The sequence below is a fragment of the Rattus norvegicus genome, chromosome 1 (assembly GCF_036323735.1).
Source record: "Rattus norvegicus strain BN/NHsdMcwi chromosome 1, GRCr8, whole genome shotgun sequence".
In the NCBI taxonomy this organism is placed as follows: Eukaryota; Metazoa; Chordata; class Mammalia; order Rodentia; family Muridae; genus Rattus; species Rattus norvegicus.
In genome coordinates this window covers 236350361-236494539 of record NC_086019.1, presented here as the reverse complement: position 1 = coordinate 236494539, position 144179 = coordinate 236350361, and the positions used below count along the sequence as shown (strand labels likewise).

General features: G+C 41.9%; 3 protein-coding genes and 1 pseudogene across 5 annotated transcripts in view; 2 read left to right on the top strand and 2 right to left on the bottom strand.

Moving 5' to 3' along the window:
* Rln1 (relaxin 1) overlaps positions 1-1008 on the top strand; it is a 3010-nt gene extending 2002 nt beyond the window's left edge. The window contains exon 2 of one of the 2 annotated variants that reach the window (XM_006231196.5): positions 466-1008. In XM_006231196.5, the coding sequence (XP_006231258.1) occupies positions 466-812 (347 nt within the window). In that variant the 3' untranslated portion in view covers positions 813-1008. Of the gene's footprint in view, positions 1-462 lie in introns of both variants that reach the window. The other variant, NM_013413.2, reaches the window with a different exon arrangement.
* A 5143-nt stretch (positions 1009-6151) lies between these two features.
* Positions 6152-7048, bottom strand: Phb1-ps9 (prohibitin 1, pseudogene 9; annotated as a pseudogene).
* A 426-nt stretch (positions 7049-7474) lies between these two features.
* Insl6 (insulin-like 6) lies at positions 7475-11010 on the top strand. The gene is made up of 2 exons (NM_022583.1): positions 7475-7831; positions 10625-11010. Exons 1-2 carry the CDS (start codon positions 7561-7563, stop codon positions 10918-10920), a joined length of 567 nt encoding a protein of 188 aa, NP_072105.1. The 5' UTR covers positions 7475-7560; the 3' UTR covers positions 10921-11010.
* Positions 11011-25770: 14760 nt separating this feature from the next.
* On the bottom strand, positions 25771-85635 carry Jak2 (Janus kinase 2). Of its 2 annotated transcripts, NM_031514.1 has the most exon segments (25): positions 26781-27064; positions 27798-27911; positions 29093-29210; positions 32513-32685; positions 32847-32971; positions 33655-33844; positions 35073-35209; positions 35935-36085; positions 36224-36375; positions 37994-38132; positions 38778-38905; positions 39571-39658; positions 42850-42984; positions 45224-45351; positions 45786-45972; positions 47147-47258; positions 48554-48711; positions 49916-50035; positions 50680-51001; positions 55818-55963; positions 57497-57614; positions 60208-60331; positions 72937-73187; positions 85193-85275; positions 85588-85635. In NM_031514.1, coding segments are annotated over 23 exon segments (3399 nt in total). In that variant the 5' UTR covers positions 73163-73187; positions 85193-85275; positions 85588-85635; the 3' UTR covers positions 26781-26956.
* Positions 85636-144179: the final 58544 nt, after the last annotated feature.

The window sequence follows — 144179 nt, the reverse complement described above, 5'->3', positions numbered from 1 at the left end:
GTATTTTGGTTTTTTGAGACAGGGTCTTTCTATCATAGTCCTGGCTAATCTGGAACTCACGCTGTACACCTGCTGGTTTTGAACTCATGGAGGTCCACTTGCCTCTGCTCTCCAAATGCTAGGATTCACAGGCTAGACAACGTGCGAAATAATGTTTTCAATGACCAGAGTGATTTCAGAAAAGTAAGAGTTCAATGTCAAAGGGTGAAAATTACTGTGATTAAAGCAAGAAGAGCATAGTAAACAAAGAAGCCGTATGGAGTAGACTGAACCTTGGTAAGATCATAGCACTCTGAACTGCCGAGCGAAAACCATTGAGCTATTCAATGCTCACTGACTCTATTTCCCTGTTTAATTACATTCAGGCAAAATGCTTTTTTCTATACAGATGTCTGTAGTTTCCCGAATGCTCCTTGATATAAATAGTGCTACCCCCACTCACTTTTCTTTTTTTAAACTTAGCAGAAGTTGTGCCATCCTTCATCAACAAAGATGCGGAGCCTTTCGATATGACGTTGAAATGCCTTCCAAATTTGTCTGAGGAGCGGAAGGCAGCACTGTCTGAGGGGCGAGCACCGTTCCCAGAGCTACAACAACACGCACCCGCGTTGAGCGATTCCGTTGTTAGCTTGGAAGGATTTAAGAAAACTTTCCACAATCAGCTGGGTGAAGCAGAAGATGGCGGTCCTCCAGAGCTCAAATACTTAGGCTCAGATGCTCAGTCACGGAAAAAGAGGCAGTCTGGCGCACTGCTCAGTGAGCAGTGTTGCCACATCGGTTGTACCAGAAGATCCATTGCTAAACTCTGCTGATACGGAGCTAATGGTGCGCAACCCGGGCAGTGTCCGGGTGCGTTCTTGCTACCTGGCTAATGCCTCTTTCTGTCCCCTTTTCTTATTTATTAGGATCTGAGAAACCATAATTCACACTTGGATTTGTCCTTTGATAAGAGAGAAATGTTCTCTGCATTGTTGTAGTTCTGTTAATAATATTTTTATGCAAAACTTATTTTTTGCCTTTTTGTTTTTCTCCATCTTTATTAACTTGGGTATTTCTTATTTACATTTCGAATGTTTTTCCCTTTCCCGGTTTCCGGGCCAACATCCCTCTAACCCCTCCCCCTCCCCTTCTATACGGGTGTTCCCCTCCCCATCCTCCCCCCCATTATCGCCCTCCCCCCAACAATCCCGTATACTACGGGTTCAGTCTTGGCAGGACCAAGGGCTTCCCCTTCCACTGGTGCCCTTACTAGGCTATTCATTGCTACCTATGAGGTTGGAGTCCAGGGTCAGTCCATGTATAGTCTTTAGGTAGTGGCTTAGTCCCTGGAAGCTCTGGTTGGTTGGCATTGTTGTACATATGGGGTCTCGAGCCCCTTCAAGCTCTTTCAGTCCTTTTTCTGATTCCTTCAATGGGGGTCCCGCTCTCAGTACAGTGGTTTACTGCTGGCATTAACTTAAAACGATTGTAAATTCTTACCACTTTATCATACCCAATAGCTCACCCTAATACAATGCCCTCTTAAGAAATCCTATGGGCTCTTCTGGCCTCTGCAGTCACCACACATGCAAGTGTCACAGGACATGCATGCAGGCAGAACAACCATACGCATAAAGTTAAAAAGTAATAATTAAATAAGATATATTTAAATGACAATTTAATAAATCCATGAAACTGTGCTAATAATAAATACTACCTAAATGTTTTTCTTCAGATGACAGATACTCATTAAGACTCAATTTAGGAGACACTAGGTTATAAATATGAACAAAAGATGCCTCATTTCCTAATGAGCTTTTTAAAAAGGATTTTAAACATTAAACAGGTAGGGAAACAGTATGAAGAACTCGTAAATTCTCACTTATTAATTTACCAAATATTATCTACTTACTGGCACTTAACTTATTATTTGTTGATAGCATTATTTTTTTTAATTCATTTATTATATATAAGTACACTGTAGCTGTCTTCAGACACACCAGAAGCAGGCACAGATCTCCTTACAGATGGTTGTGAGCCACCATGTGGTTGCTGGGAATTGAACTCAGGACCTCTGGAAGAGCAGTCGGGTGCTCTTAACCGCTGAGCCATCTCTCCAGCCCTGTTGATAGCATTATTAATTATATCTATTAGCCTAAGTTATTAAGAACCTACTGTATTCTTGACTCTGTTTAAAGCAAGGAAGATAACACAGTAAATAAGTCAGATGAAGATTCTTACCTCCATGGCAAACACATTCTGATAGGAAGAGAGAACACAGATAAAGATGTGAAATCTATGCCCTGTCAGTTTGTGATGAGTGGCATGGGAAAATGGAAAGCAGGACAATGGCCGAGTCTTAATCAAGGTTAGTATTGTTATGATGAAACACCATGACCAAAGCAAATTGGGGAGGAAAGGATTAATTTGGCTTACACTTCCCCATCACTCTTCAAAGGAGGTCAGGACAGAAACTCAAACAAGGAACCTGGAGGCAGGAGCTGAGGCAGAAGTCATGGAAGGGTGCTGCTTCCTGGCTTCCTCCTCATGGCTTGCTCAGCCTGCTTTCTTAGAACCCATGACCACCAACTCAGGGATGGCACCACTCAGGGTGGGCTGGGTCCTCCCTCATCACCAATTAAGAAAACGCTCCACAGGCTTGCCCCAGCCCAATCTCAGTTGACAATCCCTCCTCTCCAATGACTCTAGCTTGTGTCATGTTGACATAAAACTAGCCAACACAGGCATAGAAAGCACAGAGTACCCTGTAAATCAGATTGTTTGGCACATAAAGCTTGAGCATTTAAATCTCCATGAAGGAAAGTGATGAGATTGTTCTTATCTGTATTCTATGTTCTTTTAAAATGACTGGTAGTTGATTTAACAGTACACATAGATGCCACTATGAGTACTGGACAAAGCTAGGGGAACAGAAAATAGAATCAGAAGACAGAAAAGAGAAAGAAATAAATTATAAGTGAAACTACTGGGCTGGGAATATTAACATAGTAAATCCACGCTCCCCTCTGGCTAGCATTCTGAAGTTGATGAAATTACTGCCGGATAATAAAATTTCATTGGAAATTATAAAGGGGGCAGTTATTAACTCAGAGACTCATAATGGGTCAAAGTACTGAGAACAAGTGACTATCAGTGCTTAGCCTTAAACAGGACACTGACATCACCCCCATCAGGGCCCTGGAGTGTCTGTCATGCAAGAAGGGAGTGGGGGACTAGAAATGGAAGAGTGCTCTGTGCTGTCTTCTGGACATGGGCCTGCACAAACTTGGACCCTTCAGCGTTCCGTCATGGACCCTAGGAACTGATGAATATTTTCAGCAGTGGGGCAGAACGTAAAACCAACGTAGAAAACGGTAACCTGAGTATAGATCAGTAATGAACTCACTGGGGAAAAAGCAGGGGGGATTCCCATTCCCAGTAACTTCCCAAAACTAGAGGTGAAAAACTTCTACGGTGAAAACTTTAAAACACAGCAGAAAAAACTGGAACCATAATAGAAAACAGAATGGCTTCCCATGCTCATGAACAGAGAGAGTTAATATGGCAAAATTGGCTGCTATCAGCAAAAGATCTCTACGGAGTCAGCACAATACTTATCAGAATCCCAGTGCCATTCTTTTTTTTTTAAGATTTATTCATTTATTATGTATAAGTACACTGTAGCTGTCTTCAGACACACCAGAAGAGGGCATCAGATCCCATTACAGATGGTTGCGAGCCATCATGTGTTTGCTGGGAATTGAACTCAGGACCTCTGGAAGAGCAGTCAGTGCTCTTAACCGCTGAGCCATCTCTCCAGCCCCCCAGTGCCGCTCTTGACAGCACTAGAGAAGATAACCCTAAAGTTCACTTGGAAGCACAAAAGACCCTGAACAGCTAAAGAAATGCTCATCAGAAAGAGCAATGCTGGGAGTATTACAGTAGCCAAGAGCAAATCACATCAGAGTCCGAGAAGCAAAAGCACCAGGTACTGGCGTGAAGACAGATACATGGACCAATGGAATAGTGTAGCAGACCCCAAATAAAGCTGCACATTCACAGCCACCAGGGTTTTAACAAAGGTAGGAGAAAAGATAGCCTCTTTACAACAGTGCTGAGAAAGCTGGGTTTTCACATAGAGTGAAGTTAGATTCTTATTTTCCATGTTGTTTTTTTTTTTTAATTCAAAATGACTCAAAGACCTTAAAACTTGAAAGTGTAAAACGTCAAGAGGATAATACAGGGCAAACACTTCAAGATTCAACATAGCCAGAGGCTTTCTGAAAAGAACGCCAATAGCACAGGAAATGATCCCAATAATTAGAAAGATCGTATGATATTAAAAGGCTCTGTATAGCAAAACAAAGAAACAAAGAAACAAAAAACCCAGCCTTCACTGTAAAGATGTAGCCTATAGAATGAGGGAAATGATTTACTGATTACCATTAGACAGGGCAATAGTACCCCCCCCCCTATATAAAGAACTGCAATTTTTAAATACCAGGAAAGGTAATCATCAGATCCATAAATGAACTAGAGAACTGAACTCTCAAAAGCAGAAATGCAAATGGCTAAAAACTACTTGAACATTCTTACCCACCAGAGAAATTCAATTTATAAATGATTGGAGAGTCCATATCCCTCTATCCGGAATAGCTATTATCAGTAAATAAAGCAGGTGACTGCAGATGCTGGCAGATGTGGGGAAGTGGGAACGTTTACTCACTGCTGGTGAGAATACAAATACATACCGCCAGTGGCAGTTCCTGAAGAAACTAAACAGAACGACCAGGTCACAGCTCAGTAGTGCTTGGGAATGTATCACAGGGGCTCTGAGTCAACCCATATCCCAGCACCCATGGCAGGTAGCTTATAACCACTCTTGCACACACACACACACACACTCACACACACACACCACCACCACCATCACCAGGTGATCCGACACCTTCTTATGACCTCAGTGGGGACCCACACTTGAGTGCACATACCCATATATATATTTAAATATAAAAACAAAAACATTTTTAAAAATGTGGTACATATGCACAATAAAATTTGAATACATTCATGAAGAAAAAAGGAAATTATGACTTTCGTAGGAAAATAGATACAAGCGTAAATTGTGTTAAATAAAGTACGTTTGATTCAAATATTTTATGACAATGTTCTGGAGTAAAGTTAATAGTATGGGATACTAGTAAATATATCTGAAATTGACTATAACATTAGAACTTATTCACTGAAAATTAGTCTTTTAAATAATAAATTTTCAGTTAAATAAATCCATTCAGTCACTATACTGCTAATGATAATGTGTAGCAGTTAAGAATGCATCCCTGAGCAGTGAGATGCTCTAGTAGGTTAAGGCACTTGCTGCCAAGCCTGACAATGTGACAACGATCCCTGAGACTCACATCATGCATGGAGAGAACTGGCACCAACTTACACATACATACACACACACACACACACACACACACACACACACACACACACACCACATACCACACACACCACCACCACCACCACCACCACCACTAGTAAATAAACGTAACAAAATAATATTTTAAAAGATTTATTGTGAAAAAATGTGTTCCCACAAATAAACTAAGGCAAAGTTTACGGGGGACAGAATATTAAGTGATGTTTTTACTTATGCATAGAATCTAGACTTAAAACTATGTATTTGTGTGTTTATGTATGTGTTTGCTTACAGGAGCCTGTTTGTAGGTCATGAAACTGCCAAAGGGATCTCGAGAGGGCTGAGTGCTTAAAGAAGATAGGAGGAAATCAAGCAGTAGAGCACATGTAATAAAAAGGCAGGAAGGGGAATTAGTGAAGGCAGAAACTGTGGGAGAGGGCAGGTAAGGGGGGCGAGCAAGCGAGACTGACGTATAATGGTATAGATGGGAGAAGATGCCGCTACGAAGTCCGTTACTTTGCCTGCTAACCTAAAAAATGAATGTTTAAAAGGTGTACTTATTTGATTTGATATCTGTGAGTGTTTGCTTGTATGCCTGTATATGCACCACGAGTATGGCTGGTACTGAACTGGAGTTACAGCTATTGTGTGTGTGCTGCTTTGTTGGTACAGGGTAGCGACCCCAGATCCTCTGTAAGTGCAGCAAGCTCTCCTAACTGCCAGGACATCACTCTCGCTCCATTACCATTTTCTTTAGAGCTCTGAAGTGATTTTACCTTTATTTCCTTCACATTAAGCCAATCATTAAATTTCAGTGATTTCTGGAGTGGGGCAGAAGGAAGGCGTCATTCAGAGTGATGGAGGCCGTGGCCTGGTTGGCCTCACTGGGGGAGCTGGAGGAGCACGGACTGCCCTGCTGGCAAGTAGGAGCGGGAGAGCTGGTAAGCAATGTCCTCAGCAGCTTCCAGCTTTCACAGCTTGATCAGGCCATCACCTGCTGTGGCCAGCGAGCTGGCGATCAGCTCAGCTGCCTTGGAGTCCCCCTCAGCAGAGATGATGGCCGCCTTCTTCTGCTGCTCAGCCTTTTCCACCACAAATCTGGCTCTCTCTGCTTCCTGCTGAGCCACCTGTTTGGCTTCCACCGCCTCTGTGAACTCCTTCCCGAAGGTCGGATGTGTCAGGGACACGTCATCCAGGATGAGCCCAAATGTTGCTGCTCGCTCTGTGAGGTCATCGCTCACCTGCCTGGAGACCAGCTCTCGCTGCGTAATCAATTCTCCAGCATCGAGTCGAGCCACCACCGACTTGAGGATCTCTGTGGTGATAGATGGCAGCACTCGCTCATCATGGTCCTCGCCAACGCTGGTGTAGATATGAGGAAGCTGGCTGGCCACCGGCCGGAAGAGGATGCGTAGTGTGATGTTGACATTCTGCAAGTCTTTGCTACCAGTGATGACCGGTACATTCGGTGGTCGAGAGCGGCAGTCAAAGATAACTGGCTTCTGTACCCAACGGATGAGAAAGTGAGTCCGTTCCCCTACCACAATGTCCTGAATGCCACGGTAAAGCAGAGTTCACCACGCCTCCTGCAACTGCTAACGCCAGGCCAAAGTTTCCAATGGACTCAAACACTTTGGCAGCCATGAGTCCTTCTGCTGCTTCCACTCACACCTGTTTCCACTCTCCATTACCAATTTTTTAAAGTTAAAAAACGTAATCCATGAAGGAGATGAGAAGTTTCTCCGAAGGGAAGAGACGGCTCGCGTAAACACTAGGCAAAAAGGAGATCAGATTCCGGGTGGTGGATGCTGCATCTCAAGAGTCCTATGTTCTTATATTTCACGAGGCACTTTCTTGGAGAGGACACAAGAAAAATGAATGAATAAAAGTCAGGGAAAGAAGACATATTTTAAACTCATTTCTGAGCAGAAAAGAGCCTGTTAATTTCAACTTCCTGCAAGCCGGAAGTCCAAGTAAGCCTGGAACACCCCACACCTAACCTAAGTGTTCTGGAGAAGATTGCCCCGAGGGAGAGCAACCCGAGAGCGGAGCGGAGAGGGGCGTGGTTGGGGGCGTGGTGCGTGTAGAAGGCGGGGCGGGGCGGGGGCGGGGCGACGGCCGTTGCAGCGCGCCGGGCCCTATAGTGGAGCCCAGGGATGAAGCAGCTGTGCTGTTCTTGTCTGTTGTGGCTTGGACTCCTACTGGCTCCTTTCTCCCAGGAACAAGAAGAGGTCACCAGCCCCACGAAGTTGTGCGGCAGGGACCTGTTGGTAGAAGTTATAAAACTCTGTGGCCAAAATGACTGGAGCCGGTTCTCGATGGAAGAGCAAAGTCCTATGACAGAGTTGGTTCCCCAATATACACGGAAAGTCAAAACCTTCAACCCTCACCGGTCCTCCTCCTCCTGGGGAAGATTCACAAACCCAGGTAAAACTCTGAAGGGAAGGCATGTTAGCTTATCAGTGTGCAAACTCCTCTTTTTTTATCCTCGACTCTGCTCCGCCAGTGAGTTTCTGTAGGAAATAGAATTTGTGCCTAGTGTACGTGTAAATACAATTTTTAAAACCATACGAACTAATTAGACTTAGAAGAAATAATTTGGTCAGAGTGGGCCTTATTAAAAAGATGACCTTTTCATGTGTCCCCAACATTCCACGTGTTATTAAGCTTAATCTCCAAGGCAGTGTTAGGAGGCAAAGTGAGGGAATTAAGGCCATTATCACAGAAATGGCTTGTCCTGAGTGAATCTGTTGTGAAATCAACTTCATGCTTCTCTTCCTGCACCTCTGCTATGGGATGATGCTACAGGAAAAGTCCTTGGACCCTGTAGCATCTCTAGATCAGGAATCAAATAAATTCTTGTTCATTTGAAATTAACCACTGTCAGGCATTCTCAGAAAACGGATCTAAGTGGTGAGGGACTAGCCACAGAGATAGGTGGCTGTGGTGCGGGAGTTTTTTAGAGGAAACGGAAGGGGGAAAGACACTGCTATCTGAATTATATGGGGAAGAGTGGGGAGGTCGGGATGGCTGGAACAGGAAGCAAAAGCAGCAGCAGCGTAGGGCAGTAAGGTTCCTCCAGAAGGGTTGATCGAGGTAAGACAGCAAAAATCAACACAACAACTCATGTGAACTGAAAACTTCGTAAAGGTCACAGGGAAGGACAAGGGGCCGTGAAATGAGTCTCTGCATGGATAGTTCATCTATGCAAATGGGTAGAAAGGGAGACTATATATATGGAGACAATGAAATTTCTCTGTCGATTGCAGCGATGCTGAAGGTGAATTAGCATGATGAATTGCATAGACAGATTTCGTGATCTTGACCTACCCTTACCTTTCTGGTATAAGCTTTTCTCCTATGTTGTAAAATGTTTGTAGGTTCACTTAACTAATTTCATAGGTTTTTTTTTTTCCCAAGCCAGTGTTTGCATGTGAAACGACTTACAAGAACTTTAAAAATAAAAAAAATCCGTGTTCTTACTTGATTTGGAAATAGGAAGTTAAAGTCATAAAGTGAAAGGGAGCTACTTATAAACTACTTTCCTTTAAAAATAGGTGGGATTCACCTCTAAAACCATCTAGTCTTGCTTTTGATTTGTCATCCATGTGCTTAAGTTTCGTATGTCTGTGTCTGTTGAGGTTTTCATTTAGATTTTATTTCAAATGTTAAAAAATTAATAATAATTTATTTTAAAATGGCTATATCTACACTATTTCCTCTTTTCTTACTGTATTTTGTTTCCTTTAACCTTTGTTTTCTTGTTTAGTTACAAGTCTGTCTTACTAGTCAGAAAAGCAGGAAAGGGCAGTACACTGCATCCTCTCGAGTCAGGGACAGAGCGGCCCTGGCAAAACCTCACAATGAAAGGCCAGGTGGGAAGAAAGACCCAGTAAAGGATTCAGAAAGGCCAAGAATCCACACAGACTCTACACTCCTCTATCTCTTCCTCCTTGTCCCTCTCTTTCTCTTTTTGCCCATCTGTATTTGTGTTCCTTTCTTCTATAGCAAGCCTCATGGAATCTTTTCAGTCTCAAAACTCGCTAATTCCTCCTCCTCCTCTTCTCCTCCACCTTGTTTCTCATCATCATCATCCTTTTCTTCCTCTTCTTCCACTGCCTTCTCTTCTAATTTCAAATAGAAATATGACTGAGCTGACTAGTTTCCCCACACGCCATCCATCCCCACCCCCATAGTAGACTTCTTTCCTTGAGTGTCAATAGGGGTTATAGGATGTGGAGTGCAGCTCACAGAGCTGAATCTGTGGTTAAGGCCTTGGAAAAAATTCTCCTTCTAGGCAATACTAAATATGGACACACAGCAGAAAATCACGATGTCCCTGAATAATGAACACAGGTTTAATGGGTATTTCTACAAAGGTGACATTTGAAGCCCTTGAGAAGGTGCCCAGAATCACCACAGGATCCAGCAGTTCCACTCCTAGGCTTATACCCAAAGGACCAAACACACCAACACATACAAACGTAGGTGTGAATAGCCGGGGTAAGTACCATTCATAATAGCCAAAAAGTGAAGACCACCAAGGCATCCACAAGCCCATACATGGATGAGTGAAATGCACTGTGGGAAAGCCACACCCTGGGAAGTTATTTAGCCATGAAAGGGATAAAGGAGGGACGTAGATGACTCCCTGGTTAATCATGGAAACTACTATGCCAATATGCAGACAAAAAATGACCACATACCAAAAGCAACCCAGTTTGTGACACATAGAACAGACAAATCCATGGGGAAGCATAGATGACGGGTTGCCTAGTGCTAGAGGGAGAGATGGTGGGAGAGACTGTTAGTGGGTTCGGGCTTTCTGTTGGTTTATTTGTTCTGCGTGTTATTGTTTTGAGAGGTGAGAGAAGCATTCTGGAATTAGAAAAGGGGTACTGGCCCCACCACCTCGACAACCTTGAAGATCCAGTGGGAGCCATTGATTTTCAGTGTGTTGTAAAATGCTGAATTTGACAGCACGAGAGCAGTATCACAATAAAAAAAAGAAAACGCTATTACCAAATGTTTGAAGCTTGCTAACTAAGTCTTCTCGTAGGGGAATGCTGCAACTATTTCGCTGAAAAGCACACTGCCTCTCAACTTCTATTTGAAATGATTTTAAGTAGTTATCTGATTTTAGTATTGCAATACTAAATTTGTATCTAACAGAGGATCTGGATAAAGAGGACTTCCCCCCTTCCCATTGTCTCCCGACAGGCGTCTCCCAGAAGAAAGCAACACACACTTGGGAATCTCAGTCACTGCCCAACTATCAGCTTAAAAAGGAGGAGCTGCTTCCGAAGACAGGAGTGCATTCATACCACGGTGGCAAGCCCTATGTGAAGAGTGTAAAATTTCAGAAGAAAAACACTGACAAAATGAGTACCTTCAGCGGCTTATTTTGGGGGAACCATCCCCAGAGGAAGCGCAGAGGTTTCGCAGATAAATGCTGTGCTATAGGGTGCTCCAAAGAGGAGCTGGCCGTCGCATGCCTTCCGTTTGTTGATTTTTAAACCTTAACGATTAAACAAACATCACTGGTGACAGAGATGTACAAACTGCCGTAGAAACCATGCTCACTTAATAAAAGCTTACAAAATCCAACTTGCTACTTGTTTGCTCTTGGAGGTCTGCTTGTAGGTGCAGGACTGAACCACGCTAGAGAATGTCTGCGTGTAGTTTGCAGTGTTTTACGGTAGTAAAGAAAATCTTAGTATCTACTGACTCTGGTTTTGTTGTATATTTTGAAAGAAGGTATATAAGTGTCAAGACCCATGTAGGTATTTGAAAATTGCCTATTCAGGTTTTGTCCTGGTTGAAAGCTCTTAAGCTGGGTTTAAATGGAATATGGAGTGTTATACATTCTGACTAGATGATAAAAAAAGGACTCATGCCTGTAACTACTGGGCTCATAGTCATCCAACTAATTCATCTCAGCAACTTAAAGCAGCTAGCTATGCCCCTCACACAAGCTGTTGTACTGTGATAGTAGACACATTGTTTTAGGGCCTTGAGTTTTCTCCTTGTACCATTTCCCTGCCGAGCCATCTCACCAGCCCTGTGTGAAGTTTTTTAATGCTATAAAGTTGAGCAAAACTTGAAGTTTCCAAAGTAGAATTCTCAGCCACTAAATGAAGGGTAAGCATCGTTCCAAAGCTCCCTCTGACGTCCTTCCCAGGTGTGCCCTGTAATAACCTGTCCAGTGTGACTTCTGCTCAGTGCGACTTCTGCTCAGTGAGACTTCTGCTCAGCGTGACATACTTCTGCTTCTCTTCAGCCACATTATGTCTCAGGACAAGACTTCTTTTCCACACACCTCTATATTTCTGGTGCATTTGTAAAAAAAAAAATATTTTGTTTTTCAAAACTGCTTTCAAAATATACCCTGCACATTTACCTTTGTAAATTGAAAAAAAACCGTTTTTGAAACAAATTTGTTATGCCATGGTCGAATGGGTCCACAAGGCTTTGGATGAAAATGTACCTTTAATACGGACAAAACTTTAGATCTGTTAAAGAAATGCAACTTTAACATCAGATCTAGGCGTTACAGTAAGGAGGGACAAAGAACAGTCCCCAACCCCAGCAGAGCTCTAAGCAAAAAAGTAAAGAAAGGCTCACCAAATTGCAGAAGGACAGAGTCTGCACTAGCGAAAAGTTAAAGAAGGAAGGTCTTTGGTCCACACGGCAAGCAAATACTGGAGAAGGGCCCTGCTCTTCTAAGTCTATTGAGTGGAGCTAAGTGAAGAATCATTCTTTATATATTGTTTTCTTTTTTTAATTTTTTAAATTTTTTATTTTTAAATGTATTTTTATTGGATACTTTATTTACATTTCAAATGTTATCCCCTTTCCCATTTTCCCCTCCACAAGCCCCCTATCCCATTCCCCCTCCCCCTGCTTCTATGAGGGTGCTCCCCCACCCACCCACACACTCCCACCCCACTGCCCTAGCATTCCCCTACACTGGGGTATTGAGCTTTCCCAGGACCAAGGGCCTCCCCTCCCATTGATGCCCTACAAGGACGCCATATGCAGCTGGAGCCATGGGTCCTCCATGTGTACTCTTGGATGGTTGGTGGTTTAGTCCTTGGGAGCTCTGGGGGGTCTGGTTGATTGATATTGGGGTTGCAAACCCCTTCAGCTCCTTCAGTCCTTCTCCTAACTTCTCCATTAGGGTCCCTGTGCTAAGTCAGATGGTTGGCTGTAAGCATCTGCCTCTGTATTTGTCAGGCTCTGGTAGAGCCTCCCAGGAGACAGCTATATCAGGCTCCTGCCAGCATGCACTTCTTGGCATCAGCAATTGTGTCTGGGTTTGGTGGCTGCATATGGGATGGATCCCCAGGTGGGGCAGTCTCTGGATGGCCTTTCCTTCAGTCTTTGTCCCTGCATTTCTATTAGACAGGAGCAATTCTGGGTTAAAATTTTGGAGATGGGTGGGAGACTCCATCCCTCAATCGGGCGCCATGCCTAACCTCAGGATACGGTCTCTACAGGTTCTTTTTCCCCTTCGTTGGGTGTTTCAGCTAATGTCATTTTAGCAGCTGCTGCTGGGAGGTCCTGGGAGCCTCTTATTTTCCTGGCTTCTGGAATCTTCTGGTGGCTACCCCCAGTTCACCATCCCCCATTGCTTACACACCTCCATTCAAATTCCTGAACCTCTGTACTTCTCAGTCTCCTCCCACACCTGATCCCACCCCATTTTCCCTTCCCTCTCCTCTCCTCTCCCAACTTCCTCTCTCCCTCTACCTCTATGGTGATAATTTTGTTCCCCCTTCTAAGTAGGACTGAAGCATCCACACTTTGGTCTTCCTTCTTCTTAGGCTTCATAAGGTCTGTGAATTGAATCATGGGTACTCCTAGCTTTTAGCCTAGAATCTACTTATCAGTGAACACATACCGTTTGTTTTGTGACTGGGCTACCTTACTCAGGATGCATTTTTTTTAAAGATTTATTTATTTATTATATATAAGTACACTGTCGCTGTCTTCAGACACATCAGAAGAGGGCATCGGATCCCATTACAGATGGGTGTGAACCACCATGTGGTTGCTGGGATTTGAACTCAGGACCTCTGGAAGAGCAGTCGGTGCTCTTAACCTCTGAGCCATCTCTCCAGCCCTCAGGATGCATTTTTAAACAGATCTTTTAGTAAAGCCTTTAGCTGGAGGAAGCAGAAGTCCCTGTAGCAACAAAAAGAAAAGTAATTTTTTAATTTTTACTCTTTTTTTTTTTTTTTGGTTCTTTTTTTCGGAGCTGGGGACTGAACCCAGGGCCTTGTGCTTCCTAGGTAAGCGCTCTACCACTAAGCTAAATCCCAGCCCCATAATTTTTTATTTTTAAAATTAACATTCAAAGTCTATGGTCATGGTTCTATAGAGGAACAGAGTCAATAGAATGGATATATTTTAATGGGGGTCTTATTAGATTTGCTTACAGGGTTCAATCAGGGTAGTCCAGCCATGGCTGTCTTTACCTTGGAGCTCTGAGACCACAAAGTTGGAAGCCTCAGCAGCCACGATCTGGTACTGAAGGCTTAGAGGACTCCTAGAGAGGTCTTTATTCCAAACCAGTCTACACTGAAAGCTTGAAGAAGTGGGGTTCTGACACCAGGAAAGGAATGTAGCAGCAGCAGCAGCAGCAGCGTAGATGAACTCACAAACAAGGTAGAAGAAATGGACAGACAGAAGGCAAAGGGACAAAACCCAAAGGCTTTTTTTTTTTAGATTTCTTTCTATCTGTATCTGGGTTGCCACCAGAAGGTGTGACACACATCTAGGGTGGATCCTCCCACTTAATTTAGGAGAATCCCTCAACACTGTGTCCATATGTTTTTCTCATAGTTGAATCCAAATCAGTTAAATTGACAAGACTAAGCTTCAAAAAAAAAAAAAAAAAAAGTCCGTTTCATTATAGCACCTTCATGCACATTTTGTCGTCTTGTTACTCCTCCCGCTCTCTACTGGAGCACCCCATTTGATTCCCATGCCACATACATTCCACCATTCCATTACTCTCTCCCTTCCTTAAGCCTCTTTCCCCGACTCTTGGCCCCTGCCCCAGTTATACCCACATATGTATCTGTTAAAATCTAGGATCATGAAAGGAAACATAGTGTCTTAGGGTTTTACTGCTGTGAAGAGACACCATGACCAAGGCCACACTTACAATGACAGCATTTAATCGGGGCTGGCTTACAGGTTCAGAGGTTCAGTCCATGATCATCGAGGCAGGAGCATGACAGCCTCCAGGCAGGCATGGTGCGGGGGGAGCTGAGAGCTCTACCTCTTCATCTGAAGGATGGAGAAGACTGGCTCCCGCGTGGTAAGGAGGAGGGTCCTATTGTCCACCCGGACAGTGACATACCCACTCCAATAAGGCCACACCTCCTAATAGTGCCACCCCCTGGGCCAAGCACATTTAAACCATCACATTCCATTTACTTCCTGGTCCCCACTTGTTCAAACACACGAGTCTATGGGAGCCATACCTAAGCATAGCATAATGCTAAATACATTTAGTCCAACTTCCAGAGTCTTTATTCTATGGAAGGCGCAACTATGTTAAAAGTTCAAAGTTCAAAGTCTCTTCTCAGATTCATCCAACCACTTAACTGTAATCCCCAAAGCAAGATGGGAAACCAGCTGGACAAACTCCAAGCTCTACATCTCCATGTCTGATGACAAAGTCTTCAGATCTCCAGCTCCTTTTTCATCTTCGTTGACTGCAACAACCTGGGCTGGTTCCACCCCCTGTTAGCAGCTTACCTCAGCAGGTAGCCCACAGCTCTGGCATCTCTAATATCTCGGGGTCTCCAAGTCAACTTCAACTCAACTTCCTAGCTTCTTGTTGAAACATATTAGGGATCCATACATGATCTTCTTGTAGGGGAGGTGCTGATGCTAAGATCTGGCTCCCTTATTGGTTCTTCATTTGGTCAATAAAGGAGTCCGGGAGCCAATTGCTGGGCAGAAGGAACAGGTGGGACTTCCAGGTCCCAGAAGGAAAAGGGGACACAGGGAAGGAGAAGGTTTTTGTTTTTTTGTTTTTGTTTTTGTTTTTTGCCAGGCATTAGAGTATAAAGCAGCAGTCATGGAGGGCCTGGGGCAGCTAGGGTCTGTCGCCTCTGCTGCAGGCAGGGACCTGGGGAGCTTGGCTGGGGGAGTGAGGATGGGGGTTGTTTAGCTGATTCAGGTTAGCTGAAAGGTTTAGGGCAGGAGACTTTGTGCTCAGCAATTGTGCTAGCTGGTAAATTCTAAGGTTATAAAGCTGAGTGCGTGCATGTGGTGTGTGTGTGTGTGTGTGTGTGTGTGTGTGTGTGTGTGTGTGTGTGTGTGTGTGTGTGTGTGTTATCCTCGGATTCAAAGGTCTCGGGTGGGAGTGGTAACGCAACCCCTCCAGGAGCAAAGGTGGATGGGAAAGAGAAGCCGTGTCAATGATGGTGGCTTGGCGAAGGATACCAAGATGGGCCAGAGCACGAGCGGCAGCTCCGAGGCAACCTGGGTCAGTGCTCGCGGCAGCGGATCGGGAGCTAAACCGGATCGGGAGCTAAACCGGGAGCCTGATGGCAAAGCCTGGGCAAAGGCTGTAGCATGTGTTTTTAAAATTACTTGCAACATATTCTGGGCTCCTCCAAATGGCTTGGGTCCCATCTCCAGCTCCCTCTGTAGCCCTCTAGGCTCTGGTTGACGCCACTCCACTGTTGCTGCTATTCTTCGTGGTCATCCCATACTACGGGCATCTCCATTATTCTGGACTCTTCTGCTACAACTAGGTTTTAACAGAAGCCTCTCACAGGCTCTCTTCATGGTGCCAAACCTCAAGTTCCTTGCACGGCCTCTTCAGTTCTGGGCTGTCAACTGCCGCTGAGGCTACACCATGACCAATGGCCTTTCCTGGCCTCTCACAGTTCTTCATGACCCCTTCATGCCTTCAAAAGCAGTGCCAGCTGGGTGACTCTTACACATTACCAAGTCCAGCTGCAGCATGAGGTACAACCTTGGCTATCTCTGGAACATGGCTTCTTTGTGCTCTCAGAAAACATCCCAGAAGATTTTACCTCAGTGATGCTGGTCTCTTTTTTAATCACCACTAATTTCTTGGCTCCAGCTAACCGGCATCAATTGTCCCAGTAGTCTTTTCTGTTTTGGACTCTAAAGTCAGAACCACGTGGTCAAGGCTGTCAAGTTCTGCTGCTTTTGGAGCTGGACCGCATGGCCCCCTTGTTCTATTATAGCTTTCTGTTTTCCAACACCTTCACTGCCTAAGCTTGGCTGTTCTGGAATTTTCTCTGTAGATTGATCTTCATTGCTATGTCTCCTGAATGCTGGGATTGAAGAGGTATTCCACCACACCTGGACTTCATTTATTCTTCATCTAGAACTTGTTCTATCCCAGGCTGGCCTTGAACTCAGAGATCTGCTTTCCTTTGTCTCCTGGAATTAAAGGTCTGTACTACCATGCCTGGGCCAAAACCTTTCAAGGCCACTGTTCCTCAAGAACAAAAGCCTGTGTTTTCCAGCCTGAAGATCTGGATCACAAGTGTGCCCTTCCTTTCCGGATTGTAGTTCATTCCAAATTAAAAGTCCAAATGAAAACAATACCTAGGTCAGAACAATGCTTATATATGACTATTCCTTCTTCAACTGAGAGAGCAAAGCTTATCTGGGTAGGATCTTGACCCAAAGCCACCACTCCCTTAATTCCATTTCATATCCTCAAACAAAGGACTCAGCTTCATTCCACTGCCTGGTGCCCCTTTACTCTTTCTTTGAACCATATAGTTTTGTGTTTTTTTTCTTTCTATGCTTTCTACTTCGCACTAAAATTCTCTTAGTAACCACACAACAGATTTATACCAGGCTGTTTTTAGACTTCCTTTGTCAAAGCAATTCCTCTAAATCCCTTCACCTTAGCCTCAAGCAGACTCTTCTGACAATGGCAAAAAGCAGCCACATTCTTTACCAAAATAGCACAAAAACAGTCTCTAGTCCACATACTAAAAGTCTATTCCTCTGAAACCTCTTGAGCTAGGTCCCCACCTTTCAAAACACCCAGGAACACTGTCTTCCATGCTTCTAGTAGAATGGCCCATTAAGCCACACTTACAGCATTCCACTGCTTTACAAATCCACATTACGGGGTTGGGGATTTAGCTCAGTGGCAGAGCGCTTGCCTAGGAAGCGCAAGGCCCTGGGTTCGGTCCCCAGCTCCGAAAAAAAAAAAAAAAGAAGAACAACAACAAAAAAAAAAAACAAAAAAACAAAAAAAACAAATCCACATTACTTGAACAAAAGCATCGTCAGGCCTATCACAGCAATACTTCAGTCCCTGGTACAACTTCTGTCTTAGTTAAGGTTCTACTACTGTGAAGAGACATAGTGACCATAGCAACTCTTATAAGGATGACATTTAACTGGGGCTGACTTACAGGTTCAGAGGTTCAGTCCATTATCATCAAGGCAGGAGCATGGCAATGTCCAGGTGGACATGGTGCAGGAGCTGAGAGTTCTACATCTTCATCTGAAGGCTGCTAGGAAACTGACTGTTGGATAGCCAGTGAGAATGGCTAAGATCAAAAACTCAGGTGACAGCAAATGTTGGCAAGGATATGGAGAAAGAGGAGCACTCCTCCATTGTTGGTGGGATTGCAGACTGGTACAACCATTCTGGAAATCAGTCTGGAGGTTCCTCAGAAAATCGGACATTGAACTACCTGAGTACCCAGCTATTCCTCTTTTGGATAGTATTAGTATGTGGTCTTCTATGAAGTTCTGGTAGAACTCTGCACTGAACCCATCTGGACCTGGGCTCTTTTTGGTTGGGAGACCTTTAATGACTGCTTCTATTTCTTTAGGGGTTATGGGGTTGTTTAAATGGTTTATTTGTTCCTGATTTAACTTCTTTACCTGGTATCTGTCTAGGAAATTGTCCATTTCTTCCAGATTTTCCAGTTTTGTTGAATATAGGCTTTTGTAGTAGGATCTGATGATTTTTTTGAATTTCCTCTGATTCTGTAGTTATGTCTCCCTTTTCATTTCTGATTTTGTTAATTTGGACACACTCTCTGTGACCTCTTGTTAGTCTGGCTAAGGGTTTATCTATCTTGTTGATTTTCTCAAAGAACCAACTTTTGGTTCTGTTGATTCTTTCTATGGTCCTTTTTGTTTCTACTTGGTTGATTTCAGCTCTGAGTTTATTATTTCCTGCCTTCTACTCCTCCTGGGTGTATTTACTTCTTTTTGTTCTAGAGCTTTTAGGTGTGCTGTCAAGCTGCTGATATATGCTTTCTCCTGTTTCTTTCTGCAGGCACTCAGAGCTATGAGTTTTCCTCTTAGCACAGCTTTCATTGTGTCCCATAAGTTTGGGTATGTTGTACCTTCGTTTTCATTAAATGCTAAGAAGTCTTTAATTTCTTTCTTTATTTCTTCCTTGACCAGGTTATTATTGAGTAGAGCATTGTTCAACTTCCATGTATATGTGAGCGTTCTTCCCTTATTGTTATTGAAGACCAGCTTTAGCCCGTGGTGATCTGATAGGACGCATGGGATTATTTCTATCTTTCTGTATCTGTTGAGGCCTGTTTTATGACCGATTATATGGTCAATTTTGGAGAAAGTACCATGAGGTGGTGAAAAGAAGGTATATCCTTTTGTTTTAGGATAGAATGTTCTATAAATATCTGTGAAGTCCATTTGGTTCATGACTTCTCTTTGTCTATGTCTCTGTTTAATTTCTGTTTCCATGATCTGTCCATTGATAAGAGTGGGGTGTTGAAAACTCCTACTATTATCGTGTGAGGTGCAATGTATGCGTTGAGCTTTAGTAAGCTTTCTTTTATGTATGTAGGTGCCCTTGTATTTGGAGCATAGATATTTAGGATTGAGAGTTCATCTTGGTAGATTTTTCCTTTGATGAATATAAAGTGTCCTTCGTTATCTTTTTTGATGACTTTTGGTTGAAAATCTATTTTATTTGATATTAGAATGGCTACTCCAGCTTGCTTCTTCTGACCATTTGCTTGGAAAGTTGTTTTCCAGCCTTTCACTCTGAGGTAGTGTCTGTCTTTGTCTCTGAGGTGTGTTTCCTGTAGGCAGCAGAATGCAGGGTCCTCATTGTGTATCCAGTTTGTTAGTCTATGTCTTTTTATTGGGAAATTGAGTCCATTGATGTCGAGAGATATTAAGGAATAGTGATTATTGCTTCCTGTTATATTCACATTTGGATGTGAGGTTATGTTTGTGTGCTTTCATTCTCTTTGTTTTGTTGCCAAGACGATTAGTTTCTTGCTTCTTCTAGGGTATAGCTTGCCTCCTTATGTTGGGCTTTACCATTTATTATCCTTTGTAGGGCTGGATTTGTAGAAAGATATTATGTAAATTTGGTTTTGTCATGGAATATCTTGGTTTCTCCATCTATGTTAATTGAGAGTTTTGCTGGATACAGTAACCTGGGCTGGCATTTGTGTTCTCTTAGGGTCTGTATGACATCTGTCCAGGATCTTCTGGCTTTCATAGTCTCTGCTGAGAAGTCTGGTGTAATTCTGATGGGTCTGCCTTTATATGTTACTTGACATTTTCCCCTTACTGCTTTTAATATTCTTTCTTTGTTTTGTGCATTTGGTGTTTTGATTATTATGTGATGGGAGGGGTTTCTTTTCTGGTCCAATCTATTTGGAGTTCTGTAGGCTTCTTGTATGTTTATGGGCATCTCTTTCTTTAGGTTAGGCAAATTTTCTTCTATGATTTTGTCGAAGATATTTGCTGGTCCTTTCAGCTGGGAGTCTTCACTCTCTTCTATACCTATTATCCTTAGATTTGATCTTCTCATTGAGTCCTGGATTTCCTGTATGTTTTAGAACAGTAGCCTTTTCTGTTTTACATTATCTTTGACAGTTGAGTTGATGATTTCTATGGAATCTTCTGCTCCTGAGATTCTCTCTTCTATCTCTTGTATTCTGTTGGTGATGCTTGTATCTACAGCTCCTTGTCTCTTCCTTTGGTTTTCTATATCCAGGGTTGTCTCCCTTTGTGCTTTCTTTCTTGCTTCTATTTCCATTTTTAATTCCTTCGCCTGTTTGATTGTGTTTTCCTGTAATTCTTTCAGGGATTTTTGTGATTCCTTTCTATAGGCTTCTACTTGTTTATGTTTTCCTGCGTTTCTCTAAGGGAGTTCTTTATGTCTTTCTTGAAGTCCTCCATCATCATAAACAAAAGTGATTTTTAAGTAGAGTATAATGCCATAAGCAAATAGAGACTATTCAATTTATACCTTTACTATTTGTATCCTTTATTTTCTTCTCTTGTTTTATTACTCCAGCTAAGACTTCAAACATTACAATGAATACGAGTGGCAAGAGGGGGGAAGATTTTCTCATTCCAAGTTTAAGTTTCGGGATCTCAAAGATGCTGTCAATCCTCACTTTAGTACCCATCTTGCCGTAGTCTGATCTCTGTTCATACTTAATTCAGTCTCTGTGCTTTTCTCTAGCACAGACCTTCCTTCTAGCTTTTTTGGTATGTGTGAACACTCTGCTGATGACTAAAACTGATGCTGGTAAGTAAGACACATCTGGGTGCCCTCTGTAGCTCAGCTCCTTCTGTGGGTCTATAGTTCTGCCTTTGTGGGTGGTATTTCTTTTTTTTTTTTTAAGATTTATTCATTTATTATATATAAGTACACTGTAGCTGTCTTCAGATACACCAGAAGAGGGCATCAGATCTCTTTATAGATGGTTGTGAGCCACCATGTGGTTGCTGGGAATTGAACTCAGGACCTCTGGAAGAGCAGTCGGGTGCTCTTAACCGCTGAGCCATCTCTCCAGCCCGTGGGTGGTATTTCTTAAGATTCACACATACCAGTCAGTCCCTGCCTTAAGATGCAAAGGTGAACTCTGCATTTTATATATCAAACTTACAAAATATTCCCTTCTCAGTTTCAAAGTAGCCACCCAAGAATCGGTGTGTGCCCAGGAAGCTAGCTGTTCCCTTTTTACTTGGCATGTCCTGGAGATATAGGTCTATAAGGTAGGAAATGTGAGATGAAAGCAGACAGCATGCCCATTGGGAACTGTAGCCTCACACAAACCAATACCAGTGCCTTCTGGGCTGTATCACAACAGAAAGGGAAGGATTGGAGGGTTGGTGAGTTGGCCCTGTGGTTAAGGGTACTTGTTATTAAGCCTGACCACCTGAGTTGGATCCCTGAAACCCATGGGGTGGAGGGAGAGAACAGGTTCTTACAACTTGTCCTCTGAACTACATAAGCACACTATGTCGTGTAGGGTCCAGGTGTGGTGGCACGTGCCTTGAATCCCAGCATTGCTAGGCAAATGCAGGCAGATCTCTGTGAATTTGAGGCCAGCTTGATCTACACAGAGAGCTCTAGGCCAGACAGGATAGACAGTAAGATTCTTACAAACCAGGAAGGGAAGAATTCCTTCCAAATGCATTCTAATAATCCACTATTACTCTAACACCAAAATCAGATAAAACATAAACAGGCAGACTACAAGGCAGGCAGGGAAACACACACACACACACACACACACACACACACACACACACACACACACACACATCTTAAAGGGAAAGCTGGAAGGAATATGCAGAAAAAAAACTAACACTAAAAGCCCTTTGAAAAAGCTTTATGAAAACATATTGTAGAAGCATCTTAAATATATAAATAAAAAGTGTTAATGGAGTTATACTACACTAAGACATGACTCCAAACTGGACACCACATCCCAGCAAATAAAAACCCAGCACCAGGAGTTGATTGCTATTTTTGTAAGTTACTGGCAATGAGATCCCATTTATCTGCCACCCACAGGCCAGCACTGCAGGCTGTAGACAATGCGCTTGGTAACTGCCCACAGCTTGGCAGTAAGAGCCTGTGGCTGAAGACTGCATACTGAACTGTGAACCCAGAGACGTCAGCAGGAAGCTTCATCATCCTACTAAGTTTCATGGTTCTAGAAGGTGATGTCCATGCTACCAGAAGAAAAGAAACCCATCACACTCATCCTGCTGTGACTCCTACAAACTACAAAAATAACTGTCCTGACAAGATAAACCCACTGGTGCAGTAATGGCAAAAGTGCCAGGGGAGCAACCAACCACAGTCTGGGTGGATCTAAGGTCCACTCCATGAGACGGAACCCATTAGTGGTACTGTTAACGAGGCCAAGAAGACCCAGCTAGATAGGCCTTAGGCCCTGAAGGAGAAGCTACCACTGTTATTTTGCCAAATGAGCATAGTATTAAAATATCTTCTAATAACTTATTGCTATGTGCATAAATCAGTACATTGCTCAAACCTCACGGAGGTTTCTTCTTTCTATAGATGTCAGTTAACACAGAAATCCTCAATTAGTCAATATGCACTGAATAAGGATGTTGAAGGCTCAACCCTCAATGAAATGTACAAACCATAATGCTGCTCTCAAGGCTCAGGAAGAGGGGCATGGGAAGATTATAAGAGCCAGAGATGGCGGATGATTTAAAGCAGTGTTCTCCCAATATGACAGGGCAGTGGCACATATGAACTCACAGTGATTATCAACTCATACACAAGACTAGCACAGGCTCAAGCCAGATAAAATCCTACCATGGAGGCGGGCATGGTATTTCCACTACTAGCTGAGGAACTATTAACGCTGGATAGCTGTTGAAAGAGAAGAGCTTTCTTTAATGATGTAGCCTCAGGTAGGTTAACCACACTCTAGGGCATGCCCCACCCCACCATCCCTAGTTGGCAATACAATCTGGACTTGGGTGAAGAGGAGGAGGAGTAAGGTGAGGGTGGTAAAGAGAGACTCAAGGGTGAATGTGATCAAAATATATTGTATACAGTTATCAAATAATTAATAAAATATTTTAAATCACAATATAGGGGCTGGAGAGATGGCTCGGTGGTTAAGACTACTTACTGCTCTTACAGAGTATCCAGGTTTAGTAACCAGTTCCCACATATTGGCATGAAATGGTCTATAACTCTAGTTCTAGAAGATATGACACCCTCTTCTAGTCCCTGGGGTCACCAGGGACATATGGTGCATGCATATATATATATATATACACACACATACATACATATACATACATTGCATATACATGCCTATTTATGTATATAGGCAAATATACATATAAAAATTAAAACCTCAAAAAAAACCCCACAATAGGTGGATAAAAAGTCTGACAAAATCCATCTTTTATAAAAGCCCCAGAGAAACCTGAAACAGAGTGATCATGCCTTAATATGAAAGTCAATATACCCCTATTTATACTGAACAGGGGGAAACTGACAGCATTTCCTCCAAAATCATAAATATGACAGGGGCATCAATTCTCATCCTTATTCAAGAGTAAATGCTTAACCAGAGCAATAAAGCAAGAGATAGAATAAAAAGAGAGCAAAAGGAATAGAAAAAAGAAAACCTGTGTACAGATTCCATGATCTGATGCTCTAAAGCGCCTAAGATTTCATCCAGAGAACCTAATTTCTAATGAACAATTCAGACCTGTGTATAGATTCCATGATCCAAGCAAATGAACCCAACAGAGTCCTCAAAACATAAAGTATAAATGGTCAAATATACACTAAAAAAGATTCAACATCTTACGTCATAAGGGTAATACATTTCAAAACTACTCCGCCACTGAGATACACCACTGCCCAATAGAAAGTTAAAAAAGAAAACACCATTCACTTAAGTTTATGAAACATTTTCATCTATCTGTACAACTGGATTGGCTGGGTGATCACCCAAAGGAAAATAATTTATAATACTATAACAGCAACCTTACAATTGTGTGGGAACATGCTCAAGGTCCAATGAGGTAGTTACTATGACAACACACAGAATACATGGCTCACCCCAGGTGGGGGGGAGGGGCTCCCAAGACCGTAGAAATGCATTTATTTCCTCATCTCTATTATGTAATAAATTGTTTATGTAAAACTTAAATATTTACCAGAAGTTACAACTATAAAAATTTTCACTTTAAGGAGGAAAACTAGGGCTGTAAGAAGGCACTTTGCTAGAATAAATTTTGCAGTGTTACTGGAAGTATACATAAATATCATGGAAAACATATTTTCTAAAGGAGTGGTTCTCAACCTGTGGGTCACGGCCCCTTTGGGAGAATGACCATTTCACAGGGGTCTCCTAAGACCATCAGAAAGCACAAATGCTTACACTATTATTCATAACAGTAGAAAAATCAGTTATGAAGTAGCAGTGGAAATAATTTTTTGGTTGGGGGTCACCACAGCATAAGGAACTGTATTAAAGGGTCACAGCATTAGGAAGTCTGAGAGCCACTGTTCTAAAGCCAAATACCCACAAAAGTAAGGGATTACCTAATGATTATAGATTAACACCATCAAATATTCACATAAGTATAAAATTCTGAAAAAAGCTTAATTTCTAAGAAACATTAGCTTGAAGAAACATCTGACCTTAACTGATACCTGCTTCTCATATGGTATCAAGTTCTAGCTATGGGAGTAATTTCTTTATGTGTAGTGTTCAAACCAAAATTAAAAAGATTATGAGTTCTCAATGAAATGCAAGTCTCTTCACAACTTTGAATTTGACAATAAATCTCATTTTACAATCTTAAGAGTATGTGAGATTTATTTATTTATTTATTTATTTATTTATTTATTTATTTATTTTTAGTATAGAATAGTTTATTCAGGGCATGGGGAGGGGCATTAAGAGGGTAGTAGGGCAGAGAGGGGAGGAGGGAGGGTGAGGGAGGGAAGGAAGGGGAGGAAGGGAGGAGGGGAGGGGAGGGGAAGAGAGAAGGAGAGAGAGGAGGAGAGGCCAGCCATGAGTACATGGAGAGAAGGTGGGGGGGATGGGGAGAGAGGGGACAAAGGGGGAAGAGGGGAAGAGCAGGAGCATATGTGAGATTCTTAAAAGTAAAATTCAAATAATTTTAAAAGCCTAAAAATAAGTAAAATATTAGCCTTTTATGAAATATGTTAAATTTTAGTACAAAAACCTCAGATCAACTGTATTGTATGTTACTTTTATTTGAGAAGCTATAGAATTGACATTAACTGTATCAGACACACACAAACACACACATACACACACACACACTTGAGAAAACCTGAGAAATTATATAAAAAATTTATCTAACCTCCATTAAAATACATATTATATTTTTAAAAACAAAATCCACTAGTGTCACCACCCCATAGATGGCTTCTATATATGTTATCTACTAAAATTCTCAAAGAATGTGAGAAGCTGGCCCACATTTCTTCAGCACAACTAAAACTCTTAAGTCCAAGGTAAAAAACAGAACACAGCACTGAAAATAAAGAGTTTTTTAAAGAAATCACCAAATTTGTATAAATAACACACAAAAATCTTGTTTTATTTTTGACACGACACTGTCTAAGATGGAGGAAAACACTTACTCACACTTTGAGAATACGTGTGCTCTCTCGTCCAGAGGTGGAGGCCTCGGGCCTCCTGGTATTCTTGAGGAGGGAACAGCCTGTGCTCCACAACCTCCCCGGCCCCCATCTGTCTGGGAGGCTCTGAGGAGGGACACCTCTCTCACAGCTGTAATGGCAGCCCTGGAAACCCCTCACACAGCCTCAGGCCATTTCCAACCCATTAGGCATCTTAAACAGCTTGCACACTTTACAAATTATTTATGGCTTATGCGTCAATTCAGTGTACAATGACAAATCTCAGGGATTGATGTCTCATTGGCAGTTAACAGTTCAAGGGAGGGAAGTATTTCTGGCATTCTTAATCTCAAAAATATAAAAGAATAATATTCATTATAGTCATAGAAAAAGTTGGAGACAGTTCTATTTAAAAACATATTTACCATAAACACAAGGAAAACAAATAAGAAAATAGATTGTGCTGTGACTTTGTAAGACTGTCCCCTTTCAAAATGCTTTAGGGTCAGGAAGATTTTCTATACAAATAAAACTAGACTTTTGTTCCTTTTGCTTTGAAAAAATATTTACAATGACATGGAACTGTATGACAGAGCAACATAGATGAGCAAGAAAGAAAGGGCATTTAATTTTCTGAGATTTTAATGTGTATCATGTAGTTATTATAGATCAGCTATGGAAAAATTAAAAAACATTAATAAACAGCAGCCCTCATGTAAATCACACGGATGCCAAAGTATGATACACACCACGTGGTAAAAACTGTACATGTGTGTCCTGTGCATCTCTTACACTGCAAAATTTACATTACAACTTTTTTCATTTCTCAAAGAGCTGAGCTGAAAACTGTCTATTTTCTTCTTTTGCCAGGGGAGACGCGATGACGCAGTGAGTGCCGTGCACCAGTTCACAGCATCCTGCCAGCCTTCTGCGGTGGGTTACAGATGGTACATAAAAATCCACAACGCTTCCAAAGTCTTGAGCAGACAGCATCACATTTTCTTCTGGCTAGCATCATGATAAGGGCCCGTGGACACGAGTCCATGGCCATGTGGCTACAGAGCTTTGCTCTGGTTCTGGAAGTCTACTTGGTCTCTGAGTAAAGGTCACCTCTTTCATGCAGCCATACTGTCCCGGATTTGATCCACCCGAAGGGAAAGGTCCCTGAAAGAGGGACGTTGGTTGACATTGTTGTTCCAGCATTCTGTCATGATCACATAAATCTGTAAAGTGAAAAAGTCAAACCAAAGTTAGAACGAACACAAGTATCATGTGAGTCAGAGGATGATATGAATTTGGAAATCTAAGTTAATTTGCCTGGGCCAATGATAATGCTATGGTTATGCCTTGAAATAACCATCTGTGTTTATTTCCAATAAAACAGAAAAAGAAAATGGATAATTACTGTAGATTAAAAAGGATTTGGATCAGAGAGATGGCTCAGTATAAACGGGACTAGCCTGGTATTGAGTCAGTCCCTGGGACCATGGGAGAGCCAGGTGCAAGAGCTCATCTCTAATTCCAGCACTCCTAAGACAACCAGAGGCAGAGACAAGAAAGTCACCAATGAAATCACGAGGAGCAACCAGTCTGGAGGGCTCAGTGAAGCAGCAGAAACAGAGAGACTACCTCAGCAAGGTAGAAGGCAAGAACCAACCCTGGCAGGTTTTCCTCTGATCCCAATGTGCACTGTGGTAGGTGCCTGTACTCACACCCCCCACCCCCACACACCCTCATACACACCAAGATACATTCACACATACACCCACTCCCACAATACACACATACCCACATACACATACCAAGACACACACTCACATATTCTCTCTCTCTCTCTCTCTCTCTCTCTCTCTCTCTCACACACACACACACACACACACACACCCACGTCACACACGCTCGAGCACATATCATGCATACACGAGAATAATGAATGAATGAATTGAAACTTGTCACCTCGTCTGGGCACCCTTCTGGTCTCGGCAGTCTTCCGTTGTTCTTCAGTAGCTCTATCAAATGGAATACGATCATCTGCCCTTGTTTATCATTGCCGATCATTCGCATAAATTCCTGAAATACAAACCCATTGTAAATGACTTGCTAAATAAACATATTACACTAACAAAACAAATGCAAATTAAGATAAAATAGATGCAACAATTTTTATATTAGTTTGGTAAAAGTTCGTTAAACATACAAAGAGAATACAGCAGGTAAGTTGGCCCTCCCCTGCTGTGAGTACAGAACTGTGCAGCTCTTCTTTTGAAACAACCAACAGTGATATACTAACTCAGCCTCTCACTCACAAGTACACTTTTCTTCTAAGGTGATAGCCAGAAACAAGGTACACATTAATGTATAAAAATGGTAAATGATTACCCAGAAATATGCAACTTTATATCAGAATGCTATTGGACAATTAAATCATACTGTAGTAAGTAACTACAAATAATTCTATTGTTATATTAAACAAAGCAATAGTTAACAGGGTAACTTCACAGGAAGATTATAAAGCTATATAAACAACTATATAAAACAATAGGTATTTCTTTGTAAAGTTTCACTTTTATACATAAAATAAGTCTGAAAGAAAATGTTACAATATTGAAATCGTTATTTATGAGTCATTTCATTAAAATGATTTATTTTTTCACAGGAAGAAACTGTAAAGTTACTTCCTAAAGTGTGTCTTAGGTTGTGAGTGCTTCCCAGAGTAGACGTACATACTCAATGTAATTTCAATGCCTAAGGTGTCTGAGGCCTGGTTCCTGGCAGTGCTGGAATGATGGGCTCTTCCCAGATCAATGCCAGTCTCCCCGGGGTTCTGGTTCCTGGGAGATTGAGCTGCTTCCCAGTCAGGAATGCTGGTCTCCTGGTTCTCAGCTCAGGCCTCGCCTTGTGATCTGTTTTTGCAGGTAGTTCTCTTTCTGCTTATCTGCCATGTTGTAATGAACCCAAAGGGTCCTTGGCTTGATACTAGAGTTTCGATCTCCACAACTGGGAGTTTTCTTTGTGAATGACTCAGTAGCATGTACTTACTGAGTCACAGACAATGGACATGAGAGTGCAATGCATTTAGTAAGTTTGTGGTTATTTTGTTGGGTATTGTTGAATACTGTCCCCAGATAAATAATAAGGGGCTCTAAAAAAAAATGGGTTATTCATCTGTGGGTAAAACTTCTTTTGCTTTAAACAGAAGTTAAGCAATAGGAGAGGGCTCGGGGAATAAAGCAATTAAAAAGCACACTGACCACAGGTGGGCTTTTGCTCTTCTCGATATACGTGAAAAGTTCGTACAGAACCACACCAAAGCTCCACACATCTGAGGCCACAGAAAACTTGCTCTCTGTCAAGGATTCGGGAGCATACCTGCAATATTGGAAATCATTTAGACGAGTTACTTCATGTAATGACACTGAAGGAGAAAACAAACAAATGAGAAGACACCAAGGGACAAGGAACGAAGGCGGCATCTGCTCCACCCCCTCCCCCCCCCCTCCCGGTTGGCCTTGCTATGCTGTTCTTTCCAGTCATGAGAGACAGCTATGCATCTGACACATGTTGAGTAGTGAGTCGTCCTGACACATCAGAAACCTGGGCCTGAGATCGTCCGACACATTAAAAACCTAAGCACATTCATGTTGTGTTGGCGTGAAATGACAAGGTGTTCTAAGAACTGAAATGTGAGATATTCTTCCTTAAGTCATTCTTTTAAATAAATCCAGATTAAAAATTGGGGGAGAAATGTAGCTTTTGCCAAAAACGTAACTTGGAGTCTTAAGAATCAGGAGGGAGGGGCTGAAGAGATGGCTCAGGGTTTAAGAGCACTGGCTGCTCTGCCAGAGGTCCTGAGTTCAAATCCTGACACCTACATGGTGGCTCCCAGCCATCTGTAACCACAGTACTATGGGATCTGATGCCCTCTTCTGGTGTGTAAATATACACACAAACGCCTATGCATATAAAGTTCATGAATAAATACATCTAAAAAATCACAGGGGATGATTATGAAAGAAAATACGGAAAATACAAAGCCACAGGAAAATGGTATCCAAGCCCTGGGGGGTGGGCAGTGGACCATGACTATTATTGTTCCTCGGTTAAGCATGTCTTCATTATAGAAATACCTTCAGAGCCTATCTGACTGCTAGACTGAAAACATGTGACTGAAACTGAAACTCTGTGAGTTCAAGACCATCGTGGTCTACAGAGCAAGTTCTAGGACAGCCAGAGAAACCCTGTCTCCAAAAACCAAGTATGTGTGTGTATGTATGTTTGTATGTGTGTGTGTGTGTGTGTGTATGTATGTATGTATATATATATATATATGAGCATATATGTATGTATATATGTGTGTGAACAACATTATTTAATCTTTAACCTTTTCTTCAAAATCCTATTCAAGTTTTACTTGCACAAGTCCTTCCATAAGTAGTCAACATCAGTAGTCGTCTGCTCAGTGCACATCTGGACTTAGCTTGCACTGTACGAACATGTAAGGGGCGTGATCTGTGTGCTTAGCTTTGCTTCTATCAGCAAACTGTAATCTCCATAAGACAGTGCCATTCTCCTACATGCAAAGTGCGCTTCTCCCTCCGGTGTACCCAGCTGGCTCAAATTCACGAGCCTCAGCCTCCCGAGTACTGGGATTCCAGCCATGCTGTTCTTACGGTTTTGGTTTTTAGTTTTAGGTTTTATTGTTGCTTTTGTCTGTTTTGTTTTGTTTTTAGCAAAGCACTCTTGCCAACACCAAGGGTATAACTTTGACTATACAATAAATGGAATCACAACCTACCCGCCCAAGAAAGGATTCTTAGGAATTTTTTAAATAGTTTACATTTTATGTATTTATGCATACATGTGTTTATTTGTGCATGTGTGGAGGTCAGAGACAACCCATGGGTTTATGTTTTCCCCTTCCACCATGCAGACAGACCGTGGGGAACCTGACTCAGGCCTGCTGTTGGCCCAGCAATTATTTTTAACTCTCCTGTTGCTGTGTGCAATGACCACCATTCTTTTCAGAATGTCTCCTGGCTTTCTCTTACTCCATGATTACAAGCCTAGGCCAGAGCCTATGACTACTGCAGAGAAACAAGAGATGATGGTGAGAACACCAGCCTTCCCGTAGGTTCGAATCTCTGCTTCAACAACTGTTTTCAAATATTGAAGTAGAAGTATTCTTCCTCGAGCTCTTAGTACCAATCCCTAAAACGTGTTGGGTCATGCCAAGAGACTAAAATAAAACAACATCTAGAGTAATTAAATTATTAAAGAGGACAAATATTTATTTTTAAATAATATCAAGCTTTTTTTTTTAAGCTATGACTAACTTCTATAGATAAAAACTACATGTGATTCCTTTCATATCTAGAGTTTGTTTGCTAGGGTTTGACTGTGTTTTCTCCAAAATTCAGGTGTTAAATTTAATGGCCAGTGTAGGATAAGAATGAGGGAATGAGGCCATGGGGATCCTGGCTGGAGAGTGAGAGTAAAGTACTCCAGAACAGGCTGCCTGACTCCTGCCCTCCCACCTTCCTCCATGAAGAACAGTGATGACGTGCAATGACTTGGTGAACAATGTATTTAAATGGAGGAGCTTAGGAGGCCCGTCCCTCCATGACATTTATATTCAGTTCTTAATTCCAAATAGCTGAGACAGATTTTTAAGTCCAAACCCTCAGCTATGCTCTTATTATCAAAGCCTAATCAAATTCCCTGGGTCATCATAGAAACAACCGACCTAGTCCAGAACAGGAGCTAGCTGGAAATGAGGGTGAGGCAAAGAGTAAACGTGACTGGATATACCCCATGAGTGTATGAAACATGTCGTGACTGCGGTTACTATGTATAATTCATGCTAATAAAATGTTTAAATAAGTAAAACAAGTTATAATGTTCCAGACAATTTTAATTAAAGATCAAAAACTACTTCTAATGCCTAAATGCCATGAATGCAGTATCTAACTAATGCCAGGTTATAACATTATCGTGGTCTGGAAAGATTGGAAGTGTAAATGCTAAGATCAGACTGAGTCTGAACCCCAATGCTGCAGCTGATTAAAAAGACACCTTGGGCAAGCTTACATTGAGCTTACATTTACAATGAGTTCCCTCCTGCTGGAATAGAGCTACAGCCTTGACAGAAATGCTTGAGATCAGAAGTCCTTCTGGTTTCAGATCTAGAACATTTTCTCACATAAATGTCTGTCAGTGAAACTTCCTTACTCCAAATGTGAGGCTCTGAAAATCGTGTCAGCGCCTGAGATGTCTTACGCTTCAGTGCCTCTCGATTTTGGTTTTCAGGTGAAGACTGTTGCATTTCTAATAACCCCAGGAATATACATTTTCCATGGGTTGTGATAAGGATTCCTGAGAGCCAGAGAAATGGCTCAGCAGCTGAGAACACACACTGCTCTTCCAGAGGACCCAGTTCAATTCCAAACACCCCTGCCCGGTGGCTTACACCCGCCTGTTTCTTTAAAAAGGATTGAGTTAATGAGATGCATTCTTTTAGCTCAGTGCAAAGCATACGATAAATACTGCTACTGTTTAGGAAAGTGTTGAACTGAACATTGTTACATTTTATATATTAAGTCACAGTAAAAATAAAGTTTGGAGCAAGTTCTCCAAAATTTCACTTCATTATGCTAAAAGCATGCCATACTCACCAGAATATGGGACTTTCACCTGGTTCCTTTACTTTGTAGTATTCTTTGTCCTGTGGCAAGACTTTGGTTAATCCAAAATCTCCTATTTTAACTCTGTTCTCATTTTCTACCAATATATTCCTTGTTGCCAGATCCCGGTGGATATACCTTTTTGTACCAAGATACTCCATGCCCTATGGACAAAAAACATATTTTTCTTTCAGTAGTTGTATGAGCATAATTTATATGGCTGTACTCCTACAAGTTCTCATCATTATTAAGAATACGTTTGTATGACTTGAGTTAGTTCGCTACGTTTACTTCATCTACAAGAGACATCTGGGATGCTGGGTACCTTGCATATCTGGGATGTATACTGCAGAAGTTTTTTGTGATCTATCCGTTCTTTATGTTTTTGGAGATAGTCTCGTAAACTTCCATACGGCAAATATTCCATAATTAATCTTAGGTTGCGCCGACCTTTTAACATAAAAAAGGAACACAACGTTTTACTGTCCTGTATTTTATTGATTAAATATTAGGAAAAACCTACATGTAGTTCTTCTCTCTTCTTTTCTCTTCTCTGCCCTCTTGCCCTCTTGCCCTCTGTCCCTTCTCTCCCCATTCCCCTCCCCCTTCCCTCCCGTGCTCATGGCCCCAGCCTTTACTTTTCCCCTCTTCTACTCTTCTTCTCTCATTAAACCTCTCCATGTGGGAAAAAAACCTACATGTAAATGATTTAAGTATATACGAAATCTGGGTTCATGATGATAAAAGTTTATCATAAATTAAAAGTGATAAAATAGTTAAGAATATAGGTTTTTAATCCAAAAATTTTAAAGAAGCTTTATAAATATTCTTAAACCTTCTTTAATTATTTGTACAAATCAAAATAATTTGCTAATGAATTTTTCCATTATAACAAGTATCTAATACAAAAAGATTTTGATAGATTATATAAGGAAATTAATTTTGTTAAAAAAGTGTTAACCCTTCTTTCCTAAGGAAGTAGTGAGAAGGAAGATTAACGAACCATTCTGATGTAGTTACAGGCCCAGATCTCCCCACACAATCTCTAAGCGTCTCTCTCTGGGCACTGACAAATCTAAACCTGGATGACAAAGGCCTGCTGTGAGGTTCAGGCAGGTCTGAATGGCACATACCAGCACTGTAGCACACTCCCTTGTACTTCACGATGTTGTCATGCTGCAAGGATTTCAGGATTTCAATTTCCCTTTCAAAGTCTCGGAGATGCTCTTCCGTGCTGTGCTGGAGCTTCTTAACAGCTACCACCTCTCCAGTGTTGTCCTGCAGCGGGTCATAGCGGCACATCTCCACACTCCCAAAGTTACCCTAAACACCAGGAGACATTAGGATGGAAACCGAATGTTTCCAAGGCAACTTAACATTAATTCCTAAATATGCAGAAAACGCTGGCAGCTAGAATTAGTAGAAAGAATTCTCAGCTTACGTTAGGCAACCTTTGGAGCAAGAAATGGAAGTATTATTTTAAAAACCTGGGTAGTATACCTATAAACAACTTCCTTGAGATGAATACCACACATTGGAAAGATAGTTAAACATGTGGTGAGCACTGGTTATTAAAGACAAATCAAGGTTCCCTGGAGCTATGGTAAGTTTCAATAACTGACTTCAGTAACGTTTTTCTATCTCACTGCACCTTGACATTGCTGTCAGTGAATGAGGACTGCAATGGCCTGAGTATGTGTGACCCACAGATTTACACAATGGAGGCCTAATCCCTAATGTCTTATTCAGTGTCTTATACAGAGTGATAAAGGTTAAATGGTCACAAAGATGGCACCATTATAACAAGAATAACTCCAGAACTTTCCCTCTCTGAATGGCTATATCCTCCAAATAGTCTCCTTTTATAGAAAAAGGAACAACAGTCAATTATTAACATAGTTTGGCTAACTTTTTATATAACCCTCAGGAAAGCTCAATTGAAACTTCTAATTTAGGTAAAGGTCTCAGTGAGGTGCCAACATCCAATTCATGCTGAGATATGGTATAGACCCCTGTAAACAAACAAGGACGAGAGCTTGTCACTGCCACTGGGCCTGCTAAGCACCGTGGCTTTCCTCATCTTGTCACACAGTATGGACTGTATAATACAGGCTACCTATGAGCGTGCAGCCTTTCATGGAACCTCTGCTGATGACCATGGTAACTCAAGGTCCTACGCTGTAAGCGGTGACATAATGTCTCCCACAATGAGGCTGGAAAGCAAAGAGAACAGCATTTGTTCCCTTCCCTCTCACACTAACTAACTCTGATCTACTAACTCCTTCCAAGTGAGAGACGCAGAACCCCTCAGTTCGGGAAGTGCTCCTTAGTGGAGTGTGTGCTGCATGCTCAAGAGCCTGAGGCGTTCTTCAGTAAAGTGTTATTTAACAGACAATGTCTCTAATAGTCAGCAATTAAACTTTTTTCTCTACAAATACCTCTTAAATTTTTTGTGAAAAGTGTATTTATTAGTAACTCTAGTCCAAAGCCTTTTTGTTTCCAAAAAAAGGATGTCTGGTTATATTCTTTCTGAAAACTTATGACAGTCTACCTTGCCAAGTTGCTGTAGAAATTTCAAGTGTCTCTCTTCAAACTGTGTAGGGTCCCTGTCTTCAAAAGCACCAGAAAATCCTAGGGCACCTATTCTCATGTTGGGTAGCATGTCATTTTCTGTCAGCAGTTCATAATCTGTAGAAATAAAGAATGACACTATATTAAATTGGCAAATACATTCTCTGGGTAAAACTGATATCCAAGCTAAGAAGCAGAATGAGTTAAGAATACTAACTAACACAGGGAGACACAAACTCACTTAGATTACACTGATAGGGGGCTTTACCCAGACTTTCAAGATATATTTTTTAAAAGGTAAAATACTATTTTCCAAAACAGGCAGTTTCAGTCTTCACAAAGTAAGGTTCTACTCAACTCATGTAGTGAGAGAGGTAAATCCTGCTGGCTAGCTGTGGGGCAGGCATGCATTTACCTCAGCACTCCAGAGGTAGGACAGACAAAAATAAACCTATCTCGTGTTCACACGAATAAGTCAATTACAAAATAGATGGGAACTAGAAAACCCAAAGGGGGCCTTGTTAAAAACTCCACATAGCTGAGTAACGAATGTGATCAGATAAACATGCTTCTCATTAACTGAACATGCAACAAATTCCAAAACTCCTGTTTTAGACATAGATAATAAATTTGGTGGTTAAGTTTTCTTGTTCATAAAATAAACAAGCTAATAAAGTTTAAAAACATCTTTTTAAAAAATAAAAATTGCCCAGTCAAGTAGGACATATATGCAGCACGATATCAAAGACCACCTCAGATGGAAGGAACTACAAAGTTAGAAGCTATCCAATGGAAGCCACTGAGGACGAAGTCAGTGAGCAGGGATGGCCCCCAGTCCTCACCTGGAGTAAACAGGCTGTTCAGATCACGGATGACAGCTCTGAAGGCAGGCCTGAAGTCTGGCTCATAATCCATGCAAGTATTTATAAGGTTTGCCAACTCTGTCCACTTGGGTGCTGGGAGCTGGTGCTTATCTTCATAGAACTGCAGCTTCTACAATTAAGGGCCAAGACAAATTAAGGTAAAACAAATCCCACACTGCTGTCACCCGCTTTCTTCTTACAATTAGGAGGGCTAGGGAATGTCACACCCTGTGGAGGGAGGAGCCTCCCCCTCAGCCATATGACTTACTCTTTGAGAGTCCAGAGCACTCAGAGGCTTGTCTCCTCCACTGCAGATCTCCCACAGAGTGGTGCCAAAGCTCCACTTGTCTGTTGCCAAAGTTAGATTTTTAGGGTTTTCAATGCACTCAGGTGGTACCCATGGTATTCTCTCCTGAAGAACTTTTAAACAACAGGACAGACTATTGTTAAATAAGCTCCACAAACCATTGTTTTATATGTGAAGGGTTTCAGACTTATTTGAATAACCAAGTCTTTCGTGGTTATACAGGATCGGCTCACGTTTTCCAAGCCTAAGAGCTGGCCGAACCTTTAATTCTACTTCAGTGTCTCAGCTTTAACAATTCAGATCCACAAAGACTGAGGAAGTTTCTCACAGGGACATATTTTTAACAGTGTTGTTAGAATTAGTATCATGTGTAATAATTTTAGATCAACTAAACTTCTTTCCATTAAACCAAAGTATCTCACCGGGCACACTGTTCCCACCATCTTCCCATTAGCCATCTCTCTACCACAGAAGGAAACATACAAAATCTGTCTTAAGATTTACTCTCAACGTTCATGATATACCTATAGAGAACACATATATATATATATATGTATATATATATATACACATACACACACGTGTATGTGTATATATATGTATGTATGTATGTGTGTGTGTATATATATATGTATGTATATGATGAGCATCTATCATACAATGTCACGTCATCGATAGGTTTTAACAACTCAGCAGCAGAAGTCAGTACGTAAGGCCCAACAGCATTACAGCAGACAAATCAGTAAATTATACAGTCTCCATACGGAATTGGCAGACTGGGTAATGTTCAAATCATGGAATTTCCCAAATAAAGTTTCAGCAGTCCTTAACTGCAAAGAAAGTACCTAAGGAAGGAAGAAGCAGTACAAACCTCCCTGCTGGGACTCTGATAAAGAGAAAGAGATAAGAAAATGAGGATAATGTTCTACCTCTCGGTAAAGCACTATGGATATTTTTCTACACACCAAGGAGGTTAAAAAGTTCATTAGTTGGGTTGGGGATTTAGCTCAGTGGTAGAGCGCTTGCCTAGCAAGCGCAAGGACCTAAGTTCGGTTCCCAGCTCCGAAAAAAAAGAAAAAAAAAAGTTCATTAGTTCCTGTCTTTTTTACCATGTAATTGTTTTCTATATAACTTCTCATTCCAAAAGGTAAATTTCCTCAAATGCAGATCTAAAATCCCTGTGAGGTTTTCCTTTCTACACTACTGTCCTGTTATCGGTATCCTTACCTTGGAGTCAGCTATCAAAGTTAAGTATCATTGGTGAAACCAGAATATTGTATACCAATGCACAAAATTTGATTAATATGGATTCTTAATTTAGAAGATTCAGGTAGAAAATTAGTCAAAATACAGCCAGCACTGTGGCTTACGTGGATAAAGGTGCTTGCAGCTAAGCTCAGGAACTGAAGTTCAACCCTGAGGCCGCATGTAGAAAAGAGGACCAGCTGCCAGTGTCAGCTTCTGACTTCACACCGGTGCTGCGCCTCAGCACGCCTCCTCCCATACACACATATACACAAAAGAATAACCTCACTGTATGGTAGCATGCGTTTACCGAAGGAGAAATGAACAGTCACAGTTTAATCGTAACAGTCTAAATTACTAAAAGTAGAGGCCTAATGCCATTAGTAAGCAAGAACAGTAAACTAGAATTAGAGGGAAATTAACATGACGTTCACGGTAGCACCCAAACAACATTTAAGAATGGGAATGCAGTCGATCAGAACTTACTGTCCTTTGGTAGAACTGTGATGCTAATCCCAGGATCACTAAGTTTGATGAAAGGTGGATTCCCTGTTTTCCTGTCTTCTTCTCTGATAAGCAGGATATTTTTGGCACACACATTCCCATGAATAAGGGATTTTTCTTCCTATTTAAGTTAAATACACATGTATTAAATATTAATATGCAAATATGTGTGCACGTAATATGCCTAAAGCCAGAATGCAGATGTAAAGAGGAAAGAACAGCACGGATAATAGTAACGTGGAGCACACTTGGGACAGTCAGAAGGAAGTCTATGGTTTCTCTAGCTGGTGCACAGTCTATGCCCACGATGAAGGGAGCGTACTTTTCAGAGGAGACTCCACATGATAAGCACTTCTAGGTGAGAGCGGACATCAGGAGAGTTTCCACTTCAATAAACGTGCACCTACAACTGCAGGCACTCTGGCCTTCTGTGCTGGTCTATACCACTTCCTCACTGCACGCTGTTCAGTGCCTGCAAACACCGCGGCCTACTGTCTGCTATTGCAGCAGCACAGTACGTGTCTATAAATCTGTGGTTTAGGTGATATAAACTATGATGTCTAAGGTAGTTGCAGGAGGCTGTTGGAGGCAGCACTGCCTTTAAAGCTGATCCCTCCATGTGCATAGCCACACCTTTCAGCCCTAAGTGAAAGACTTCGCACCCATTCCTGGACCTTGTCCTCATGGCCAGCTTAAAATAACTACGGTGCTTCCACAGAACAAAACGGGGTGTTAGTTTGTTAAAAAGAATACAGAAATCACTTACGAGGAAGTGCATGGCCCATGCCAACTGTTTGGCCACTCCAAGTTTCCATAGTATATTTATGGAATTTTTGTTTTTTTTCAGGTATGTATCCAGGGATCCAAATTTTACAAACTCTTGAACCAAAATGTCTGCATTAAAATATAAATAATGTTAAAGCTCAAGTATACATCCAATTAAAGATGTGTGATTTGAAATTTCAAAGTGCTTAGGTTATTTGTGGATACAATAGGTAAATAAATTAAATTAAGCAAACTGTGCTAACTTAAAACAATGCATACCTGACATACTTTTATATATAACACCGTGTTAATTATAGAGTGCAAACATGCCTACTGCAGCATAACTGGGGACCTGCCTAGCGCCAATGCTCAGTCACTCCACTGAGCTTCCTTAATAATTCAGCCTATCATTCGTATGCTGTTTTCCTAACTCCCAGTAAGTTTGTCCTGAAGGACCAGTTGCTCAGTGTTAGTCACCCATCACCTGAACTGTTATGTGCACACAAAAGCTTGCATCGGTTTACTCTAATCCTTATCCATCACTTGGCCATTATAATAAGACAAGCTAATTCTACTCTACATTTTACTTTAAATACCACTTTGCTTTTTTACAAGATCTAACTGAACAGTCCCACAATGCTTTCCGGTTCAACAACATCTGTAATTCCGTGGTTTTACTGATACCTATTGTAGTCCTAAAAATAAGGATTCTGAGACAGGTATGACATTAACAACACCAACAACAGCAACAGCAACAACAACAGCAGCAACAAAAAGCGGGTGGTTTTACTTACTCTCCTCTCCACAGACACATACTCCATAATTCAAAACCAAATGCTTGTGAGAAAGCTGACTCATCATGCTTGCTGCTTCAAAGAAAGACTAAAGGGGGAAAGGGGAAAACAAGAAATGTGAAGGGATTTCTGTTCATGACGTCTGTAAGGGTGTAAAATTAAAAAAGATGCCCTCTGACTTGAAAGAAATAGCGTCTGTGCTACTCTCGGTTGGACAACAGGATGTTTTTAGTACGGTGCCTTTCAAGCTTATTGTTACGTAGGTGAAACTGTGGAGGACTCTCCACTGAACTTGAAGGCTCCATGCAAAGAAAGTAGCCTCCGTATATGTAGAGATTTAATAGTACCTATAACCCAACGCTGAAAGCAGTTAGTGTATTAATGTTAGTTTTAAAATCCTATCCGTGTTAGGCCAGGATGATGGCTCAGTGGTTAAGAACACTGCTTGCTCTTCCAGAGGACCTGGGTTTGGCTCCTGGCACCCAGTGGGTCATTAACCACTGCTTGTAATCCAAGCTCCTATACCCTCTTCTGACTTCTACAGACATGCATACATGCAAAACAACCATGTACACAGAAGTAAATAACTAAAAAGTAAAAAAAAGAAATAACTAAATAGACCCTGAAGATAAATTTTACAGAAAAAATAAAATTCAAATATTCTGTAGTCTCCTCATCATGCAGTCATAGATGCTCCTTTTTAACAAAAATGACAATTTTGAAGAACTCTAGGAGCTGATGAAGGAGCTCTGGCATCCAGAAGGAAGCAACACGGGCCAGTCAGTTTCCACCCTGTGTATTCCCATCCGCCTCTTTCTTCCGCAACCATTTTTGTTTAATACACAATGTCATAGGCAGGCCAGCTTATCCCTGCTCTGCACAAAGTATTTTTCCTCACTCTTTTTTTTTACTTTTTTTCTCTTAAAGAGCCTGGTCTGCTTTGCTCTGCAGGTGTGTCCCTCAGCCTCCTGGGACACAGACCTTTTCTTTATCATTTTATCTTTCTTTCAGTCTGCTCTTTGCCTAGCATGCTCTCCCCTCCTTTGCTATTTCTCATCCCACTCCCAAACTCCTCCTGTCCCACTCGTCTTAAGGTGGCTTTTTTTTCACGTTCTTCCCATCTGTGCTCATAATAACTAACTGTCCCTTTCCTTTACTTCTTAAGGCTAGTGCTTTCGGGAGATGGCTTTACAGACTAACACTCTGTACTCACTGTGGGTCCATTTCTGCACAGTGACTGGGGCTGAGGATAATACTCTACATACAGAAGACACTGGGAACAGAGTCAGTGGGATGGGGGAATAAAGACACGCAGTGCTGATCTCCAGCACACACGCACATAAGCCCCACACATAAGCCCTTAAAGTAGAGCTTCCACGTGACCCAGCTACACTGCAGCTAAGCACAGACTTTACCAAAGGACCGTGTATCCCATTACAGAGACACCTACACACCCATGCACATTGCTGCTGTATCCATTACAGCAAGGAAATGGAACCGGCCTCAAGGCCCGCCAACTGATGAACAGATAATGAAAATACATATGCACAATGACATAGCATTTAGTCATAAAGAAAAGAAAAAATTATTAAGTTTGAAAGAAAATTGGTGGAACTGGAAAAACAGTATTAAGGGAGGTAACTCAGTTTGGCTCAAAAGATAAATTTTACATGATCTTTTTCATATGAATCCTACCTTCTAATTTTTACGCATGTGAATGTACATACATGAATAGAATCCAAATACAAGCAAAGAGCTTGAGAGGGAAGAGGGGGTAACAGAATGTGTAGATATAAAAGCAGAAGGGAAGGCTAGAGATAAAAAAAAAAAAATTGAAGGATGGAGGAGGGGAGAGACAGAAGGGAGGGGGCACTTAAGAAAAATTCATGTGTGAAAATCTCTAAGTAAATCAAATATCTATAAACTAACAAAAAATAAAATATAAACCACAGGAGTTTGAACAGAGGGATCTTGATGTATAGATAAAGCTGTTCCCAGAAGCCACAGGATGCTAAGTGGTAATCCTAGCTCCAGAGGTGGGCTACCTCCCTCCTAAGGCTGGCCAATGAGGCCTCAGGCCCTCAGGACAATACATACAATCCCCACGGCTACTGGCTGGGCACCAGGCTATGCTCTAATCGCCTAGTGCTGAAGATGCCACACTTCTGAGTCTTAGGACAGAAATAAATCACGCCAGATTTGGGCTGGAAGCTTCCCCCCTGCTGGCCAGCCCTCACAGTGTAGCTGCTAGGCCAAAACTATCACAAACAGCCTTCTTACTCAACTATGGCTCCTGTATGCAAAAACACCAATCAGTCAGACAAGATGCCCCTAGCTCATCAAAGTGCTGAGAATACGTGACTCACATTCTCAGCCATGAAGAACATCTCTGTCACCCACTCTGATCGTCTGACTAAGGAATGCTCCCACATGGTTACGTGTCTAACAGCTTCTAGTTGATGGAGCTGAGGGGAGGACTGTGGGAGCTTTGGGAGATAGAGCCTTGCTAGAGGAAGTAGTTCACTGAGGAGTCTTTGAGGGCTACCATCGCTTCACACTTCAGTTCTCATTGTTCCTCCTCCTGTCACCAGGTCAGGCCTGCTCTGCTATGGTGGACTCTTACCCTTTGGAACTGCAGGTGAAGATGAAGCCCTTTATACTTTGCTTCTGGTCGCAGTGTCCATCATCACAGCAGTGGGAAAGTAAATACCATGTCTACAAGGACCCAGCGGGGGAAACTGTGTGCTACAGGGGAAGGGCGGTGTGCAGCGCTCACTGCTGGCCTCACGTGGCGTCTCACTCTGAACACAAAGCAGTTGTGCTTACCTGGCCAGGTGTACACAGATGAGGCCTCTCAATACTCTCTCAGGGAGGGAGGAGGAGCTCATGGGACCTACCACTGCCTAAGGATTTTACTGCTTGATAGGGTATGGAGACATATTTTGTTAGTGGTAAAGTGAGTACATTCGTGTAAATAAACCTTCATCCACACTCATGTAAGCAACCCTAATAAAGCACATTAGGTCAAAGACGAAACAGTCGACCAGAGGTCAGCAGAAAGAGGACCACTGCGAGGGGGACATGAGAAAGCAATAGACTAAATGCCTGAAATATATCCTGTGTGTTCAAGTATTTCATAGTGAAACCTATCTCATTCACAATTAATATATATAAGAGCATACGATTTTATAATCTTGAAGTCACACACATGCATTTGTGCTTATGAATACACACACATAGTATAAAAAGATACGTGAGGAACCCAGCAGACATACACACCTCTGAATAGTTTCTATGTGCTTTATCTAGGACTTTCAAAAGAACTTCGGTTTCGTGCAGCTGACCATAATCTCCAACTTCTCTTCTTACACCTTTAAATATTTTTGTAAAAGTGCCTTGGCCAAGGCTTTCATTCTTTAAAAGAAAAAAGGTGAGTGAGAGGTGAATAAAGGCAGATGAAGTAAAGAAACTAGAAAATGAAAATACATCCTGTTTTTAAAATGGTAAACATTTGTTATGAACTGAACCTAAACTTGAGGTTTGAGATTAATTCTCTGCCCTTCTTCCTTTAATAATATTTAAAAACAAAAACAAGGAATAATGAAGGAAGCATATTTCACTCGTGCTTTCATATCTCCTGCAATGGCTACAATTACTGTGCTCAGAAAAGAGTCGGTGTTTGCCTGAATGTGTTTACAAATGATCCCTCTTAGGCTTTCCTCCTAGCACAACACAAAGGCAGAGCAGTGCGGTGTGTGGAGGGAGGAAACCTGACTGCTTTCCACTCCCCAGCTGCCCTTCTGGAGGCTGCTGAGTCCCTCTGTGCTTCTGTTACCTGGGTGTTCTCACCCATGCCCCTCCCTCTCCCACTTCTCTTTCTTTTCCCTATGGGCCCAGGCTGACCTTGAACTCAGTTTGCCTTGGACTCTTCATATAATGAGCAATAATACATTTTCCTACAGAATTGCTTTGACTAATAAGTAAATAAATACACAAAAGTACCGAAGCCTGAAATAACGAGATGGACATCTACCCCACTACTGAGTACTACCAATTATCAGGGATCTGCCCAGAGTAACTGCTGAAAGCCTAGGGCCTGAAGCTGCCATGTTTAAATGCAAGCTCCACCACATAGTACTTCCAACAGTCAAGTTCCCCGGCTGTTCTCTGTTTCCATCATACCTGAAAAATAATCCCTTCACATTCTGCAGTTCCCCCTCTCTATGTCCCTCTTCGCTGCCGTTAGCCATCTCAGCTGTGTGGTCACTGCTTCTCAGGCTGAATTCAGGCTGGGGATTGTACCCCAAGCCAGCCTCAAGCTTACTCTCTTCCTAGCTCAGTCTCCTGAGCATGCAGGTGGCAGGCATAAGCCAGTATATTTCATTTAAAAATCCTGGACAAACACCCTTGAGCTGTATCAGGTCTGCTTTCCAGTTCCCTCACTCTCACATCAGTGTTGGGAGAGGAGCCTGCTTTCTACACTGTCTGTCAACTAAGTGGCAAGGACAAGTAGATTTTACACAACTATACCTTCTTTGCTGGAATTCTGTCTTTAAGTAATACATCTTACATGTTTGCTCTTTAAAGGTACCTACATTTTATGGACTATTCTTGAAAACTATACAAAACTATTACAAGTTTAAGTTTAATGTTGGCTTGGTTTGATGACCTCTATTTAATCTTGGGTAGTTTCCCTGCATGTTTTAATTTTTGAATTGAAAGCCTATTCTCGGGGTGGTTTATCTATGGGAACCCTTGGAGCCTGAGTTAAGAGAACATCTCTTTCCCTTCAGGTCGTTTGCTTTGTTTTTAAGGCAGGGTATCACATAGTCCAGAATCGCTTTCAACTCCATGTATAGCTGAGGATGTCCTAAAGCTCTTCATTCCTGCCTCTCTCCCCCATTGCCTGACCTATACTTATGGCTCAGAGGGTGTTTTTCCAAAACTGTGCATGTGTTTTCTCCCAAGCACCTGTGGTATGGTCTTTAACTTCCTGGCTTGGTATTTCTCAGATCGTGTAAGTAATATAACAAAGCCTAAACTCAAAAGCTTATAAACTCCTCTTTTTTCTCTCTAAATCAATTAAAACAGACAATATTCGTTTTCTTCTCCTCTTGCTAGTAGGCAAGCATTTCACACTCAATTCACTGGATGCATCCTCTTGCAGGTTCCAGCTGTATCCTAAGTCTCACTTTTAACTCAAGTCCAGGATTAGTCCTTTCTTTGTATTCTAACCTGATACAAAGACCAGCTCTCACCTTCTCACACCACACACTAGTCAAGCTGTCACATCCCAGGACTATTCTGCCTTCCGTTCCTTACAGATAATCTACTGAATTACCTTTACTTGCTTCCATACATGGGAACTAAAACAGGTGTCTTTAACTTAAATTTCCCAAAGGAATATTTTTAAACTTCTGAGAAGAGACTATATCTCCATTATTAATTAATTCTAATTTATGTTGTAAGATTGCATATTTTCTAAGATTATAAATTTTATAAATGATGAATCTTGAAATTCAAGTACAATTTAATAAGTTATAATAAAATATGTCAAATATAACGTGAATGTACTTTTCAGCTAAGAAACTTAAAAAGACATTGCTTTAAAGGGACAAAAAAAAAAAACACCCAATTATCAAGATGAACTTACAAATATCAAATCTTCATTCCTGATTTTGTGAAACACCATTTGATTCACATTATTATGCCTCTGTAATGTTGGTGAGAGCTGAACATCAGAAACACCATTTGTTCTGAAGACAAGAAGGTTTGATTTATCTGGAAAAAAAATAACCCACAATGTAACTATTTCATATGTGGTTAGGTCTGTAAATAATCAAAGCACAGCAAAACTATGACCTGCTCCAGATAAATGACACGAGTGTACTGTGTTATTTTAGGAATTTTATTATTCAACTCTGACTGAAATACTCTTACTAGCTAATAAGCACATTCAAATATACAGTCACTTCTTAACAATTTATTTTCTAGGAATTTTAAAGAAATTATTTTAAGAGATTTACAATCGCTATTTCATTTTAAAAACAAGAAACTAAAATCCTAAAGGCACATGAAAGAACCAGTCACAGGAATTAGTAGTAGAAGCTGGTGTTCGCTCTCATGTGGCACTGCCTTTTGCCTACTTCTGAAATCTCCCCCCACCCTGTGCAAAGCATGACAGAGCCTCTAGACTAACAGGAGAGTTATGTTACCTTTCGGCTTTGGAGGACAGCATTTGGTGAACTGGAAGATGATACTGTCTGAGCGCACAGTTTCCATCTGGTAGCAATTCAAAAGGTCCTTAAGACTACTGAAGTTCCTCTTAGTCCCACTGAGGTTGTACTCTCCATTCTCATTCTTTGTAATCAAACAGTGTTTATATTCAATAACATTTTCTCGCTGTGTAAGTTTAGTTATAAAAAGGAGAAAAATCACAATGGTAATTATGGAGATTATTCAGTCAAAAGGGCTATCAAAACCCAACCAACAGAATATCTCCATGGTTAAGCTCTAAGTCCTGAGGCAGTGCCTCAGAAGGGCTTTAATCGTGTGCCACACCCGCCATCTGTAACAGGTTCCCTCCCTGTCTAACACTGGCACAGCACACCGACCTTCATAAGCTCTGCTTCCCCACCCCTGTTCTGCCCATCAACACACCGACGTGATTGTATCCATCCCTACTCACTAAGGTGACACAATCCTTCATGGCAAGGTCCTCCCTAACAGGACGAACTCCTTTAATTATCTCTAACATGACATTTCTAGTTCTATCTTACAAACGTGTGTCGTATGTAATAAACTGACTACTTCACTCGTCTTCATAAGCTGACCTGCTCTATTACTGTACTCATCCGACCTGGAGCCTTTATAAAGTACCTGCTAGTCCCTCCAGGCGATCCCTCATATGTTCTCTAATCTCTTATCACACCTATTAGACACAATGATAGACATAAAAATTTGGGCTGTTGAGTAAATAACTTAACAGTTTATGTAATGGTGACGTGATGAGATAAATACACCTACATTTAGACAATTCCTTTCCTGCACATGCTGAGTACAAGACAGGTGATTTTATGAAAATATTGAGTAGCATTCTATATTTTTATAAAATAAATCTAGATTTGCTACAAATCCTCTCAAGATTTAGAGCACGTAGTTGCCTCATATATATTTTAAAGATAACTATGGGTAAAAACAGTCTTAGACGAGATCCAAACCACACGCGCTTACAGTGAAGGTCCAGTGCACTCTTACATACATTGTATATGTAAATATTTTCATTTTTTGTGAGCAGACTCGAGTATACTTAATGAAATACCACTTGACATATTGCTAATACTCAAACATCAAAAAATAAAATATCAGAAACAAAGGCATTATATATTTATATACTTATAGATTTATTATTAACCTTATGCATCATTTATTTTATAATATATTAAGATATGTCAAGCATTATTATGCCAATTACCATCTCAAGAACTATAATTCTGAGTATTAAAAATGAAATACTTCTTGAGGGAGAAATACAAGTTACACAACATGTTGCTATTAATAACTGTGACACACTAACCTCAACGGCAAAGGTCAGGAAGTATTTGTTGAAGTCCTTAGGGCTACATCGAAGTACATACAGTCCAGTCTGGTTTCCTGCCTTCTTTAGTTTGCTGATGGCAAAATCCATTCTGCAAGGTAAGGAGAGATAACATGAATGGCAGCACATGTGACCATGACAAAGGCCACAACAACCAAGTAAAAATCAGTTCTCAGAACACTCCCTACTTTAGATTTTTAAAATTTGTTTTCAAGAGAAATAAGTATATCAAGTTATTTTGTGGTGAGTTCAAACCAACTCAAGGAATAATTATATTATTTTAAGATACTATGAAACAATACAACCTTCATAAGCTCTGCTTCCCCACCCCTGTTCTGCCCATCAACACACCGACGTGATTGTATCCATCCCTACTCACTAAGGTGACACAATCCTTCATGGCAAGGTCCTCCCTAACAGGACGAACTCCTTTAATTATCTCTAACATGACATTTCTAGTTCTATCTTACAAACGTGTGTCGTATGTAATAAACTGACTACTTCACTCGTCTTCGTAAGCTGACCTGCTCTATTACTGTACTCATCCGACCTGGAGCCTTTATAAAGTACCTGCTAGTCCCTCCAGGCGATCCCTCATATGTTCTCTAATCTCTTATCACACCTATTAGACACAATGATAGACATAAAAATTTGGGCTGTTGAGTAAATAACTTAACAGTTTATGTAATGGTCAATACATGTAATGACGTCAATACAACGTCATTCATTTTAATGTTCTGCTTTCTTTTTACAAATTGAATAATTTAAAAGATATACTCCCATAGAATTTCTCATGTCTCTTCTATCACAGAAGACTAATACAAAATTACCTTTCTATATTTATGACAGTATCAAATCTAACAGAAGATCTGCCATGACTAGAAAATACTAGTCCAAAAGTTTGCTATATACAAAGTGAATTAGTATGTGCATAAAATTCAAAGATGCAGCCCTTGAAAGCACGATGTAATTTACATAACAATAGGAGTGATGCCTGCAGAGGTGGTGGTCACCTGGTCACTGTCCAGGAGAGATGTTTTATCAGGCTGAACAAGCAACCAAGAGCCACCCGGACACGGGAGTGCCAGCTGAAAGACTGCTCAGGCTGGACTGGCCTGTGGCCATTTCTGGGGATTTATCTGACTGTCCTGTGATGTGGGAGGGTGCAGCCTACTCTGTGGTGCTTTCCTTAGGCAGGCGGACCTGGAGAGCAGGAGGCTAGTAAACAAGGATAGTTAAAAAGGAAGCAGGGGTTTTTCATGCTTCAGTTCTTGTGTGAGCTCTTGCTGATTTCCCTCCACGATGGACTGTGGACCTGGGATTGGTCCTCATGCTAACCTACTAGCCAGCCCCTAGAACTGCACTCTGAAATTCAGCATTACTCACGAAATTGGGCCGTGACAGTTGCTGTGTATGTTTTCAAGCACGGCTGGAGGAGCCACCTCTTTACAGAGGTAATGGTGTGCATCCGCAGTTAGTCTGTAATACCCGTCAATTAACGACACAAATGACAAGGCTTCTTTTAATGAGCTAAGTTCTATTTCCTAATCAGAAAAGAGAAGGAAAACCGTGGAATTAAAATCAATGAAGTTCTAATGTTGGAAATTCTCTATACTCTAATCTGGTTGATTTCCTCTAAATTGTTCAAATATTTTTTATAACTTCCAATTACCCAGCATCATCTAACAGATCCTTCTACCTGACATGCAAGACCCTCCCAAACACAGCCTTGGCCCACCCTCCAAGTGAGCCACTCAACATCATAATTTAACTGTAAATTTCAATGACCCTGCTGGGACTCAACTAGAAATCTAATCTATATAAAGATTGAGATTAATTATAAATATGAACATTTATTTTTATATACTGCTCAGGCTAAAATACATGTACTAGAAACTAAAGTGATAGGATATGAAAGTATGCTGCGATTTTTTTTATTAAAATACATATATATGAACATATAATCAATCAAAAATGTGGCACCTTATCTAATAGAAAAGTACATACACATTTTTAAAAGTACTTATGTTCCATTTATCAAAATATTCAAAGTAATAATTTTTAAAAGCCTATATTGAATTAAACTTAAACAAAAAAATTGAAAATGATCATTAGAAATTTTAAAATATTTTTGTACAATGCAACATATTAATATCTCTTTTTTTTTTCTTGGTTCTTTTTTTCGGAGCTGGGGACCGAACCCAGGGCCTTGCACTTCCTAGGCAAGCGCTCTACCACTGAGCAAAATCCCCAACCCCATTAATATCTCTTAAACTGGACACAATGGCACATGCCGTTACTCCCAGCCCTTGGGAGGCAGAACTGTGAATTCAAGGCCAGCCTAGTTTACAGAATGTGGTCCAGGACAACCAAAGACACATAGTGAGACCCTATCTCATAAAAAACAAAAACAAAACAACAAGAACAAAACTCCAAATTAATTTCTAAGTTGACACAATCTCCAGGGAGAATGGCAACAGGTACTCCAGTTGATATACATGGAAAAACTAGACAAATGTGGGATTCTGAACACCAGTGGATTCGATGTAAGAGAAATGATGATTCAAGCAAAACAGAAGGATGTCTCCTCCTACCTGCCCACCTTCTCATCTAGTCCCAAATGTGCAAACAATGAAAGGTTTGCTGGGCTGGCACTTTTTAGAGCATACTTACACCTCTAGTCGAACTAGCTAAGTAACTTTGGTACTGAGACTATTACACTGCTAGTGTGTGCAGCGACAGACTTACCAAGACCTTCCCGTCCTGCTTGTGGACGGTCACAACTCTACTTTCAGTTGAGCATTCCTGATTTGCTTGCTTAATACTGACATCAATAATATCAGGAAAATCACAATACAACTGTAAATCCTGCAACCAAGAGCATTTAGGAAGTTATAGGGACATTTCAAAGCTTGAGAGGGTGATGACAGTCACTTAAAATTCTTTAAAAGGCATTGATAGCAATGTACAGGCTTTAGTGGGATCACTTCTCCTAATATTGACTATGTTCATGTATCTTGTATTGACTTAAAAATGAGAACATTAAAGTATGACAGTGTGATATAGAACTTAACCCAATTAATATTAAAAAGAACGATTGTCAGAAAAATGGGGAATTATCAACTATTGTAAAAAATAATACTAAATCACTGAAATCATACGAATGATACATGTGAACAAGTTTAAGAGCTGCAATGCAAATACAATAAAACTTATTATTGAAATCAGTTAAACTTTTTCATTTAATTAGCTTTATGATTATATTTAAATTTCAATAAGTTAAAGAATAAAGGAAACAATGTTGACTTTATAGTCATTACTAATTATTTTGCCACAAAAATTAACAAAACATTTAAAAACATTGTGATACAAGCTATAGTTAGAGCTTTTTTACACAAATACCATTTCTATCAGCAGAGAACATCAAGAATTTACTCAAACAACCACATTTACTTTGCTTTTACGGACATTCTACATAAATAAGAAAAGCAAGAATGTATCATTAGGATTACCTGTTCTGTCAGTGTCTCACTTTCCTTATGTTTCCCTCTTGACCACTGAATTCCACCGTTTCCAGTTATTATAATGGTTGCAAAAATCTCCTCACCTGAAGGACCTCTTGCAGATTCTTTTACTTCAAACTGTTCTGTGTAGAAGGCAGACTGCAGGGTCTCCAGGTTTATGAGATACTTAAGTTTTAGGTTCCTGGCAGTGGCTTTGCACTGACTGAACTGCTGAATGAACCTGCGGAATCTGTACCTTATCCGCTTCCGAGTTAAAATGTGATAGTCCTGGATCTTCGCTCGCACGCACTTCGGTAAGAACGTCTTGTAGCTAGAAAGAACAAGTACACGGAAAACAAAACAGAACAAAAGAGATTCAGATTGGTTCCTACCTTCTCCCACAGTAAGCAGGTTCAGCATAGCTACCATTTAATACATATGCTAGAAGCCTTAAATTTCCGTTTGATGTGCATTTTCTGAGTGACAGCACAGCTTATAATGTGACAAATTAATGTTCTTCCTTAAGCAAAATGAGTGCTCAGTCTAGATAATAATAAAGTCTCTAAAAGTTTGTTTTCTCTAATTACCTTATATGCCTGAAATGATTTGTAAGTTTGACCATTTATTTCTCTGTGCTACAAATATCTCCTATAATGCTATACTTCAAATTTTATCTGAATTCTGGATGGTTGGACACTGTTGTTTGCCATATAAACACTATATTGTCTGTATTATTTTGTGAGCTTAGCGTCAGTAAGTCCTAACAATTTCATTCTACTCAAGTCAATTCCTTTTGGAAATGTTGTAATTCTTCTGTATTTTCATTTCTATGTACGATAGCCTTGAGAAGATAGCTGTGTTTCTGACGTACATCTGCACTTAATCTCCATGCACATCTTTACTCCAAGCATCCACCTCTTAACTGGCTCGTTCTTACGAGGAAAGCTGTCTAGTATTTGCTCTAGAGGTGAGTTAGGGGTTCCAGCCTGTGTTCTCTGAATATTGTGTGCGTCACTTCATAAGATCATCTATACCATCCTGGGCCTATTCAAATGCTAGACCTTAGACTGAGTACTCATTATTTTAAAGGATTTTTTAACTGACAGCTACAAAGCCATTAAAATTCCAGCTATGTAATTTTATAATTAAATGTCATTTAATTAGTCTATGCCTTCGAGGATGCTTACACCCTTTCAATGTGAGTGGTGAGGCATGGCCAGAGCTCCTCAAGTTGCAGAAATTGGTCATGATAATATTATAGATATACAATATCAACAAATATTTTAAAAATCAGAATTTTGTTTTATTTTTTGGAACTGACTGGTATTACCAGAGTGCCATAGCTTATACCTTTTCCCAGTCTGCACAAGGCTCTCAAAGCTGTGAGGTCCAGTAGCCACAATTGCTAGAGAAAGCTACTTTACAGGGCACCCGGGTTATGTTCTAGGCTGATAATTACCACTTTCCCACAGCTCCATCAAGCACACTCTTCTACAGCACTTCTCTGTTCTGTTAATTTACCCAAGTTCCGCAGCTATTTTAAACCAAACGGTTTTCTGTTTCAAACCTCAGTAACACTCTTCCTCACATTCTTTCTCAACAAATGCCTTTATCTCTTCGTGCAGACTGTGTGTGCCTGCTGGGGTGAGAGGTCTAACTGGGAATTCTGTGAGATTTCTGCTAACAAATCTATACACATTCACACTCATTTTCTCCTTCCCACCAATGTAATAAATTAGGTATAAACCTGCAAGATAAAAGCTATTTCTTTAACATGTATCATCCATTCATACTTCTCCTTCCTATAAAACACACACACTGAGAAAGAGAGAGAGAGAGAGAGAGAGAGAGAGAGAGACAGAGAGAGAGACAGAGAGACAGAGAGTGACAGAAAGACAGACAGAGACAGAGAGCTCTCAACCATACTGTGTATTATTTCTCTTCTACCCACATGTTTATGTCTTCCCATATTAAATTTCAGTTTGTCTTGATTCCCGTCCCTTGCAGCAACAGAGTCCGCAGTGCTCGGTGAAAGAGTTTAGGGAGTCATTCCCATGCTCTTGCTCAGCTCATGCCAGCATGGCTCCGGGGCACCATCCAAGGAGGGGAGGGCAGGGGAGGGCAGGGGAGGGCAGGGAAGGGGAGGGCAGGGAAGGGCAGGGGAGGGGAGGGCAGGGAAGGGGGCAGGGAAGGGCAGGGGAGGGCAGGGAAGGGGGCAGGGGAGGGCAGGGAAGGGCAGGGGAGGGGAGGGGAGGGCAGGGAAGGGCAGGGAAGGGCAGGGGAGGGGAGGGAAGGGCAGGGGAGGGGAGGGGAGAGCAGGGCAGGGCAGGGCAGGGCAGGGCAGGGCAGGGCAGGGCAGGGAAGGGCAGGGAAGGGAAGGGCAGGGCTCTTGCTACAGTCCGGAAAGCCTCCCTCATTTACTAAACACACCTGTGTTCCTACTTGCCTCTCTCAGCAGCATTCATGCCACTATCTTTCTCTCCTTGTAAGTCTCTTCCCTTCACCTCCTTGATTTTATTACATCTCCTTGTCCATTCCTTGTCAATCTCCATTTTGGATTAATGGTAGTTATGCTTTGTGAGTAAATACTGTGTAATTCCTCAAGACTCCATGTGGACCCTCTTCTCATCTACTGTCTTTTTCTCCAGACTGTCTCTCTCACTGCCTTGCTTTTCTCTATCCCTGATCATTATGCTCTAAACCCATACACCTCAAAGGCAGGTCAGTTTGCCCATGCAATGTATATGCCTCAAAAGTTCCTCAAGGAAGGTGTCTAAACAAAGTTATGAGTCCCCCTAGACTTCTTCCCAAGTATCCTCTTAGTCTCTAAGTAGGAATAAATGGGGCATACCATAATTCACCCATTTCCATAAGCCCTGGAAACCTAGGTTACCTTTTGTTTCACTTTTCCTTACAGTACTCTTCTGTATCAATCTATCACTTTCTTTTTCTCTCTCATTCATTTTTCTCATAGTAACCCAACCTATCACATGTCCTGGAGGAAACACTAAAATGGCCTAGTTTCTGATCAGCTCACATTTCATTCATTTGACCTCTAACTTTATATCTAGTCACTTTAGTTCTACAAATAATTCGATCAAGAAATTAATAATAAAATAATAATTCACAAAGTATAAAAAAGCATTTATAAGTTTTTAATGTGATAACTTGTATCTGGAGTCTTATCTTGCATCCAGAATATAAAAAGAATTTTTACATGCAATGATAAAATATAAATACATTGATTTATTTAAATACATTTAAAGTGAATATAAATGACTCACTTTAAAAATTACCAAGAATTTAAATGAACATTCTTCAGATAAGATATGCATTTGGTCAGTAAGCTTTTCAAAGGCTACTAATCATCAGTAGTCACAGGGAAATAAAACCAAAACCACCATCAGACACCACTAACCCCTACCCGGGTGGGAAAAGATGAGTAATATGCAGGGCATAGCGGCCCATACCTTTAATCCCACCTCATGTGTGGCAACGGCAGGCTTACTCTGTGCACTCTAGACCACCTAGTGTACACACTTCACTGAGTTCCATGTGCACTCTAGACCACCCAGTGTACACTCTGAGTTCCATGTTAGTCACAGCTATGTACAAAAACCTTGCCTCAAAAAATGTAACAAACAAATAAAAAGACAAACACTAACAAGTGTTGGAAACGTTAGGAAATTCTTGTATCACCCATGGGAATATAAAATGATATAGTTGCTTTGGAAGGTTTTCTCAAGAAGGTAAATTTGAATTATCACATAAGTAGAAATTCTACTTAGAAATATTTAAATAAAAATCCATATCCTCAAAGCATCACAGAAGCATTATCACACACACACACACACACACACACACACACACACACACACACGTATATTTTTTAAAGTAGACATTTTACAGCCATTAGGGCTAGTCTGTAGAACCCATTATGAGTCTTCCAGTTTGCAGAAAGTTAAGTCCAAATTACTTGTATAAACGTCATTGTTGTATGTGTCCCCTCACACTCAGAATACAAGTCTTCCAGGTTATATTCCACATAGAAATCTAACACACATAAATTATGAACCATGATTTGAAAAATATTGCTCCAGATCATGTGCACGATATAAGAACTAGGCATGAAATATTATGCCTTCAAGTATTTCTTCCATTATTCTGAACTTACCTAGTCTTTTCAGAACAAGTAAACCAAATAATGAACAACTGTGGTATTATATACCCCCAAAATGCAATTCTTCTACAGAGTGACGCTATAGTAAGAAAGTTTGCCGCCATAATTTTTATCTAACTTCTGAGTGTGTGGAGTATATGTGAGGGAGTGTGTATGTGCTGGTTATTTGCTGTGCAACCTCAAGGAGGTTAGACGTCAAGATGGGGGTCATTATCACTTCCCACCTAATATTTTTTAATTAAAGTATTATTCTATGTTTTGCTTGCATGTATGTCCATGCATCAAATGCATGCAGATGCCAGCAAAGGCCAGAGCAGGGAATCAGATGCCCTTGGACTGGAGTTACAATTGACTGTGAAACTACTATGTGGGTGCTGAGAATCATCAGACCTGGGTGCTCTTGGAAAGCGGCCAGCGCTCGCGACTGCCGCCTCATCTCTCCAGACCCTATTTAAAGTTTATTTAATATTACTGTGGGTGTGTCCATATTTGGGGGCCTACTGCCATGGCACTTGCTTGGAGGTCAGAGATAATTCTGTCAGGTCAGTGGTCTCCTTCCAGCTTTCTGTGGGCTTCGGGGACCAAGCTCAGGTCATTGGGTTGGTGCAGCAAGCACAAGCCCCTCTACCCAAGAAGCCATCTCTCCAGCCCCTCTACCTTGTTTGACAGAGGCTCTTTCTGAGACTGGACCTGTTTCACTGTGCTGACTGAAATGGTGGTCAGCAACATCCTGAGGTCTGTCTGCCCTTAGCTGCCCAGCTCCAGCTCCAGATGCACACTGTCATCCCAGCCTGTCCGTGGGCTCAGAGACATGAACTCAGACCTTCTATCTGTGCAGTAAGTGCTTCACTCACTGGGCCATCGCCATAACCTCTCCATTTCATTATAAAAATCAAAACGTGTGAGCAAACACAGGAAATACCAGTAAAGTATATAAACTACCCAACGCTTTACAAGAGGACATTACCTGATGGAGTTATAGACAGCCAGGGGAGTCTGGTCCTTCTCCTTAGCTATTCTCATCATGTCTAACACTGCCATGCCAAGACATTCTTCCTGAGTTTCGTGAGTCACAGGTACTTTTATCCACCCATGAACAAAATCATGCCGCCACTGAAAAGCACAAATGACGAGGAAATGGCTCAGATTTTACTGCTGCACTTAATTATGTTGTATGCTATAACTTCTAAAATATGCATTTAAAGGTATTAAGTCAATTTCTGCTTTTATTTTTAAAATATTTTACCACAAAATATTGACCAAGGTTCATGTACAAATAGAAACTGATTTAAATTGGGTTCACAGCCTATCTTACTTTCTCTTTTCTTTCTTTTTGTCTTTGTTTTGTCTGTTTGTGTTTAGAGACAGGGTTTCTCTGTGTATCCCTGGCTGTCCTGGAACTCATAGAGATCCATCTGCCTCTGTCTCCCAATGGCACGATTAAAGGCATGTGCCACCATTGCCTGGTCTTAAAGCTTTATCTTAAAAACATAAAGAAAGCCTAAACTAAAATAAATGTTAATTAACCAAGTGTACACTGATTTCAGCTCACATGGGAGGCACCGTGCTAGACTTTGAGTGGAATACAAAGAAACATAGAAGGTGGTCTTAACCCACCAAAAGGGCCAGACTTTTTTTCTTGGAAGCTAAAACACAAAAGCAGATGATTACAACGTCAGGTAATATAATGCAGAGTACCACACAGCAGATACTTTAGGAACCGAGAGACAGTTAAAAGTGTATACAACTGGCATAATTAAAAGGTTTCATGGGAGGTTTGAAGCCTGATGTGATTTTTATGATTCGAAGCAGAGCAAAGACATGGAATACAACAAGAAGAGAGCACAGGGCGCCCCAGAGAGCCTGGGATGGGCGCCCCAGAGAGCCTGGGACGGCTGAAAGTGCTCGTGACTGACTACACACTCACAATGATGCAGTAGAAGTTTATGTTTTCATTTTGTTTCATTTTTGTTTGTTTTGTTTCATTTTCTTGAATTTGTCTTATCATGTTTCTTTCCCTGATAACATAGTTAAAAGGAGCAGCCCATGAAAATAAAGTAATTTAAAAAATTTCACTTACTGTTTAATTCAAGATAATAAATAGAGTAGACTGCAGTATGAAATGTTCAAATAACACTACAGAAGTGTATCACCATGAATAGCGGAACGCAGCTCCCACTCTAAGGATCAGATCACTTGAGGAGACTAACAACTATCACAGCTCACTTCTTGTGTTGTAGAGGAATCTTGTTACATTTTTACCGCCTACCATCTAAACATGAAAGTATCCAAAATTTATTTATTAAAAACTCTATAGAATTTTACCATCCAACGGCCACATGAATTGTATGTTAAATTTATTCTACCTTTTTAAAAAAATCCTTAAAGTGACTTAGATCCTAAAAGAAAAAAAAAGTGATTTTGGAAGGGTCAATCCAAGCAATCATTATAAAATACATCTGTAAATCATGAGATTGAAAACTGTTATCAAATGGACTATGCCTTTATCTCTTTATACCTGGTGCCTAAGTTAGAACTGCAATCTTCCCACATGAAGCTTACTTACCCTACTTAAGATATATACTATCTAGGAAGAAAGTTCTGGTTTAATACACATACAAAAAATTAATATAATTATAATTATACCTGAGCAAAAAGGTAAGACATGACAAAGTCGTCAAGGAGAGGAGCTTCAGCCCCACGAGATACTCCGTACCTATAGGTTCTGTTGCTGCCACTGCAGTACCAATGAGGAAAGTAAAACCTGCAAGACAATTGGAGCATTCGATCAGCCCCCAGAGTTCAAGCATAAACACAGTCAGTCCAGGCACCCTCAACACACTAAGTTATTAATTAATGCTGTGCTATAAAACACAAACAGCAGTGTTGAATACAGGCTGTGAAACAAAAGGCTTTCTGTGTAATAACATAACGATGATGTCAGCAGAAAACACAAGGAACAGAGTAAAACACACTGGAGCACATCTGTAATCCTAACTCCAAGGAGCTGAGGCTGGAGAAGCATGAGTTTGAGACGATCCTGGGTTACCTGGATAACACTGTCTCCATAAACAAACAAGCAAACACAGCACCAAGCAAGAATAGCGGCAAAGGAACGTAAGTAACTGAAGCCAAAGCCCACCGCCTGCCTCGGTGTAATATACAACAGGACGTAAGAGAAGCAGTCAGAGGGAGCTGGGGAAATGCAGGTGTAAAAGAGCAGAAGTCTTAGGTCCAGTAACACTGAAAGGCATCAAAAGATAGCAGTCAACTCTGCACACAGGTAATTTCTCCTTCTTTAGGAAAATGAACATTAAAATGTATCTTTGAAAGAAAAATGAAGTACATTCACTTTTGAAGCTAAAAGCCCTGAGATGTAATTCATCTACATACGGCTTGCACATTACAGTGTTGAGTGATTTGTAGTATTCAATGTGGTACAGTATCACCAGTTTAATTTTACATGTTTATTCTTTCTCCATGACTGTTAGCGATCACACCCAAGTGAGTCACCCTGTCAACCCCCAGCTAGAACTACCACCCTTACCATCCTATTCTACTTACTTTATATTTGAAGTAATGGCTTTGCTATGTTGTCTTTTTATATGACTTCATTTACTCAGCATAACATTTTTAACTTTCATCAACACTGTAGCATGCACTTTTTCCTTTCTCCTAATGAATACTAGATTTATGATGTGCCTTATCTTACTCATTCGTTCATCACTTTAAAAGCATTTGAGTTGTTTCTGTTTCTATGTTAATGTAGGTAAGAGTGAAGAGTGTTTTTGTGGATGCATGTTAGCAACACTGTATTCATCTTTGGGAGAAATGGCCAATCTTTTCCCAACATGGTGGTACCATTTCCTTCTCACTGGCAGAGTGTGAGCATTCTAAGTAGCACAGATAATCTTCAGCATTTGTTACTGTTTGGTTATTGTCTGCCTGTCTGCTTTTGCTATCTTAGAGGATGGGTTGTTACCCAACAGCACATTTGATTTACATTTCTCACAGGACTAATGGTGCTAAGCTTCTTTTCAGATGCCTACTAGCTATTAGCATGCCAAACATTTCTTTGGAGAAATATTTACTCAAGTTCTTTGCCTTGAACATACATGAAATGTGATCTCCAAAGAGGCTTAGTGCACCATGGATACTTGGAATAGTTATTACATTCTCATTTCTTCTTTTCTTTTTTTTTGGATCTTTTTTTCGGAGCTGGGGACCGAACCCAGGGCCTTGCGCTTCCTAGGCAAGCGCTCTACCACTGAGCTAAATCCCCAACCCACATTCTCATTTCTTAATCAAGTTTCTAATTTATTCATTGTGCTGGTTAGAATTTTTGTCAACTTATATAAGCTACAGTCATATGGGAAAGGAAACATCAATTAAAGATTGCCTCCATAACACTGGTCGGTAGTCCAACAATTCCTGATTAGTGATCAATGTGAAGGGCCTAGCCCCCTGTGGATGGTTCCACTTTTGGGTAGGTGAGTCAAGGTTGTATTAAAAAGATATCTGAGCAGGTCAGGGGTGGTAAGCTGGTTCTCCTTGGTCTCTACATCAGTTCTTGACTCTAGGAGTTCCTCCTTTGAGTTTCTGCCCCCTCTTCCCTTCAAGATGGCTGTAGGAAGAAATAAACCCTTTCCTCCCTCAGGTTGCTTTTGGTCAGAGGAAGTCTGGGATACACGAGTTCCTGTCTCAACAAATAAAAATAAATAAATAAAACCATCCAATAATGAACAATAAATACTACACATATTATCTCCTTAATGAGGTACATGCAAGCTGGTTAGAAGGCAGTTTATGAAGAGAGCTAGGTCTGAGTTTGAACTCGGATGCTCTTTCCAAGCCGTAAGAGCATGAATAACTATGAGTAATGTGTCACAGCATCAGACTCTTAATATTTCATTAAGTCATAAGCAAACTAAGTAACACGTAAGTGTCTGGAGAATGACAGCTGTTTGTAAGACCAAAATTATTTCTTTGCTATCCTTTTATAGAAAAATAATCTGGATTTTTTTCTGAATATTAATATTTTTCATATTGCCATATATTGCTAAATGAATTAACAGACACAAAAACTTTCAACTTTACAAACTTATTTGTAAAAAAGAATGCTGACTGCTTCTTACTGCACACACACCACATTTCCTGGGAAGCTGGCAATATTCCAGGCACTAAGGACTGATTTTATACAAGCTATTTTCATCTGGTTTTCTTAATTCTTAATTATAATCAAAAGTCATAAGGTGGAATCCCAACAGAACAAAACATCATAATTATCACCGTATAGAGCCGACACTCTCTCACTTTGTTTTTTACTAATAGGCAAATCACTTAATGTCAGAAAGTACCTTATTCTGTAGAGTATATTATGCCTGGTTGACTCATCTATGTGGAAGACATGATTGGGTGGATACCAGATCCTTTCTGTTTCACTCATTAAAGCAAACATATTATGATACACAGGCGTAATACCTAGAAATGAAGCATAAAAGGGACTGATTATAGATAGCAAGCAGAGCATTTACATAACATGCATAATCTGCCATAACGTGGCAGGACCTAGAGGTGACTCATAAGGGACTGATTGCAGATGCAAATTCAAGGACATTTACATAACACAATATGCCAGAAACCTTGGTGACAGCTCTAAGAGTCAGTAGAAACTCCAGTCTCAGCTGAAATACTGCGGGGAAACACTCCTTAAAACCAAGTATTAATCAAATACCCCTCTCTATATTTTAAAAATAAGACTACTGGTATTCTTACATGAAGATAAAAATACAATTTATCTAGCTTTTAACTGTCTTCTAAAGAAAGTTTCCAAGTAACTCTTAACCCCTAGGGAAAAAATACATTGTCTGAGTATGCACAAGTACACATGTGTATATTTTAACTGATACTATCAAATCACTGAGATAATAACAAGCCACTGAATTGTTTCAAAAGAATGAAACATTTTCATATTAAAATGGTAAGTTTTACACACTTGTTAATATTGTATCTGATATGCTTTTTAAAAAAATTGTAGGGCTGGAGAGATGGCTCAGTGGTTAAGAGACTGAAGGTCCTGAGTTCAAATCCCAGCAACCACACAGTGGCTCACAACCATCTGTAATGAGATCTGATGCCCTCTTTTGGTGTGTCTGAAGACAGCTACAGTGTACTTATATATAATAAATAAATAAATCTTTAAAAAAAATGTAAAAGCCAACTGAGCCATCTCACTGGCCCATTATAGGCTGAATGACAACCCAGCTATCTCTTTGGCCCCAAATACTTTTCTGTCCTTTTCCCTTTTTGCAATAGGGTCTTATGTAGTCCAAGCCAACCTCAAACTCTTCATGCAAATGAAGCTGACCTTAAGCTCTGATAGGACAGCCTCCATGTACCAAGTGCTGGGATTACAAGCGTGTAGCACCACATAAGCATCTCTTTCCCAGATACTTCACAAAAGGCAGGCTAGAGCTCAGTGATGGGGAGCATATCTGGGATATGTGAGGTGTTAGGTTCAATTTCAAGTACCAGAAAAAGAAAAGACAGTAGGGGGTAGATATGTTAAGAGGCACATAAAAAAAGGAGGGCTACAGACCTAGCTCATCAGTTAGGAGTACATACTGTGCTTGTAAAGGACCTAAGACAGCTGCCACGACCACCTGTAACTCTAGCTCCATCAGGAACTGATAACTCTGGCCTCCTCAGGCATTCGCGTGTATGCACACATGTACGCCTACACACACACACACACACACACACACACACACACACACACACACACACAGAGTTGAAAACAATAACACCCACACAGCAGCTTACAACTCTGTAACTCTAGTTCCAAGGGATCCAATGCCCTCTTCTGATCTCCTTGAGCACCAGGCATGCATGTGATACACATACATACATACAGGCACACACATAAAATAAATATAAAAATATTTGTAAAGGTTGAAGGGCACTGGTCTAAAAAGTACATTGGGGTTGGGGATTTAGCTCAGTGGTAGAGCGCTTGCCTAGCAAGCACAAGGCTCTGGGTTCAGTCCCCAGCTCCAAAAAAAGAAAATAAAAGTACATTGAACATAGCAATATAATAATATATATTATTTTTCAAGCATATATTAAACTATCCACACACGTGCATATATGTACATAAATGCATCAAATAATCACCTGGAATTTAAAACAAGTCTTCACAAATGTGAAAAAGTAAACACACACACCTTTTCTGGCCTTTAAATCAGAATTGAGTACATAACAATAAATCCCATACTGAAACCTACGTTTCACAAGAGTGTTTTTATTATAGCAATATTTTCATTTCTTTCTACTTTATACATAAATGGTATAAACTGATAAGATTTAAATTATAATTTGAAACTCAGCTATCTGTAGGTGTGTAATAATTTCCACAAGTTATAAATGTTATTTAGTAGCAGTTTTTAAAGGTACCCTTTATTCATTCCTTCATTTACAAATACTTCAATATACCTCAGAGGTCAAAGAAAAAAATATTCATGTCAACGAAATTTAAATGTACTCATAAAAATTAATTATCAGATATTACTCCTTACGTTAAAAAATATACAATGGATGTGATTCTCAAGAGAAAAAATGACATGTAGTAACCTGTTTACATTAGACAAGAATAGAATCACCTGGGTGTCATAGATGGGTATCAGGACATCAGAAAACACAAGAACAATGGCAGAAAGCTCAAAGAAGAAAATGTAAGTTAAGGGTCGAGTCTGCAGAGACATCTCAGCAGTTAGAGCACTTGTTGCTGTGTCAGAGGATCAGAGTCCAGATCTTAGTATCTGACAGGTTGTCCACAACAGCATGTAACTCCAGCACTAAGAGAATGTGCATACATATTCATGTGCTTGTGTACACACACACACATACACACACACACACACACACACACACACACACACACAGATTCAAGATTTTTTTTTATTATTGTATGTATGAGTACACTGTAGCTCTCTTCAGACACACCAGGAGAAGGCATCAGATTCCATTACAGATGGTTGTGAGCCATCATGTGGTTGCTGGGAATTGAACTCAGGACCTCTGAAGAACAGTCAATGCTCTTAACAACTGAGCCATCTCTCCAGCCCATACAAAGAGTTTTAGAAGTGAAAGTTAATAGTGCAGATTAAACAAAAATAATCAATGATGTTGATTTTCTTTTATAATCAACAAAATTAACAGCCATTGTCATACCTGACAAGGAATAAAAATAGGCACAAGCAATTTATAAAAAGCTTAATTAAAAGCAAATTGAAAGACAAAGTGCTAGAACATTACACCAATATATTTGAAAAGCTGGACAATCCAGAAAAAAATGATAACTTTTAAAAATATTTAGAGATTAAAAAACTAAATAAAACTATATTAAAGACATAGAATCTACCTACATTTTTTTAAGGGGAAATAAAGGTGAAAGAGACTAAAAGGGAAGTCTGGAACGAAGGCAAACAACCACGTTCAGAAGTGACATGAGAACATAACCAAAGCACAAAAGGCATTTCATTTAACACAAACACTTTAACACAAACTTATACTTATCAAATAAATATAAGAGACTTAAACCAAGTGCTAACGAACTGAATCGATAAGTGTTTTAAAAAAAAAAAAAAAAAGCACAACATAGTTTGTTGTTCATCTTATCACAGGATTGCAGAGAAAGCCAAATTAGAAAATTCTATCAATGTAATATATCAAAATAACACTATAGAAATCAAGATGGCAAAATGATAAGATTTAAATCCTAAGAACACTGGTTTGTACTTTATACTTATATAAAATATTAATTGAAGTATTTTATAATTAAAAATCAAGATTAAAAATGAATAATGGTACAGAGAGAAAATATTATTTCTAGTAAAACAAATCCACATGACGGGCATGCAACACTGTGCGTTGAAGGAAACGCAAACGAGCCGTACATGACAGCACATTACACCATTCATCTCAGCAAAATCAACAAGACTCCTACCAGTGCTGGACTACAGCTGCTACGACTGTCAGAAATACACACGGGGGTAGCAAAGCAGTATCTAATTTGAGGACCTTGTGTCTATAAAATGTTTAAACACTTCAACCTAGCACTTCCTCCTATGTCCCTGTACTCCTGAAGGAGCTGTGACACAGTAACAACGCAGTACATAAATTTCAGGAAGAAGAAAACCTGTGAGAGTGAGAGCCAGGCTTTGGATTGTTACCAAGTTCAACAAAACAACTGGCATAAAAGTCACTGGCTTAAGTAGATTTCTATCAATACTTTTTAAGAAAAGCAAGATGCACATTAGAATATCAATTTCATAAAATTACCTCAAAATCCTAAACCTGTGGGAGAGGTGTGCAGGACATGTGAGTAGCCCATAATCACAGACCAAAGTGAAAATTCCCAGGAGACCACTGCCCTACTTATCAGGATGGGACTGAGTGAGAAGTAGGAAAAGAAACTGCCATCGCAGAGGATTCCTAAGCCTGGGACGAGGGTGCACGCACGCCTCTCAATCCTAGCACTACTAGAGGCAGGCAGAGCTCTGCAAGCAAGGTCAGTTCAGTCTACTTGCCAAGTTCCAGGACAACCAGGGCTACATGTTAGGAACCTGTCCCTAAAAAACAACAGGACATCCTATGGGAAAGTGGAAAAAGAGCTGGGGTGAGTGGATTAGAAAACACTCGATGCCAAGCTGAAGGGAAGGGTTCACTCTATAAATGAAATCCCAAGCTACAGTAAATAGTGAACTATGGAAACCAAAACAACCACAAAGGCATAGGGAGCAGGGAAGGACGCCACTCACAGACAGTATTTTGACTGTTGATTTTAGATTGAGAAAATGCTTTAAAGTTTGAAATTCAAGTATCATCCTCCAAAGCTGTGGTTCTCAACCACCTCCGTAATGCTGGGATCCTTAACAGTTCCTCATGTTGCAGTCACACACACCCCCACAGAGTTATTTTGTTCATAGCTGTATATAACTTCATAACTGCAGTTCTGCTACTGTTATGAATTGTAATATAAATATCCGATATGCAACTCCCAAAAGGGGCTATGACCTACAGGTTGAGAACCACTGCTCTGTGGCAGGCTGATAACATCGTAACACACATCTTTAATTCATATCCTTCATTATAAAAATTATATGATTCCTTCACCCACTAACTACGCTTTGTAAATGTAATGCTTTAGGTATGTAAGGGCTGATGGGAGATGAAACTGTCCAAGAAGAGGCCATAAAACACCTTCCATTTTATACAGAAAAACACTGAAAAGATAATCTTAACTACCATTTGTTTTAATGTAAACATACATAATTTTAATCGCTATTCTTAACTTATGAGTTTTTGAAGAATAAAACAATACCATGATTTTTCCAACAGAGAACCTACACAAAATTTAAAAAAGCTAGTTCATATTCACTAATCATTAAGAGAAGTGTATAGTATGTTTCTGAGTGCTTGTGGTGGGGTGGGTGTTTTACATGTATGTTTGTGTGTGGGGGTGTGCTTGCCTGTGCATGGACATGGGTAGAGGCCAGAGGTGACCTCAGGCATCTGTCCTTGATGCAGTGTTTCCTTTCTTTATACAGTGTTTCTCACTGAAGCTAGGTTCATTGTGGCCAGACCAGCACAGCCCTGGGATCTGCCGGTCAGGCCCATCCAGCTCTGGGAGTTAACGGAACACACGATTGTGTCCAACTTTTACATGTGTTCTACACAACTGAACTGGGATCCTCATGCTTTCACAGTGAGCACTTTATCCACTGAACCATCTCCCTAGTGCCAAGATTTTTTTCTGTTTTTTGCAGACAGGGTCTTGTCATGCAGCCCAGGCTGGACAGAAGAAATACAATGTAGACCCTCTTACTTCAGTTTCTAGGGTGCTAACAGGCATGTCCACTATACTCAACTTGAGGCTAAATGATGAACGCTAGTTTTATACATTAAAGTATTAACATATGAAAATATATATTGGTAGAAATTAATCTGAAATAGGAGTACACACACAAACAAAATAATAAAATGTGGTGTTTGTAAATCATGTTTATTCACTGATTTCTCTATTCTAAAATTAAAATTAAATTTTGTATTTATTTCATTTTTATTAAAAGTTTGCCAACAGAGTTGTCCTAAAAGGGAAAAATAAGTAATGAGAACTGCACTTCATATATTTTTGGTAAGAAGAATATAAAGAAACTTTACGGCCACTGACTCTCTTTTGTTTTCTCATATGCCAAATCCAAATTCTTTTACTTCTAATAAAAATCACTTCAGTGTGTTTCTCTCCCACACCATTACTCGCCAAAACTATGATTCCGTTCCCTGTTCCCGAGAAAGGCTAATCATCACTGCATAAACATTAGCAGCTCCTTGGAACAGGTGAAGGCAGGGATTGAACATTCAAAGCTGAACTGTGTGTGATGCTGCATTCCTACAGTCATGACTACTCCGTCCTACAGTCACGACTACTCCGTCCTACAGTCACGACTACTCCGGAGCCCACGGCGGGAAGCCTGCAGGCCCACCTTGGCTACACAGCACTGCCAAGGTTATTCTGAGCAATTTAATGACACTGTCTCAAAAAAAAAAAGGGACATGGAAATTTGTAATCCAACAAGCATGATTAGAATAAAGAACACATAGAGAAAAGCACAGGAGAGAGATTAGAAATGATCAAGGAGCAGTTTGAGAAAAACCTTCAAGACAGCCTTAGAAGAGTGCAGCGTACGTGAAGGCAGACCTGGCAGAAGACAGCGTGAGCAGAAGCACAAAGAGCTATAAAACAGGGGAATTCTTGGTCAAACAGAAAGGAAGGAAACAAGTAAAAGAGATGAAACAAATAACAAGATAATGATTATATCAGCCACTATATTAAATGTAAACAACAGAACTAAAACTATAATAGTCTCAATCTGGATTTTAAGATTTTGTGTTACTTATGAAGATAAACTTTAAGTATAAAGTTTGGAACTTAAAAAGAAGGAAATACTATATACTATGCAAACTAAACTGAAAAGAAACCTGGTTCAAAAACATCAGGGAAACTAAACTTCAATAAAAATATTCACTGAAAAATGGGAGTTTCCAATCAATGTGAAATCTGAAGAATGATAAATAAAATTTATCTGCAACAATAAGATTGATTCGGATTACATGAAGCAAAATTTGTTTGAATGAAAAGCAGCAGCACATTTCAAAATCTCTCAGAAGCTGGCCAAAATAGACATATAAATTCTAACCCAAGGATCAATTTAGTTCATATTTGAGAATAATATGCCTGCTAAGCTCAGAACATACAATTTTCAAATGCATGTGGAACGTTTTTACAACATAGTTGATCACCTGGGGCTGGATAAGGGATCAGCATTTACTCCAGGACCCAGCTCCCACATGGAGACTCGGGCCAACCTTAAGTGCAGTTTCAGGAGATCTGGCATCCTCTTCTGGCTTCTGTGAGTACCAACATACATAGGGTATGCATAAACATATGTAAGCTAGCTATTCATACACATGAAATAAAAACATAGTTGATCACCTAAGACATTACATGTCAGTGAATTTCCAGAGAATACACACTGGTACAGAAAAGAACTAAAATCATGAATACAAGAAGAATCAGGCTCTGCCCTACAAAAAACATCCAGGTTTTCTGTCTCAGTTGATGTAGCCAACCAGCTTGACCTGGGACCCTGTGTCCCCTGTTCTGCTTTTTGCAGGAGTGCTGGCTGCTGGGTACGAACACTGGGCCTCACACTTCTGCAGCTACTGCGTCATACACAGAGCAATCCCCCCAGACCTCTGCATTCCTGCTTGTTTTCACTCTAACTTCTTTTTTGCCCTGACTTTAGAAGAAAAATCAAAAAACCAATAATTATGTTAGTGGATACATAATGTGTAAGATATAATATCTTAGGTAAAGAACATAAAGATGAAGGGACAGTATATGTAAGCATGGCTGTCATGTGTTATCAAAGCTAAGTGACATTAATTCAAATAGATTCTAATAAATGTACAAGATTAACTCTAATCTTTAGCATAACTTTAATAAAACTAAAAATATTTCAAACATGAGACTCAAATGTGGTGGTTTGAATAGGGATGGGCCCCGTATACTCCTATGTTTGAATGCTTGGTCCACAGGGAGCGGCACTATTAGGAGGTTGGCCTTGTTGGAAGAACTGTGTCATGTGGAGGTGGACTCTGAGGCCTCACACATGCTCAGAACACTCCCAGTGACACTGTGGAACTCTTGGCCTTTCCAGCATGGCTGCCTGCACACTGCCACACTTCCCACCATGATGATAATGGACTAGACCTCTGAAACTGTGAGCCAGCCCAGTTAAATGGTTTCCTTTTTTAGAGTTGCCTAGGTCACAGTAATGAACCCTAAGACATACACCACCAAAAAATTAAGCACAAAAAAAGCTAAAGAAATGCAGCACAGGGGAAGGAGCAGAGACTGAGGGAACAGCCAATAACTGGCCCAACCTGAGACCCATCCCACGGACAAGCACCAACCCAGGACACGATTAATGATACTCTGTTATGCTTGTAGACGGGAGCCTAGCATGGCTGTTCTCAGAGAGGCTCCACACAGCAGTTGATTCACACAGGTGCAGACACCCACAGCCAAAGAGTAAATGGAGCTAGGAAGGACTGGAGGCCTGAAGGGTTGAGGATACTTTGGGGGTGGGGGGCAGGGACGACACCCTGCTCAGAGAAGAAAGAGTGGAGGGATGGAGGAAGGACTGTGGGAAGGGTAACTGGGAGGGGAGCAGTGAATGGGATGTAAAGTGACTAAGTAAAAATATTAATAATTTTAAAAAGAAAAATATAATATGTAGAAGAGAATGAGAATAGTAGAATAGTATTCATTATCACTATTTCAAATGCAAATGCATACAGCTGTTCCATTAAAAGCAGAGATTCCTCATATGGATAAAAATACATGACTTTTCTACATGATGTCCCTAAGAGACTCCATTAAAATCTAAAGATGCAAATGGGTTGTTGAGAGGAGAAAGAATGAAAAAAAAAAATCTACACACATAATAACAAAAAAAGGAAGCCAGTATGGTTATACTAAGAAAATAAGATTTAAAGTGAAAAATTAACAGGGTAAAATTAACAAAGTAAAAATAAACAACCAAAAGACAGAAAATTATCAACACACTATGAACCAAAAACTTAGAAGTAAAGGGAAAACTGACAACTCAACAATACTAGCTGGAGAATTCAACACCTTATTCTCAATAAAGACAAAAACGTAACACTACAAATCAACTAGCTATAACTACGGATAAAGACCTTTGCCCCCCAGGGCGGATCACGCTTCTTTATGTGACTGTGAAAAATGCTCCAGGTTCATACACCTCAAAACCAATGTCAACAAAAATTTAAGGTTAAAACCATCCAAAGTTACCTTCTCTGGTTATAGTATAGTAAGTAGAGCATTAAAAGAAAATGTTGAAGTTCACAAACACGTTAGAATTAAACGTATCAAGAAAGATGAGGACCCCCCCCCCAACACACACACACCCCACCCCTCTGAGGTACTAAGGACATGGTGAGCAATCAAACTCACTAGCTCTGTCAATGATAAGACCTGTGAGTACTTACTAGAAGCCCTCCTCCTCATGCTCACTTTCCCGTAAATAAGCAGATACTGGAGAATAGGGCAATTGGACTCCCTAATTGGCAGCCGTTCAGACTTTCTCTTCCTGCCCTGGCTGCCTTTAACCATAAAAAAAATCAACCAAACAGCCAGCAGGACTACCCTCATGCCAACACTGCCATTCTGAGCACTCTATGGACTGCTGAGAACTATAGAGCTGCTTGGTCCAGCTCTGGAAGCAGCCTCAGCCAGCACTATTTCAAAAGTTGTACTAGACTTTACTATCACAAGCCTTGGCGAACTGGAAATGATCGTGGGAGCATTACCTCTCAGGCCAGAGCAAAACACTTCCCTTGGCAGCCAACAAAGGGCTACTGTGACTGGTGAGAAGACAAACCTTCTTTTACGCAAGAGGCTTGCTGCGCGTGGTTCAAACACTTATCCAGCCAGCTACGAGGCATCTTCCTGCTCTGTTCCCCTGTATTTTAACATTAAGCCCAAATGAACTATTTCTCTTCAACGGACCTTTACAGCCTACTTTATTGAATATTGTGGTTAGGTTGCTAACAGGAAAAAGCAACAGGTAAGAGAGCAGCAGCAATGGCAACAGCTTAGCAGTTGACGGGTTCAGCTGTAAACATCAACACGGTAAGGACCCAAATGCTTGACAGCTGAAGAAGACCCAGAACCTCTCCCATGCACAAACATGGTAAAGGTACAGAGAACAAAGAGCCTGAGGCTCAGGAACATACAAGTGCTGTAAAGAACCAGAAAAGAGAAACTGCAGGCCCATGGGAGCCTTCTAGAGATCCGTCAGACCTTGAGGAAAGGGGCTCAGATACCCCGAGCCTCAAAGGTGTAACACTGTTAAGGGCTGAGGAATCCCAATACCTAGGCCTGCCTGGGAACTCAACTCTAGATGCTGCTAAGAGCTAAGAAATACCAGCTTCCATGAGTACCGAAGAGCACATGTGAGCTGAGAATCCCACGCACAGTCCTAGCACTACACAGGGCATAGCCTGGACTGCTCCCAATGCCTGCCACCCCACTTGCTTCTCTTAAATGCCAAAGAACACAAAATAATTCATGACTAACACCTGAGAGACTTTGGAGCACCCACCTTAAATGGGAGGTCTCTCCCATCCCTCTTCCCAGGGTTAGGTATTTTAAAGAAGACACAGAAATACTTTAAAGCCAAATGTGGTAGGTATTTCCAAGGATAACAGTGATTTCCAGACACAACGGGGCTGATGCACATAGACGCTCCCAGAGACTATGACCACACACACACACACAAGACCCACACAGGCTCAAACTAGACAAAATCCCAGCCCAGAGAGAAAAATATGAAGTTGCATGGTGAGAGGAAGATCTGGAAAGAGGTCGGGGAGGGAAAAGAATATGATTAAAATATATTGTATAAATTTTTTTAAATTAAATTAGATAATTAGATCATTTGATTTTGTAAAATAAAATTGTAACATTAAAAAATAGCAATGTGATGCAACCACTACTGAAATCTCAGCTCTCTTTTATGTAGAAGTGACAAATTAATCACAAAATTCATGGGAAAAAAAAAATCAAAGGCCCTAAAACTGTCAAACAATCTTATAAAAGAACAATAAAGTTTAACAACTTCTACTTCCTGTTTACAAAACTTGCTACAGGGCTGGAGAGGCAGTGCCGCCTTAGGGACACACTGCAAATAATAAAAAGTAACTTACCAGCAGGCTACAGGGATCCAAGCACTATGGCAATGGTGTGGACAGTGAACATTTAACTATACTGCATTTCAATAAATTAAAATAAGATTCTCTTATAGAGTTAATAAAAATATGTATATGTCTCATATAAATATATATAATACTTTATATAAACAGAAACATCTATATTGGTTTTTTCAAGACAGGGTCTAAGTATGCAGCTCTGGCTGTCCTGGCATTCACTCTGTAGACCAGACTGAGCTCAAACTCAGAGATCTACCTCCCAAGTGCTAGGATCAAAGGTGTGTGCCATCACACCCAGAAAAAAATATATTTTCATAGAACACTTATAAACTAAAAACATAAACATTTTAATTATTTTATTATGCAGTCTTTTATAAATAATTCTTTTTTTAGATTAAAATATTGGGTGTACATGAGTGTTTTTGCCTTCATATCTGTTTATGGACCACCAAATATGCCTGTTGCTCTGGGGACCAGAAGGGCACTGGATCCTTGGGAACTGGAGTTAGGACTGTTGTCAATGCCAGGAACCTCGAGGCCTCTCAGGAGCAACAAGTTCTCCCCCTCTGAGCCACCTGCCTCTGCAGCTCTAGCTCTCATTTTTATACATCAGCCGTATTAGTCGCTTTTGGTGGATGGATGGGTAGACATGACAAAAGGAATCAACCTATTCCCCCTAAAACAAGCCATGGAAAGTACCAAACAGCCTATTAATTTACCTTTAACTCTGTGTCAAGAAATAAATCAATAAAATGAGAGAAATGTATACATGGGGTTGATACAGACTTCAGGAGTAGAAACAATGATTTGCTGCCTATAGCTGTGAACTATTAAATCAGGAATTTTACCCAGGAGCTGGAGAGAGAGCTCAGCAGTGAACAGTACTGAATGCCCTTGACGAAGACCTTGGTGGCAGCTCACAGCCATCTGTAACCCACGCCTTATTCTGGCCTTCACAGACACCAGGCATACAAGTAGTGCACATACATACATGCAGGCAAAATGCACATACACACGAATGAAGGTAAATAAATAGGAATTTTACCCAAATACACATTCCTTCCGCACTGTGCTAAGGATGTAGTTCCAAGATCTACTTATGATGCTGAAGGTGACAGCTCATATCTGTAATCTCAGAAACTGAGTCTGAGACAACAGGACAGGTAACAGCAAGCTCAAGGCCAACCTGGGCTACACAGTCAGCTCCAGACCAGCTTGGGCTACACAACAAACCATGTTTCACCTGAAAAAGAGTCTGACTTATGAGATATCCTATGACAAGAGTCTTTCTTCACCTACTGTGGTCTCAGCAAATGTTTATAGGCTTCACTCTGTTTTGACATCTACTCTGTGTCAATCACTTCAATGTTGTTGTCATTTGGTATGCATGTAAAACATGGCAAAGAACCATAATAAACTAACATGTACATTGTATTAGAGTAGCATAATAACCCACAAATAGTAACCTATAATTAAGAGAAGTGGTGATTCTTTTTTTTTTTCTTTTCTTTTTTTTTTTTTTAAAGATTTTGTTTATTTCATGTATATGAATACACTGTAGCTGTCTTCAGATACACCAGAAGAGGGCATCGGATCCCTGTTGCAGATTGTTGTGAGCCACCATGTGGTTGCTGGGATTTGAACTCAGGACCTCTGGAAGAGCAGTCGGTGCTCTTAACCACTGAGCCATCTCTCCAGCCCTAGAAGTGGTGATTCTTAATACCTACCACATGCTTTAGAAGCAGCCACACAAATTTCTTCGGCAACATACTCTCCATTTGGAAACTTCAGATAGTCTCCTTCAGCTTGCCCAAGAGAATGGTACAGGTACACTTGAAGGACTGGCTCTGTCTGCTTCACAGAGTTAGCATTTCCAGGAATATCACCATTCTGATGTGCAGGAGATGTGGAGGTTCCCTCCATTTCTGTCATTGTAAGGCAAGCCATTCCCATCCACAGCCTTTTTCAGAACATCGGCCTATTGGAGAAAACAAAGTGACGTTAGGAAAGCTAGCCCTCAGATACAAAGGAGTCTTCCCGACAGCCATGGCTCTGTCCAAGTGACTGGCTAACTAAATGCTCACACACCACACAGAAGTTTATCACAAGGTGCCACACTGTGGACTTCACGTGAACAATCACAGAATCCCAGCTATAACCTAACAGGGGAATATAAACATGTAGGAGCAACTAAACAAATAGGAGCTAGAGATGGCTCAGCCGTGGGAGAATTTAGTGCTCTCCAGAGAACCCAGTTAGAGTCCCAGCACCCACATCACAGGTGGCTCGCAATCCTAACTCTAGTTCCATGGGCGCCAACACTTCCTTACTTCCTTCTGCCCTCTACAGACAGGATCTTGGTTTTGTTATTTCTTTTTTTTTTTTTTTCTTTTTTCTTTTTTTTTTGGAGCTGGGGACTGAACCCAGGGCCTTGCGCTTGCTAGGCAAGCGCTCTACCACTGAGCTAAATCCCCAACCCCGTTTTGTTATTTCTATGGCCAATCTCTGGCCCCCTATTTTGTGAATATTCATCTTTCCTCGCAAGCCTAGAGGCAGCAGTGGAGGGCAGAACTTCCCTGGATGCTGGGAGAAGACTTCCCAGCAAACGCGGAGGCGAATGAAGATGGACCAGAGCAGAGAGGACGAGCTACCCATGTGGCAGGATGTCGGCCAGGATTGGTCAGGTTCAGCTAGATACCTGGCTGGGAGGCTGCCCTAGCTAAAGGGTCTAAGTTTTAAAACATTAAAAGCCTCTGTGTCATCATTTATACTGCTGTCGGGTCCTAGTAATTCCCATTATAAATAAAAAATTAAAACAAACCAAAAAACAGCACAAATATGTTAACTCACATGAGTTACAGACAACTGAGGATTCACACACGGGAACACTGCCCACCGCCTGGACTACCCTGACGACTGCTTTCGTGAAGGAAGGAGTATTACCTTCAAACTGGAATAGCCTGATGAGCTTTATTTTTAAAAGTCAGATTTAAAACTGATTTTGAAAAAGACACTCCATTTAGATGTAGTCCAGAGGAGTTTTCTGTACTAAAAAGTGCCCAGCACACTGTGAGCTCAACAATTCACCGTGCTGAGTTAAAACAGCAAGAATTTTACACTCTCACGGGAGGAGTAAAAACACGGATATTTGTGGCAAGATTACGAGCATTTCCTCCCTCAAGAAGGAAGCTCGGTTTTGTTGGGTATCACTAAGTGCCCAACAAAACACATCTTCCCTACTAAGGGATAGCTATGTGAACCAGTTTCAGCAAGTAAGATTCACGAAGTTACTGGGGGGCTTTTTGAGGTGCATCATTAAAAGGAGCCCATCTGTCAGCATGCTCTTTATGGTTTTTCCTCTTACCGTCTCTCTCCCTGAATCTGCACAAGAAGTTAGGGCAGAGTACTCACCTCAAAACCATGAGGCAATCACGAAAGGCAGGCCAAGAGATAATATGCTTGGGTAAGATTAACCTAGAGGCTGAGGCAGGAACCATCTACCTCCCTCCACACATCTGGGTACTTATGACTAATACAATCTTGGTGGACAGTACAACGTTAAAGAAAGACGTAAATGACCAAAGAATTTAAACTTCACAGCACAGACAATTTAGGACAGAAAAGTGATGAAGCTAGAAGGCTGCTGATATGGTCTGGGCATCAGGAGATCGTGAACTCAAACAGCATGGTAGATAATGAGAGGGCATAGAAACACAGACTTAATGCTACCCGGTGACAATAATGGACTGTGGAGGAAACAGGGAACCAAAAGACAAGTGCACAGAGCTCAAGTGTAGATCTGTAAAACCATGAACATGAATGAGGATGCTACCTAAGAACTGGTTTACACATTTTCATTTACGTCGTGCTTAGACAGTTCTACCAGAATCTAGCTGGCAGCTAAAATATGAGCTTGCTTATTTGGAATATTTCATGACTGGGGTTAAAAACTTGATAGCCTCCCAATACATGTAATCATGGACATGAGAAAAATACTGGTAATAACAACAACTGATAATATAGGTGTGTACAGACAGAGGCAGGGGGAAGGTCACACAGTGAGTCCATTACAGGAAACAAATTAACTAAATCAGTAAAAATAACATCAAACAAAACCTTAAAGCATTTGCTACTGACAAAGCACTGCTCTAAGTAACATATACATAACTATGTACATATACATGAACATACCTATGTACATATACACATATATGTATGTGTATATATATATATGTATATGCATATATATATATATGATACTAAGGGAATTACAAGCCTGGTTTATATTGAGAATTCCAGGTCCAGAACTGGAGAGAGAGACAGAGACAGAGACAGACAGACAGGCTGGCCAGAGAGAGATTGGGGGGGGGGGGAGAATATGATGAGGCAAGCAAACCTCTGGAAACTCAAGGCCAGCCTGCTCTACGTAACAAGTTCCAGTACAGCCAGAGCGGCACAGTGAGTGTCTGTCTCAAAGAAAATAAAGAGACATAATTACAACTTGAAACATATTTCTATATATATAACTATAAGGACTTAATTACGAAAGAAAATATTAGAAGTACTCTTTAGTTGTAAAAATATATACCTCATGAAAATGTCAGTGTATAAAATAATAAAAAACAAAAATGCCCAACTGGCAATTGTTAGAACAGATACAAAGTTACAAGTTTTCTAAAGACTGCCTGCAAGCAAATTTACAAACCTTAAAGAATTTTGACTTGTTCAAACGTATATGATTTTAAAATATTTTTGTAATTTGTTATGTAGTCTTTATTAATTATGCAAGTCAATCAAAGGCAGAGAAAGCAAGGGCAGTTTATAACAGTAAGTGCTTACATAAAGATAAAAAGGAAAATCTCTAACACTGTACCTCAGGATGAAAAAAAAAAAGAACTTAAGCTCAAAGTTAGAAGGAAGGAAGGAAATAATTAAGAAAAGACAAAGATCAATGAAACAAGATTTAAAAACAATGGAAACTGTAACAAAGCTGAGCTTGTTTTTAAATAGGTCGATTGAAGTATATTGTTAGCATTAAAGAGTAGTTTTGATAAGCATATTTGTGTTGACTTTGGGATGCAATGACTCCCTTCTAGACTCATTGGTTCCTGCTAAAACACATATTTTAGTAGTCTCCAGGGGTGCTCACTTTTAAAATAAACATTGCCAGAGGATGTCCTCAAATGAAGACTGGACACTCCCTTTCTCAGAGTGGCGAGGTAGAAGAGACAGATATGTCCCCTACTTGCATAGAAGATTTCTCTTCTGACCTCCTAAGAAGGCAGACGGGAGAAAAGGCAACACTCAGTCCTCCATAGCAAAGTCATTGGCCTTTTCCTCATGGTCCCCCACTTTGTAGCACAGAAGTATGCACAGACGCCAGGGATTGTCCCAGGAGGGCAGCGGTGATCTCTCCAGAAATATCTGTATCTTTTGTTCTACTGGCACCGGCTCATTCGGGTAAAGGAATGCCTGCTTCCAGTGCGTGGCCAGGTGGAAAGGGGATGCAGTGTGCTTATTGATGGGCTTTTAAACCTGGAAAGCATGTAGTATGGAACTCTTGTATTAATGTTTCTTTTGTTTAACTGCAGGGGTGGTGGTAGTAAATGTGAGATTATAATTGGTCCACATGCTAATCTGACACCCCATCCCTTATCAATATGAAACTGGGAGAAAGGCAAAATGCTCTGATTACATTTCAGAAACTTGCAATATGATTCTTAGAGCTGTATTTTTTTCAGACTGAATTCTCTCAATTTAACAGTGTGTAGGATATGGTACCTGGGCTTCCTTACATTCTAAATAAAATTCGTCCTGTTAGTCAGGAAGTGGAGCACAGGAGAAGTACTTTAAATAACCCCATTCTCTTTATTCTTAATTTATGGCATGCTAAATTTGATGAAAACTTACCTTAGTAAAATGGCTTAATTTTACAGCCTGTCTAGGCAATTCTAAAAGTGACAGAAGAAAAAAATCTGAAAGTGAAATAGTACGGGGTCTAAATATTTTTTTTTCGGAGCTGGGGACCGAACCCAGGGCCTTGCGCTTGAAGCGCTCTACCACTGAGCTAAATCCCCAACCCCAATATTTTTATTTTTATTTTAAAGACTGAGCAAGAAAATCTAAGATTTATAATATTTTTGTGACTCTTTTAAGCAGTGTGGTAGGGAAGATTGCTTAAATCTAGCGCATGGGTGACCCCTTTACCTCTGTGCTTGCTTTATTTAAGCACAGGTATAATTCTGTATGAAAAGAACATGAGCGCCTTACATACATCTAGTAAAATTCCTGTCTTCAGCTCTTTTTAGTTCAGCCAAATTCGAACATCGTGAGTTTGGGGAAACCACTTTTAATGAAGTGTGAGTCAGACTGAGTCAGACTGTTGGACTTACTTCACTGACGGCGCTCGCCTCCTTGCTGTGGCAAATAAAATGGCATTCTCACTTTTTTATAGTTGATGTCTTCAGTCTTTGTGTCCCCTCTGTGAGTTTATGATAATGCTGTTACCTTTCTAGTGGTCTCAGTTCCTAAGTGTTACAGTTCCTGCAGAACACAGCTTGAGGACAGCTCAAATTATGATTAACAGGGTTTTGAATTCTAGCTTTTTAAGACTTAACGGGTGTGAAAAACTGCTGTTATTAAGTACCCTTGAATTTCACTTTTTGTAACCCTGGTTCTGTTTTGGCTTTCTAAAAATATTCATTGTATATTAAATTGCTAAAGTATCAAAACTTAAAAAAAAAAAGTAGTTTCCAGGGGATCTTTTCCAATGGTTTTGAAAAACACTTCCCACACTCTCAAAATTCTATCTACAGGTCCTTTTCTCCAACACATTAAAATGACTGCACTGCTTTACTGGTGAGCCGAGGCAATGAGAGAGTCCGCTGTCATCCACGATGTCGTCTTTTTCCATCTAGCAATGTAAGACTTCTGTGGTCTGTCTAACGCAGCAAAATTATGACTTTGTCTCTACTTCCTATTCTAGGCAAATCTAAGGAACCAGGCATTTGAAAGACAGAATTTTGTCATTCCCTCCAAGTTCTACTAACAGAGTCTGTTAACTACAGAGCCTCTCAAGCTTACTTCCACATCTCTCAGCTGCTCTTGCTTACGATGACAACTTAGGACGATGGTTAGCACAGCAGGGCCATGACAGTGAGGGAATAGGAAATGAGCAGGAGTCACGAAAGGCCACAGGGATGTTAGCAATACTCTGCACGATGACAGGAGTGACTAACTCGGGGGCGTTCGTTTCTGAGCATCTGTGAGGCTCTACACTCAGTGCTCTGATGGACTTCCACTAAAAGTTCATTTTCAAACCTCGCAAAGAAAGGCAGGCACAGTGTCTCGTGCTTGCGATCTTAACCCTTGAGAGGCTGAGGCAGAAAGATCCCCATGAATCTGAAGTCAGCTTAGGTGACCTGTTGAATTTGGGTCAACTGGGGTTACAAAGGAAGATATAATCTTTAAAAAAAATTAACCTAAAATAAAATGAATTGTTTTAAATTTTAAGGTGGCTATCATTTTGAAATGTGGTTTGTAGGCACATTTCACTATTTTCTACTTCACGCCAATCCTTAACACACCCCAAACCCCCAAGGCACACACACACCACACACACACACACCCCTTGCCTTCACTTTTCCCTAACAATAGTAACTGTGACAATAAGACAACCTAGTCTACCTGGCTAGCTATATACAGAACTAGTTCTGACAATACCAAGTTAAAATTTCTGCATGAAGAGATATATGCAGACCCAGTCAGACAAAAGAGAAGATTTTTTAGCTTCATCTTACGATTTGAAAACCTATACCATGTCTTCTTCCTAAGCCTGTAACTTACCCAATGCTATAGCATCAGGTAGCATTGGGTACTTAGATCAGTGGTTCCCAACCTTCCTAATGCTGCTGCCCTTTAATGCAGTTCCTCAGGCTGTGGTGACCCCCAACCATACAGTTATTTTTGTTGCTACTTCAAAATGACTTATAAATCATAATGTAAATACCTGTGCTTTCTGATGATCTTAGGTGACCCCTGTGAAAGGGCTGTTCGCCCCTCAAAGGGGTCATGACCTACAGGTTGAGAACTGCTGACTTAAGAGGGAAGAAACAGCAGTTAATTAACTCTAGTCCATAAGGTCAAAGTTCCTAGTCTCTATACAAGGAACCCAGCAAGGCACCCTCACTACTTGTATTTGTAATCTGAAGATACTTTCAGCTTGGCTCACTCTTTCTTCTTTTCTTTCTTTCCCCCCATCCCTGTTTTCAATCCTGAGGATTAAACAAAGAGCCTCACACATGCTAGGCAAGGGCTCTCTACTATTGAATTTTATAGTCCCAACCCTTTTTGAAATATTTTAAAATTCTGAGTCAGGATCTCCTAAGTTAGCCAGACTAGCCTTGAAGATGTTTGGTAGTCCAAATGGGACTTTATTAGCTTCTCCAGTAGCTAATAGCACAGGCTTATACTGCCAGGACTGGCAATCAGACCTATTTTCATCCATGTTTTACATGTGTTTATATTTACTTTTTGTATCCAATTATGAATTTATAATTTTAAAAAGGTGTTACACAGAACATACATAGAACATACATTATACAAGAACATATAATGCAGAACCACAAGTACTCAGGAAATGTTTGCTTCATTAAAATGAATTTGGCTTTTTAGAAAATGTACTTTTTTTTTTTTTTTTTACAAAAGAATTAAAAACCTAAGTAATTCAAATTGGCCTTTTTCTGTGACTGGCGCGCGCGCGCACGCACACACACACACCACACACACACACACTCTATGATGATTACACCGCAGGTGGTATCACAGTATTGATCTCTGCTGTGTTAGTTTTATCTGCTAGTGCCTTTACAGCATCTGCACGTGTGTTGATGCCACGTCATAAAATCTCAGCACCGTTCTGTTATGCCCTTCCTAAACGGTTCTGAGGATCCCGTGCATGAGCTGAGGCTGCAACCATGAAGAGAGGTTCTCCTAGTCACACACCCTACAGAGACTCACACTCACACAAACACTAACACACACTGCACCTTCCAAAGATACAGCTAAGCAAACGAGCCTCCAGACAACCAAATCATGAAGAAAATGAGAAAATACTCTGGCTGTTCACACTGTAGAAAGTGAGTTCCTTGGCTGTATGTTAATTTAAGATAAATATTAAAAATAGAACAGTAAGTTGTAGAAAACTGTAAGCTTTAAGGTAACCATTTTAAATAGGTTGAGCAAAACTGATTAGTTCATTAAGGCAGATACATATGTATTAAGCCAAAAAAAAAAAAAAAAAAGGACACTAAAAGCAAAACTAAACTCAAAATACACTAATGGGAGAGAGTATCTGAAGACACTGAGAAATCTCCAGTTCTTGAAACGGAGGTAGTAGTTTCAAGGGCTTAATTCTGAACCTGCCTCTGTGTTAGTCGTCCATATTTGTAGGATTCCCCCCACATAAAGTGAAACGCACAGTGTAGTCACGGCCAGGCCCACGCTCTTCCACGTCACCCAGACCCTCTAGAAATCACCATCTCCACAAAGTTCTCAGGCTCGCTCTCTCCACCTGTCCCTGCCCCACCCAAGAGCCACCAGTTCTGACCTCTCAAAGGTTAGGCCACATGTGGGCTTTCTGGTTTCTTTCATCACAAGACTGAAAGTCTCCTGCAGGTGAGAAGCATGATGTCTCACTGATTATGACACCTGACACCGAAATGATGTCAAGTAAGTGAAGATTAAAAAGTTACTATAATAATTTTTAATTATGTATATACATACATACATACATGGAAAAACTTCAAATACAGTCATTTGAGAATCTAATATTATCTGAATCTATTCCTACACTTTAGAATTCTAAAACAGTTGCCTTTTCAAACAAATGACCATAAGAAAATATCATAATAGATAAAACCACTAACCTAAGGAGTGCCGTGACACCTAAAAGTCACCTCCAACCCATCCTCACTGCAAACCGATTATGTCTGATAAGGGAATTTTACTACCGTCATTTCTGTTTTAGTAAACAGTAAATGTGCCTCTTGATTCCTAAAGCCTGTACCTTCCACACTCAGTTACTATATACTCTAATCCTAAACTTCTCACTTAGAGCTGAAAGACGACCAGGGAAGAAAGACCATGATTATTAAAACAGAGAAAGCTTTTAGACAGCTCATGTGCAAGTAAAGCATGGACTAGACCTTTACAAAAAAAAAAAAGAATTTGAGGAGACATGGCTCAGGAGTTCAAGGGCTTCCTACTCTTCCGGATTTCACCTCCCTGTCTGGTGCCTCATGACTGCCTGTGAGCTTCAAGGGATCCAATGCCCCCTTGTGGCCTTCCCAGGCACCCATATTCTTTAACACACACACACACACACACACACACACACACACACACACACACACACACTCTCTCTCTCTCTCTCTCCCCCCCTTTCTGCCTTTCTCTCTCTCTCTCTCTCTCTCTCTCTCTCTCTCTCTCAGTAAAGAATGGGAGGGGGGAATGAGAATTTAGACGACAAACAGCACAGCATTATGTGCAGGGACAGGGGTATGAAAAACAGGGAATGTGTGTCCTGGAACATACAGTTCCCAAAATAGAAAATTAAAAGCTTGTAAATGGTCAGATTATGGTTCCCATGTCTCCAGTTAGCTAGAACGAAGCCACCTGAAAACACTGTAGTAGAGATATAAAAAGCACTTCGTGTTTCTACACTGACTTGGCAATGTGTGTGTGTTGCAATCAGGAACACATGCTGCTTCTAATCCGACGAGCCCTCTTCTGTTTCACAAACAAAATAACACATACACAAAAACACCGCTTCGAATTGTAAAGCATTAAATGTGTGGCTTGCTCAAGAAAATAAATTTTAAGAAAGAACCTTTTAAAAGACAAACGTGGCTCTTTCAATAAGGCTTGCTCTAAATAAATGAAGAGTACATCAGTAACTCACTGAGACCGTGGAATTATGTAATAACGTACACTGGGAATGTTCGTGTTGTAGTTTATGTGCCAAATTCAGCCAGTTGGCTGTTTCTGTAAATAAACCTTTGTTGAATTGAAGCGCGCCATTTATTTATGTACTGCCTATGACTACTTCTGCACTACAAAAGTACCACTGTAGACTAGCAGAAGAGACAATCTTGCCAATGCAGTTTAAAAACTATGCTCTTCAACAGAAAAAAAACTCTGCCAACCAGTTTAAACCAGTGGTTTTCACAGTGTGGTGGTCCCTGGGAGACATTAGAGAAATGCGGATGCACAGGTTCCACTCCAGGCTGAAGCACACACTTTGGAGACAGAATCCAACAATATAGATTTCAGTAATCCTGTATGTAACTCTAAGAACCACTGGATGATGGGACAGCTCTACAGTAGCTGGAAAGGGGGAAGACCCCACCAAAGTCCTTGGGGAAATCAAATAAAGGCCTAATGAAGCCTCCGACAACTGTCAGAAAGGACTGAACCCAGAATGAGGAAAAAGGCTCTTGAACACTAGGAAAGGAGACAGACTCTGAAGTATTTGAAGTAATACTGGCAAGTCTCCCCTACAGCGACCCGGGAAGTACAAACAGGGCAATTCAGCGCAGACACTGAAGCCGTGTGTTGTCTAGGGGCCTTTACAACTGAGATAAACTATTCCTGCTCTAGGAAATTGTGGGGAAATGTAGAGGGCTCAAAACTGTCTCTGTAGCCAGCAGAGTATTATTAAAATAAGAAAGGCCTGGTTGCCATGGCAGCAGGGAAGCAGGAGAGAAGTTGGCATCTCAGTGTCTCCTGCCTTCCACTTAGAGCGAGACTCCTGCAACACACAGCCCGGTAGCAAAGGCGTTGACACAAAGCTGGTCAGGGATGGTCGAGATCCAAATTCCAGCAACAGTATAAAATAACAGTGTCCATCTGGGACAAAAAGGTTATTAAAGACATAGTGGTAAGAGAACCAGGCAGAATAAAATTAAAACTATCAACTGACTAGAGCAGCTGATACACAAGAGGAAGAATTACACTGTGAATGAACCTAGCAGACATCATACAGGCATTATGAGAAGAACCTAGCAGATACCATACAGACATTACTAGAAGCACTACATTAAGCCATTATGAGCTGGTCCTGGCTTTCAATTGAAACATTTTTTTTATCAGAAAAGCCAACTACAATCAAATAAAGATGTTCCCAAACTGTCTTCATTTGAGGAATCCTGAAAGTCAGCAATTTCTTTATTAGGGTCAAACACCTTAGCATTAACGCTCTTAGGGTCTAATGTTGCCTGGGTACTGCCACACTAATTGTCAGACACTAAATAGCTACTTTTCACACAGTAAACCCTGAAAATACAGCTTTACAAAGGCACGCCACTGTAGGAACGGACAGAACTTCCTACCCCTGAAACTCCCTCAAGTAAGTTCATTGGTGCTCTAGCACCTGACAGAGTTTGGGAAACTGAGAACTAAGAGAGGGAGCCTAAAAAAGGAAAAACAGCGTAATGGAGGGGCAAAGGACAAGTCTGTGCACAGTTAACCACAAGAGGGCAGCACCACCAGGCTCAGGAGTCAAACCCTTCCCATACAAAGGCTGTAAATACATTGGCATGCAGTTTCTCCATGCTCTGTGGAAGAAGCACCAGGACTGACCACCTATGCACCGCCCAGCTAGAAACCTCCTTTGCCTGACCAGCTACGAGAAGCTAAGACTTTCAAAAGTGGCCGAACCATTCACTACTCTGTACGCATCCCACCAAGGCTCGCACAATGCTCTAAGAAAATAAATTGTAAGTAATACAGCCATGAAACGGAAAGAACACCATTATCCTAACCTAGGTCCACACACTCAGATCTAACTCCAAAGTCAATGGTCTTTTCCTATTTTGCCAGAAAAGGAGTCCATCTTTCAAGAATAACCTATCTGGTTATTGGCAGAGAAAAAACATGTTTGCTTTTCTCATTCAAGACACCTTCAAATTACAAAGGAAAAGACACTAAAAGAAACGAAGCCGGGTGGGTGGTGGCGAAGGCTTTTAATCCCAGCATTTGGAAGGCAGAGGCAGGAGATTCTCTGAGTTGGAGGCTAGCCTGGTCTACAGGGCAAGTTTCACGATCCTCCACAAAGGCAAAACCAACCCTGAGTGCTCGCCTACACGTTGTAGCCTACACGTTGGGCAGCTTCCAGTCCAGGTAAATGTTATCGCCTGTAGACTACTGAGTACTATTAGGAGAAGTCCTGGACACATCCAGTCTGCAGATGCACCACACTCAAGCGAACTCACATACAACCAAAGGATCTTAATATCTGGAATAGTAAACAGGTAGAGGACATAGAGAAAGAGGACCAAAAATTGATGATTCATTTTCAAATCTGCTGGGAATTATATCAGACTATTTGCAGTAAGCCAACAATTCACTCATACAAACCTATTATGAAACCAAAAGCAACCTCCCACTCTCTTATTCCCACTTCTGTTTCCCTTCTTCGCATTTCTCCTCCTCTCTGTGACAACACTCAGTGGCTCCTGCCCTTTCATTCCTCTGACAGACTAGTAACCACCGGAAAGCAAACTACGTACATTCAACCGACAAGGCAGGTGAATACAGGAAGCATTCAATGTGGCAGCAGAAACTCAGCAAAAACAACCAGTGTGTTCCCTCAACCCGTATTTCTAATTACTTGAAAATTAAGACTCGGGCTACCTAAAGAGAAAGGGGAGAAGGGGACGACTTCTTTTTTTCCTCTCTGCAAGACCACACTGTAAAGCCAACAAAGACTGCTTCTTAAAGGATCCAAGAGACACAATAAATACCACCCAATTATTCTCCCACAGCAACAGGAAAAGTTCAACACTGCCATTTTCGCAGTAAGCAACAATTAGCCCTGTCGTTCTACACAAGCATCCAGCCTCCCTAGCAGGCACTGGCTCGCAGATCTCAGACGCCCTTGTCTTTAACTGCAGCACCCAGGCAGCCCCGAGATCTAACACCCACCTTCCCGGGAGGGGAAAGAAGGGCCTCTTCTTCTGTGGAGGAAAAACAGTTCACATCTTGTTCCCGTCGCCTGCTTCAGGAACCTAAAAACAGAAACAGCAGTCACTAACTCAGAAACCCGGGGCAAATAGATGCTTTTTCCCCCCAGCGCTGTTTAGACGTCTAGAAAAATTTACAGAAGAATAAGAAAGAGGGTGGGTCGGGTTCTAAGGCACACCGGGATGCGTGCATTTATCAACAGCCAGCCACTCCTTCCTAGGCTGTCGGAAACCCGCAGGTTTTCTAGCTTTGAAGTTCCCTGCCAGCAGAGGGGGGCTAAGTGGCGAGCAGGAGGCGGGACCGCAGGGAGAACCGCTGCCCCCCACCCCCATCCAGCAGCAAGGGACTGCACCCACCGGCGACACGGGTCGGGCCACACAGGAGCGCCCGGAGGCGCGCAGGATCCGCTCCTCCGCGACGTGTCGGGAGGGCCGAGGTCTAGGGAGCCCCCGGGCCGGGCGTAGGGTCGAGCGGCCGCCAGGCTGGGCCCTAGGGGGCCCTCCCGCGCGGGCTTGGCCCGCACTCACATCCCGCAGCGGCGGACCCGGGAGCCGCCTGCAACCCTCGTCCGGACCGGCGCCTCCGGACCCGGGGCCGCGGCCGAGGCGCCGACGCCGCGCGAGCTCGCCCAGAGCCGGGGCCCGCCCAGCCTGTCAGCTCGGCGGGAGGCCGGCGGTAGCCGCTGCTGCCCCCTTTCTGCTCTGCCTCAGCTTCCTGCAGCCCACGCCACGCCCACCGCGCGCCGAGCCCGTCCCCGCCCTCCAGGGGCCGCACGCCGCCTCGGCTCGGCCAGCGACTCCGGCTCAGTCGCCCCTGCGCGGCGGGCTCTGTCGCGGCGCAGCCTCAGGCCGAGAGCCGAGGAGCCGGGCGTAGGCAAGCCAGCGGAGGTGGGGCGGAGGCGGAGGCGGAGGCCGGCACGTCCCACTGCGCCTGCGCCGCCCGCGGGGCTGGGCCCAGGCTGGGGAGGCGGTCGCGGGCTCCGGGGAAGCGGAGGCGCGCGTGGAGATTCCCGGGGCAGCCCCAGGGCGAGAGCGCGCGAGGAGGAGGAGCGAGGCGGGTGCGGGTTAGCGCAGTCTCTGGGCGTGCTTGCGGCCTCCGCTCGCCGAGGAGCCGGCTGGGAATGAGTCAGCCCGGCCGGGAAGGCCCCGGTGCGTCCGAGCTGATAGGATAGGCAGCCGCTGCCTCCGCGGAGACTTTCCCCTTCCTGCTTTCGCTTCCACATGTGGCTCCCTGCCCTAAGCGCTCAGCCCAGGGGACGTGGCACCGTGGACCGGGCACTGAGACCCAAATCTTCTGTTAGCCACCACTTCTGCAAAGGGGCGGGTTGGAAGAAGAAACGACACGCAGGGTCCCAAAGAGCCACGTTCATTCATTGAAGAACAAAGTCTCCCAAGGATAGCAGATGAAGACAACCTCCATTCTATATACTCTATTCTCATAGAAACCACAAAATACGCTTTAAATCTGCACTGTGCTGTGTGTGTGCTTGCCAGTAACATGGACACACACACACACACACACACACACACACACACACACACACACACACACACGGATCTGAGTGGAGATGTTATTTTGGGATGACCAGAAAAGAACCCCTAGAGTGACATTTGAGCAGAAACTTGAAGGATGAGAACGATCCAGTCCTGGAACTATCTGGTTTCAAGAAAGCTAAAAATGAGAAGGATTTCTGAAAAGGGGATGTGTTTGGCACTTTTAAGGACCACGAAAGAACCCTCTATGGAAGACAGTAAAAGGAAAGGGGCTAAATAATAAGAGTTCAAAGAAATAACTGGGGCCATTCTGTATAGGGCTTTTTTTTTTACTCTTAGCCCCAGGTTTGTGAACCGAAATGAAACATGCATAACACCCACAACCCCCTTGCATACATGATGCATTCAGATCTTACATCTAGTGATTTTCTTTTCCTTCATTTTTGAGTCAAGAATTCACAATGTAGCGCTTACTAGCCTCGAAATCACAGAAATCCTCCTACCTCTGCCAGGAGAATGCCGAGATCAAAGGTGTGTGCCGCCGCACAATGCATGGTTTCTTTAAGTAATTGTCATCAAAGCGAACGATAACGCAGGCAAGGAAAACTAGATGATTGACAATAGGCTTGCAGTATTTAAGTCCTTTGTCAACCCACACAGAAAAACCGAGTCGCTCGTTCATCATCATTTACAGTGAAAACCGTTTTCAGTGAAGTAAGAGTGAGCTGGTGCTAGTCTTGAACGTTGAGCTCTTTTTACTCTGTCCTGGGATGGTTTCCAGCTCTCGGTGTAATTCCTAGTAGAGGCACAAGCTGGAGATTTGCTGCACCCGTTAATCTTTTCACAAAGTTCCTGCATTCTCTGATAACGATAAGGGAGAGTTCCAAGGAATCTGACAAAACCTTTCATGACCTTCAAAAGCTGTGCACAAACAAATATAAAGTGGGTGATTAGACGTTTAGGTTTAGAACTTTTTAGCATGGCCAGATTAAAAAATAAAAGCTAATAGTTAGTTGTCTGCTGGGGCACTGGGTAGAGAGACGAGGGCAAGATTCTGTCCTTTCACCATAGTAGCAGAGCTGGATTCCACACCCAAATACTAACAAGACTGAATCAGTGCATGAGATCAGCCCTTGTGTTCTATATCTTTTTATAGCTCTTAGGTGGTTGTGCTATAAAGCCATAAGTGATACCACACTCAGAAGTCTAGGGCAAGAAGGTTCTGAGTTCAAGGCCAGCTCGAGCTACATAGCAAGACTTGGTTTCAAATAAACAAAGCAAGCCTAGGTTGGAAAATTCATGGTCAAGAGTTCCTAGCACTCACAACCTCTCAAGGCCCTCTTCTGACCTCAGATATTGAGCACACATGTAGTGCACATATATGCAGGCAAAATACTATACACAGAAAGTAAACAACCCTAAGAAAGAAGTTATACAATAGAGGCTAGGTACCCCAGGTTTCAATCAAGGCTTTTACCAAGACAGTCATTTCAATTTTCTAAGCTTCCTGTTTATCCATATAAAGAAAAATACATCCTTCTCATCAGAATAGAAGGATCGAGTGTAATAGCATCATCATACTTAAAGAGACACTTTGAAGATTGGATAGGAAGTATTTTAAAGCCCTTAAGCATGGCTATTAAATGTCTGTTATGACCATGGAGAGGGGCAATTGGCAGATGCCATCAAGCTGGGAAGTATAAACATGCTGTGTCTTGTCAGTAATCCCGAGTCATTTGTCACTGCTGCACCAATGGGACTGTCTAACAGCCCTTGACAAAAGCTGAGTCGTGATGGAGATAGATTCAGGGACTGGCATTTTTACTGTAGTTTTATTCATTTTAAACAGCATCCAATGTAATGAATTTCATTATATCGTGTGTGTGTGTGCACGTGTGTGTGTGTGTGTGTGTGTGTGTGATCACTTTCTTCTGACTCATTTTCTTCTCCCACTGTTCTATCTCAGCCCCCCTATCCTTCTTTACTTGGACTTGGTCCTTTTCCCCCTCTTAAATAGCACCTCCTCCTGTTTTCATGTCAGTATATTCTATTACCCTTTCTTTCCCCTTCGAATTCAAGAGCTTTTCCTCCCCTCCTGCCCACTTTACTTCCTCTCCCTCTCCCTCCCCCACCCTTCCCTCTGTCCCTCCCCCTTCTCTCTCTCTCCCTCTCTCTCTCTCTCTCACACACACACACACACACACACACACACACACACACACACACACAGGCTCCTCAGATAAAGGGACTCAAGGGCATTTGTCTTCCATAGTCTAGCTTACTTCATGTAACAGGAATGACTTTCAGTTCGGCCCATTTTCCTGCAAATGTCACAGTTTCTTTTGTTATATACTACTTTCCCATTATCCACCTCCCTGTTGATGGACACCCAGCCTGCTTCTCCTTCCTAGCTGTGATGAATAGCAGTGCAGCCATAAACGTGGATGTGCAAGTATTTCTGTTGTGCGTGTCCAGGAGTGGTACAGCTGACTTACATGGCCTTCACACTTATTTCTAGAGTGGCTTCTTGAGTTTACAATCCCACCTGGCAGTGTGCAGGAGTGTATTCTACCCCAATCCTTACCAGTATTTGTCCCTCCTGGTTTTCCTGATGACAATCATTCTGACTGGGGTCAGATGGACCCAAAAGCAACTTTAATTTGCATTTCCCTCATGGTTAAGGATGTTTGACATTTTTTTCAAATATTAATTAGGCATTTATACTTTTGAAAGCTGTCTACTCAGGTCATTAGCCTACTGTTTGAGTGAATGGTTTTTGCTGTTGTTGGTTTTGATTATTTTATTTTTCGTCTGGGAGATTGGTTGTTTGGTTGCTTTGTTGGTTTGGTTTGGTTTGGTTTGGTTTGGTTTGGTTTTTCAAAACAGGATTTTTCTGTGAAGCCCTGGCTGTCCTGGAACTCACTCTCTAGACAAGACTGGCCTCAGACTGGGCTATCTGCATGCTTTTGCTTCCTCTGTGCTGGGATTAAGGGAGTGCACCACACTGCCCAGCTTGAACGATTTCTTTTGATATTTAATTTCCGCAGTCCTTCGTGTATTCTAATTATAAGCCCCTTGTCTCGTACACATTTAGCTAAGATTTTTCCCCATTCTATATGCTACCTCCTCACTTTGGCAAATGTTTCTGTTATTGGAAAGGAAACACTTTAATTTACTGTAATTGCATTTGTCAGTTCTTGGGATCGTTTCGTGTATTTTTTGAGATCCCTTCCCTTTTTGGGAAGTCCTTGCCCGTGTCTGTATCTTGACATATATTACCATATTCTCCTGAAGCAATTTCAAAGTTTCGGGTCTGACACTACAATTGTGATGCGTCTTGAATTAATGTGTGGTGTGTGTGCGTGTGTGTGTGTGTGTGCGCACACGTGTGTGTGTGTGTGTGTGCGCACACGTGTGTGTGTGTGCGTGCATGCCTGCACAAATGTATATGTGCCAAGAGAAAGATATGTATCTAGTTTCTTTCCTCTATGATCAATATCCAGTTTCTGATACATTTATTGAAAAGGCTATCTTTTCTCCCAAGTTCGCATTTTACATCTTTGTCAAAACATGCAGCTGTAGCTGTGTGGGTTTTCCTGGGTCTTCTACTCCACTGGTCTACTGGTCTGGTTTTGTGCTGATGCCACGCCGTTCTTGTTACTATGGCTCTGTAGTACAGTATGACATCAGGCGTGATGACGGCGCCACCACTGCCCTTGCTCAGTACTGCTTGGATTATCGCAGAACTTGGTGCTTCTGTACACATTCTGGAGTTAACTCTTTCCTAGTTCTGTAAGGAATGCCAATCAGAATTGCATTGCGTTTGTCTACGGCTTGCAATAATAAAACCATTTTCTCCAACCGATTTCTGCCAATCCATGAGCATGCGAGAGGTCTTTTCATCTTCTGGTGTGTTCCTCAATTTCTTTCTTCAGAGACTAAAACATTAAAGTCTCCGTCTTTAATCTCCTCAGTTGGGCGGTTAGGTTTGCTTCTAAGTCTGTTTAGTTCTTAAAGCTCTTGTGATTAGGATTTCCCCCTTGATGTAATACCCTGGGCAAATTCAATACCGGTGTGTAGAAAAGATATTCTATTCATCTTGGTGTGTTTAGTGTGTATCTTGCTTCATTGATGGAAGCATTTATCAGGTCTAAGTGTTTTCTGGTGGAGGGAGACTTTGGGTCTTTTAAGTATAGGCTCCTGGTGTCAGCACAAAGCAATGTGCCTTCTTCCTTTCCTATTCACGTCTGTGTTTCTTCTTTATCTTGTCTTATGTTTAGCTAAGACTTTGATCACTGTATTCAGTAGGGCTCACAAGGGTAGCACCTGTGTCTTCCTCCTGATTTTGGAGGAAAAGATTAGTCTTTTCCACTGAGTATACAGATGGCTATAGGTGTGCTGCCCATAGCCTTTATGTTGACATACATTCCTCCTATTACTAGTTTCTTTGGGTCTATTCATCATGAAGGGACGTTGAACTTTGTTAAAGGACTTTTCTACATCTAATAAAATGATAATCACTCTCCTGTGTTGTCTTTACTGAAGTGTGTCTATTTGAACCAACCTTGCCTTCCTGGAACGAGACAAACTTGACCATAGCGTGCAATCATAATGTGCGCTTTTAAAATTAGCTTTTGTGAGTGTAAAAGCTTTTTAAAATTATTTTTACCCACGTGTCTATGCATGGCACATGTGTGCCTATGCCTGAGGCAAGATGAGAGCATTATATCCCCCTGGAAGTAAGATTAAGGCAGAAGTGCCTGAGCTGTTTCTCTAGCTTTAAGCTTTAAGGAACTATTGAGAATTTTTGTATGTATGCTCATCATGGAAATTATACTTTTCTTTTATTGTTCTTGTGCCATTTTCTGTTTGAGATATAAGAGTGATGCTTAGTTCATATAATGAACTCGGTAGTATTGTTTTTCTTTCTAATTATGGAACAGTTTGAGGATATTTAGATTTGGCTTTTCTTGAAAGAATTTGGTCGTGAAGCTTTCCAGTCCTGAGTTTTCCTTTGTTGGAGACTTAATTTCTGCATCAATCTTGATGCTTACTATAGATCTTTAGAAGTTGGTTATATATTCATGATTTAATTTTAGTAGGTCATGCATGCCTAGGTATTTACGTGTGTGTGTGTGTGTGTGTGTGTGTGTGTGTGTGTGTGTATTATATATATTACAATTCTCTGAATTTAAATGTTCAAAGTCTTTCTTAATGATCCTCTGGATTTTACTGGAATCTGTTGTAACTTCCAGTTTTTCAACTCTAATGACATTAATTTGATGATTCTCTCTCATTCTTTTGGTCAATTTGGCTATGGATTTGACAACCGTGTCTTTTTCCTGAGAGCAACTCTTGGGTTGATTCTATGCACTGTTAGCCCCCACTGCACTAACCTCTACTCAGAACTTCATTGTTTCTGGCTGTCTGTTGCTTTGGACTTTGGCTTCTCTTTTCTGATTTTGAACCTTTGAGGTATCCCACTTTGTTATACACCTGCAATCACACCAAGGTTTTTAATGTAAGCACTCACAGCTATAAACTTTCCTTTTAGGGCTGCCTTAACTGTACCCCACAGACACTAATAAATTGGACTTTCATTTTTGCTTAATTTTAAGAAATTTCCTTCCTTATTTCTTAAATGGCCCTCTGGTCCTTCGTGGGTAGAGTAGTCAGCCTCAGATAGTTCTGTAGTTTTTGTCCTTTCTTCTGCCTTTGATTTCTAGTTTCACTGAAGTATGACCCAATAAGATCCAAGAAATTAGTTTGATTTTCTTTTCTTTGTTAAGACCTGTTCTCTTGGGGCTGGAGAGACAGCTCAGCAGTTAAGAGCACTGGCTGCTCTCCCACAGAACCTGGGTTAGATTTTCAGCACCCACATGGCAGCTCACACATGTCTGTAATTCCAGTTCCAGGGCCTCTGATACCCTCACACAGACAGACATGGAGGTAAAACACCAATGGACATAAAATAAAAATAAAATACTTTAGAATGAGGTCTGTTTTAGGGGAGGTTCCAACGGCTGCTGATGAGACTGCGTATATGTTGGATTGAAATACATATATCTGAAGTCGTTTAATCTATAGTAAATAGATTTATTTGTTTTGTTTTGGGTTTGGGTTTGTTTGGTTCCGTTTGGTTTTTGCTTGTGTAGCCCTGGCTGTCCTGGAACTCCCTTTACAGATGAGGCTGCTCTCTAGATCACTGGTTTGTGCCACCATGCCCAGCCCACAGTACAGTTTAGCTATGAGATCCCTTTATTTTGCTTTCAGATGACCTCTGTAAATATGTCATTGGGTCACTGAAGTCTTATCGTGTCCGGATCTATCTAAACGTTTATGTCCACGAGTCTTTGTTTTGTAGAATAGAGAGTACCTATAGTCAGTGTCTAGGTATTTATATTGGCTATATGTTCTTGATGAAGTCTTTCCTGTATTAATAAGCAGTGGGGCCTTCTTTATGTCTTCTGAGTAAGTTTGGTTTGAACTGTGCTTCGTCAGACATGCCGAAAAGCCAGGCTGGCTTGCTTTCTCTTTCCGTTCCCTTGACTGATTGACTCCGAGCCCCTGATTCTGAATCTGTGGGTGTGTTTTGCTAGTTTTGTTTCTTGGGGACATCAGATACTTGGATCTAGGGTTTTTAGCCCAGCCAGTCAGTTTGCACATCTTTATCCGACATAATCTATAGTACTGAGAGATGTCTATTAATTCTTGTAATTGGGTTTGCGTTATTGCTAGTTCTTTTCCTCCTCTGCTCTTAGTATCAGTCGCCGACTGGTTTAGCACCTTGGTCATGCCCAACTCCTGTTCAGCAATTTTGTTCTGCCCCTCTCTGCAAACGCACTCTTTTCTGGACTCTCAGGATTGTGGCCTTCCCACCTTCTCTGTGTATAATAATAGCCCTTGGGGGTGTTTTTAGCTTTGCTCTGTTTTGCTTTGCATTTTTTTTTCTTTTACTTGCTAGTCATAAACTTGCCTTGGGCTTGTCTTGCATGTCTACTTCTTCGTCAGAGCTATGAGAGGGCTTCAGTAGAGAGAGCGACCTTGGTCGAAGGTTTTGTGCTCTCAGAGCATGACATACAGTATGGCCATATTTTAAGATTGGTGTGTAGGATGATGTCACAGGTGAAGCAGGCACAAGATAGCAGGAGGCCTGTCATTGGATGAGAAGGAAGGTGGGCAGGAGAGAAGTTTGAAGGAAGAGGAGGAACTAGAACAGAAAGGAGGAGACAGGGGGACAGGAGGGAGAGAGAGAGAGAGAGAGAGAGAGAGAGAGAGAGAGAGAGAAGCCGTGGCAGGACAATATGACGGGTGACGTTAAGATTCCATGCTGTACCTTTACAGGTTGTTACAAATGTTCTTAAGGGATGGATGGTACTGGGCTTTGTATGTTTAGGTGGGCAATTATATCTTATCAATTGTGTCAAAGATTATTGTGTTGTGTGTTCTTTAATGTGTAGATTTAAGTGTAATGGAGTGTGGGGCGACTGGTCTGGGCCACGGAGGAGTTGGGATGTATTTCCGACAAGATATCTAGCACCGCGGCACTGGACCTAGCGGGGTAAAACACAACCATACTTCTTTTATTTTTTATATTTTTACAACAACATTGGTGCTACGATATCTCATGTTGTGAAAACATGCTTGTCTGTCTTGATGACTTGGCATTTTCCCTGAAGCCTTTCCTATCATTTCTTTCCTTTGTATCCCCAAAATCTTGACCATAATAGTCGACGAATGGCTTTTCTCCAGATGTCCACCTGTTGCTCAGGATTTTAGGAGGAAGAGAAAACGTCATGTTATAATGTGATTGGATGGATTCTTTATGTCCTTGGTTTTATATCTCACTTCCTTTTTCCACAAATGTGTGGGTTTAGACCATCGATGATGTCCAAGAGTTCTTGGACACTGCGATGGTCATATTTCCTTACTGGTATTTGGATGCAGCCTGGACCTTGGCCTCCGTTCATCCCGAAGCTCACTCTTCTGCTTCCTCGAGTCCACTGATGGTGCTTTACATTTCAGGGTGTTTCCTTAACATTTTCATTTCCATTGCTTCTGTATGGTTTTACCCAAATCTCTCCATCACCTTAATTTTTCAGTTTTCCATCAATACTGTTGGTTTTCTTGCCCGTTTTACTAATCGTTCCCCCCATTCCGTGGGTTCTCCTCTTCAGGTCCTGCCCGAATCCCTTCACTTGTCTGCCGTCTTTGGGGTCATCCATCACTTTTGAAGTCTTGGATCGCATTGTGATTTGCATTTCTGTTGGTGTGAACAGTTCTGTGGGTTTTATTTAGGTTTCCCATTGTTGAACAACCTGTCTTTGAAGCCTCAATTCCTTAGTACCATTTACAGAAAATAAAACAAACTACTACAGGGAATATTTTCAAACCATAGAAATAAGACACATGCTTTAAAAAAAAAAAACTCAATATCACCAATGTTCATAAAAGAAACAAAAATTGGCAAAACTAACGCAGTGTATTATGAACCTAAAAATTATTTAGAGCAAATGTGCAAATGGTGAATGAAGAGAAGTGCTGGGGGGAAAGGCAGGCGAAGAGCAAACCAAAAACGGACACAAGATTAAATAAATAAAAGAGGGGTTGGGGATTTAGCTCAGTGGCAAGGCCCTGGGTTCGGTCCCCAGCTCTGGAAAAAAGAAAAATAAATAAAAGAGAAAAGAGAAGGAGGAGAGAAGAGTGTTTATAGAGGGCAAAAGAAGAGAGCAAGGTGTTGGGCTGGAGAGATGGCTCAGCAGTTAAGAACACTGGCTGCTCTTCCAGAGGTCCTGAGTTCAAATCCCAGCAACCACATGGTGGCTCACAACCATCTGTAATGGGATCTGATGCCCTCTTCTGGTGTGTCTGAAGACAGCTACAGTGTACTTTTATATGTAATAAGTAAATCAATCTTTAAAAAAAAAAAAAACAAAACCAAAAAACCAAGGTGTCAGGAAAAATAAAAATAAGATAAAACCCAGAAAGCTCTGTAGTAAACACAGAGTAAAAAAAAAAAAAAAACTCAAAACCAAAACGTGGTAAACATAAGAAAGTGAAGGTGGATTTTAAAAATGATATGAGAAAGACAAAAATACTGCTGAAAAGAGGACGAGGACAGAAGTGGGAGGAGGATGAAGAGGAAAGAAAGAACTTTATAAAAAGTAAGAAAAAGAAAAAATTGTTTCCCGGTAATGGGAAAAATCTGTAAGCATCATTAAATGAATGCACAAAGACAATTTAAAAACAAACCCAAAAATCTTTAGTAAAATAAACTTAGACTGCTGCTGAAAGTGTAGCAAAAGAAAGGGAGGAGGGAGACAAGACAGGGATGACTGGGCTTCTCTCGGGATCCTTGGAAACTCGACAGCCAGTAAAATGCATGGGAAGGGTCGGTAAGTTTGTGGGCTCCTCGTTCCTGTAGTTTATGTAGTTTATGTTGTCGCACAGGTATTGGGCAAGTGTCCACGTCTGCCACAGTTGGGTTCACTATGGTACCTTCCCTTCCTTGACTATCCGAGGCCTCCCCGGGCCATGTGTGCCTTTACAGCATGACGTCTGAACAGTCTGTCACCCTCTTGAGACCCCCCACAGACACCAGATTGAATTCCCTTGGGCGGTTAGTGGTCCAGCAGCCGGTCTCTCCCAAATGGGAGAAGAAAACAACATGTGAGCTAAGGACCAGACTTTGTACTCTCAGGACCTCTTAAGTATTGGTCTGCTAGCGAGGTGCCGTTTGAGTCTGAAGAGCTAACAGTCATCCTCTACCCCCACAAGAGGCAGAGAGGTGACTGCAAAAGTTGATCCACACACTGATCTTCACGCTCAGGACTATCAAACTCCAGAGTCGTTCTCAGTTAGTCTCTGAGGACAAGGCTACCTTTCCTCACACCGGTCATTCCCTGAGCCACGAGCCACGCCTTCTGCTACCTTCACTCTTGGCTTATCAGCATGGAGTCCTCGAGGCTGACTCACTCCCCGGAGCTGTGACTGGTCAGAGTCAGTCTCCCTCTCTGGAGGTTGTCACCATACTCAGGACCCCAAGGAAGCTCAGTGTTAAGCAATAGTTTCCTTCTCCGGGTAGAAGCCAGTTCCTATCCTCTGAATCACACAGAATCATATCTCTATGGCTGGCCCCCTCCACCAGGATCACTGTTTGACCAAAGCCAGCAACTGGATTTGAGGCTTTCGAGGCCTATGAGCCTATCCTGAAGGCCTTCCCACCAGAGTGACCTGATTGACCTTTTGGAGTAGGTTTTTGTTTCTTCCCCCCCCCCCCGCCCTCCCCCTGCCAGGGATGGCCACCTGGCTGGGGCTCAGTAACCTATGCTATCTTTGTGGATTTTCACAGGTCCCCCTTCTACTCTATGTGGAGGAGCATCTATTTTTTTTCCCTTAAGCTAACTCAATATATCCTTTTGCTCCTTCAATATATCTCATTTTCTATCCCATAAGCTTAACCAGAACTCCCTATACAGTGATTTTTTTTTTAATGTAAGAAACCAACTGTATCATAGCTGGTCACAATATTACAAGTCTGTAGCCCCAGCACGTGGGAGACCAAAGCAGAATGATCCTGAGTTTGAGGAGAGCCTGGACTTCATAGCAACTCAAGGCAAGTCTCAAGTTTGAGACCCTCTTACATTAAATCAATCACAGCTCCTTTTCTGTACACCCTTGTTCTGACACTGGTCCTCTTTACATTCTTTATGTCCTGCTGAGTAAACTTCCTTTCCCTCACTATGAACAGATAGTACATGAGAACCACTCTGTAACTCCTTTAGGTAAGGATAATTATTTGTCAGAGTACACAGGACGTCAAGTGCAACTTCGCTCTACTTTGAACAAAGAAAAAAAGTTGTTGTTTTTGGGTTTTGTTTTGTTTTTTGTTTTTTTGTTTTTTTGTTTTTTGTTTTTTGAAATGTACTTTTACTATGTGCATCAAGCTGGGCTTGAACTCATGTAGACCCCATTCTCCTGAGTATCTGGGATCACAGACACCAGGGTCAACAACACAAGATTTGACTTACGATGGTAAGAGTTGCCTGCTCACAAATTGTATTTTTAAAAACAAGATTTACTGTTAGAAGCAGACATTCAGGCAGCTAGTTCAGCATGTAAAGGTGTTTGCCATCAAGTCTGACCACTCGAGGTCAATCTTTTGAAGCTTGATCGTAGAAGGTGAGAACTGAATCCTGCAAGTTGATCTCTAACCTTCCCCCCACCCCCACCCCATATCTCTTATGGTGCAACTTATGTTCCTGTGGGTGTATGCACACACACATAAGTAAATACATATATAAAAATAAATGTGACAAGTGTGCTTAAGTGATATTGTAGAAAGTATTGGTTTCTGAGACTTAAGTGTACACTCTTTTCTCCAAAACCTGGCCTCTTTAGCTAGAATAACCAGCCTCTGTTGCCTAGTTAGTTTGTGACCCTCTCTGTTTCCCTTGATTGGAGCATAAGGGACACCTGATTCAAGCAGAAACAGAAGTTCCCTTCCAGGGAATTTGGAACTGAGAGTCATAGACCATACATCCTTTTCTGTTTGCTAGAAGTGAGGTCACCCCTACTCTGGGGTTGATGCAACCACTGTGAGAGTGATGTCTTGGTTCTCATGCCTGGAGTAGCAGAGGAGTGGAGGCGGGGAGGCAGCCACAAGAGAATGCTGGCTCTGGTCTCCCCTCTCTGTTTAGTTCCTCCTCCCTATAATTCCTGTAAAACACTTACTATTGGGACATGCAGTTGCTCCATGACGACTCTCTCCGTTTTACAGTCATGTCACAGAACCTTTAACTGAGTCTCCAGCATTAAAGCAAATGCCCATTTGTCTTTAGACAATTTCTGTTCCTCAAAATCTTTCCCTTTGGTGCCTTCTCTTTCAAAGTCTTGAAACTATGCCTCTTTTTGTTTTTCAGGAGAAGTATGCCACAAGGTATATTTTAAAATGTAGGTACAACAGCTGGGCATGTTCATATATAACCATAATCTCACCACTCAAGAGGCTGAAGTGGGAGGATCAGGGCTTGAAGGTCGGCCTGTGCTACATAGCAAGAAACTGTCTGGAAGGAACTGAAGGAAGGAGGAAAATTAAAGGTGGCCAGTTCCCTTGCATTTGCTATAACTTGGACAATTTTTGAACTTCCTAGTAAATTTAACGATGTTAGAGTTCTAAACCCAAGAACATTTGAGACACGACTTCAGGAACGCTTCTCTTTTGCTGTTCCAACATGGACAAAAGTAAGGAATGTTGGGTTTTCACACTACCATCCGAACAGAGTGTAGGCTCAGCAGCTGCCCTGTTTGGTTTCCTGGGTGCTGCCTTAACCCAGCGGGATCTCCAGACTGCTCAGAAGGAAGCTTGAAGCAGCAGGGTGCTGAGAGAATTCCACCTTCCTACATGATCCATCCAATCTGCTGCTTCTCTCTATAGCAATTGGGTCACAGATTTTTCTGTAGCTGTTCCACTGAAACTTTTTTTTTTTTTAGGAAAGATAAGATGTGTTTCTCCCTCTTCAAAGCCTATTTCAAATAAACACTCAACAAACAGCTCTTCTGACAGGCAAGAGTCTAGTAGAAGAGGCTGTGTTGTTTCCAGCACGGATGTATTTTTCATCACCGGGGTTTCTCAGGATATTGCCGGCATAGGCGAGCAGCAGCTTGGAGGCTTCCAGAAAGGTCTCTGGGGTGTTCTGGCATAGCTCGGCCACGGCTGGAGACGCAGAGCTGGACGAGCTGCTCATTGTGGCCGACGCCATGGCCGTACCGCAGCCCATACTGAGCAGCGAGCGAAACTACGCCTTTTTCTTTATCTGCCCATCGTGAGAGCTGATGAATGGAAGGCAGGAGTGTTCCTCTTAGGAGAGGCAGCTAAGTTTAGAGAAAGCGCTTCGTAGGGTATTGACTTTATATTGATTCTTTCCTTGCTGGTATATTCTGAGGCCCACTACAATAGCACATACCTAAATTCAATTTCCTGGAAGTTGTTTTCTTTAAAAAAAAAAAAAAAAGCCTTCATCCTTCTGGGTTTTTATTGAAATTGTTAGAATGAACCAGGAAGTGCTTTAAAGCCCTTTGAGTCTACTAAGTCTTCCAGTTACCTGTCAATAGCTGCCATTCACAACAGGTCCAACTTCAGCGGGTCTAGTGCAGATTGAATTGGGTCTCCAAAGAAAACCTGTTGAAGTCCTAACCGCCAGTTCCTGTGGATGTGGAAACGCTCATCCGAAAACTGTCTCTGCAGAGATAATCAAGCAACCATCGAAAGCACGAGGCCGGACCCTGACCTGGAATGACAGGAATTCTGAGGAATGGGGCGGAACTTGGGCTGTGTGAATCAGAGGCAGAGGTCGGAGGCGGAGGCTGGAAAGATCTGCCTAAAGAGGAACAGGTTAAAGAGTACCTGGGGGCCATCCGAAGCTGGAGGAAGCAAGGAAGGAATCCCCTGAGACTTCACAGGAAGCGTGACTCTTGCCAACCCCATGGAAAGAGTACATTCCGACTGATGCAAGTCATCCAATGTGTGGGGTACCTTCTAGGGCGTATTAAGCTAATATACCATGCAGTGCTTCTCAAACTGAAGCCCAGTCAAGTCTTGGACTTTTTCACTGACACACTAAATGCTGCCTGAGAATTGACAGAGCAATTTGTCGGAGGGAAAGAAATCCAGTCTCCTTATTGCTATTTCTTGTTGTTTGTTTGTTTGTTTGTTTGTTTTCCTATTGAGGCAAGGTGCTTCTGTTTAGTTATTTCCTGTCACCCTCACTTGTTACAGGACAATTATAAAGGATGCAGCAGTCCTAAGGCAGGCTTTGGCTGAGTAACCCAAGGCTCAAGAGAAGAATGTTGGTATTACTTGTTTCCCTCCCAGCTGTCTAATCAGCTCTTTCCCGATGCACAGGAAGCATGCCAGGAACCAGCAATGTTCCAGCAAGATCAGCTTTAGTAAGAATGATGACTGGGAAACTGTGTAAGACAACTATTAATGACTGTAATACTGAATTAAATACCTCATGAAAACTTGTATGCCTTCACATCTAGTGTCAATAATAAAAGAACTTTAATATGGCTTCGCCCCAGGTATGCAGGGATGATTTAATATATGGAAAACCATCAACATAATCCACTATATAAACAAATTCAAAGATAAAAACCACATGATCATTTCATTAGATGCTGAGAAAGCATTTGGCAAAATTCAACACCCCTTCATGATAAAAGTCCTGGAAAGAACAGGAATTCAAGGCCCATACCTAAACATAGTAAAAGTCATATACAGCAAATCAGTAGCTAATATTAAACTAAATGGAGAGAAACGTGAAGCAATCCCACTAAAATCAGGGATTAGACAAGGCTGCCCACTCTCTCCCTACTTATTCAATATAGTTCTTGAAGTCCTAACCAGAGCAATCAGACAACAAAAGGAGGTCAAGGGAATACAGATTGGAAAGGAAGAAGTCAGGGCTGGAGAGATGGCTCAGTGGTTAAGAGCACTGACTACTCTTCCAGAAGTCCTGAGTTCAATTCCCAGCAACCACATGGTGGCTCACAACCATCTGTAATGAGATCTGATGCCCTCTTCTGGTGTGTCTGAAGACAGTTACAATGTACTCATATAAATAAAATAAATAAATTTTTGAAAAGAAAAGGAAAGGAAGAAGTCAAAATATTACTATTTGCAGATGATATGATAGTATATTTAAGTGACCCCAAAAGTTACACCACAGAACTCCTAAACCTGATAAACACCTTCAGCAAAGTGGCTGGGTATAAAATTAACTCAAATAAATCAGTAGCCTTCCTCTACACAAAAGATAAACAAGCTGAGAAAGAAATTAGGTAAATGACACCCTTCATAATAGTCCCAAATATTATAAAATACCTTGGTGTGACTTTAACCAAGCAAGTAAAAGATCTGTATGATAAGAACTTCAAGCCTCTGAAGAAAGAAATTGAAGAAGACCTCAGAAGATGGAAAGATCTCCCATGCTCATGGATTGGCAGGATTAATATAGTAAAAATGGCCATTTTACCAAAAGTGATCTACAGATTCAATGCAATCCCCATCAAAATACCAATCCAATTCTTCAAAGAGTTAGACAGAACAATTTGCAAATTCACCTGGAATGACAAAAGCCCAGGATAGCTAAAACTATCCTCAACAATAAAAGGACTTCTGGGGGAATCACTATCCCTGAACTCAAGCAGTATTACAGAGCAATAGTGATAAAAACTGCATGGTATTGGTACAGAGACAGACAGATAGACCAATGGAACAGAATTGAAGACCCAGAAATGAACCCACACACCTATGGTCACTTGACTTTTGACAAAGGAGCCAAAACCATCCAATGGAAAAAAGATAGCATTTTCAGCAAATGGTGCTGGTTCAACTGGAGGTCAGCATGTAGAAGAATGCAGATCGATCCATTCTTATCACCCTGTACAAAGCTTAAGTCCAAGTGGATCAAGGACCTCCACATCAAACCAGATACACTCAAACTAATAGAAGAAAAAGTGGGGAAGCATCTCGAACACATGGGCACTGGAGAAAATTTCCTGAACAAAACACCAATGGCTTATGCTCTAAGATCAAGAATCGACAAATGGGATATCATAAAACTATAAAGCTTCTGTAAGGAAAAGGACACTGTTGCTAGGACAAAACGGCAACCAACAGATTGGGAAAAGATCTTTACCAATCCTACAACAGAGAGAGGGTTAATATCCAAAATATACAAAGAACTCATGAAGTTAGACTGCAGAGAGACAAATAACCCTATTAAAAATGGGGTTCAGAGCTAAACAAAGAATTCACAGCTGAAGAATATTGAATGACTGAGAAGCACCTAAAGAAATGTTCAACATCTTTAGTCATAAGGGAAATGCAAATCAAAACAACCCTGAGATTTCACCTCACACCAGTGAGAATGGCTAAGATCAAAAACTCAGGTGACAGCAGATGCTGGCGAGGATGTGGAGAAAGAGGAACACTCCTCCATTGTTGGTGGGATTGCAGACTGGTATAAACATTCTGGAAATCAGTCTGGAGGTTCCTCAGAAAATTGGACATTGAACTACCTGAGGACCCAGCTATACCTCTCCTGGGCATATACCCAAAAGATGCTCCAACATACAACAAAGACACATGCTCCACTATGTTCATAGCAGCCTTGTTTATAATAGCCAGAAGGTGGAAAGATCCCAGATGCACTTCAACAGAGGAATGGATACAGAAAATGTGGTACATCTACACAATGGAGTACTACTCAGCTATCAAAAACAATGACTTCCTGAAATTCATAGGCAAATGGACAGAACTAGAAAATATCATCCTGAGTGAGGTAATCCAATCACAGAAAAACACACATTGTATGCACTCATTGACAAGTGGATATTAGCCCAAATGCTTGAATCATCCAAGATGCACAGGCTACATGAAACTCAAAAGGATGACGAAAATGCGGATGTTTCACTCCTTCTTTAAAGGGGGAACAAGAATACCCTTAGCTTCCTAAGGGTAGGGAGGCAAAGTTTAGAACAGAGACTGAAGGAACGCCCATGTAACCCATACATGTACAGCCACCAAACTAGATAATATGGATGAAGCTAAGAAGTGCAGACCGACAAGAACCAGATGTAGATCTCTCCAGAGAGACACAGTCAGAATACGGCAAATACAGAGGCGAATGCCAGCAGCAAACCACTGAACTGAGAATGGGACCCCCGTTGAAGGAATCAGAGAAAGGACTGAAAGAGCTGAAGGGGCTTGAGACCCCATATGAGCAACAATGCCAAGCAACCAGAGCTTCCAGGGACTAAGCCACTACCTAAAGACTATACATGGACTGACCCTGGACTCTGACCTCATAGGTAGCAATGAATAGCCTAGTAAGAGCACCAGTGGAAGGGGAAGCCCTGGGTCCTGCTAAGACTGAACCCCCAGTGAACTAGTCTATGGGGGGAGGGCGGCAATGGGGGGAGGGTTGGGAGGGGAACACCCATATAGAAGCGGAGGGGGAGGGGTTAGGGGGATGTTGGCCTGGAAACTGGGAAAGGGAATAACATTTGAAATGTAAATAAGAAATACCCAGTTTAATAAAGATGGAAGAAAAAAAAGAATTTTAATATGCATTCTGATGAGAAAACTACTCTCCTCAGGTAAATGCTAATACATGCCACTTGTGGAAAATTTTAAACAGTTTGGAAAAGAGTGTAAATCTCTCTTTCCTACCCCTTCTTTGCTTTCTAGAATTGATCACTGAGCCACCTATAACCTTTCAAGCTCGCTGGGGTGCATTTCCGTACACATTTCCAACAGCTGAGTTCTGTAAGTCAAAGCGATATTCCTGCACGGGACTGTCTGTTACCGGGTTTGCACCCCGCACTCTCTTTTCAATCTTTATGGTCTGTCCTTGTTTGTGTAAACTCTTACACAGTCTCCAGGAAACAGGTGACTAATAATTTACTGAAAATTCTACTTGTGGATATTTAGCTTTCTAATTTTCCATAACTACAGAAATAAAGTTGGTTGGCATTGTGCATACATTTCAGAGCACAAAAAATGTTGCCCAAAATGCACACTTAGACTCTCTGCACTAAAGGAACTATGAATTTAAACCTTACCTATTACAGCCAGAGTAACATTTAAACATCTCATCATGGTATACCAATGACCATTCATCTACCAGTCATAGAACTCTGGAGATTATGAATTCTTAGTTTTAGGTAATTTTAATCTTAAACCACATTCGTTTCAGGTACCACAGCAGGTATTTATGCATCTATTACCCATGTAGAAAACACTCCGAAAAGAATCCTGATAAAAAATAATACGTAATAACTAAGGGCATACAATATGCTAAGCATTTTTCAAAGGATGCATATCTATTTACAAAACAAAAATAGCTCGAATGTCCTTATCACATCCAGTCATTGGCTGTAAAGAGCGAGGGGAAGGGGAGGGGGGGAGGTGGCTTTCAGCCTGGATGCTGCCACAGACCAAGCAAGAGTAACTGCAGACAGTCACCTGACCTTGCAAGCTCACCACAGGTTCTCTTAAGCAGAAAAACTGCGCAGTTGACAATAAGTAAGAGAAGACATTGTAAGGGGACAAAACCGACTGCCGATTCTTCTCATTTGCTAGCTGATCCCTGCCCCCATGCACAGAGAAGAAGATCGTCAACTGACAGGATGGGGGTGGCTGGTATGTACAAACGTTGGCTTTAAAGATAAAAGCGGAGGCATGAAGACGCTATCTAGGAGAGGGGGAGGGTAAAGGGACCAAAGACCCTAGCTGATTACTAGGCAGAATTAAAAACCCGCCAGAAAGCAAAAATTTGGCAAGAGACTAAACAACAATGTTGTTGTGGGTTTCTCTCCACCCACACTCCCCAGTCCCACACCCCAAAGCGCAGAATAAAAAGTTCAACTCTGTCAGGGTTCGGAACTTCCCCAGGTGTGAAAGAGGAAGCGGAACCAGAGGCAAAAGTTGAGATCACGCAAGTGACCACTACAGGTTAAACATCGATGTCCAAAATCTTTAGGGATTGAAATTGTCGCAGATTTGGGAATATTTGCCCATACATATAACATTTCTTGGAGATAATATCTAAGTACAAAACTGACCTATCTATTAAACTAGGATATTTTAAAATTGCATGTCTATTGTTTATTAAAAAGTGACATAAATTACAGGCTGAGAATTGTAGTGGAACATCTGTCCTCCTCCAAATGCTGGTAATTCTACTTAAACTGTGGAGAACTGAAGACAGCCACTTCCTGGATGAACAAATAAATAAATAAGGTGACAGCTGGTTGTGAAATCAGTTTTTAAGAATCTAGAAAACAACAATGACATTCAACATTCTTCTTCTATTCCTTAATGCTACGTATGTCTCAAAAAGACGCTTTCCGTAGTCTACTTTATTAGGCAAGATTATATGGTAGGTCAAACAATTTGTTAGAGTTAGTTCTCACAATGGGTAGAACAATAAACATTCCCTCAGCAAACAATTATTGAATTGACTTAGATACTGCAAATTCGCGGCAATCAGAGCTCTTAACAAAGAAGGGCGGTCCTTTCATCTCACGCTTCAGGTCAGTGAAGGACAAAAAGGGAAGTCCTCCACTACGTCAAGGACAATAATGTGCACATAATTATAACACTCAATCATGGAAATGCAAAATACATTTTCACAGTGTTGTGTTAAACCGCCTCCTGACGGTATAGTAGAGAATAGTTTACTCAAGGCATGGGAGGGGAGTTAAAAAGGGGGAGAGAGAGAGTGGGGGTGGGGAGAGAGAGAGAGAGAGGCAGGCCATGAGCATGTTGGGTGGGGATGGGGAGAGAGTGGGGGCAGCAGGAAGGCAAGAGAGCAAGAGAGGGGGAGGGGCAAACAGCCCCTTTTATAGTGAGTCAGGCACACCTGGCTGTTGGCAGGTAATTGTGGGGCGGAGTCTAGATTAAATGCCAACACACAGTATTTCATTCTTTATTTTGAAGATAATAACCACATTATGAAGTAGCCAGTGCCTTGATTAAATACAATGCAAAACTCTGTCAAGACACTCTACTGTATCGGAATAACAATGATCTTTAAATTGGCCCAGGGAAAAAGGAAAGTATCAACGAACACCCATTTAGTATGGAAAAGACGTTCTTAGACAGGCTCACACACCACGTGGTATTCCTGCAGAGAAAATCGCTACACATTTGTAGCAGAGACCTACACATCTGCAGGACAAATTTGAAGGTGTTTCCTTTCTAGGTGAAAGATGATCTTTAACATAAATTTATTACTGGAAATTAAGATTTAGCACGCCTCTTAGAAAGATGGGCTCTGGGGGCTGTTTGGTTGGTTGTTAGTGGTGATGGTGGGTTTTGGTGTTTTAGGTTTAGGGGTTTGTTTTGTTTTGTTTTCTGGTTTCTCCCCACTGCCCCCCACCCCAAAGCCTCTGGTCATATTTCTAGTTTTACTTCCTTTTGGGGGGAAGGGGTGGGAATGGACTGTAGCAAGTTCTGTTACTTCCAAAGATTCTTAGGAAATGTTAGCTCCCAGTGCAGTTTGCAAAGCTATCCTTTAAAAATTAAGAAGTTAAAATGCACATTACTTCCGTTAGGTGTTTGCCAGTGACAGAACTAGTTCAGGAAAATCCAGCATTTAAGAAGAGTTATGAAACTGAAGCAGGACTAGATATAATCCGTTGACCACTTGGTAGTGGCATTGAGTACCTAAGACCTAGTGACTGCATTTCTAAAAATGTATCCTAAAGAAAGAACCAAAATTATCTGTGAAAAAGCTTTAAATGTGTTGATTCATTATGGTATTATATAAAATATCAAAAACTTTCTAAACAAAATAAGTGTTCAAAATTGGGGAAATAATGAATGAATTATGATATTTTATGGGTAGAATGTTATTCAACAAACACAATTATTTTCACTAAGTAACGAAGGAGAGACCCTGACCCTCTGGGAAAACAATAAGAGGGCATAAATGCCAAAAACCACAGTTTTCAGAACTTTGTAAATTAATTGGACACTTCATGACAACCAGGAGGCAATCTGGTGAAAGGAGGCATACACCTTGAGATTGACTGCCCAGTTCCGGTAACCATTACCAGAGAAATGAAGTGGGCAGTGCTGGTACAGGTTGCCATGGCCGGAGGCACCATTACAAACCATATATTCAAACTCTGTGGTTATGCTCTCTAAGGCTCTGACAGCTCCCACAGAGACCTGCACAAAGAATTCCCTTTGTTTCCTTGACTTGGGGCTGGGCTGCTGCCCAGGAGCTGTAGTCGAAAGGGGTTACAGGTTTACATACTGACCACAGGAGCCTGGGGCAGAGAACAACACTGGGGACAAGAAATGCAGCTGAGGCCTAGCTCAATTAATGGAGTGTTTGTCCAGCATGGGGGGGAGGAAGGGGTGGGGTGCGGGGGTGGGGTGGGGAGGTTGGGGGAGTTGCGGGGCTGGATTCAATCCCCCAAGATGGTCCAAGGAGAGAAGCCTGGAAAGAGACTGGGAAAGAGGAGAAAGAGGAAGATTGGGGAAAGGCTCCTAGGAATATGGGGAAATTGGAAGGGCTGGGACACACTCAGACACATTCAAAAGAGACCGGAGAGTCATTTGACAAGTGGTACAGGCTCGTAAGACTCAGGTGCCTCCGAAACTGAAGCCGGATGCTTGAGCCCAGGAGTTAGAGGTCAGTTTGGGTGATATAGTGAGATCTCCATCTCAAATAAATTAGTAAATACATTTAAACTAAGGTTCCATAAAGCTATATGAAAACCATAAGCACAAAACAAAAATAAATGGCCAACATTATCAATGAAAAGATACTGCTATAAAGGCATCACGACGCCCAGATTAAAAACACTGGCTCTACCAAAGGTCTGTGAGTGTGAACGTTAAAAATACATTGGTTACATTTGCTGCTCTAAACTGTGTTCAAAGACAGAGCAGTGGTTAACTTTTGTCGCTGTTATTGTTCAATTGGAGAATTTTAATGGTTTTTTTTTTTTTTATCTATCATTGTAAAGCCAAAGACAGTCGAGTTTATAATGTTTTATACATAGCTTTTACACACAAGGCAATCTGTCTTTAAGTAGGAGTATATCCCCGGGAACCAAGGGAAACGGTGAATCCAAGACAGTTTCCCCTTCAAGTCAAGCATTTGTTGTTTAAATAAACTTCTGGTTTAATATTATAAAAACAAGAGATGCAGTCGGTGTGGCCAGTAAAGACACGGCAGCAGGATCATGAGGGATCTGGTTACATCAAGTCAGCACCGAAGAGGAGAAAACGGACCGGAAGTGGGACCATGGTATGAAACAACAGGTCTGATGGACTTCCTCCAGCCAGGCGCCACTACCTAAACCAACAGTTCTCAACCTGTGGATCCTGATCTCTCCATAGGGGCTGTCTTACTTGTGGGTGAGGTCTGCTTTGTCTCAGTAATACCATTTCTTAAAGCCAGAGTCTGGCTCTAGGGTAAGTGGATAATCCCTGGTCCCTGTTCTCTTCAGTTTATGAGAAAGTCCCTCAGATACCTTTAGTGTAGGAACACAAAATGGACCAAGGCAGCCACGCAGCAGCCACAGACTGTCACCATGCCTTGCTGCAATGGTGTATGAGGAGGACTGAGGATTATAAGAACCCCGGGCCTGGGAAGGAATGCATTAGGCCCCGGGCTTCCAGCAGCTCTCCTGGCCACTTCCCCCAGCACGACAGAGACCTGTAGCCCAGTATCATGTGTCTATCTGGTCACATCTTTCCGGCAGTTAACTTTGAAGGAATTGGGTATGTGAAGAGGAAGGTAAGTGAACTTTCTAGAAAATGGGAACATTGTTTTATCTTGATAGGAGCCTTGATTACTAAATGTATGCATAGGAGAAATTCAATGAATGATCCACCTCGGATTGTCCATATACCAAAAGCCTCATACTAAACACTGATTTTTAATCGCAATATGCGTGCTGAAATTCTACATAAATTATACCGATGTTTAGAATTCACCTTGAACCACCTTAAAAAAGAGAGGTGACAGAATAGAGAGAGCAATAGACACACAGACATGTAAAAAAAGCAGATGGATGACCAACTCTAGAGTCTAGGTGGTAAGCACATACGAATTCACTGTGCAGATATGTCCATATTTCAATATATGTGAAACCTCCCATAATAAAGTCAAAAAAGCCTGTGAATTAGAAAAAAACAAAAGGAAACAAATCACCTGTAGATATTGACATTTGGAAGGTTTTTCAAGTTATTTATATTGGTACGTATTACCTTTATGGAGACAAATGAGACTCCCAGTACTGCACATTTCTAGAAAGATAGATAGACAGAAAAACAAAATGTTTGAAAATATACTTTACATTTAAAAAATTTCCTTGGGCTGGAGAGATGGCTCAGTGGTTAAGAGCACTGACTGCTCTCCCAGAGGTCCTAAGTTCAATTCCCAACAACCACATGGTGGCTCACAACCATCTGTAATGGGACCTGATGTGTGTCTGAAGACAGCTGCAGTGTACTCACATTAAATGAATAAGTCTTAAAAAACATTCTGCCATTCCCCATGAGGAAGAAATAGAGTTCCCCAATTTTTTTACATATCACTGGAGTGTAATTTTCTATCCAAGCCATGGAACCGTTATAAATGTAAACTACATTAGAGCCTTAATGATAAAATGGGTACTCTCTCCCTGTGGTTGAACCCTTGGGACATAGACAAATGATTTGAAGCACAACTACCTTAGAGTATTCAGAGAACGGTTTCACGGGGTAAAGGGTAGGTGCCTTCAGAATGGGCACAGTCTAATTATATCCCAGAAACCCACAAGTTACATGACTTTATTCAGAGAATGCACCCTTTCTTCTGTTAGGGAGAGCACTAACTTGTCCATTAAAGGGCCCGGCATACTTTACAAGTGTTGTAAAATATAACACAGCCATGGACCCACTGTGATGTTATTGCCAATGAGAGGCATGGCTGTGATTTGATAGGATCTGCTGCCCGGAGGTCTTAGTTTGTGCGAGCACATCAGTGATGCTCTTGTAACGAAGCAGCCAGGGTGGTGTTCCTCGGCTCACTTCCAATCACAAAGTGGCATGTGTCTGAACAACAGTGGACACGAATGCATTTTGAAAAAATTAAAGTTATGATATAACCATTCCCATGATGCTATGCATTCGTGCGAATTTTGGCTTTTATAAACCCATAAGTATGTATGTCCTTTAAAAAAAAGACTTAATTAAATCTTCTATAGTCTTTTTAATTATAAAAATGATTGCTCTCACTTGCTTAATGGCTCTACTTTTGTCTGTTCTGTGAGTATTGATGACTGCTGCTTGTTTGATTTAATCCGTGCAGCCAAGCCGTAAGAGTGCTAGAACCCTGTGCTTAGATCATTCCATCCATCAAGAACCGGAGCTCATCGGAGTGCGAAAATTTCCTTTTTCTTAAAATTTTTCCGAGAAGCGTATTCATCTTGAAATGTTTAAACAGAACTTTCCATTTAAGTTTTTAACTTTAAAAACCAGCACCCCCACCCTTCTTTCTCGTTAGGAGATCCATAACATAGACAAGGTTTGAAAACGAAGGAACTTCTCTCGAGTCACCATTTCTTACCAAAGATTGGCTCCCACTAGGCCATTTCCTTTCCAAGTCTTATCACTCCCTGTTGAAGCCGCTGAAAGCAATGTGGAGAAAGAAGGGTAGGTAGGTGTGCAGAGCCACAAAACAAATTCCACCCACAACTAAACTGCTGGATACTTGGCTAGGTATCTGGCCTAGACAAGCCAGTGAATGTCAACAGAGTATCAGTGGAATGAATGCTCTTTAAAACAGATGCACACTTGCTGAACCATTCTACCAATTTTTAACCGGTCTAGATGCAAACATAAGACAATACTCACATGCATAAATAATGCCAGTATTGGCAAGGCAATCGGTATTTCTTTTGAATGATTGAAACTGATTTGTTTGCTTATCATCTGGTAGAATAGATTATTGTTCCCAGCAAGTTTTCCCATGTGTCATGTTTCTGCCTTTGTTTGTGGGGTTTTGTTTTGTTGATTCACAGTCTCACTATCCATCCAGGCTACCCTGGGACTCATGGCCGCCTTCCCTCAGCCTCCCAAGTACAGGCTTGCAGAATTATTCCATCACTCAGCCCTGTGAACTTCTCATCAAGAGTTACTTCTCTGTGCTGGGTGTGATTATTGGGATGACATTGTTTGACCAGTGAGTGATGGCAGTCACAGGCCCAGGTCTTAAATGAGTCATGGGACTTGACAACCCTTGAAGTTGGTGTTCGACTGAGAGAAGAATGTGTCTCTCTGACAGCAAGTGGACTTCTGAAGTGGATGGTCTGAAGCAAGCCCAGTGGCAGCCAGACGCACCGGTACAAACCAAGCTTGTCTTGCAACACAAACAGAGAAGTTCTAGCTTACCCACAAAGCCACAACCTAGGAAATTAAATGCGTATTTCTTGAGCTACTGAATTTTAGAGTTGTTGGCTGTTGACTTGGTATTACTGGTCAATATATAACCAAGCTGGCTAATATATCATATGTTTTCTACTTTTTAATTGATGTGCATAAGTGTGAAAACCGATTGGTAGTTTTAATATAATTCTTATATTAACTGTCACTTTTACAATATGCAACATAGGTCCTTTGCTGGCCCAAATAATCAAGCCTGTGCTACTGGACAAAAAATACTAGGTAAATATGCCATAATGAAGTTGGGGAGAAAATAATATAAAGGCATCAACCAAAACAGAAGGAAATCCTAACGCCGGACTGAAGAGATGGTTCCGTTAATAAGGAACCTGTTGCATAGCATGGGGCTTGAGTCTGGATTCCTAGCACCTGCTTAAAAAGCCAGGGGCAAGCATCCGTAACTTCAGGGCTGAGAAGAGACAGCATACCCCTGAAGCTCACAGGCCAGCCAGACTAGCCAATCAGTGAGCTCTGAAAGATAAGGTGAAGACTCGTAGAGGAGGACACCTGACATCCAATGACCTCTGGCCTCCAAAATGCCCACACATGCACACGCATGCGCAAACCCACAAGAAAAATGCTAAAGCTCTAAGAGCGGGACAAGAATCCGCGGAGCGAGGAAGAAGGCTTGTATTGAATCAAGCAATTGCCTCCGCAGAAGATATAGCCCGATATTCCTACTCTGAATTCCCTGCCAACTGTCAGAGCCTGCAGTGTTTCCCTCTGTAATCAAATGCTCTGGGTTTCTTATTACATGGGAACTGTTGACAGTCACACGCCAGCCCTGCCGTACACAGCTCCCAGGCCTGAGGAACTGGGCAGAGTATCCCAGAGACAGAAAGGAGGCTTCCTGTTAGCACATTGCAGAACCTCAAAACTCTGTTCCGGATAAAAATTCCCTCCATGTTTTCTCTCTATTGTCTTTTAGAGGGGTGGAACGGGGGTGGGGTGGGGGGAGTAAAATTTTAGTTTTAACTTAAAGATAGTATTTTTGGAAAGGAGACTTAAGACTAAGCAAGATGACAAGACGGACCCCAGGGAGACCCCAGGAGATCTCCTCCCAAGCACTGGGAATACAGTCACAAACCACTGAACCCAGATTATGTATTAGCAGCTCCTCCTCCCCTCCCCCTCCCTCCCCTCCCCCTCCCCCTCCCCCTCTTCTTCCTCCTCTTCCTCCTCCTCCCCCCTCCTCCAGTGATTGAACTCAGGTCCTTGTGCTTATATGGCAGATCTTTAGCAATTAATTTCTTTCCCTAGCCCCTCTATTTACATCGCTGAAACCCCGTTTAACAATATTACAGGGATAATTTTGTATTTCTGTTATTCAAGGTTAGTTTGGGCAATAGACCTCTAATAGGGAAATTAACTTATATGCTATGTTTAGGTTAAAAATGAAACATCAGACTGCTGTCTCAATTTCAAAAATTTTCCATTCTCTACCATAATAATCATTCTCTGTGTCTCTGTATACATCATGGCATTCTACACAGTATAAGATTTTTTTAAAAATGTGGCTACAAACTTGTGAGTCTCCATCTTGTTTGTTTCTTTGTTTTGTTCTTGTTTGCTTTTGCACCACAGATTTACCTACAGTGTTACCATTAGGGCCGTCTAGATGGTACTTTTTCCCAGTCATTATTTGTCATGGCTAAACAAGCTCCCATTTCGCAGCTGAGCCATAATTAAACTAACACTTCCTGTTGCTGGATTTTAGGGTATGACTAATTTCTCGATATTACAGATAACTTTCCTGTATTGTCAGGCAGAAGGGTGGGTCTGGCCAGGCAGAGGGGGTTGTATTCTATACAAACTTTAGTCAGATATTGTTTAATTTTGAGATTGTTTCCTTGGTATAAATTCCGAGAAGATTCTATCAGGCAAAAGGGTGGGAACACCTTAAAAGCTCTTGATTCGTCCTGCTAATTGACTGTGCTGCAAAATGTGTTTAATCCCACTGTTAATATGTAGAAAGTGCTAACAAAATTTGAATATTCTTGTGAGTGCTGCTTTTTTTGTAGGTGACTGAAATGGAAGAAAAAATATACCTCATTTTAATTTTTACTCTTTAAAGGCTAAGGGTGAGGTGCAACATTTGCCCCTGTAGGTTTAGTAGTAGATTAACTCATTTTCAATACCTTATTATTATTATTATTATTATTATTATTATTATTATTAACCTTATTATTTTTTCAAGGTTATGAAATAGCCTTCCAGTAAAGGCTGATCAATTAAGAATCACAGGCAGGGGTTTGATGTAGATGTCTATACGGCTTAACCTATGGATTTGTATATGCATATATCCTTACAAGGTGAGTCTGTTACTCTGAAATTTTTCTTCTACGAAAACAAGGACAAAGTAATGGCAAAACTTTTCTTTAAAAAGATCCCCAGAACATTTTATCTGCATGTATTTACAGCTTGATCCAAAAGCACTGAAGGTATAGAGGGCTCTAATCAACTTAGCAAATTGGAGGAAACCAATGAACAGTACATGGTGACTCAAACTCCGTTTGAATATATAGACAGAAGCTGGATCTTCGAGGGAACAATGAAGGGAGACATGCTTTTAAAAGAATTTTGACTGCACAGGGATCCACATGAATACAGGCTGCCCTGTGGTGCAGTTGGGGAGAAACAGTATATGAGGGGAGGGGGTGGGTCTGGCCAGGCAGAGGGGGTTGGGTATCCTACAAATCAGTCCATCCCTAGTTTCCCTTGAGCAGCTGCCCTTGAACCAGAGATTCTGGGTTCTGAGAATAGGGAACTGACTACCTTACGCAGGAGAAAGAGGAAGAAGACTGTCTTCTTTTGAGGGTGGGGCTGACCGTCCCCAGAATTTTGAAATAGAGGTTATGTTGGGATCTTCCCACTTCTCTTTCTCTACTTGTTGCCTACACGTCCTCCTGATCTCGGAGACCAGGCACTCTGAGTGGGGTCTCCGCCTCCATGCAGAGCCCCTCCCCCATCCCAGTGCCCTGTCACTCACTGCATAGCCCCCCCCCCCCCGCCCGCTTCACTCCCAGTCTTCAAAACCAATAATAGACTTCTGCTCAGAAGACCATCTGTTTGAAACATTCTTTCTAAAATGCGTATGGCTGATAGCCCCACCGGCTTCCCAGGCAGATGCCTTGGGAACTACACCACCTTTTAAAAGCATGTTGTATACTAAAAGCCAATTCACGGATCTTGAGTCATCCAAATCCCAGCTCCAGTTAAGAGTTCAGGCAGCCACCTTGCACTTCAGCTGTTACCGAGGAAGTGACATATAATGGGACCAAAAGTTTAGCTAATCTAACACACTTGATAGGCAGGAATTAGTAAATGTTGGTTTTTGACTCTCTTCGCTACAGCCCTCCTGCAGAAGTCAACTAGATTTCTGGCTTCTCTCTGCCTCTAGTAACACGAAGGGGAAAAAGGTGTGTAATGAAAGGTATTTACAGACATAATATATTTATCATCACAAGTAAGTTAAATGCTGGCAACATCTTATTATGGTTTCGGCTAGGGAAGTTTAGTTAGGTAACTGTTATTTTACTAACTGCATTTAAAAGTTCTCTGATAATAACAGGACTTTCTTATCTTGGCGAGATAATAGAACAGCACCCAAACAAAGCTAGTTATTCAGTTATTTTAGAAAGCTTCATATCCAAAAATACATAAAGAAACCACACAAGTCCATAGCAACCCCCTCCAATCTGATTCTTAAAATGGGAAACAGACAATTTCTCAAAAGGACACACAGAAATGATCAACAGGTATATGAGGTAGGGTTGGGGAGATTAAACATCACTGGGCCCCAGAGAATTGCAGGCAAAGACCACAGAAGATGTCACCTCTACTCTAATAATGATGGTTATCAACGAGAAAAGACAGTAAGTGCTATGCAGGATGTGAAGAAAAAGAAACCCTTGCACAGCGTTGATAGGGATGAGAATTTATATAGCCATTGTGAAAAACACCATAGAGATCCATAAATCAAACTAAAAACAGAACTGTTTTATGTGACCTGATAACCCCACCTCTGGGTATATTTCCAAAGAAAATGAAGTCAGTACATCAAAGAGACAGCCATACTCCCGTGTTATAGCAGAACCATCAACAAAACCAAGAAACAGAAACAGAGTAAGTACCCACCAACTGACTAATAGATAAGGAATAGATGACGGGATAATATTTGAATTAAAAACCCTTTTATTTGTGACAACTCGGAAATGGAGATCATCGTTAAGTGAGAGACAAATGCCTGATGCCCCCATTCACTTGAACAATCTAAAACGTTGGACGCACAGGAGGTGACACCAGAAAAGGATTGTCAGAGGCTGAGAGAGCAGACAGTAGGAAAAGGGGTTAGTGATATGGTTAATAGGCACTAACTTGTAATCAGGTTAGAGATGTGGCTCTCTGCTTCAGAGTAGAGTGATCGTAGATTAGATGATAAGAAGATGTTTATTTACTTCAAAGGAGATAGAATGAATTTACTGCAAAGAAACAATGAATGTTTAAGGAGTGTCTTAGTCAGGGTTTTACTGCTGTGAATTGACACTATGACCAAGGCATGTCTTATAAGGACAAAATTTAATTGGGGCTGGCTTACAGTTTCAGAGGTTCAGTCCATTATCCTCAAGGTGGGAACACGGTGGCATCCAGGCAGGCATGGTGCAGGAGGAGCTGAGAGTTCTACATCTTGATCTGAAGGCTGCTAGCAGGATACTGGGTGAGGGTTTAAGCCCACACCCACAGTGACACACTGACTCCAACAAAGCCGCACCTTCTAATAGTGCCACTCCCTGGGCCAACCACATAAAAATCACCACATTCCATTCACTGGCCCCCATAGGCTTTTTGAAACACATGAGTCTATGGGGGCCAGCCATAGCATAGTAAAAAAAAAAGTCCCATAGTCTACAGCATTATCGACAATGTCAAAAGTCCAAAGTTCAAAGTCTCTTTTGAGATCTATTCTCTTAACTGTAATCCCTGAATCAAGACAGGAAACCAACTGTGCAAACTTCACACTCTGCATCTCTGTGTCTGATGTCAAAGCAGTTTTCAGATCTCCAACTCCTATTTCATTTTTTTTAATTTATTTTTTTTAAGATTTTATTTTATTGTATATGAGTACACTGTAGCTGCCTTCAGACACACCAGAAGAGGGCATCAGATCTCATTACAGATGGTTGTGAGCCACCATGTGGTTGTGGGATTTGAACTCAGGACCTCAGGAAGAGCAGTCGGTGCTCTTAACCACTGAGCCATCTCTCCAGCCCCTATTTCATTTTTTTGACTGCAACAAACTTCTTTCTCCTGGGCTGGTTCCACTCCCTGTTAGCAGCGCTCCTCGGGAGATATCCTATGGCTCTGGCATCTCTAAAATCTTGGGGTCTCCAAGGCAATATCAATGTTACAGTTTCTTGTTTCAATGTCTGGGATCCCCACATGATCTTCTGGGCTCCTCCAAAGGGCTGGCGTCACTTCTCCGGCTCTGCCCTCTGTAGCACTCTAGGCTCTGGTTGACTCCACTCCACTGCCACTGCTGTTCTTGGTGATCATCCCATGGTACTGACATCTCCAATACGCTGGGGTCCTCTGCTGCAACTAGGCTTCACCAATAGCCTCTCATAGGCTCTCTTCATGGTGCAAGCCTCAAATCCTTTGCATGACCCCTTCAGTCCTGGGTCATCAATTGCAACTGAGGCTGCACCTTCACCAATGGCCTTCCCTGGCCTCTCACAGTGTCAAGCCTCAGCTGCACTTTGTGACCCCTCCAGGCCTTCAAGATCAGTACCATTTGGGTGACTCTTGCACATTACCAAGTACAACTGCAGCATGAGGTACAATCTTAGCTATCTATGAAACATAGCTTCTTTGTGCTCTCAGAAAACACTTTCCAGAAGATTTCACCTCGGTGATGCTGGTTTCTTCTTAATCACCACTAATTTCTTAGCTCCAGCTAACCAGCTTTAATTGTCCCAGTAGTCTCTTCTCCTCTTGACCATAAAGCCAGAGGCACATGGGTAAAGCTGCTGAGTTCTGATGCTTGCTGGAGCTGGAACATGGCTCCCTTATTCTATTGCATTGTTGTTAGCTTCTGCTTTTCCAACTCCTTTACTACCTAAGCTTGACTGTCCTGGATCTTGCTTTGTAGATTGACCTTGAACTCAGAGATCTGCTTGACTTAATCTCCTGGGATTAAATCTGTGCACCACCATGCCCGAATCTAAATTTATCTGGAGGATCTTGCCCCAAGGTCACTACTCCATTACTTCAATTTAATATCTTTGAACATAGGATTCAGCTACATTTCACTTCCTGGTGCCCCTTTAATACTCAAACTATATATTTTATAATTTCCTTTGTAAGTTTGCTATGCGTATTCAAAATGTTCTTCATGAGACTTAACCAGAGAACAAAGTCTATGATGGGTGTTTCTGAGACTTCCTTTGTCAATGCAATTAATCTGAGTCTCTTTACCTTAGCCTCAGGCAGACTCTTCAGACAAGGGCAAAAAGCAGCCAAAATACTTCAAAAACGGACTCTAGGCTACATAAGTTCTCCACTGAACCCTCTTGGGCTAGGTCTTCACAGTTCAAATCATACTCAGCAACAAAGTCTTTCATATTCCTGCTAGTATGGCTCATTAACTCCCACTTAAAACATTCCATGACTTTCCAAAACCAAAAGTCCACAAATCCAAATTCTTCCAAATAAAAACACGATTGGGCCTATGACAGCAATACTCCACTCCTGGTACCAACTTCTGTCTTAGGGTTTAGCTGCTATGAATAGACACAATGACCAAGGCCAGTTTTTATAAGAACAACACTTAACTGGGGCTGGCTTACAGGTTTAGAGGTTCAGTCCATCTTCATCAAGGTGGGAACATGGTGACACCCAGGCAGGAATGGTGCAGGAGAAGCTGGGTCAAGCATTTAAACCATAACAAGGAGAGAGAATTGCTTCTCCTGGTCTGAACATTACACCACTTATTCATGTACTGAAATGAATACTCAATAAATATGTGTGCCTTTGATGTATCTATTAGACATGCAAGGGACAAGTGGTTTTTGTCGTGAATTGTTACCTTGTTTCTGCCAGAAGTTCTATACCTCTGAAAAACCCTAATCCTGAGTAAAACAGAATGCTGGAAAGTAAAGGGAGCATCTGCTCATCCTATAACTGGAATATAAGGGTGGACATCTGTCCTTTAGCTTCCACATCAATACAGCTGTGAGTGGATAGTCAATGTCCATGTAGAACACAAAGCTGATATTTACTAATGATTTTTGCATCTACCTACATCACAGACATTAGACTGTGTCAAGAACAGCACGCTGCCCCTGGAGCAGAGCCATCAAGGGCATTGACAGTTGCCAAATGTAAGGCTTGTTTGCATAATATTGTACATAATTTACTTTATATTCCTCCTTTGTGAAATGCTCTCCCCACCAAAGTTAGCTAGGGATGTTCTCACTGTCAAGGTAAATGACTTCATGATAACTAGAAGCAGCACAAGTCCAGGACTTCAAGGTGTCTCTCAGGAGTCAAGGATGTGTCTCGAAAGATGGTATGCTATGACCTTCAGAACAGCCCTTAAGGCTGTGGGAAAGAACGCTGAAAACATGAGTTTAAGAATGTATAATTTCGGGGCTGGAGAGATGGCTCAGCGGTTAAGAACACCCGACTGCTCTTCCAGGGGTCATGAGTTCAATTCCCAGCAACCACATGGTGGCTCACAACCATCTGTAAAGAGATCTGATGCCCTCTTCTGGTGTATCTGAAGACAGCTACGGTGTACTTATATATAATAAATGAATAAATCTTAAAAAAAAAAAGAATGTATAATTTCGGGGTTGGGGATTTAGCTCAGTGGTAGAGCGCTTGCCTAGGAACCGCAAGGCCCTGGGTTCGGTCCCCAGCTCCGGAAAAAAGAACCAAAAAAAAAAATGTATAATTTCAGTCTGGAGAGATGGCTCTGTGGTTAAGAGCACTAGCTGCTCTTCCAGAGGTCCTGAGTTCAAATCCCAGCAACCACATGGTGGCTCACAACCATCTGTAATGGGCACCCAATGCCCTCTTCTGGTGTGTATTTACTCACATAAATGAAATAAATCTTTAAAAAAAATGTATAATTTCTCAACTATGCAAAATATAAGGATACAGTATGAATTATATGCAGGGCTTCACAGACCTAAAAGAACAGAGGCTGAAGCACTATGAGCTGACTTGTCGGAAAGATATAAAAGAAAGGAGATAAGGAGCTACCACCCAGCTAAGTTTATTGTCTGTGTTTACAAAGTTAGGCAGATCTCTGAACTCATTTGCCATGGTTAAAAAAAAATGCCCTTGCTATCTTCTAAGAATCAAGGGGCTAAGGTCATAACATGCTAACTCATGGGAGAATCAAGAGGGAGTCTGCTTAAAAGATTGAACTGATGTGTAAATAAAAAACTGGGCTTTTGGTCTGCAAGAGATGAGGTAGCAGAGAGCTATTGAAAAGAAAAGGAAAAGGAAAAGGAAAAGAAAAAGAAAAAAGAAAATGTGTTTGCACACAGTTGTTCAAAGTAGTCTTTAATCATCTTTTAGTTTCTTGTGATTTGAATTGTGTGTCTTCTTTTTCCTTCCTGCTTTTGTCATATTCATAAAGGCATGCCATTTGGTTGAGGCTTTATTCCTTGTTTTCATTTGCTTGTTTGTGTATGATGGTCTCTCTTTGCGAACAAGCTTGAGCTCACTGGGTAACTCAAGAGTCTTGAACTTTTGTTAGCTGTGCTGCTTCAGCTGTGATTACAGGTGTGCACCATGAGGTCCAGCTACTCTGGTCTCTATGACTTTTCAAAAGTCCCAACAAGTCTCAACATCATCCAGGGCTCATTTAATAAGTCATCAGATTAAACTGATGTCATTGGCTGGGTGTGATTTAAGAGGCACCAGAAAGACCCTCAGTCACTAACATTTCCCAGACACTGATAGGTCTACTCTCTGCCAATTGGTAGTTGCCGTCACTACTGTCCACCCTTACCTAGACTAAGCCTCAAACACTGCCCTTCATTAGCCATTACCAGAATTACACTGACTATTCCAGCATCTTCTTCAGAAAACCTTTCTTACAAAGCTCAAATCTGGCCAAATCTAGCTCTGGAGTTTCTTCCCATCATCTACCCATACGCCACCCACCACCCCCAGTCTACTCTAGCCCACAAGCTCCTTCACTCTCCTCCCAATCCCATTCTCCACACAAAGGCCATGAGTGTGTTTACATTAAACTATAAAGTGAGAGTGGGATTTTTAAACTCCCCTAAAATGCATAGGGTTACTACCTCAGTAGACACACACAAGTTTATGTTTATCTTAAGCGAAAGAAACTCCATGGCGACAAGGTCAAGTACAAGAGCTGAACCCTTAACCCCTGTGCTTTTTAAGCAGGTGGAGAGAAAACCACGTCCAAAAAAGCAAAATAACCCTTTACTAACTGCAACCTCCCCCAAAAGCTCTGTTCTGAACCCCAAATTATGTTCTTTGAGAATTAAAAAGCTATAAACATGAAGACGGGAAGCATACATTGGTTAATCATGTTGTATATGTCATGCAGTCAGCTAACATGTAACATTAAAATAACTAAAAATTAAAGATAAATTAATAGTGTGACTTATGAAATTCTAGGGGAACCACAAACTCAATTAAAATTTTCCCCTCCTGGGGTAGTAATGATTCCAAAATTCAACTAAAAGGAGGCTTCGGTTTTTGCGGGTAATGGGTTTGACTTTCTTGTGGATGCTGTTATTGACACCATTGTTGTAGTGACTTAGCTTTTATCTCTTTCAGTTTCATTTTCCCAGAAATAAAAGCTGTTTCCACCCAATTATTTCCACTTTCCAAATTAAATCACACACAAAATGGATCGTCCATCATTCTTTGCCCCACAACGAAAGCCCCATCTCGCGTTTCTCTTCATACTTTTTCATATCAGAATCTAATGCCGCATTCGGTCCTGCTTCCGTCTATGGCTCCTGCTTATTTCAATAGCACAGTGGGCCCCTTTTAAGACTGCTTAAACCTCTTTTATCACCATTACCTTGTTACTTGATACTAGTGGGAAAACCCACTATCAAAATTCAGAAGAAATGAAATTCTTAGGCCATGAAAGGAGTCACCCAAGGGTGAGGGTTAGGGTCCTGCTCTTGGAGTGTCTGGGTACATAAACAGAATGGTGGAGGAAATCACAACTTTGTAGAGTACATAGGGGACTTACAGAGTTCCTTCCAAGTTAAGATCCCATTAATTATTAATTAAAATTACTTTGGGGTAATTTCTTGCTCCTTGACTTGATGGGCTGGCCCTCTGCCAGGAAATTCGAGGTTTTGAGTCACGTGTCTTCCACTGTTTTATGTTTTCTAACCCTGTGCTTCTGCTACTGCTGCCAACCCAACCCATAACTTGGAAGATTAACAAGCAATGATTGAGTAAGATTAAATGCAAGCTGCTAGACTACTGGAGAGTTTTTGGTAGTGGGCAATGCGGTATATGAAAAATGAAATATGAAGCTACCAGGGAAGTTCGACAAAAGCCACAAAGGATAACAAACAACAGATGTCAGCAGGAAGTATTATTTAGTGCTGGGGGAGGGGGGGAAGAGAGGTGAATAGGTACAGTTTGTGTGTGTTTGCTTTTCAGTTTAATGGAATGACTTTTCAGTTTAATGGCCTGAATGGTTGGTTTTGGTTTGATTATCTGGGAGCTTCAGAAGCCCCATGGCGGGCAGAAGGTAAGGTCTACAATGTCTGTTTCCCCACCTGTCGAAGGCGCCATGGGGCTGTCATGGTCCTTTGACAGACAGCCATAAGGCCTGTGAATTATTACCCTTTCAAATCCCCTTCAGGTCTAGAGTCACCGTGATCACTTGATTCTTATGCCCCACAGACCATAGTAACTGGTCGCTGTGATGAACTGTCTTCTGAGTACCCAGTTTCGGGGCCCCATTTGATAAAGCAGGCAGAAGGCACAGTAAAGCCCCAGCACTTGCTGGGTAGCATATGTGCTTGAGTTTGTGTTTAAGCATCAGATGATCACAGAGATACAGGAAAATAGGTGACACCTGGGTATAAACCATTCCTGACTCCTTAGACCTTTGTGACTTGTCTGAGGAAACCGAAGGGGCTGGAGAGACAGCTGAGTAGGTCTAAGCAGGGGCTGCTCTTACAGAGGACTGAGATTTGTATCCCAGCACCCACATGGCTGTCACTCCAGCTCCAAAGAATCCGATACCATGTTCTGGCCTTTACAGGCAGAGGGCATGCATGTGATGCACACATACATGTAGGCAAACAGTCACACACAGAAAATAAAACGAATGCATCTTTAAAATGGGGGCGGGGCGGGGAGTAAGTGTTGGGGATGTCTCAAAGTATTCAATTTGTTTATTGTTTTTGAACACAAAATGGTAGTCACTATGGGAAACGGTTGGTTCAAAAGACTCAACATAGGGTTGGGCATTTAGTTTAGTAATAGAGAGCTTGCCTAGCATGGGTACAAGGCTCTGGGTTCAGTGTGCAGGGTTATGGGGTAGGAGGAGTTAACATAAAATTACCAGATAGCTCAATATTTCCACCCCTGTGTGTAGCCCCTAAAGAGCTGGGGGAAAAAAAAAGAGCATCAAATAAATGCTTGTAGTCAGTTGTCATAAGCAACATAATTCACAATAGTCAAAAATAGAAATAACTTAACTGTAGTCTATCATTAATTTAACCTTGATCAATAATAATAAAAAGAGTGTGATTCTGATCAATATACAACCATATAGACTAACTTTAACAATATCATGCTAAGTAAAATGAACCAACCATGAAAGGTCACATATGCTATAATTTCGTGTATAGAAAATGCCCACAATTGGTACACACAGAAAGACAAAAGATTTGGGTTGCTATGGATTGGAATGAGGCAGAAATGAGGGAATTAGAGACTATGTGGGTTGAATGAAAATGGCCCCCAGGCTCCCACGGAGTGGCATTATTAGGAGGTGTGGCCTTGTTGGAGGAAGTGTGTCACTGAGGAGGTGGGCTTTGAGGTTTCAGAAGCTCAAGCCAGGTCCAGTTGTCTCACTCTCTCTTTTCTGCTGCCTGTGGATTCAGATGTTGAACTCTCGGCTCCTTCTCCAGCACCACCATGTCAGACACACTTCCTGCGAAGGTGATGGGCTAAACTTCTCAAACTATAAGCCAGCCCCAGTGAAATGGTTTCCTTTATAAAAGTTGCTGTGGTCATAGTGTCTCTTCTCAGCCACAGGACACTGAGTAAGACAGCAATGTTGGGAAAGGTTTTAGAAGTGAACAGCAATGATAACATTGAGAATGGCCTAAGTGGTAATTTAGTGTGTGTATATGTGTGTGTGTGTGTGTGTATACATATACATACATACATACATACCTACATACATACATACATACATATGTATGATTTAAAGGACACAGTTGTTGGAGTATAATCCCAGCATTCAGAGGCTGAAGCAGGAGAATCACAAGCTCAAGGCCAGCTGTTATGGCCAATCCTGGTTTTCAACTTAACTAAATCTGGAGTCAACTAAAACCTGAGCTGCCGGACACCCTTGTGAGGGATTTTATTACATTATATGAGCTCAGATGAGCCACCCCAGTTCTGGGTCATAGCTTCTGGTGGCAACACAGAGAAAGGGACATGAAAGAAGGAAGCTTTGCTTTCTGCGGCTTTGCCCTCACTTTCACTGGCAAGTTTCTCTCTCTCGTTGCAACAGGTGTTAAATTGGCTTCTTCAGGATCCCAGTGTAGACAGATGATCCGCAGCTCTCCCAGAATGCTATAGGACTCTAGCACCAGACTGGCACACCCAGCTTCCTCTTGGGATGAGTACACGTTTGCTCATCTCTTTCTAGGAAGTCTGACACACACACACACACACACACACACACACACACACACACACACACACACACACACACACATGCCCCTCAGGGATCCACCTGTCTCCACCTCCTCCATGCTGGAATTACAAATGCATGCCACCACACCTGACTTTAGCAACTTGTCCCTACCTTGTTTTTGAAGCAAGTTCTCTCATTGGCCTGGGACTGGCCACGTAGTCTAGTCTGGCTGGCCAGTGAGCCCAGGGATTCACCAGTTTCCACCTTCCCTGGTGCTGAAACCTCAAACACAGGCTATCATGCCTGACTATTAGAATATCCTGGGGGATGGAACTCAGATCTTCATGCTTGTAAAGCAATCACTTTGCTCTTACTATACCCCAAAATGAGCTTGAAACAAAGTCTCACTGGTTGCCAAGATGGGGCTGAATTCACCACCATCCCCCTGACTTCGCTTCCCAAGTAGGATTATAGGTAAACCCTCCATGCCCAGGTCTAGCTCCAGCTACCTCTTCCTTTTGTGTATTTCTTCATCTTAAAAAAAAATATTCCTCCACATCTTTCCCCCAAAGACTCAGTCAGGGGTTTCCTTATGACATCCCCAAAGTGTATATAGTGTACTTTGATAATATTAGCCCTGATATTATTCTTTCTTATCTTACCCTCCCCTTTCCCCTTACCCATCTCATCTAAGAGAAACGCTGTCATATTTGTCTTTCTGATGCTGGCTTGTTTCACTCTACACGATTTCCAATGTCATCTGTTTTCCTACAAATGATTTCCTTCTTATAGCTGAATAAAACTCCACTGTGCACATAGGCTACATTTTCTTCCCTCATCCTTCATCAGCACCTAGAATGATCCCATATCTTCAATGTTGTGTGCACTACATTAATAAGATGGGTGTGTAGGTATCGTTATAGTATACTGACTTTGGTCTTTTGCAAGGCTGTATTCTCATGTTGGATCATACCATAGTTCTAGTTTTAATCTTTGGAAGAGTATCTACTCTGATCTTCACAGTGCCAGGCAAATTTGTAGTCTCAGCAACACTGAATACATAAGTTGTCCCCTCCAAGCCCCCCTCCCCCAATCCTTGCCAGCATTTGCTGTTTTTAGGTTCTTGGTAATAGCCATTCTGAACTCATGAGATAGAATGTCAATGTAGGTTTGACTTGCCTTGTTCTGATGCCTAAGGATCATGGGATTAACTACACAGCAACAACTTGATACAGTAATTTATATTTTAAGCCTGTAAAAATATTCCTCTCAGTTTCCCTCACTAACACCTGAGGAAAAACATCATGAGAAATACACTTTTACCAAAACCAGTAGTTTTATGTCTTGTCTTTCAGAGGCCCAGCCATTGGCAGATGGTATTCCACCCACTGGTCAGAGCCAAGGCTTGGCCTCTGTGTTCTCTTCAACAGGCCCCCTCCTCATCTCATTAAGACTGAGAAAGCTGTCCCCTAAATGGGCACTAGCAGATAGCAACCAACCTGACAGAAGAGGGATGCTCTCCTGAACTTCAGTCACACAATCTTGTGCTACCTTTCCCACAGAGCCCCTGGAACCTCCTACTCCATTTTTACCAGTCCAAACACATGGCCCACCTTGAATGATGTGCTTCTTCTTTTGATAAAAGAAAAGGCGGCTGTCTGTCTGTCTGCCTGCCTGCCTGACTGTCTGTCTGTCTATGGATCAATGTGTAATCCTTCAGACCTATGTCTTACACGCATCCTGTCATGATGATAATGCTCTAATCCTCTGAGACTATAGGCAAGGCCACAATTAAATGCTTTATTTTATAAGAGTTGCCTTGATCATGGCGATTTTTTTTTAACAGCAGTAGAATTGTAATTAAGACATGTGGGAATGGTTTTTCTGAGAAATGCTGTTTAAAGTTTGCTTTTATAAATCAAACTTCCATCCAACTTGACAGCAAGTTAGTAATGTGCCTGGAGATTATTTAAATTACAAATCCGGGATTGGGGCTTTAGCTCAGCGGTAGAGCGCTTGCCTAGCAAGCGCAAGGCCCTGGGTTCAGTCCCCAGCTCCAAAAAAGAGAGAGAGAGAGAAAAAAAAAAAGAACTACAAATCCATTCCGCTCAGATGCCGTACACGTATTTACCTTGTTCAGGATTATGTGACCTGTAAGGAAAAGATTGTGATCAATCTTACTAGTCTTTGGACTCCTCCATGTACCGTGTCCCCACTTCACCTCTGCGAGTCCTTCGTGGCCCTGACTCAGAACAGTGTTATGTGTGCATGAGGTGTGGTGACCAGGTCAGAGGCCATTCACTGGAAGCAGCAAGGCATAGAAAACAAAGCACCCTCCAAGGAGGTTTGGAGAACCAGTGGGCATTGGTTAATATTTGATGGTATCTTTGTACGTTCTTCCAAATCAATAGGACCGGGAAAACAGTCTTCTCACTGGTGAGACTCCTGTAGCAGATTTTTTTTTTTTTTTTTTGGTTCTTTTTTTTGGAGCTGGGGACCGAACCCAGGGCCTTGCGCTTCCTAGGCAAGCGCTTTACCACTGAGCTAAATCCCCAACCCCCTGTAGCAGATTTTTAAAAAGGCACCTTGCTCGTTTTTGCTCGTATTTGCTGTGCAGTTCAATATACAGAGAAGGTGGCCTTTGCTCAGGACAAGGTTGACTTCTACTTAGATCTGTCGTCTCTCAGATTAGAATGAAGACACCAGAACCCTCTGGAATAAATCAGGCCCATTCTTGGATCGGTGACACTGAGTTACTCTTTCTTCCTTCATACATCATTGCCACAGATGATGGTGGCTCTTTTTTGTCATAGACTGATCATCCACTTACAACTTTTCTTTTGAGAATTGTCTTCTCATTGAAGTATTTGGTTTGGAGGGGGGAATGTTTCTATTTTTATTTTAAAAATATTCTGAGTATTAATATCTCCCAGGTGCACATCTGGAAAAGATTTTCCCCCATTCTGTAAGCTGTGTGCCCATCCACGGAGTCTGTCTCCTGCTGTGCAGAAGCCTTTAAATGTAATGAAATGCAGAAGCCTTTAAGTGTAATGAAACCCAGCTTGTCGATTCTTGCTATTATCTCCTGAACCATTTGAATCCTATTCTAAAGTCGATGTGCCTAAACCTTCCATCTAGGAGGGTTTTTGGTTGGTTGGGTTTCTTTGGGAGGCAGGGAGCACAGGATCTCTCTATGTAGCACCGGCTGTCCTGGAACTCACTGTGTGTAGAGATCTGCCCGCCTCTGTATAGGTTGATGTCATTATGCAGGTGAAGGTGGACAAGATAAAACGAGGCCTACCATTAGACGAGAAGGAAGGATGGGCGGGAACAAAGTTTTAGAAGCAGGAGAGAAGTGAGAGAGGAGCTGGGAGAACATGGCGGCAGATGTTAAGATTCTTCTCTGCCCACACATACAGGTTGTTATGACTACTTAAAGGGATGAGTATATGCAGGATTTTGTGTTGTCTAGATGGGCAAATTATACCTTATCAATTAGATCGGGGTTATTGTGTAGTGTGTTCTTTCCTGTGGCAACTTGACTGAGTCCACAGTAAGAGAGCTGCGAGACAGGTGGTCTCTGTCTGAAGTTGGCCTCAGCGACCGCCTTGGGAACTGGGTGGGTAGAGAGATTGCTGCTGGGCTCAGAGAGTAGCCATCGGCAGTGTGAGAGAGATGCTTTGCTGACTGAGATGAAAATATCCCACAGATGCCATGCGGCCCTACACCCGGCGCTGGCACTAGCACGGGATAAAAGAAACCTTGCTTTTATTTTTGACCACAACGCCTCTACCTCCCAAAGTGTTGGGATTAAAAGGTGTACATCACCCCACCAGGTCTCATCTAGTAATTTCAAATCTTCAGATCTTACATTAAGGTCTTTGAGTCATTCTTAATATATTATTATACAAAGTGAGAGACATATCCAGCTTCGTCTGTATGCAGAGCTTTCCTGTCCACACTGGTTAAAGTCTGTGTTTTCTCTAAAATATGTATTTGAGCCTTTGTCAAAAATTAGATACTCTAAGTGCAAGGCCTGAGCTGAGTTTTCTAGCACTTCAATCTACACATCTGTTTCTGTTCCAGAACCCACTGACGTTGTCACTATGCATGCTATAGTGTAGTTTGAGGCTTTTGAAGTCAGGCGCTCTGACACCTCTAGCCTTGGTCTCCCTGCTCAGAATTACTTTGCCTACTTTTGCCCCCACAGGCATTTAAGGGTTGCTTTTTCCATTTCTGTGAAGAACGACATGGGGAATTCATGGGTGCTGTATTGGATCTACGTGTTATTTTGGTAACATGACTATTTTCACAGCTTTAATTTGGCTAATTAAGTTTTGTTAATAAACAGTGGACAGTCTTTTCATATGCACGGCTTTGGTTTCTCTCTTAAGGGCTTCATAGTTTTCATGGTAGAGGTCTTTAACATATTCAGTTAGGTTTAACGCCTAATGCTTTGCTTATTTGTTGGGGTTTTTTTTTTTCCTCTCCTAGGCTATTCTGAATGGGACTGCTGTCTTGACTTCTTTTTGAGTGAATTAATGGGTGAGTATCGTATATTCTTGTAGCTCAAAGAATCTATCTAAAGAATCTCACTTCGATAAGCTGAGCTGATCCCCATATCTCTGTTACATTTGAGGGAAAAAACTATAACTTTCAACACTTCAGGGACACTTTGTACCAGATTATCAAAGGATAAATCATAAAATCTCAACAGTTTTGCCACTAATATGAAAACCAGTATCAGCTACTTTTCTGGAACTATGGTTAAACCCCAGAACTAAGAAGCAGCTGGAGAGAAGCTGAAGGGAGTTTATTTTGGCCTACAGTTCCAGCGAGCTAGTTCCACAATGGGGAAAGCACAGTGCGCAGCAGGAGAGGGGAGCTGGCTGGTCACATTTTGTCTGCGTACAGATGTCAGAGTAAGCAGGAAGTGCGGTGGGGCTATAAACTCCTGGAAAGAAGGATGAGAAGAGAGCCAAAACGACCCAGTAAAGAAGGCATGGTAATGATTGCTCAAAACATGGCCGGTTTAAGCAAACTAATGATGATGTCAGGGTTTAATTATAGTATCGGACAAAGAACGTTACAGCACAAGCTACCAATAAATAAAGACACAGAGAAAGACAACAAATAATGCAAAGCAATATTCCTGTTTTTGGGTTCTGATTGTGGCAGTTAGGAATAAAAAGAAATAAATTATAAAGATAGGCATGGTCAAGAAATTCTAGCCCTGTGCTTCCAGAACACTATATATCAAAGAGATAAAGCAAAAACTGAGCAGAGCGGGGTGCTGGAGAGATGGCTCAGCAGTTAAGAGCACTGACTGCTCTTCCAGAGGACCTGAGTTCAATTCCCAGCAACCACATGGTGGCTCACACCCATCTGTAATGGGATCCAATGCCCTCTTCTAGTGCATCTGCAGAGAGTAACAGTGTACTCACATAGATAAAATAAATAAATCTTTAGAAAAAAAAAGGATAAGGCTTTAGTAAGAATGCTATATACCTGAGTAATTTATTGCATTGCTTACATTTTTTTTTATTAATTTCTTCATGGAAAATGCTTCTGAGTCCATAGGCAAAACACAATTTTCTTTCCTATTTAACAAGCACTCTTTTTAAAAATCAGTATAAGACTACAGAACTACCTCCTGGGAATTCAAGACTATAAACCCTGCTTGGTCAAAGTTTATATAAACTCAGGGCCCAGCTTCACTCTTCACGGTGCCACACTCTTTAGAGCAGGACATTTAACATGACAGTAGTGTCCCTTCCTTGACCAGATTTCTTCCTCCCATTCTGCATGATTTCTTGACCCGAGCATAGCTATGCTGTCATTTTAAATACCTCCTGAAATTATCTTGAGGGTGAATCAGTACAAATGCAGATCTGGGCATGGTGCCTAGTAAATAGAGCAAGCTATTCCGATGTATTTGTTCACCCAGGACTATCCTCGGAATAGGTGCTTTATGAGAACTGGATAAGAGGGCCCAGCATCCATACTTGTGTCCCAAGGCTTTTAAAGATCGGCTGAATATGGTGGTCTAAAACCTCAGCAGTATGGAGGCTGAAGCAGGAGCCTTGATTAGGTTGAAGCTAGCTTGGGCTACATAGCATGAACCTGTCTCATATACTTTTCCTTATTTTCTCCAATGTTTGCACAAGCCAGCATTAAAATGCCCAGTCAGATGGTTCGGATGTGAGTTGCTTTGGTGAAGCATCTCATGCAGTCTGCATCACACTGGTTTGAAGCTCAGTGTCTTACAATCCTTGCGTGTGAAGATACTGCTCCTACCTGGTTCTTCATTCATTTGCCTCCACTTCCCCTGATCTTTCTGGAAGCTTTACTGGCAGACCTGGGAGGAACTGTTCTCATCTACAGAATCCATCAAGCGGACTGCTCCCTGGAAGAGCTGCTCTGCTCATATACCCCAGACTTGATGAAGTCAACTTTGATTCTGACCCCATAAAAATTACAAGAACGTCATGGGAATTCACTTCCAGGCACCTTTAATCCCAGTACCTAGGACGTAGAGGCAGGCAGATCTCTCTGAGTTCAAGGCCAGCCTAGTCTACAAAGTGAGTCCAGGACAGCCAGGGCTCTGTTACATGGAGAAACCCTGTCTTGAAAAAAACCAACCAAACAAAAAACATGCTTCCTTTCAAAATGATGCTGATTATAGAGAAGCCAAAAATCACTTTGCAGTTATAAAAGATCATCAATTGTATATGCCAAAGCTATAAATTGTGGGAAAATAATCAAGACGCAAAATGCAATACCGCCTTTAAAAATCTATACAAAGAAATTATTTCTTAGCCTGTTATCTCAACCAACTTACAAGCTCAAATCTCCAATTTTCTTTTGGAAAGAAAGAGTATATAGATCATTTAATTGAACATTTATTGATTCCAACAGTGGGGGGTAAGGGGGGGCTGAGGCAGGAGGATTGTAAGTTTGAAGCCATCCTGGGTTACATAGGATAGCCCGTCTCAAAGACCATCTATTGATCATGTATTAGGCCTGTGTTTAAAATGAGGATATGAGATTGAAGGTAAAAATGGAGTTTACTGTTTATAGTGCAAAAACAAACATTCTGTGTAGATAACAAATGCTGTAGCAGCACAGACAAGTCCCTAATGAGCTACGGGGATGAGCTGAATTCCCCAGGAACTCAGTCCTGAAGAATGAGCGAGGCGGGTGGGGGACCAGGACTGAAAGCCATTGTGGAAACAGGTAAGCGCAGGGAGTGTTGGTCCCTAGGTTGAGGGCAGAAGGGATGACACCTGTGGATGGCTGACAGAGTTAAAGAGGATGGAGAACGATGAAATCAATAGCTGAACAGTAAGGCAAGGGAAGGAAGACACAGACGGCACATGGGTGTAGGGCTCATGCACCAGGATGGACAGCACAGGAGGAAGATCACAACAGGTGGGGAACATGGTACATATTCATTATGTTTCTAAGGGACAGGAGAGAACAGTGAAGAGAGAAGGGAGGAGAGGAAGAAAGAGGAGGAAGGAAGAGCGGTGATCTCTGGATTGTTGATATCTCCATGGAATATCAACATGGTGCTGGAATGGACAATTTTTATGGCTAAACTTACGTTTGCCATTTCTTACTAGCCTGGTATTGATTGCCATTAGCCCCTTACACTTAATGAGACTGGGACCTCGTCCCAGACAGACACACTCCACAGGTTTGGGCTAGGAGCAAGTAGAATGACGGAGAGCAAAGCTATCTTCTCGCCCTAATTGACCTGGAATCATAACTCACCAAAATGAAGGATAACGTCTCAAAACTAAAAGCAAAGCAAAATGGGCGGGCGTGCTTGCAGAGATGGCGTACGGGTTAGGAGTGCGGACTGTGTTTGCAGACAGCCTGTGTGTGGTTCCCAGCACCATATCAGGTAACTCGCCACTGCCTAACTGCTCCAGGGGGGTCCCATGTGCAGTCCACATCCTAAGGCTACCCGTACTCATATGCAAGCATGTCCCACCCCCCCACCCCCACACAGTTAAAATAGTACAAATAAAAAAAATTAAAGGTCAAGAAGGAATCAACTCCTCAGAAACCTTAAAGTTCTACCTCGAAGACCTCCCTTCCTTTAGTTGCAATTGCTCTCTTTTTTTTTTTTTTTTTTGGTTCTTTTTTTCAGAGCTGGGGACCGAACCCAGGGCCTTGCCCTTCCTAGGCAAGCGCTCTACCACTGAGCTAAATCCCCAACCCCGCAATTGCTCTCTTTAAGGGCGGGTACAGTGAGCATTTCTCAAGTAGAAGCAGCAGGGTGCTCTCAGCAGAACAGCACACGTAGGAAACTAATGACCAAGAGAGAAGCAAAGCAGATTAGTGAGTAAACAGAATAAACCAAGTCATGCCAACAACTCTTGGAAGACTGTCTCAGCTTAAGGGAGCCTCGAGGAGTTGTTCCGAGAGAGGGGATCCAGTCATGACTCAGACAGAGGGAAAATCCTTTACAACCTTATAACAAAGCTTGCCCCCAGCACATTTGAACCACACAAGCACCAGGAAGGCATTTGGCCTCCTAAAGGTGTTAGACAAACCCCAGAGGTGGTGTTTTTCACTTACTACCTGATGAACAGCAAACTTTGCTGGTTGAAAGGACACACGGAAGCCAAGCCCTGACTCAGGGCCACTAACTTGAGGCCCCCAGGGAAAGGGCTCAGGAGAGAGGACAGCATGCTCTTGAGGGGAAGGAGAAAAGCAGAGGTACAGACTGCTAGCTCGACACGGAGACCAAGCGTAAGCTCCAAATGCATGAGGATGCCTTCAGTCCTGCAAATATGCACCCACCTTCTAAACTGGAGAGCCGTGTCCATGAACCATGGTGGATGACTCCTCCGCTGGTAAAAGAGTCAGATCACTGGAGTCTTTGAAGCCAATGAGTTATCCTTTCCAGGAACTTTACCGAACTTTACTGAGTAAACATCTGATCTGGCAGAGACTCAGTCGTGTATCTGTGGGCTAGTAAGTGTGCGCGTGTATGTACACGTGAGCGTACAATCTCTCAGCTTCTAGGCCAAGTCACGGATATGCTGCCATTTAGATTCGGCATAAAGAAGCTTGATGATGACCTACTAAGTGTTCTTGCTTTAATCTTAATGTGCTTAACTGAACACGGAAAGCCTTTTAAGTCAAGTTTATGGGAAGACCCCTCAGACATCCACTTTGCCAGAGAAAGTGACTTTTGCCATCTTCCTTTGGGAGAATATACAACCGTCATTTCCAAGATGTAAAAGAAACCTCTCTTCCAAAGCAAACAAACAAACAAACAAACAAACAAACAAAACTGACTTCTTGAGAAACCAGGCTAGGCTGCAGGGTCCAGGGCGTCTTAGAGTAGATCTGGATTCAGATTTAAAAGGAAGGCCTCACATTCACGGTGATGAATTTTCCCAGCTAAATGTCAGCAACTGCTACCCAGGAACCCCTGGAGTTGTGCTATATTCTGATACTGGGTGGACATCAATGTGGGTGGAGAGGGAGACAGGATTGAAGATTTCCAGAGACCAATGTAAACAGGGAAGTTTGGTAATTGTGTGTCATTGGTAGAGAGAAAAAGTCTTTAATGCCGCCTGGAAGAAGTTCTCCTCAGAAGTGAGTTCTGAGGGAAAGTCTCTGCAGGTCACCTCATGCAAGAACAAAGCAGTTTGTTACAGAATGTTTTCTTGCTCTAAAAAATTTTTACATGTTTAGTTCGTGTTATGGGCGTTTTGCCCCTCATGTGCATCTGGGTGCTGTGGACATGCAGTATCTGCAAAGGCCAGAAGAGGGTGGAAGATTTCCCTGGAACTGGAGTTAAAGAGGGTTGTAAGCCATCTATGGGTGCTGGGAATTGAACTTGGATCCTCTACAAGAGCAGCCAGTGCTGCGTCATTCCTATCTCCTGGAAAATGTTTTCAACCACAGCTGTTTTGCATGTGCCAAAACCAAAATGTTATTATTTAATTATGTAGTGGCCGTCGATAAAAATAGAAAGTATAATTTTGAGAATTAATTCGGTGAAGGAGGCTGTGCTCAGAGCTGCCTTGGCTTGAGTGGATCTCTTTAAGAGTCACTCAGGAGTTTGACTTGACCTAGAGATAAAAACCTAGAATTAAAGGGAAAGTACACAGACACTGTGTTCTTTTATAGTTCCTTAATTTGTTTCTCTCGAAGAAGATTTAAAAAGGATCCTTGAGGACTTGGATTATTCTTGCTGCTGATGTATGATTATGAGAGGAGTCAGCAAATGGCATCCCACTTCCTGTTTCTGTGTTACTCACAAGGTAATTTCCATGTATTTAAAATGGTTGAAAAGCCAAGAGCTGGGGATGCATTTCTGTGGTAGAGAGTTTGCCTAGCGAGGTACCTCAGTTCATAGGTTCAAGTCTAAGCACCACAATAATGGTAGAGGCGAGTGGTGGGGCATAATTATATGTGAAAATTACATGAGACTGAAATTCCTATGTTTATAAATAAAGTTTTATTGGCACACCGCTATACCCCTTCATTTACTCGTTGTCTATAAATACTTTCATCCCGCAATGACAGAGTGACATAGTTACAACACAAACTTTTGATCCCAAAGTCTAGAACATAAACTCAGTGGTCCATGAGAGAAAGCTTGCCAACACTCAGAATATACTGCTGATTGACAGTAAGCCCATTGCTTCCTTGCAATCACAAAAGTGAACAACAGAGTCCTCTCCCAGAAGTCACTCTTGAAAGCTTAGGTTCAAAGTGACTTAGAGATGGAGCAAGAGTGTACTGCAGGAGGTCTCGGGAAATATTGCTCTGGTTGATCAGAGGTTTTACACCTATTCTTAAATTTAATGACGGTGAGGGTGACAGTGACGGTGACGACGACGATGATGATGATGTATGTGTGTGAGAGACAGAGAGACAGACAGACAGACACACAGAGACAGAGAGACAGACAGACACAGAGAGACAGAAAGACAGACAGACGGACAGAGAGAGAGAGATGGACAGAGAGAGAGACAGACAGACGGACAGAGAGAGAGAGATGGACACAGAGAGAGAGAGACAGACAGACGGACAGAGAGAGAGAGAGAGAGAGAGAGAGAGAGAGAGAGATGTCAGGGGTAGGGCAGTTGACCATGCCTTACCATGCATGTGACAGTCAGTGGACGTCTTTGGTGGGTCAGTTCTCTCCATTCACCTTCGCACAGGAGTCGGGGACAGAATTCAGGTCCCAAGGCAAGCACCTTTACCTGCTGAGTCACCTCACTGGCCCTTTCCTGTCTTGGCAGATGAAAAGAGACTTCTGGGTAAGGATGACACAAAGTCCCAGAATCTCTCTCTACTCTCAATATTACGAAAATAAATTTTCTCTCAAAAAGGAGAGAAAATTTTAAATTAATAAATGTATGATTAAACCAGGCAGAGAGTACTTTTTCCTTAACTTCAAGAATTTACCAGTAACTGGGGGAGCGGGTTTGGGGGAGGGCGCTGGGAGCAGCAGTGCTGAGGAAAGCTGAGTCAGCAGTGACTTAGTCATTGAAATGCATGCAAGCTGTATGTATCTGCAGGGCTGCGGGGTCAATACAGTCTACAGAGAGACAGGAAGGACTCTGACTGCTCAAGGCCTTGTCAGTACTGAGTTGGAGAACTGGGTAGGAGAAGTTAGAAGTGACATACTCGATTGCCTGAAGGGAATGAACTCAAATCTCCCTCTTCTGAGGTGCCAGAAACATCTCAGCAAACACAGCTGAGCCCAACTACAGAGAACACCCACTCAGCTTCACCGAGCTCCCTTCCTCCCACAGGCCACCTTGGTTTGCAGAAAAGTGAGTAGGAAGCAGCCTTTACCCTTAATGGAGGGCAGTAACAGGAGAACAGATGAGCCACTCCTGGGGAAGGTAGAAGCCACGCCAAGATGGATGGCAGCCGGTGTGACAGAAAACAGAGGCTATAATCTGGAGAATAAGGATTTATGATCTATGCATGCGAAGGCCACTGAGAAGGACAGGCATAGTAGAGAGGACTGTGAAAAACATCGGTCATCAAGATAACTGGCCTCTGGTCACACATTTGGACCTGAAGTTGGCTCTTGCTGCAAGATGAGAAAGTTTTACTCTTTTACAGATAGGAATAATTTCCATGGAAGAGAGCTAAAGACAATGGGGCAAACTGAAAATCTCAGGAAGGTTGCCCACATTGAACGCTTCAAGAAAAAGTCAAGAGTTGTTTCTAAGAAACTGTAGTCTAGGAGGCCTTTGAAATCTTACCAAGAAATGCTTTTAAAAACAGTCTTATGGGTTCAACAGTGTAACTTGGCAGAGATCCTGCCCAAGAGGCATGAAGACCTGGGTTCTATGCCCAGAACTGCATACAACTAGTCCTCGTAGCACACATCTGAAGTCCTTAGAGATAGAGACAGTGAGGACCAGAGATTCAAGTTCCCTTCAGCAACATAGGAAGATCAAGGTCAAGCTGGACTAACTGAGACCCTGTCTTTAAAAAAAAAAAGAAAGAAAGAAGACAGGGGCTAGAGAGATGTCTCTGCAGTTAAGGGTGCTTGGTGCTTCTTCTCCAAAGGACCCAAGTTCAGTTCCTAGCACCTATATAGGGAGGTTCACAACTGCCTGTAACTCCAACCTTGAAGGATCCAAAGCCCTCTTCTGGCCTCAGCAGGCAGGAAAGCAGCCAGCCAGCCAGCCAGCCAGCCAGCCAGCCAGCCAGACACACACACACACACACACACACACACACACACACACACACACACACACACACGTATGCACACACACAAATATTTAAAATATTTTAATAATAAAATTGTAAAATAGGGGTTGGGGATTTAGCACAGTGGTAGAGTCCATGCCTAGGAAGCGCAAGGCCCTGGGTTCGGTCCCCAGCTCCGAAAAAAAAGATCCAAAAAAATAAAATAAAATAAAATTGTAAAATAAAAGCAGCCCAGAGAAATGCCTCAGTGCATAAGAATGCACTGCATAAACGTGATGATGTGTTCAGATCCCAGGACCATGTATGAAACAAAAGGCCAAGTATGGTCACACACTTGTAACCCCAGAGTTGGGAGCTGGGGTGTATGGAGGCAGGGGGATGACTCCTGCTTGCTAGCTACAAGCCTAGGTCCAAGTTCAGTGGGACACCCTGTTTCAAATGAATAAGATAGACTGGAGAGATGTCTCAGTTGTTAAGGACCAAGCCCACAGCCAAAATATCAAATGGGTGGAGTAGACAGTGATAGGGCAGGATACTCAACGTCTTGCTCTGGCTTCTGCACTCACACTTACAGGCATGGCTGCCTCCTCACACATACACCACACACTCACATTCACACACATGATAAATAAGACCTTTAAATTACCTCACGAAGCTCCGCTGCCTCCTGCTCGTTCCATCTGGAGGACGAAGGCTTAACCTTCAGCCTTTGGGATTTTATTCAAATGATAGTGAGGTACCGCGTCCTACAGACATCTAGAAGTTAAACCATCACCAGGTCAAAGACACTTGGGGTTGTTTTCATTTTGTGACTGTGGATTAAGGTCCTGCGATGGCTACTCCTGAGTGTCCGATGACTACATCTGGAACGAGCCACAATTCAGAAATGGAGGGCACACCTGTGATCCAGATCTTATGGCTGGAAGACTCGGGCGTCTGACCCAGATCTTGACATGGAGATCTTGAGCCACTGTGGCCGTGAAAAGCTTAGGCCCAGGCAAGGTAGTGCATGTCTTTAATTCCAGGAGACATCCAGGTGTGGTGGTGCACACCTTTAATCTGGGTCACACCTTCTGCTGGAGGCCTACATAAGGACATCAGAGGAAGGAAGACTCACTCTTCTACACCTGCTTGCACTAACTTGCCAGCACATCTGTTGGAACCTACCTCTTCAGGATTCCAGCTTCTACAGAGGACCAGCTGAGACAACCAGCCTCGTGGGACTGAGCAACGACTAGATTCCTGGAGTTCCCATTCACAGCTGCCCATTGTTGGGTTAGTTGGGCCACATACTCTAAGTCATTACTATAAATTCCCTTAATATAGAAGAACATTCCATAAGTTCTGTGCCTCTAGAGAACCCCGGCTAATACAAGCACCATATATGTTAATATACCACGCTCTTGTGAAAATAAAGCTTTCCCTTTCCTTGAAGATATGCCAATTGTCAAGGGCCTTTGGTTTCAAAATGATCGTAGTAACTTCACAATGGTATTCACGGCTCTAACTCACACTTCTCTAACATCAAGGTGAGCTTTGGAGTGTCACTCTTTAGAAAACATGGAAAAGATTATGTAAAAGATACAACACCCAGCCAGTAAAATGTCTCCAAGAGTGGAGGCATATATCACCAAGCCTCATGACTGAGTTCAGTCCCTGGACCCCACATGGGACAGAGACAGACTCTCCACAAATTGTCCTTTGACCATTACATGCACACACACACACACACACACACACACACACACACACATGCAAACATACATGCACATGCACACATGTACACGCAAATGCATACATGCATATATACATACATACATACATATATAAATGGTAAATAATAAAAATAAAAAAAGACAGCCCCATGTGGTGGGGCTTAGTAGCAGGGTACTTTGCCTGACAACATGAAGTCCTGGATCCAATTATGTGCCATGGCAACAAAACCAGAAGGTCATAAAAGTTTGGATATTAAAAGACATAAGGGTTTTGTTTGTTTTTGGTTTTTTGTTTTTATGGTTTTTGCCTTTGAAGTGTGCTATACAGTCACTCAAGAACCATGTGCCTTCGTTTCTTCAAGAGGCCCTGGTTCCTCAAACAAAAGCATGAAGGTCTGAATGGGCTTAACTTTTCTCAAATTCAGCTGAAACTTAAAATCACCTAGCAGATTAAAAACTCCTGACAGCTTATATCTGAAAAGAAAACCCCACTAGACCATCCAGGGAGGCCAAGCATTAGTATAAGATTCTGATGTATAATGATGAAATTACAACAAAACCAAAAACTGTCTTTACACAGTCAAGGGAGAGAATCCTTGGATTGATGTCTCCGTGTATCCAATCGCCAACTTCTGTTTCTTTTTATGCTGCTAACTTATCACCTCTTACTGAAACCCTGTCTCCTTATTGCCCAAGAAGGCTGTAGATGCCTGGACCCGAGTGAGCATCCAGCCATGATCAGGACTGCTGGCTTCCACTCCACAGTGCTCACACTCTATAGTGCTCCCACTCCACAGTGCTCCCACTCCACAGTGCTCTCACTCCACAGTGCTCACACTCCACAGTGCTCCCACTCCACAGTGCTCACACTCCACAGTGCTCCCACTCCACAGTGCTCCCACTCCACAGTGCTCCCACTCCACGGTGCTCTCACTCCACGGTGCTCCCACTCCACGGTGCTCTCACTCCACGGTGCTCCCACTCCACGGTGCTCCCACTCCACGGTGCTCCCACTCCATGGTGCTCCCACTCCACGGTGCTCCCACTCCACAGTGCTCACACTCTATAGTGCTCACACTCCACGGTGCTCCCACTCCACGGTGCTCCCATTCCACGGTGCTCACATTCCACGGTGCTCCCACTCCACGGTGCTCCCACTCCATGGTGCTCCCACTCCATAGTGCTCCCACTCCACGGTGCTCACACTCCACGGTGCTCACACTCCACGGTGCTCACACTCCACGGTGTTCACACTCCACGGTGCTCCCATTCCACGGTGCTCACATTCCACGGTGCTCACACTCCACGGTGCTCCCACTCCACGGTGCTCACACTCCACGGTGCTCCCACTCCACGGTGCTCCCATTCCACGGTGCTCACATTCCACGGTGCTCACACTCCACGGTGTTCACACTCCACGGTGCTCACACTCCACGGTGCTCTCACTCCACGGTGCTCACACTCCACGGTGCTCACACTCCACGGTGCTCACACTCTACGGTGCTCCCACTCCACGGTGCTCCCACTCCACGGTGCTCACACTCCACGGTGCTTACACTCCACGGTGCTCACACTCCACAGTAGCTCTCACTCCACGGTGCTCCCACTCCACAGTGCTCACACTCCACAGTGCCTGGCCATGACTTCCGAATTCCCATTCTCTTAGGCAGAAATCGGACTCACTCTCCTGCAGATGCAGAGTCCCTTTTGTGGGGTGGGGATCCTTGCGTGATTGTTAAAGCATTTTGTCTCAAATCATTAGTGGCCAGCAGCCACCTCCCTCAAGTTACCAGATAAACAAGGAATCTCCTGACATTGCCAAATGTCCTCTGGTAATAGATACCCCCAGCTCACTAAGAATCCCGTTTCCCACAAGCCACAGAGAAGCGAACACAGTTCGGTAAACTGTCAAAGCTTCTTCACAATCACAGTGGGTCTTGCTGTTGCATCCTGTGTCCTCTTACAGTCACCCTAACTGTATATTAAGTAAGGTTCAATCCTCAACAGCCAGCAGAGGGCACCTCGGACGCCCAACTGTTATTTCTACTTTTTCCTGACTCCCCTGGGGGTGACGATAAGATAAAAGCCTGGGCTGGCTGCTTGGCCTCAAAGCCCGGAGAGTTAGAGAGGGTGGGGGTGGGGGTGGGCAGAAGACAAGACTGGGCCTAAGGGAAGCTCTGAGGAGTCAGAAGATAAGAGATCCCGGGAATTGGCAAGGCCCGGGAATTGGCAAGGTCAGTGCCCATAGACGTGGGCCACTGAAATGGAAATTAGTTCTAGAAACTGAAAAGGATCCTACCTACTGGAAGAACTTAGACCATTTCCAGTTTCCTGGAAAGGCTGACAAGGAGCATGCAGTGACATTTAAAATTCCCTCTTCCTTTTATTTGACGTAACTAACCCAAGTAAGCATTAGAGGAGCATCCTCAACAAGATTTACCCACTCATACTTGTAGGAGCTGAGGCAGGAGGACTGCAGATTCAAGGTATGGTGTACGCAAGGAGGCAGTAGCTCAGAGGGAAAAAAAAAGAGGCCAAAACCAAAACAAACAAAAAACAGAAAACAATAACAACAAAACCACCACCAACAACAACAAAACAAACAAAAAACAAAACTTCCCCCCAAGGTCTTGGGGTGAAGGTCAGCTGCAAAGAACTTGCTATAGTGCTCTATCCATTCCTGGTACTGCCCAAAACAGTGCTCTCTGAAACAGCCTTGAGAGTTCGCTCTTCAGTTCTTGACCTTATGCAGGAACAACAACAACAACAACAACAACAACAACAACAACAACAACAAAACCAAGAAAAGAAAAAAAAAAAAAAGCTACCACCACCAACAAAACGCCACCATTTCTTAAATTATAACCGCCACAGTATATCATACCTTAGCATCTTTGTAATGGCATCTTTTGAACATGAGTTTTTCAAAGTCCAAAGAACCTACTGAGTATTATGATCTTTGAAGCATATCCATTTGCTAGTCTTAAACATATTTAATCCAGTATAAATATCCCTAAAAAGACAATAACATCTAAGGGTAGTTCGTCAAGACCAGCACTTACGCTTTATAGATATATATAAAGTGAAGACACAGAGGCAGTGAAAGCCTGACCTAAGTAGCTGACCCTGGACTGGAATCCCGGAGTTCCTACCAAGGTTCAGAGGAAGCACAGGCAGATTGGTCCGACAGCCCTTCCGAGGGCTTTCTTAATCCCAAATACTTTTATGCTAATTTATTACTGTCACTTGCTTTCACAGATGGCAAACTTTGGCAAATTACAAACTTTGGATCCTTCGAGGTAAAATGGACCTGTGTTTAAATATTGACTCTGCCTAACTCTGAAGGTGAAGAAGATGATGGCGACCTTTGACCTAACACATCATTTCCCACAAACGTGACTAAGACTGATGTAAGGTTTTAGAAAATATCAGGTTTTCTTTAACCACTAATTCTTTTTTTTTTTTTTTTTTTTGGCAAGTATGGTACAGAATACAGTCATGCTTGATTGTAAATTAGTTATGCCTAGAAGACAAAAAACAAACAAACAAAAACAAAAACACTTCGGAAGATATAAAGCATTGTAACCCAAGACCTAGGGACAGACTCAAAGATGCAAATGGGATATTTGCTTCTTTTATTTATTGAGAGAATATTTTTCACTGAGAGAAACGCAGAGTAATACTTTAATAAAAGATTATGAAACACTCTGTGAATCCACTCTGTGAGAGCTAAGCTGAGAGAATGAAATAACAACCAGACTGGAATTCATTCAGAAAAGGAACTGACCAACTCTGGGCAGTTTTGTCAAGATGGCCAAGTGTTTCGTAACGGGTGGAGTTACCAGATTTCATGAATTGCTAAGAAGCCGGTCAAGATGAATAGAATGGCTGACTCTGAGATCTCAAACAATCCTAGACAGACTCACATGGCTTTTAGGGGAATTAACTCCAACAGTACCTGCACAGAGACAGAACCTAGGATCTCCTTGAGATCCATCCTCAAGATCTTCATCTGCTTTGCTGCGGATATATGCATTCTTCCAAGAAACTTTCAAACCCAGAACTCAGATATATACAGCAGAAAGCCAGGGTAAAATTCTCATGCTACCAGAATCCAGCAACAGTAACAGCAGATGTGCCTTGTAACATAGTGATTAACACCTCCAAGGGGATTGCTCATATAGGGTAGGACCATTCTTCCCTTCCTCTCCCTCTTCAGTCTCCCCTCTCTGCTGTGCTCCTAACATCCCAACCTGATCTCACTTTTTCAGTGTTATTATGGGCCAGGCAGTAATGGTAAGAGTCACAGTATATTTAAAGGGAAAGTGATATGTTATCAGTCTGATACATAGTAAATCCTCATCCACATACTTGATAAACAATTTTTGTCCCAGTAACTTATGGAACTTTAAGGTCATCTGAAGACTCAAAGTGATGAAGAGTTTAAACCATCTGTGACAGTACTCTGCCCTTTTGTTTCACTTCTTGTACTATAGACAGATGGTCTTTCCAGTCTGATTATTGTTTTAATATCTTTCTTTACTGTGGTGGTCTGAATGAAAATGGCCTCCATAGGTTCACAGGGAGTGGCACTACTAGGAGGTGTGGCCTTATTGGAGTGGGTGTGGCCTCGTTGGAGGAAGTGTGTCATGGGGGTGGGCCTTGAGGTTTCAGATGCTCAAGCGAGGACCAGTGTCACTCTCTCTTCCTGCTGCCTGCCAATCTGGATCTTCAGCTCTCAGCTACTTTTCTAGCACCATGTCAGCCTGCATACCACCATGCTTCCTGCCATGACAATAATGAATTAAACCTCTCTCTGAACTGTAAGTCAGTCCCAATTAAATGTTTTCCTTTATAAGAGTTGCCATGGTCATGGTATCTACTTTCTGCTATTTTAAAAAAAGCCTCCATGTTGAACTGAAGAGCCATATAATGTTCACAGGTGGGCTGAGGGGACCCATGAATTATGAATGCTGTTGGATGGTGGGTAAATGGTCATAGATCAACAGAGTGTAGTAAATAGGATGTCTTTAAACTTAAACCAAGATTATGTTATTGCTCATTGTGGTGGTTTGAATATGCTTGGCCTAGGGAGTGGCCCTACTAGGAGTTGAGGCCT

Excerpts from the sequence above, each read along its gene's own strand:
- Jak2 (XM_039097313.2), bottom strand. The coding sequence starts at position 47,257 with ATGGATTTTGCCATCAGCAAACTAAAGAAGGCAGGAAACCAGACTGGA. Across the intron at positions 33,845-35,072 it reads TTCTACAGCAACTTGGCAAG|GGTAACTTTGGGAGTGTGGA; the intron begins GTAGACTGTCAT and ends CCTGGTGTTTAG. Across the intron at positions 32,972-33,654 it reads GGGAGTGTGCTACAGTGCTG|GTCGGCGCAACCTAAGATTA; the intron begins GTATGTGCCATT and ends TTATGTTAAAAG.
- Insl6 (NM_022583.1), top strand. The coding sequence starts at position 7,561 with ATGAAGCAGCTGTGCTGTTCTTGTCTGTTGTGGCTTGGACTCCTACTG. Across the intron at positions 7,832-10,624 it reads GGGAAGATTCACAAACCCAG|GCGTCTCCCAGAAGAAAGCA; the intron begins GTAAAACTCTGA and ends GTCTCCCGACAG.